The sequence below is a fragment of the Pristis pectinata genome, chromosome 2 (genome assembly GCF_009764475.1).
Source record: "Pristis pectinata isolate sPriPec2 chromosome 2, sPriPec2.1.pri, whole genome shotgun sequence".
Taxonomy (NCBI): Eukaryota; Metazoa; Chordata; class Chondrichthyes; order Rhinopristiformes; family Pristidae; genus Pristis; species Pristis pectinata.
The window spans coordinates 69083083-69186522 of record NC_067406.1 but is presented as its reverse complement, the minus strand read 5'-3'; the positions used below and the strand labels follow the sequence as shown (position 1 = coordinate 69186522).

Below are 103440 nucleotides of genomic sequence, written 5' to 3'. Positions count from 1 at the left end.
GGTAAGAAAGCATTTTGTCTGTGACACTATAGTCACCATTAGATTATGTTCTAGACATTAATCTCTTAATGGTGACTTGTTTCTATTGTAAAGGAAGCATTCGTATTGTGGTGTCTGTGCATGTGGCTTGGCACTTAGCTATTTTTTAGAGTTACAATGTAGACAAAAATCTATACCCACCCTCAACAATCAAATGCACATGATGATCTTTTCTCTGCCATCAATATTTTGTGAAGGATTAGTCTAAATAAAAGACAGAGTAATCAGCAACTTAATGTGTTAATTGATGGTAAAGTGCTGGTAATTAGTTCTGTGATTGGTTACACTTAAAAAATTTATAATTCTTTTCCAAGCTAATTTTAGCAACATGATCATTATTAATATAAAACCCACTCATAAAACCTCACACCAGCTTTTTAAACAGATAAATGAATTTCAGATCAACTTCTGTTTAAACATCTTTATGCTTTAGAGGCTGGACAAACAAGAAAGCCCTTTGGAAATCTACTTATGAGGTGGTGACTCTGCAGCAGACATCCTGCGGGTGGGGCGCACAGTTGAAACTACTTTTAGGTGTTGACATCAATGTTTGAGAGAAGCCACACCCTACAGGCTGTATCAAAACAACAGGAAATACTTAATAGCACATCGAAGGAGTGGCTCCAACAGTAAAAATCCAGAGTTCTGAACTTTTACAGACAGCAAAGGAAATGGAGGAGGATTTTATAGAATCGGAAAAAATACATTGCCCCACCAATATCCAAACATGATGGACACATGTTTGTGCTCAGCGAGGTCAGTTCTACAGAGTGGAATGCTTGAAAGGGGAATGTGCCAGAAATATTGTCAATCAATACTAAAATTGATGCCTGGAAGTTGTTGTTAGTAAAATACTGCTGAAAATAAATTTAACATGGAACTGCTATATTTATTTCATTTAAAAAGAACAATCATTTAGAATGGTTTATGTTGGCTTTTTCTGCAGTAGTGTTAAACAATAAAAATCTCTTTGGATTCATGGTGATCTTTAATCTTGCTATAACCATTAAGGAAAGGCATTGAGCATAGTTCCAGCACCCATTTATTTGTTAATAGTTGTGAAAATAGGTTTTGGGGATGAGGGACTTCTGATGCCACTGGTATGAACTTTTCACTTTTCTTCACAGTTAACAGGGTGCAAGTACATTCCTGGTGATAACTATAAGGCATCTTTGATGAAAGTTTCTGAAAAAATGTCAACTCAAAACCAGATGCAAAACCGCAGATGCAATAAGTCTGAAATAAAAACCAGAAATGTTGGAAGTACTCAACAGACAAGGTAGCTTCTGTGGAAAGAGAAAACACAGTTAACCTTTCAGTTCAATGACCTTTCATCAGAACCATCATCTGTTATTATCTCCACAAATTTTTCCTAGCCCACTGAGTACTTCCAGCATTTTCGGTTTTTATTTGTGAAATTGTCAGTGTTCAATGTACATAAATTCTAACACAGAACCATATATCTGTTCATTGAACAGATTCTAAGTGGCTTATTAATCTTAGGAAATGAACTATTCATTGTGATGTGGAAGGAGCAGATCTTTTCCATTTAAGCAAGACCAACTAAATTGGTAAATTGGTTTATTATTGTCACATGTACCTCAATGCTTTGTTTTGCATGTTATCCCTACAGATCATTTCATTACAATAGTGCATTGAGGTAGTACATGGGAAAACAATAATGGAATGCAGAATAAAGTGTTACAGTTACAGAAAAACTACATTTTTGCAACACTGTAATAAGCATTCTACAATTAAAATTTCAACATTTGAAGCAGTAAGTTTGTAGTCCTGTGATGCTGTTGGATATTATCAAATTCATCACATCCTTGACAAACTTGTGTGGAAACAAAGAAAAAATATTTTCATCAGGGTGATTTCTTGTCTTTTCAGACATAATGGGTATATTTGGAGAATAAAAGTGCTGGAAATACATTACTCAAAATGTTTAGAAATACTATCAGATAATCTAAGAAACCTTAAAATTTGTCAGCAAATGTTATGATTTATATAATGTTATTTTCAATGCCATATTGTGGCTTCTCTAACTCTTCAATCATTCTTCAGAAAGTGAATGTTGAGGTAGCTCATCATGCTATTGCTCTCACTTAGAAAACAGATTTTCTGCTCATTTTTCTCATTGCATTTTGTGGGATACCTCTGAGAGCCATTTGATACAATGTTTTCCTACATTACAGCATTAACCAGATTCTTCATTTACTATGAAGTACTTTAGAAAATGTGTGCCCTTTCCTTCCATATTTATGATAATAGGACAAGTTTCAAGGTCCCTCATGATGAATTACAATGACATTAAAGTGAATTTGCTTAAATGTGCTTCTAAACCACTAGATAGTGGCAGCTGAGTGAAAGAGGCTTAGAATTAGAACTGAATTACTTAAATAATGGAGATACATGACATTAGATTTTCTCAGTTTAAGACCACTGGATTGGAAGATCTCTGATCTATTAATTCCAAGTCACATTTCCAATGCTCAAACTTTGCCCATAAAACATTATAACCATATATACTAATGTGATTGAAAGTCTGCTGTTGGTAACAATTTCTTGAAATCCTATCTCGTTATGCCACATAATATGAATTAATCGGAAAACTGATCAGTAAAAAACTGTTCTGGGACTGATTGTGTTCATTGCAAAATTTGTGGTTTCACTTGCATGATAGTCAATAGTGTACATCTCAAATCAGGACACCACTGGTGTGAAACTCACTACAGCCCATTCACAGACCACTCTTTGCAATGAGTGTGAAGGCCTGCTTCAGTAAATGTAAGGGGGGGGGGGGGGGGGGGGGGAGTTCCTGAACAGCTACCAGCCCATGGAGTCCAGTGCTGTTTGAGTTGAAAATGTATCCCATGTTGCCTCTCCCTTCTCCCGCAGGCAGAAGATACAAAAACTTAAAAACACATCCCACCAAACTCAAGGGCAGCTTCTGTCCCACTGCTATCAGACCCTTGAATGGACCTCTGATATGCTGAAGAAGAATTCTTGATCTCCCATTCTACCTCATCATTGCCCTTGCACTTTATTTGTTTACCTACACTGCACTTTCTCTATAGTTCCTACATTATATTCCACATTCTGTTTTCTTTTAACTACCTCGATGTACGTATGTATGGCATGATCTGTCTGGATGGAAAGCAGAACAAAAGTTTTTCACTGTCTCTTAGTATACACGACAATAATAAACCAATACTCATTATAACTTCATCAAATGGAGCACATAACCACGCCATGCCCCCAATAGCTACCCATCCCCTCTGATGCCTTGTAGTAATTCTCAAGGTCTAGGTTTTCACCCCTACTCCAGCACTGATGTCCCAACCTTGCTCATCACCCTAGGCTCCCTTGTCCCAAACCCCCTTGATCTGTGACCCAGACCTACAACTTGCATGTTTCTTCCACTTGGTTTGTCTTTGTGGAAAAAGCAGAAGAAAGACACTTGCAGCTTCATGGTGTAAGGCTCACTCTATTGCATGTGGTGCCTTGACTAATAGGAATTGACAGCAGACTCCTCATGTCTATCTCACCTGGCTTTACATACATACTCCCTTTGAGGAAGAGAGTTCCAAAGACTCATGACCTTTGAGAAAAAAAATCCACTTCATCCCTGTATTATATACCCAACCTCTTAGTTTAAAACCCTGACCCCTATTTCTGAATTCCTCCCACAAGATGAAACATCCTCTTCACATCTATTCTGTCAGGACCCCTTAGGATCTTTAAGGGAATAAACAATGCGAATGGTTTTCTTCTTCAAAGCTATGTTCAAAATACCCCATCTTGTTTAAAGTTGCTTGCCTTCAAAATTTCAGTATAATAGCGAAATATTTTGAACATATGTGGTAGAGGTTTGATTAGCCCAGTTATCCAAGCCACAATGTATTAAAAGGAAATTGCAATCATTTCAATCTTCAGGAAACACTTCAGGACATGTACAAGACTCAAAGGTAATAAACAAAAGAGTCCAAGACAAAGTGCTTGTTTGCTGAATGCATTCTTATAACTTTATTCAAAAATCCTTGTGGTCGTGATATTGTGTAATTCAATATAGTAAGAAAAATAACTTGGCAATAAATTACTGAAACCTGTAGAAGAATGTCTTAGACAGGAACAGAAATGCGCTATGTTTATAATTTTAGCTTTCTTGACGTCACACATACAAAAAATTATAAACGAAAATGTAATTCTACACAGCAATTTACATTTAGCAATCTGATATGAAATGTACAATTTCTGAGAAATTGTGCTTGTTTATCTTCAGTGCTGTGCAATTCAAAATTGATTAAAGAATGAATTGCTTTAGCACTTATTTCCAGGTGAAAATTGTGACCATTATTAAATTGGAGTGGACATTTCCAGCCAGAACCTGTGCAAATGTGTCTGACCTCTTCCAGCTTTGGGCACACATGCACTGCACCTCTGACTCCCTTCTGACCAAAAATGAGCCTCTCGTTCAGGGAGAACAGAATGCATCAATCAGTAAAAAAGAGCACAAGTCACTGAAATCCTCCAGTAGACACAAGTTAAAGGATCTCCATTCTGACTTTGAAGTTTTGACCACAACAACTGATGGATTCATTTTCAAATGGCCATCATTGTTCACACCCTTTTAGTCACATGCGCCTCAGTGCAAAAGTGTTACCAGAGCTGCCTGACTGATCATCCCTTATCTTTCATTGGCATAGTGCCTCTCCTGGCTCAGAACACCATCAGAGCAGTGGATTGCTTGATGGGTGTGGTTGCACGTACTGAACATCACATTGCCTTCCGTCCCCCATGCTTTCCCTCAACTCTATGGCAGCCTTTTATACAGCTGGTTATGTGGCTGACGTCGGGAGAGGTCCTTTAAGGCATTCCCTGTACACAAAATAAGTTATGGGGCTGCAGGGAAGTAGGAGGTAGTAGTCCGGGAGGCAAGGGGAAATGGGACTGATGGGATTGCTCTGTGGTGAATGCATGTAATGGGCCAAATGGCCTCCTTCTGCTTTGCAGCAGCAGTAGCAATTTTCTTCTGAAGCTCCTGTGAGGAAATATACTTCTCAGGGCTTCCCGTACTTTTGCAATAAATCTGGATATCAATCTGGATGCTCCAACTAATCTGGATGACCAGTTCACTCCAACCAATATTACTTTTTATAGGTGCACACTGCTCTAAATGAACAAGCTTTTGCTCATATCCTTCCTGGGAACAGATTAACCAAAAGTCTTTGGTCCCAGGAGATCTCATAAAAAAAGGTATCTTAATATTATAGTTCTTCATGCATTTCAAAAATAGATACAAACAAACTGTATGTGCCTTGCAAAATTATTATTTTTCTGTATTTTGGTATCAGAAGCATCTTATAGGTCTATTCTTCATTACTTATGATCCCCTCACCAGTGGAGACACCTAAATCTTTTGCATGTATAAACTAATTTATAAGCTATAACAAGAGAGAAATGTGCCTTGTATTGTGAAAGATAAGGTGACTAATACATGCTAAAACATAGTGTGGTTGGTAACAACTATGAAACTATGTCTGAAGTTGACCACCAAAATAAAGTTAAGATAGGGTGAAATACAAAGGAAAGAGCTTTTACAGAAGGCATACCTACCCATGACGTGTATTGAGGAAAAGTGCAGATCAATGATGTTTATTCTAGATTTTTCATGTTATGAGCTACTAAAAATGCAGGAAAAAAAAGTGGATTATTGGTGTTGCCATTGTATGTGTAATCTACTGTTGGTTGATTAGTTAAAATGTGATGTATTATATCTCTTTTTTCAGGAGTCATACTCCTTCAGTTATCGTACATACTGCTGGAAGACCACATCCCATTGAATCACCAGATACTCAAAGGAAACGTCGCATACACAGATGTGACTTTGAGGGATGTAACAAAGTGTATACAAAGAGTTCACACCTCAAGGCACATCGGCGGACACACACAGGTAAGAAGAATTATAATTAAGACATTGTTGTGCTTTGTGTCAGGATATTTCAAAATAGACCCATATTTTGAATATGAAAAACTTCCTGTGACTTGCTTCATGTCCTGATCATCTTAAGCAAGTTGTACAAGCTAGTTACTTCCTTGATAGATTCATATAAACATTTAAAGAATGCAACCTTGAATCTCTGGCAAGATTTTTCTGATCTCTGCCCTGGCTTCTGCAGAACGTCAACTAAAACCATGAAGAAGCAAAACTAAAATTGTTTAAAGTTGATTTAGTTGTATCTCCATTGGAAATTTTCTGCATTACAAAATCTCTGGGAAAATTCCAAGCAGGTTATGATTCTTTATTTCAGCAACTTTGCCTGCTGGTTCTATCAGTCGGGTTGTTCAGACCATCTGCAATCAGCTTTCTATTTTGTTGCACTTCCCATATTGTTTGAATTTAAAATAATGTTTATTCTGTTTTCATGCAGCACGGTCTTAATGATCAGCAGTGGATTATTGATGCCATTTTCTTCAAGCCTTTGTTTAATACTAAAATGGTATCATATCTGTATTTAATAGGAACTAGTTGCTTGGTTTGCCTGGAATATACTAACACTAGTGGAGAACAAATTTCATTTTAATGAACAGTAAATCAAGCCACACATTCATAGATCTGCGTGAAAGAATAAATTCTAACAGATTGACGGTAACACCAGTTAACTCAGTCAGCTATAAGTAGGTCCCATTTATTCTTGTGCAAATATACCAGTGTCTCAAGAGATATTTTCAATGGTTTAAAATGTTACTGCCTTCACAGGGCTTACTTTAATGAATCAACAGTTGAAATACTGAATAATCCTTAAACCAAATTAATGCATGGTCAAAGTTCATTATGATTCACACTTTGTTTTTTGATCTGGGTCTTCCTCCATTATGTGCACAGTTTAAACACAACAATGACTTCAAATTCTGTATTATGAGAACTTACATTTTTCCTTGTTCCTGCAGGTGAGAAACCCTACAAGTGTACTTGGGAAGGTTGCACGTGGAAGTTTGCCCGTTCGGATGAGTTGACCAGGCATTACCGGAAGCACACCGGCATCAAACCCTTCCAGTGCCCTGACTGCGACCGCAGCTTCTCTCGTTCAGACCACCTTGCCCTGCACAGAAAGCGTCATATGCTGGTCTGAGTCTGTCACTGTTCGCAATGTCGTCCAGACCAGATACAAACTATTCTCATAGTTTTTCTTAACCAAGATTCAGCTGGGCCGAATCCTTCAACAGATGAACACTTCCATGTTTTCAGCACTTCAAACACAAACAAAACTCATTTGTTATGTGCAGGGGTCATGGTTAACAATAAGGGTGCCCTTACATTAATGCATAGCATTCCCCACTTTGTAGTCTCATTTGTTCACTGAAATTGTCAGAATTTCTTTTGATTAATAAGCCTTAATGTTCTTGCCAGAGAGATTCCCTCTTCACAGTAGAATGCTGCTCTTTGCCACTTCCTTCACCAAGACCACACCTCGTCTAAAATGGATTTTTTTTGTCAAAAACATTGTCAATGCTGTCTCTTTATTGTGCAGAGATTGGTTTGTACTTTGAATTGTAATATTTTAGTTGTGAGGGTGGAGGACTTCAGGAAATTCAATCCCTAACAACTGTGAAAGAAGGAAAAGCCTCAAGATATGATTGGAGGAAACATGCCCACTATGACCCTCATCACCATATAGTGACAGTTCTTCAGTATTTTTGTTGAAGATGAACTCCCTACAGCTAGCTTCAGTGGTTAAATTTGTATTTCAATATCAACTCAAGCAAGTTAATGAAGTTAAGCACCAAAGATTCACCAACAATGACTTTTCTTCATATTGTTCCACATTGGAAGCCTCCAGGACTTGCCAATTCCATTATCAGAAATTTCAACCATCAAGAGACAAAATTACCATTTTCGCAAGTGGAAGTTCCATACTTTCAATCGTGATGCTCAAATTTGATAAAGGAGGAAGAAGAAAAGAAAATCTTTTACCCCTGAGGTTATAAGCATGTGGTTCTGCAACATAGTCATTGTCCTTCACTATATTGCCCATCCTTTCATTGTTGATCGGTTTACATAATTTTACTTGTAGATCATGTTCACCCACTTAAGAAACTGGGCAAGCACAAGTGAAAAAAGCAGTTCACAGAACAAATGGTTTTAATAACAAAGAAAAATTGAAATGTTCAATAATTACTAACAACATGCAAAATTGTCCATATATCAAGAATAGTAAATTATACACTAATTTGACAAATTTTTCTTCCTTATAACCATAGATAGTTAAAAAAGATGTGCTGTGAAATAAGTGTACATCATTTAAAAGTCATGCGATCACTTATTAAACTTAACAGTATTGGCTTAGTTGTGGGCAATAGAAAACAATAGTTCTATTTACATTAGAAAACACAAATACTGTTTAATCATCTGAGTGAGTAAGGAGGTTGTTTCAATTTCAGTTTCAAAGATTTCAGTTCCTATCATAAGTTATTCAAACAGCATAACACATCTGTAATTGTACAGATATTCTTGACATATTCCTTTGACCAGTAGAATGCAATGTTGGTTTGATGACGCATTAATCAAATGCAGCAGTTGTTGTGTTCCAGTAAAGTCAATCCCAGAACACCCTAAAGGAACCAGGTGTAATTGGTGGAAAGAAAAATTGAGGAAATTAGTGTAAGAAAGTATAATCTGCTAATAAGACATTTACTGCAACATCTGTAATATCTTACTTTAATTATTCTAAGGTATTGGGGTAATAATATTAAGCTGCTCAAAGAACATCAATCATGTTAACTCTTTCTTAAATACTTTTACTATTGGTTCATTGCTTGCAGTTGTTAAGATTTTATAAGCTCTCATTGTAGCCAGTCAACAAATTGAATGATCTGAGTATAAATAGCAGAACTAATTTTTCTATATACCACTGGGACAAGTGTCAACCCTGGTTTGTGTAACATTACTGTTACAATCACCAAATACATTTGAAAATGCAGTTTATTGAAATCCAATTTTTTCTTGTTACTTCCATATTTTGAAAAGTAAACTTTCACTGAATTGGAATGGCTTTTCAAATTTATTCACTACAAACTTTTCCAATAAGTTTATTGTAATATTTTTCATTCAAGATTTTAAATGAACAGAAAAACCCAATGATGGACCAACATGACTTATATTAATATAAATTTCAATTACCTGTGAAAATATGTTTATAAGCCACACACTGCTAACACATTCAGCCATAAATCACAGCTTTTAAAATACACATCTTGAATTATTTCCCTATATTTAGAGACTGAATGTAAGTAATCATCATCACATTTGTTTTCAATCTACTTTCATGTTTTGAGAAAACATTTGCTGTAAGGTGTGCATTGTGACCACTGCAGCTGATTTGAATATGAATTTAAATCAATAATCACTTCAATGCAAACCAATCTATCATATTGCATAAATTATATTCTTGCAATGTGAAATACATTTATTTTTACAGACCACCAATGTTGTTAAAAGCACTGACCAGTTTGAGACTCAGCCCAGAAAAGAAGTTAATAAAGTCAGTCCCCAATTTGTACAGAGTTAGTTAATCCCAACCCAGACCCTCCTGATTAACACTGGAGATTCTACAATCAGTGCCTAGAAAAAAATGAAAGCAGCAGGACTTTCCATTTACAATCAAAATCAATAACTTGCTGCAATAAAGCAGATGTATGTGTGGCTGTCAGGGAGGGATGTGGCTGTGAAGTCATTAATGGTTAAATGGGCCACCACTACCCAGTGGCTGCAAATGAAGATTAACTAATTATTAAGTAACTCAGGGACATTGGGGATAGAGGTATCTAGATCTATAGACTGCAGCCCAACAGTACACCAATCAGTTCAGGGACAAAATTGGAGGTAGATTAGTTTTCTTTTTCAGTTCATTTTGGTTGAAAATTTGGGGGTTTTATTTATCATCTTGGTAAGGTTTCACTTAAGGTGAGCTTTCTACAGTGAATATAAGAAATTCACCACATGGAAAGTTAGATCCAAGAGGATCAAAACTCATCTTTAGTTGTTTTCACTAACTATGTGATATAATAATGCCTTCGGATTAAAATCCGTATCAGTGCAAGTGACCAAAGGTGAATTTTTAACCTCTCTGAAGTTTATAATTTCAACCAACATGTGAATGCTAAGAAGAAGAAGTAAACATTCTAGGTGTAATGCTTCAAAGCAGAAGTTTGAGTGTAGGTCATTGCTGATAGGAATGCCTGTCTGAATTTGAATTACAAGTGATGCTCTGCTTCGGGGGCACAACATGTTACATTCTGTGCAATAGGACAAGAATAGTAGAAACCAGAAGATTCACAACCAACTTGGTAAAATGTTGCTAAACATTGAAATATGTGAACGTAGCGTCTTGTGGCAGCTGGCCTGCCTTGTGGACAGTAGTCATTCATATTTTGTGGTTCATATCAAAGAGTGACTTATTTCCTGTAAGGAAGTGGAGAGGGTGACCTGTTGAAGAATTTAAAATAAAATGCACTTGAAAATGGGTGCAATCAGATAATGTTCACAACATGAATAATAGATGTGGGGATAATTTTTTTGGAGGGAGCTGTAAGAGTAAGTAACCTCCCTCCTTCAAAAGAAAACAATAAATAATAAAGCAGTGAGAGTTTTAAAAGACTATGAAACACCCCATTATGTGCTGTGTCATATACTGAGATGGGAAGGGGGATTTTGATGCATACACAGTTTAAATCTATTCTTCTCAGCTTAGATACCTAAAATGTGAATTTTTATTTTTTTTGAGGGGAACGTACACTTTGGTTTAGAATTTGGTTTCGGGATAATAGCTAGAGAAGCTTATTGTGACACTTAATAAAATAAAAGTGATGCTGAACAGATGAAATAAAAGGTTATGATTTTAACAAATATGGGTTTCTTTATATTTTCATTATCACATACAGGAGCAATTATAGAAAGAGTTCTGAACCAACCCTGACAAGAGCACATGAGGTGAATGGCTAATCAGATTCCTACAGTGCACAAGGACGATACTTATTAGGCAGTGTATGTAGCTGTCAACCCTACACTTTTTAAAAATTATTCTTTAAAAGTTTAGTTTTAATATGCAGAGCTTTTAACAGTTGCACTCAAGCATTGTTTCTGTTGTACAGCAGTATTTTGTTTGGTTAACTAGAAATTAAACCCTCAATAATGGCCCCACTGACTGATCCATGAATTTGATATCCATGAATGCTGAGGTGAAAAATTCGTTTTCATGCTGAGATGAGAGCAGTGTAACAGTGATTTTTAAAAAATTTTGCTACATTATGTTCAAAAGGGTTCAAGAAAAAATGAATAATTTGCAAAGTAATTCACAAGGTTGAGTGATTAATTCAAACCAGAAGGTGGCTAAGTTATATGACCCTCACCAATCTAATTTGACTTCATTGGATGGATTTCATCAGCATCAAACGGGGCACTAGACTGGTAGGAAAAGAGAATCAGTGTCATTGCAGCAGTGATACAATCCTGTTCAGACTGCCCTCTTCCCCACATATCCCCAAACTCTCCACCTTCTCCAGATTTTCCGACTGGTGCCTGATGTGTTCTGATGAGACTGCTGCAACAGAGAGGAAAGCTGGAGGAAAAAAAAGCTAATTCTGTCAGAAAAAAACATCTGATTTTCAAAAGTGTGTTATAAATTCTTACTGAAAATACTAGAAACACTCAGCAGGCCAAGCAGCATCTGGCAAAGGGTGTTCGACTCTGTTTCTCTTTCCACAGCTGCCACCTGACCTATTGAGTGTTTCTAGTATTTTCTGTTATATAAAAAGCATCTGCTGTTTACTGTTGTTTTTATTTCAAATTCTCGTAAAGATCATAGAAATTTCACTGGAAGTCATTATGTTATTACTCCCGTTTGTGAAAATACTTCTCCCTTTCACCATTATGTGTTTTCACTTGTAGGTTTATAGCATTCCACTGTTACATGGTTAAGATTATTTCATCTGGTCAGCATTTCTGCAAGCCTGCTTTTGAATACTCCAGCAGATTATTGCTATTAGCTTAAGCAGTAAATTGTGCTGGAAAATATAGAACAACATAGGTTTATATTTCAAGAGTTAAGACTAAATGAGTAATTTTGGGTTTATATTAAGTCATGTTAACTTTATTTAAATCATTTAATAGTGTCTGCAGTCAATATAATTAAAGATGTGAAAATTTTAAGATATTTTTACTATTTCTTCAACATTTCTGATTGTCCCATGGGAGTTTAGTAATGACGTTTTGTCATATCAAACTGTGAACACAAATTTGTACTGTACAGTCTTCTTATTCTGTATTCAATATATATATGTATTGTATATCTGTCAATAAAACTCGATATACACAAAGAAACCTAAACTTTTTTTTAAATCTATCTACATGTTTTGTAATGTTATGCCTAATCAGTCAGCAAATCCTGTACTCTCATCACACAAATGTATGTAAGTACAAATAAGAGCAAAGTTAAGATAAAGTAAGCATGGTTCTCAGCAAGGAGAAAATAGATATTCCATATCAATCAATACACACAACACCATTGTGAGCTGATTCCACTATCAGCCACTCCAGGATACGCTGAGAAATGGGGGAGATTTACTGCCACTGGAAGTTTACCAGTTTGCATCCCAGACAACACTTCCTTCCGGTATGGTCCAGGGTGCGGCCTTCCGTTGGTGGGAGGCAGTGCCTCTTGTGACACAAGCTGCGGACCGCGGAGACAAGAATGACATCACCAGTGGTGAAGCTCTGGCCTCCAGCTCACCGGCATCAAACTTACTCATTAAGTAGAATGTTTGTGTCTCAATCAATCAGAACCTGGCACAAGTTAAAAAAATGTTAAACTTTATTTTAAAAATTAGATTTGGGTGAGTATTAAAACACAAAGTACTTAAAACAATTAAAGCATTTTAACCAAAGTAATAAAATCAAATAAAAACCTTTACTTACTTTTCTCTTGGCGGCTGATTCTTCCATTGATTTCAATGGGCTCACTGTACTTATGCCAAATTAACCTGGCTCACATTCAGCAGGCAGATTTCCAAGTCTGAGAGCTGGGAAGTCTACGGAAGTTCACACTGCCCTGTTGGAGTCCATGAGGAGTCCAATCAGGCACCACAGAAGCCCCACATGTGGTGCCCTGTTACCCTACGGCATCCGTTCTGAAAGTGCCCCGTTATGGACACATCTGCCGGCAGATTCATTCAGGACTCCAGCAGAAAATTTGTGTGCACGCTGGGATAGAATATCCTGTGAAATTGTGAATAAGGGAACATCAAGCAAATACTTGGCATAAAACGTTTGAGCAAAGCTGACTGTAATTGTGCTACTCCTGTGCTTAGACCACGTCCAAACATATGTCTTATTTATTGAGCCAGACGCATTGTGACTCACTAAAATGGCTCTGTCCATTTGCTGCCACACAACAGACATCAAGTTACACAGAACTTCAAGTGCAGAGGCAACTGTAGTCACCTTGACTTGAGTGTAAGATTACAAATAAGAAATTAAAGAGTCAGGATAATTAAACTAGAGACTCACAAAGGAAGGTTTTTTATAAAACCTTTGGAAAAGTACAAATAACTATCAATCATTGGCAGGGAGCAAGTGAGGAGAAAGGTCCAAGGCTGCACCTCAGTAGTTCTATAATGAACTGAGCTGAATATAACAACATCCAATCTGGGTGAGCCCTGTAATTTGGATCTCTGACACAGATCCTGTGAAGATATTCTCTAACAGTTAAAATGAACATGTGGGGTCCAGGCAAAGCATTGTGCAACTCTGTTCCTAATGTCTTCGAAACTGCTCCAAATGGATCTTTCAGCAAAAAAAAATTTGCCAGACACATCACAAGTGGAAAAAAGTATGTGAGAAAAATACATGTGTGTTCCCATTACCAGATGGTTCCAGGACCGGATGACACGGGTTCAAAGTGATGGGCAAAAGGATACATTTTAATGCAGTGAACAGTTACTATCTGGAATATGCTGACTGCAAGGAGATGAAAAGAGAGTCAATCATTGCTTTCAAAAGTGAATTGGATAGGTATTTAACGGACATTAATTCAAAGGCTAGAAGAATAGAGTGAGGGAATGAAACTGAATAGATTATTCTACAAGAAGCTGGCATGGACTTAATATTAAAAACAAAAGAAATAGAAACAAACCCCTTGAACCTGCTCTACCATTCAATAAGATCTTCATTGACTATTTACTTGAGAGAGTGACCCCTGGTTGTAGATCCTCCAATCAGAGGAAATATTATCCCTGTATCTACTATGTCAAGTCAATATTAACTTTGTACTTTGAATGAGATTACCTTTCATTCTTCTAAACTCTAGTCCTAGTTAATTGCTCCTCAAAGGATAATCACCCCACCCCAGGAATTAATTTGTGGAACCTTCACTCACTCTCTCAATAGCAAGTATATCCTTCCTTTGGTAGGATATACACAGTATTGTAACTACACGTTCACCAGGGTGCTATATAATTGCAGTAAGGTGTTTTTACTCTTGTACTCAAATCTTTATGCAATGAAGGCCAATCATTTACCTTCCTAATTGCATGTTGTACCTACACATTAACTCTTAGTAATTCAAGGTTTCTCTGAACATTTATCAATCTATCATCATTTTTAAAAAACACTCTCATCCTCCCCACAACTCATAGTGGATGTAAATTTGTATCATCAGCCAAATTAAATATATTACACTTGGTCCATACAAATCATTGTTATAGATTGTAAATAGGAATGATCCAAGCACAGATCTCTGTGCCCTTCCTCACTCCACCACTAGTTACATCCTCCTAGCCACAAACATGTCCCATTTATTTCTACTCTTTGTTTACTGTCCACTAAGCAATCTTCACTTCAAGCCAGCGTACTATACCTGATCCTACCTGCTCTGATTGTGTTTAATGAGCTCTTGTGTGAGCTCCTTACCACAGACCTCCTGAAAGTTCAAATACAATACATCGACAGGTTTACCCTTTTCTATTCTGATTGTTACAAATTCAAACTTCTAACATATTTGTCAAACACGATTTGCCTTTCATACACCAACATTGACACAGCCCAGTCCTATTATTATTTCCAATTGTCCTGTTACCATTTCCTTAATAATAGAAATTCCAGAATTTCCTTCCTACTGATGTCAGCCAGTTGGTCAGTAATCAACTGATCTCTCTGTCCCTCCTTTTTAAAATAGTGGCATTACATTTGCTACTTTGAATCTGTGAGAACCATTCTAGAATATATGTAATTTTGAAAGAATAACTAGTGCATCAACCATCTTCATTACCACCTCTTTCAAAACCTTGGGATGCACATCAGCATGTTTATTACCTTTCAATCCCATTAACTGCTCTAGTACTATTACTTCTGCAAATGCTCATTTCCTTCTCTGCCTCATCCTCTCTTGACTTGTTGCTCTTCAATCTCACATCGAGTTCTTTTATCTTCTTTTGTGAAGACAAACACAAAATAATTGTTAAACTTTTTTTGCCATTTCCTTATTCACTAATATAATTTCTCCTGTCAAAATGCATAAGGTACACACAATAACTTTTGATAGCCCCTTTCTTTTTCATAAATCCATACGTTTTTATAGTTTTTATTTGTTTCTTACGAGATTATGCTTACATACTATTTTCCCTTTCCTTATTACAGTAAAACTCCAATAATCCACTATCTGACTACTTAGAAATAAATCCCAGTGGGTCTACACCTAGTTCACCTGGTGTTAATTCCTTGGTTTCCTTTAACATACTAAGACCCTGATTCCTGTGCTCCCTATAACACACTGGGATCCCAGTTCCCATGTTCCCTGTTCCCTTGAAACTCACCTGGTTTTGTTTCCCACCCTTCTTTGATACTTTCCAGGCCCTTGTTTCCTGTGCTCTCTTTAAATTGGAAGATATATTATTCTACTGCATAACATCTAAAAAATGTAAATTAAAGAAAAGTCTGCTAATCCAGCAACACCAGGTGTGCCAAATTAATCGAGTTTTATTGTGGTGTCTTGAACATCCTTTGCTGACTTCTGAAATTTTCCCAATCCTCTGGCTTACTGCCAGAGAAATAGCTTACAAAAATAGAGAACAACGTAATCCAATGAAAAAGACAGATTAAAAAAACTGAGTGTTAATTTTATCTTGACATACTTGCCAGGAGAGGATATACTGAATTTGGTTGCATAGGAAACCAGTACTTAGAATAATCAAACACAGGCTGCCTCTATGTCCAATATACAGTCTTGGTGGCTAGAATTCCTATTGGGCACTTAAAATATACATCCATATACCCCTCGATTGACATTGATATTGAGTCATACAAAGCAAATTCAAACATTGTTTAGTGACAAATATTGGTATGGTTGAAAGCGATTAAGGTTGTTAAAACTGGCCTTAGTAAAATTGATGTATTAATGCTTGCCGGTTAAGTACATATCATAACTTTAAGAGTGGCCATCAGTCCTTTGTCTTTGACACATATAATGAGGAGGAAAAAATGGAAACATAGCCTGGAGATAGAACCTGAAATTAGACATTTGGGTGAACCAACAATAAGAGGCAGCATATACAGTATGCGAAGTCAATTTCTGGAGAGCTTCTGTTTGAAAATCAGTAAATCGTAAGCAACATAATCTAATACAGAACCTTGACTGTGATTCATAGACCCAACCATGAACAAGATATAAATCAAGCAATATCTGCACATTCAGTATTGTGAGGCAATTTCTTCTGTACAGAAAACAAGGTGTACTATTGATGCTGTATTTGATCATTTCTCTATGCAGTCTGTAAAGTGAGGAAATTACCCTTTAAAGACTGGGAAAGAGATAGATTGCATGAACGTTGATAAAAGGCATTTTATCCTAAGTAATATTCAACAAAGTTAACTATTACAGAACGCCCTATCCCCCAAGGTGCTATGAGCAAAGCCTCAGGAGATCTGTCACGTGCCATTAAGTACATTGTGATTCATGCCTTGTATAAATCAAGAACAAAAAAACATAGATACTTCCTCCTACACTGAAGCCACGTTATGATAGTACGTTATTCTAATGTCATAACCTCAGTCAAGTCTTTCAGCAGAGCAATGGATCAGTAGATAAATTACCAATCTTGTGCAATATCCAGGTATAAATTATTCCAAGTCACCTCCCTGTCCTTTTACTGGAGAAGACTCTGTGCCAGGGCTGTAAGGAAACAATACAATGGGAGAAATATAACTAAAATATTTTTCTAAGAAGAATGCTAAGCAAAAGTAAACAATATAAATATTTCACATATGATTAATGTCCCAAGTAACAACTTCCCAAACCGGGATGCTTTACCAACTGGTAGGAGAAGGGCAGCAGTTGTTTGGAAACACCATCACCTCCACAGAGAGTCATAGAATCATACAGCACATAATCTTTTTCTTTCATTTCTTTTACATTATATTCATTTACTAAGAGATTGTTGGATCTACAGATTTTTTTTATATTTTATTATTCTTTATGATTATCTATGCTATGATTGTTATCCTGATCTCTCTGTATTACATGTATAAATATTGATGCTATATATCAATCTGTATTAATTTGAAAACTATTAAAAAGATTGAAAAAGAAAGAATCATACAGCACAAAAACAGGTCCTTCGGCCCACCATGTCCATGCTGCCTGTGGTACCCAGTCCATAGTCTTCTATGCTTTTGCGATTCAAGTATTTATCTACATGCTTCACAAATGTCATGAAAGTATCTGGCTCCGTCACCTTTTCAGGCAGTTCCAGACTTCCAGGAAATAAACATTCCTGTCAGATCCGCTCTAAACCTCCAATCTCTCACCTTAAACCAATGCCCTCTTTCCTTAGTCATCTTCACCATGGGAAAAAGATAAATAGTGGGATACCCTATCTATTCCCCTCTGTCAGGTTATCCCCTAGTCTCTTCTGTCCCAGCGAAAACAAATCCAGTCACTCCTTATAACTGAAATATTCCAGTTCTGGCAACAATCTGGTCAATTTCTTCAGTATCCTCTCCAGGGCAATCACATCCTTCCTGCCCTGTTCACACTACATTCTGATTTGCAGATATATTGTTGCTCCTTCATCATCTCTGAGTCAAAATCTTGGAATTTGCTCCTTAACCACAATATGGGAGGACCCTTTACCATGGAGTCTGCAGTGAAGACAGTCCATCACCATCTTTTCAAGAACAACTAGAACTGGTCAATAAATGATGCCTTTGCCAGCATCACCCACATCCTATGAAGGAGTAGAGTCTTCAAAAAATAACTTGCAGTGGTATTGCAAAAACAGAAATTCAATGAACAACACAGTCTTTCTTCACTATCCAAATGAAAAATCATTTTTTCTCCCATTGTGAAATACAATAATGACCATTTCCAGATAAGTTCACCCCAGTCTGGAAATGTGATGAAGCATCTCCAGCCTCGACATCCCGTTGTGCCTTGATGCATTTCCCATGGCGGGGGCATACAGGATGATGGCATTATCCATGTGGTGGTCCTTTTGGATATTGTCCCAAGAACACAGCCGTTGGACATTCCCAGGACAACATGCTCTTCCCAAGACCGTGCTGGACGAGGAAACCAACCAGGTAGTGAATTGCTTATTTCCATCCTTCAGGCCTCACCCAAGCCCTACACTACACCCACTACCCCCAATTGCACCCCTTACACCTCTAACCCACCCCCTTCCCCCAGCAACTGAGTCCCATGCCCTGGTTTGCCACATGCCTCTGACACATCAATCTTGACCAATAATTCTTCCAGTCCTGATTCCCTACCCACCCACCCCTACTATCGTTGGCCATACTCCCCCACACCCCAACATCACAAGCACCAGTCCCAGTCCTTCCCCCTTTGTTCCACATAGCCAGCTTCGAATGTGCTCTTCCTCCTGCCACACAAGCCCAGTTGATTGTGTAGCTACTGGATCCCCTGAACCCTGATCAGTTGTGCCTAAGATGCTCTGCTGTGTGCCAATACACTTAGCCTGTTTGGATGCACCTAAAATCCTTGGCATGGCTGCTTTTTTTCTTTGAGCATTTGCTTCCATTTGTGGAGGAGAGCAAAGGTTAGAGGATATCACAAGAAATCAAATAAGAAATGCAGAAGACATGGTGAGAATATGAAACTCACAAACTCAATGGTTGAGGGAAATAAGATAGATGTCTGAAAGTTGGATAAACATCTGAGGGAAAAAGTTGCACAGATAGAGTCAGGTAAGGAACTATAACAGGAGGCTGGAATGGACCTTGAATGCCAGCCTGAGCTATTACTGTGATAGTGTAGTGGTTAAGTTACTGGACTAGTAAGCTTGGATGAACAATTAGAAACATGAGTTCAAATCCCACCATGGCGTGTAGGAAATTTCTGGATGGCACAGTTGTGGAGCTAGTACAGCTGCTGCTTCATGGCTCCTGTGATCTGTGTTCAATCCTGATCCCCAGGCGCTGTCTGCATGGAGTTTACACGCTCTCCCTGTGACTGTGTGCGTTTCCTCTGGGTGCTCCAGTTTCCTCCCATATCCTAAAGATATCCAGGTTGGTAAGATAATTGGCCACTGTACATTGTCCCTCGTGTGTAGGAGACCAGTGGGAACTGCAGGGAGTGTGATAGGGAATGTGGGGAGAATAGCTAACAAGGAAAATTAGCGAGGATGGGATTGTTCTGTGAGCTGGTAGTGATTTGATGGTATGAATGAATGGGGGAAACTTACTTTTGTGCTGTATTTTCTACAAGTTGCAAGGAACAATTTTGCCTGTTGTAACAACATTACAGATGGGGAGTAGGCTGGTCAAAAGGGTGGGACAGCAGGAAGGAAGTCATGAGATTAAAGCTCTGGGAATACTTCAAACGCGAATTGGCAACACAGAATACAGTTGGAAATATCGAGACCAGCACAAGTAGAGTGTAAACACACTGTATCTGTCCAGCAATAAAACAGGTTACAATCAATCCAAAAATTTATTTGAACTATATAAAAGACAGCTCTTCCTAATATATAAGAAATAAAACAGTAAAAGAAAATTTATTAACTGGCTTAAGTTTTCCTCCTTTTTCATAAGCCAAATTTTAATAACCTACATTCCAGTAATAAATAAAAATCACCACACCCAAATACACCCAACATAATGGAGCAAATCCTCTTGATTGTGGCTAGTGGTTCCAAAAATGAGCCCCAGACTAACACCGATCTGATATACCTCCAAGACTTACTGAATAACAGATGGTCCCACATCTGTCTCAATGCTCTGTTGCTGGACTCTGCATGGACCTCAGCTGCAAAGCCCAGCCTGGAAAATCACATCTCTGATCCCACAACATGGTCTGTAGGTTTGGAGATCCATTTATCTCAAAAGTTATTCTCAGTTTACAGATTAGGTGCAAAGGGTAAGGTAAGTATTTTTTAAAAATTATTTTAATGTTTTTACTTATTTTAAGTGTTTTAATGGGTCTTGAATTATCTATACATTAAATTTTATAGCAGTTTTTAAAAAATTATCAGTATCAATTTTACTAGTTGTTCCAGGTCTCTCAATGTCTTTGATAAAGAAATACCAATAAACAGGTATGGTTCTTGTCTGCTAACATCCATGACAGCAGTTCCTTGCCTGAATGTTCTTTCTCACTCTATCACTTCTTTATTTACATTTTATCAACAGAAGGTCCCTAGCCTTTCCCTTGTAGTTTCACATTTCTGACCTGTTGATATCGATAACTTTTAATGTACAACTGGTCTAAATGTCACCCAAACAAAGTGAACAAAAACGGTGAGGCTCTTTTCTCTGAACTTTTTTTATTCCAGGTCCACGCCTGCATATGCCTTCTTTCATGTAAAGATGTCTTATGCAAGATCACCTATTTATTTACAAAGTATTTCATTATAGTGAAGTGAAGATACAACTGACAGGAAAGTAATCTGCTGGGATCTGACATTGTTCTGATGTAGTTAGATTGCCCTCTACTGGCTACTGATGCCAACATGGCCCCACTGCACCAGATTGGCCTCCAATGATAAAAGATCATGGTGAGACTCTGGAAAATGTGAACCACTTCCCATATGTCAGGCCCCCACCCCCATCTCAGTGATGATGAAATTCACCTCAGCCTTCAAATCCACCAGCACATCCTTTGGTCAATTGAGGTCCTGATACAAACCTCATGGTCCACTGGGTGTCAGTGATCATGCCATTCTATATGCTTCTCCAACCTGGACTACGTCCAACAGGTGTCACAAGGCACAGGAAAAATACCACCAACACTATGTCTGCAAAATCCTCCAAATTCACTGGAAGGATAAGTGAACCAATGTTAGCATCCTCTCCCTGACCAACATTCCTAGTATTGAGGCCCTAGTTGCCCCCAGTCAGTTACATTGAGCAGGCCACATCATGCACATGCCCATCACCAGATCCCAAAATAGGCATTCTATTTCCAATCTTTGTCACAGCAAGAAATTGCTGGGAAGCAGAGGAAAAGTGAGTGAGATAATCATAGAATCACACAGCACAGAAACAGGATCTTTGGCCCACCATGTCCATGCCAACCATCAAGCACCCAGCTATACCAATCCCATTTACCAGCACTTGGTCCACTGCTTTCTATGCAGTGGCGATTCAAGTACTCGTCTAGATACTTGTTAAATTTTGAAAGAGCACTTGCCTCCACTACTCACTCAGGCAGTGTGTTCTAGATTCCAACCACCCTCTGGGTGAAAAGAGCTTTTGTCACATCCCCTTTAAACCTACTACCCCATACACTAAACCTATGCCCTCCAGTTCTACATACCTTTGTTATGAGGAAAAGTTTCCTACTGTCTATCCTATCAATGCTCCTCATACTTTTGTATACCCTCAGCCTCCTCCACTCAAAGGAAAACAAATCCAGCCTCTCCTTGTAACTGAAACACTTCATCCCAGGCAACATCCTGGTGAACCTCCTCTGCACCCTCTCCAGTGCAATCACATTCATTCTAATAGTGTGGCAATCAGAACTGTACACAGTAGTCCAGCTGTGGACTAACCGATGTTTTGGAAAGTTGTCCCATAACCTCCCTGTTCTTATATTCCATACCCTGGCTAATGAAGGTAAATATTCCGCTTGCTTTCTTCAGCATCTTATCCACTTGTGCTGCCAACTTCAGGGAATCTTAGACATTTAATGTAAGATTCTTCTTTTCCTCAATATTCCCTAAGCCTCTACCATTCATTGTGTATGCCCTGCCCCTAGTAGTCAACAGCTTTGAAACAGGATACCCTGAAGCCCTCCTCATTATTGCCGGTGACTTCAACCAGGTCAACTCAAGAGTGTGCTACAAAAATACTACCAGCACATCTTCTGTTCCAGCAGGAGCCCAACACCCTTGACCATTGCTATACAACCATCAAAGATGCCTACCAAACCACCCTTCGCCCTCACTTTGTTAAGTCAGACCACCAGGCTGTGATCCTTCTCCCTGCATACAAACAGAAACTGAAACAGGAGGATCCAGTACAGAAAGTTGAGCAGTGCTGGTCTGAGAAAATAGATGAGCTTCTGTGTGACTGCTTTGAGTCAGTGGACTGGTCCATTTTTAGAGACTCAGCTGCCAGCCTAGATGAGTACGTCACCACCGTCACGGACTTTATCAGCAAGTATGCTGAGGACTGTGTACCAAAGAGGACAATCAGGCTGTCCCCAAACTGGAAACCATAGATAAACTGGGAGATCCACTTCCTACTGAAGTCCAGGACTGCAGCATTCAAATCAGGTGACCCAGACCTATACAAGAAATCGAAATACAATCTCCATTTTGCTATCAGAGATGCCAAGAGACAATATCAGTCCAAAATCGAGTCCCAGACCAGCCGTCAGTTGTGGCAGGGCTTACATGCTATTACGGGCTACAAAACAAAGTCGGGCAGCATCGCCTACAACAGCGCAGCCCTTCCCCATGAATTTAGCACATTCTATGCACGTTTTGAACAGAAGGGGATCGGTATGTCACCACTCATCCCAACAGCCTCCAATGAACCTGAACCCATGGTCACCATTGAGGACATAAGATCAGTCTTCCAGAGAGTGGACCCGCAGAAAGCATCTGGCCTGGATGGTGTCCCTGGCCATGTCCTCAGATCCTGTGCTGATCAGCTGGCAAGGGTATTTGCAGACATTTTTAACCTCTCCCTGCTCCAATCTGAGGTTCCCACATGCTCTAAGAAGACTACTATCACTCTGATACCTGAAAAAAACAAGGTAACATGCCTAAATAACTACAGCCCAGTCACTCTGACATCCACCATCATGAAGTACTTTGAGAGGCTGGTCATGGCACACAATAATTCCAGCCTCCCAGACAACCTCAACCCACTGCAACTTGCCTACCACCAAAACAGGTCTATGGTAGACACTATATCCCTGGCCCTACACTCATCTCTGAAGCATCTGGACAGTAAAGGCACCTCCTTTAGACTATTGTTCATTGACTACAGCTCCACCTTCAATACTATAATTCCAAGCAAACTCATCACCAAACTCCAAGGCCTGGAACTTAATACCTCCCTCTGCAACTGGATTCTTCACTTCCTGACTAACAGTCCACAATCAGTAAGGAAAGGCAGCAGCGCCTCTGGCACAAATATTCTCAATAATGGTGCCCCACAAGGTTGTGTCCTCAGCCCCCTATTCTACTCCCTATACACTCATGAATGCATGGCCAGATTCTGCTCTAACTCCATCTACAAGTTTGCAGATGATACCACTATAGTGGGCCATATCTCAAATAACAATGAGTCAGAGCACAGGAAGGAGATAGAGAGCTTAGTGACATGGTGTCACGACAATAACCTTTCCCTCAATGTCAGCAAAACAAAAAAGCTGGTCATTGACTTCAGGAAGGGGGGCAGTGCAAGGAACTGCAAAGAGCTGTGGACACAGTTCAGCACATCACAGAAACCAGCCTCCCCTCCATGGACTCTGTCTATACTTCTCACTGCCTCGGTAAAGCAGCCAGCATAATCAGAGACCCCACCCACCCAGGACATTCTCTCTTCTCCCTTCTCCCATCAGGCAGAAGATACAAAAGCCCGAAAGCACATACCACCAGGCTCAAGGGCAGTTTCTATCCCACTGTTATAAGACCATTGATCAGTTCCCTTGTACAGTAAGATGGACTCTTGACCTCACAATCTACCTTGTTTTGACCTTGCACTTTATTGTCTACTTGCACTGCACTTTCTCTGTAGCTGTGACACTTTCCTCTGCATTCTGTATTGTTTTACCTTGTACTACCTCAATGCACTGTGTAATGAATTGATCTGTACGAACGGTATGCAAGACATGTTTTTCACTGTACCTTGGTACAAGTGACAATTATAAACTAATTCCAATTCCAATAAACTAATTCCTCTGAAAGTACATCACCTCACATTTAGCATGATTACATTCCATCTGTCATTGCTCTTCCCTCTTACCAACTGATCAATATTGTCACGTAGCCGAAGACAATCTTCCTCACTATCAGCAGTAGTACAAATTTTCATGTCATCTACATTCTTACTAATCATACCTCCTGCATTCTATCCGTCATTAAAGTATACAACAAGAAGTCAGTACACCACACTCTTCCAATCACGTAAACAACCCCTCACCATCATACTCTGCCTCCTATTACCAAGCCACCAGTTTTTCACATCAGACCTTGTCGAAAGCCTTAGTGAAATCCATGTAGACTACAAGATTCAGGGATGTGCTTAAAGCTCCCTTGAAGAAGTGCATCATCCCCACTGATTCCTGGGAACCTCTTGGTCTCTGATTGCTCAAAGTATAAAAGTAACATTCAGGATGATATTGAGAAGCCCAAATCCATACATTGGGAGCAGATAGAAGTCCTGACATGCGGCAGAAGGAGAGGAGCATCTCATGAACAATGCACTTGCCTGCTTTGGAAGGATTTGCAGTTCCCACATTGGATTCAAAACCCATCTCAAAACCCACAAATCTGGAGTGGAAGCAAGTCATCCAAGGAAGTGGAAGCAAATCTCAAGGGAATGCTTAAGAAGAAGAAAAAGATGAAAGGCTGGTGGGCTTTATGGTAACAGAAAATTGTTGGTCAGTGACTTACTTTGTGGGATGGAAATGTGCAATAATGGACTCAGGTCCTCTGATATGTGGTCAATCTGGTAAAGTCAGTTCAATATTTTTATCCTTGCCTTTCCTTTGAAAGAGCTGGTTTATGTCTTCAAGTGGCTGGTGGTCTTCCGAAAGCTGTTCAATGTGGCAGTTCTTTAGAGCATCTATTGTTAATTATCCAAATGTGGGAAAATCTCAACTAAAACCTATTCTCAATCAAACACACACACACACACACACACACACGCATGCAAGTATGTAGATGTGCGCTCATATAGATGTGCACACAAACACACAAACATGCATGCACACATACATACATACATATATATATATATATATATATATATATATATATATATATACACACACACACACAGTGTACATATGCATGTGTGCACTGTGCACACACAAATGGTTCTCATCAGCAACATTACAAGTTGATCAACTGTGGGACAATTTTCAGAGATATCTTTTCTGGTATAGACTTATTTTCTATGTTTATGGATGTTGATGATGGGAGTAACTAGATACCAACATAGACTTTGCAAGGTATGGGATCATGATGGAGCCAGTGAGGTGCATTATGCATTGCAGCTGTGACCTTAGTCACTGCTTCTGTAAGGAGAAAGCACCTCTTGGAAGTGACTATGGGAGACTCTGTGGCCAAAATATCAATATACCATTTAAACTAGCAAATGGAAAGTACTTGGGCAGTAAGTTAAAAACAAAGGTTATGGGTTGAGACTTCCAGATCCAATTTTCATCAGAACAGCATAAATGAGCACTGCACATGTTGATGCCATCATCACTTGCATCAATGAGGCCTGAACCTTGACAGCTATGCTAAAGTGAATCACACCAGAACTGCCCAGCTCACTTTCCCAAATGGCAGGACTTCAACCAGGAATGGGCACAAATGCTAAAATATTCTAAGTGTGATTGATGCATTTAAAAAATTAACTCTAATTTCCAGGTATTTATGTCCTCCTCACAAAGTGTCTTTTCCCGTCTGTATTTGTATCATCAGCAAGTGTGGTTCCAATACACTTAGTGGCTTCATCTAAGTCATTAACGTAGAATATGAATAGTCAATAGACTTTGCAATTCTTCTTGACAGCCCAGTGGGTTAAATTTTCATACCATCATTTCATTCTTACACTTGGGAAAATATCCACTCATTTTCAGAATTTCATTGTGTAATAGTGCCTTATACAATATATGTGTAAATCTAAACACGTTTACATTCAGCAATACAAAATTTGTGGCTTGGTGAATTAAAAAGGCCTTCAGCGAAAAGAGCTGATACTTTTGTTAATTTGTCGCCAGAAATAGTTCTGTCACTACACTTAAACTTTAAATAATAGCTTTGCTGAAAGAAATAAACAAAATTTCCTTTTACTTTTTCCCCCAAAGTTTTGTATCTTTAAAACTTGTAAGAAATCCTTCTGAACCTTTCTTTTATCTTTAGGAATTGAAATCCATCGAAACAGCAGAAATATTAGGCCAGCGGGTATAATCTTCAGCCAGTGGTTCAGTAATGAATGGCTAGCTGACCGTTATGCATGGGACAGTTTATTCCTGACCCCAGTGCATTGCAAGACAGACATCAGATGAAAGCTGGGGGGGGGGGTCAGATCTCAGTGAATGTGACCTTCAGCTCCACTGCTGGATTCTGTATTGAGTCCATGGATGTAGCACAAATATCCTGAGCAAATGACTTTATGCCAGTGATATCTGGCATAAGTCTCATTCATCTGAATGAGGCAGCCAACTTCGATTTAAAAGATAAGTACAGGTTTTTTTTTTCTTGATTTTACTTACGCTTCAATTTTTTAAACTTATTTGAAGCAATTAAAATGCTTTGAAGTATACTTTTGTAACTTTTATATGTTTTCAAATTGTTGAACTATTTTTAAATTTCTCCGATCATCAGAGACATTTAATAACTTTTCAGAGATAATTGACAGTTCCTGCAGAAGGTCTGGAGAGGCCTCACATGATGATCTGGCCTGATAGGTCCCAAACCACAAGCAGCCCAAAAGCCTTACATATATGGGATCATGAGATGGGATCAAGCTGCTGTGTGGGGCAGAGTCTCAGGATTTATCACCTGAGATCAAGTTGTCACTTGTGGTCTGCTTCACCTTGCCATGGTAGCCTGACTTCCAAGACATCTGGATTCACGGAGTTGCAGAGAACCCGCAGTGGTGGGAGAGGAATGGGGGCATGGTGGCAAATGTAGATGGGTAAGCATGGGGGACAAGCATGGCCAGCGTGCAAGAATCAAGCACAATTCCTCCATTAGTAAATATACTATTAACCTCTAACATTCCTATTAAGAGAGAACATCTTTTTTCTATATTAAAGTTCGATTGGTTTTTAAAGCATGTAACATTTTTGAGAGGAATCAGTCTTTATTCAATCACATTTTATCTGAACACAGTCAATGACTCTGGGCTGGTAGCTTCAAAAAGTCTCAGTAGCAGGTCTCAATCATCAAATTAAAAGAACAATCATAAAGCTGTAGAATCATACAATACAGAGACAGGTCCTTCAGCCCACCATATCTATGGTGACCATCATGGACATGAACACCAACAGGGTTTGGTAAATGGAGACACATAAATGACTGAATTGGTTTAAAGCAAGGGCGTGTGTTATTTTATTTAACCTGTTTAAATTACTTTTTAGCTGTAAACCCATGAAACAAGTTGCTTTATATCTGTTCAGAGTGATTCCCACCATAAAATGTAACTTGCAGTTCTTCAAGAACAAATCAGCTCTTTTATTTTTGAATGAGCACTCTTTCTTTTCACAGTTGTTTCAGTAAACTTTATTCAAAATAAATCCACAACAAAGGCCCTAATTAAAATGCAAATCGTACAGTTTTTTTTCCAAAGTTAGGCACACAATCATAAATTTAAATGAACACCCTCAACAGTCACACACAAAATGCTGTAGGAGCTCAGCGGGTCAGGCAGCATCTATGGAGGGAAATGAACAGTCGATGTTTTGGGTCGAGACCCTTCATCAGGACTGGAAAGAAAGACAGTCAATCTCACACTCTAATAGGTTATGAACTCACATTGCCAAATTTAAATTGGTAATCTTGGATCATCAGCCAAGAAATAGTTGAACAGATTAAATGAATCTAATACCAAAATCATAACTCAAAGTATCTGAAAAATACTACATCCATGACCATATATGGGAAAACAACCAGCAAATGTAAAGTAGCACTTCTTATAAAAAGGACATTGACTACAGTAGTTCCAAAACCAAAAATATGGAACAACCAAATGTAAAATCAGCTGTAACTATGGAAGAATGTGTAGATCATCAAACTACATTCACATCTAGGTGCACAGAAGATGTTCATGAAATGCTGCAGAACCTCAGATGAGTCTCTATCATTTCCCTGTAGTTACTCTTTAGGGTCTTGCCACTGCTTGAGGGTTCATATATGCCAGGATGTCCTGGTTCTGGACACTAGTCCTCCCACTCCAAGTCTCAGATATATCAATATTGGCTAACAGCCTCTACAAGTTTTCTGGAGCTTATCTCCTGCCCTGAATACTTACAACTTTTGTTATCTCATGGGTGAACGTAAATGGCTTAGCCAGCATGCTTCATGTCTTTCCTTTCCTTAAAATGTTTTTCCAGCTCCTTTGTTTGGCTGATGGTGGATGGAGTCTATGTTGCCTTGTGCACTATACCCATTTCCAGCTGTTGTTTAAGAACATCAGTTTGCCTACTGAGTAACTCTACCTTCACCACCCACAACCCTGCCCATCCTTTCCCACTTACCCCCTCCCCTCATTTTATCCAACATTCCTGCTGTTCTTGCTTGATTTGCATGTTACTAATTTCCTTTAATTTGATCTTTCAGTCTGAAGACAACTTTCATCAAAATAATTCTATCAGTATAGTTCTACAAAACATTATTATTGAATGAAGTGAGCTAAAAAAGCGTACAATGAAAATTAGTAAGATGCAACTCAGAATTCAATTGATCAACATTTACACCAATGTTTTCTCTGTTGAAGCAGTTAGTTTTATTCCTATTGCTGCTTGCAAATTGGCCCAGAATAGTCTCTGTTTGCTCTTGTCTTTAGGCCATTCTAAGTAAGTCTTCTTTGCCATAAGTGATTTTAGTTTATAATATTTAGATGGGATCATGTATTGAGGGATTGGCTCCAAAACAATCAGTATCAAGTTATCAGACTGTTCACTTAATACCTGGTGCTGCGCAAAATAAAGTTCATAATGACACCACTCACTCTGAACAAAGTTGGGTGATAAAACAAATATTGATTTGTAACTCTTCTCTATACAATTGATTATGTTTTCAATAATACCTTTGCCAGGAATAAAATGTCTTTCATGAAGACAGATCCTGAATGGGTTTTCTCTCTTTTCCAAGTATGGCAACATTTGTTCCTTCACCCACCCAGAATCATGCTGACTATAGGACACAAAAGCATGATAGACCAAATTTTCACTTAATTGGTGGCTGTCAGTCTTCATCGTTCTTCGTTTCATCTGGGTCCATTGACAAATCATCCTCAAATACCAAGGCAAGTCCAAAAAATGACATGTCAATGCCATTACAACTGCTAAAACAATCATACTACCCAGTATAATCACCAGTAAGACAGCTGTGTTGCACATCACTTCTGATACATGGAAATCCTTCAATAGAGTTCCTCTAAGATTCTCTGGGTAAGTACACTGATATGACTCTGGCCATCCCACCAGTTCTATTTGGGTATTTTCCTTCATCCTGCTGAAGTCTCTCAGATGACAGGTGCATGTGTATGGATTAGAGGCAGCATTCAGTCTGGTCAGCCTTTGACAAGTTTGAAGGAAATTAGTAGAAGGTTCTTGATACAAGTTTTCCTCAACAAACAATATCTCAAGATTTCTAAAGTTGCTGCATTCAGGCAGTCTAATCAATTTATTAGAGCCAAGGTATAATTCTTTCATCATCTCCAGGTTGTTTATCCCTTTGGGCACAATAGAAATATCATTTTTCTCCATGTCAAGGACTTCTAGGTTACTGGGTAAACATGTAAAAACCAAATCTGTCAGTCTGTTTGAGGACAGGTTCAGTTTTTTCAAACTATTGGTCCAAAGACAATTTGCTTTCTCATCAAGAGTAAGTTGGTTTTGACTCACATCCAAATTTTTAAGGGATTTCATATATCTGGTCATGGTAGTCACTTTGTAAAATTCAAGCAACTTGTTCTGCTGCAAAATAAAAGTCTCCAACAAATTCAGGGAAGTGCAATCTTGAAAAAAAAAGTCACTGGTAATTGAATTATCTGTAAAGTCTATGAACTTATAATGGTTTCCTTGCTCTGGACAAGTCATGAAGATCAAGTCTGAATCAGAAATGGTTAGATTTTCAACTTTTAATTTAGCAAAGAAATCATAAATAACTGGTTGACTGAAGTAGAATGTAGTGACTCTTAATCCTCTGAAAATCAACGTTTCCAATACTATGTCTGAATACTGAACCACAGAAGATTTAATTTCATATAATTCTGTATTAAAAATATTTATATGTTTAATCGTCATCTCCCAGATAGACCTTGTTATGCTCATGAGATCTTGCCAAGAGAGTGTTAAATTTTCTAACAACAAATTACTAATCCTTGAGAATTTTTCTAGTGCTTTAAAGCCATTAACATAATCGTTGCATGTTTGGGAGCAATTAATGTTTGATAATTTCAAAGTATCAGAAGAGATGAAGGCATCATGCAATACCTTTCTAAGTAAATCTGATGTGCCAGCAGATGGCAAAACAATGTGGAGTTTTGTAGTTCTCAAAACCAGCAAAGTACCTGGATCATATTCTGACAAATGTTTTAATCCAATTGAAACTTCTTGAAACTGTTTCCTTGATATTTCTTTCAGATCATTTTTCTGTAAGTTTATTGCTTCCCTACTGCCGAGTCCTAAATATTCCAGATTTTTCAAGAACCTAAATGCTTTCCCAAGTGTCAGGCTATGAAAACGATTATAAGAAATATCCAAGTATTTAAGAGATGTAACATTATATAAAAATTGACATTCAATACTTGAAAGTTCATTCTTGGAAAGATCTAAACACTCTAAATTTTGATTAGACCTGAAGGATGCATTTGCTACATTGTTGATCCTATTGATGGACAAGTTCAAACTTCTCAACCAGTGAAGAGAAGCAAAATCCTGGATATGAATCTCAGTGATGCTGTTTTGTGATAAATCCAGTATTTCTGTCTGGCTTGGTAAGTTGCTTGGCACAGCCGTCAGTGAGGAGGATGAATTGTTTATGACATTGTTGTTTTCTGCAGGAAAACACAAACTACATCCAGTTTTAAAAATAAAAATCCAGGCGACGAAGGAAGGAGAGTTGGCCATAATGGGTAACTTTCTTACATTTTCTTTCTTTCCCGCAACAAAACACTTACGTACTGTATCTCTTAAGTGAAATCCATTTAGAACAGCTGAAAGAAAAGAAAATATAAGCAATATTAATGGTATATATTCAGCAAAGCTGAGTAGAAAACAAAAGTTCCCATCAAGTGACACATTCTAAGCGACAATTCCAAGATATGTTAATTGAAATATACAGTCCACAAAGATTACACAGTAGCGAAACAAAACACATCTACAATATTAAGAGATTTGTATTTTTGAACTAACCACCCACACACTTCAAAAAGGTGAGAGAATTTAGTTGTAAAATAGCAGTGGAAAGTTGTGGTGGTAATAATAATAATGCAAAATTTGGTCTCAGTGAAAAAAATTCTGAAAGCTCTCATGAGCATGTTTACAACTCAGTTTTAAAAAGACACTGCATCTTTTCTTTCTTGGGTAGTGACAAACATGTGCATTCCCAGTATTACCTACTTAGAGTGAAACTCCATTAATCTGGCACGCTTGGAACTTTGGTGGTGCAGATTTTCCAGACTTTCATTTTAAGAGTATTCCTTTTAATACTCTAATGCAGTTTTAATTCACTTTTTTTTAGATGTCACACAGTAGAATAATACATTTTCCAGTTACCTCTGTAAATTTAAATAGAGCACAGGAAACAAGACCCCCATAAGTTTCTCCGAAGTGTAGTGAGTTTCAAGGGAGCACAGGAACAGGGGCCCCGGTGTGTGAAAGGGAGTGTAGAAATTAGCACCCAATGAGCTATTATTATCTTAAATGCTGAACCATTGTGATTTCTGGATGGTCGCACAGCAGATTATCAAAGTGTTACTGTATATTTGTTTTCCAGATTACTTTTAAGGGGATAAAAAGAGTCTAGAATGAAACAGCATTTGCAAGAAGCAACACACAAAATGCTGGAGGAATTGAATGAGTTAGGCAGCATCTATGAAAGGAAATGGAGTCAATGTTTCAGACTGAGATCCTTCATCTCGACCATGTCCATTTCCCTCCATAGGTGCTGCCTGTCCCACTTAGTTCCTCCAGCATTCTGTGTGTTGCTCCAAATTCCAATACCTGCAGTCTCCTGCGCCTAGCATTTGCAGGGAGCTCATTTCATTTACTGGACTTGCTTCAGGCTGCCATTTTTCAGGATGTGCAAACATTTCGGGGTTTTCTAGAGATGCAATTCCTGAAAGCACTGTTCAAGTTGGTAAGTTTAACATTAAGTGCAAAGTAACCTTCATGCTATGCAAGTTCCAGGCAATGGCCATCTCTAACCAGAAAATAATCTATCCATCTTCCCTTAGTATTCAATGGCATTACCATTGCTGAATCCCTTAGCACCAAGATCTCAGCGGGTCACCATTAAACAGAAATTCAGCTGGACCAGCTACAAAAATACTGTGGCTACAGGAGTAGGTGATGGCAGGGTAACCTGTGTGAGTGATTTACCTCCTAACACACCAAAGCCTTCCACCATCTACAAGGCACACATGAAAAATGGGATGGAATCCACCTGTGCCCGAATGAGTGCAGCTCCAGCAACATTCAGGATGCTAGAAACCATGCAGGAGAAAGTAACCCACTCGAATGGCATCTTGGGAGCTGAACTGGCTATATTTAAGAGGAGGAATTATTATGTGCAACTAATTAATCAAAGGCAATGGCTTTGGTCTTCCGAGTGTTTAATTTCTGCTCATCCAGTCAGGCAAACAGTCTGACAATTTAGAGAAACAACCATGAAGTGACAGTGGTCTATTTTTGAGAAGAGCATGAAAGGTGAGTGAACTGGAGCTGCATTTTCACAATTCTTTCAAAGGGACTAGTGAGTTAATAGGCAGATAAGGAAGAATATAGAATAATTATCTTTGAATATCAATGCAATGAACATAAGAACCAGAATGTCACTCTAAACCTTTACAAAATAAAACAATGGTTGGGTGTAGTTTGGAGCAATGTCTAATGCCAGGAAACAAACTTTAAAAAGAATGCCATGGGCTTGGAAAGGGAACAGAGGAGGTTAGCCAGGAATGAAGGACGATTTTGATACGAAAAGATTTCAGAAATTGTGATTGTTTTCATTAAACTAGAAAAGGTCAGAGAGATCCAGTAGTATTCAAAATTATGAAATGGTTTGATAAAGAAAGTGAAGAGGAACTCTTTCCTTCGCCAACTGGTTCAGTATTGTGAGTTGTAGATTTAAATTAATTTGAAAAAGGGAAATGAGGAGATTTTATTTTACATCGGATGCATCATGGCTTGGTATGGCAACTGCTCTGATCAGGACTGCAAGAAATTGCAGAAAGTTGTGGACACAGCTCAGTCCATCACAAAAACCAGCCTCCCCTTCATGAACTCTGTCTACACTTCTGGCTGCCCTGAGAAAGCAGCCAACATAATCAAAGACCCACCCCAGGCCATTTTCTCTTCTCCCCCCTTCCGTCGGGCAGAAGATACAAAAGCTTGAAAACACACACCACCAGGCTCAAGGACAGCTTCTATCCTGCTGTTAAGACTCTTGTACAATAAAGATGAATCTACTTCGTCATGACCCTTGCACCTTATTGTCTGCCTGCACTGCACTTTCTCTGTAACTGTAACACTATGTTTTGCATTCTGTTATTGCTTCTCCCTTTGTACTACCTTGATGTACTTATGTTTTGAAATGATCTGTATAGATGGCATGCAAAACAAAGTTTTTCACTGCATCTTGGTACATGTGACAATAAAAAAACAATTACATACTACATAAAGGTAGTGGAATCAAATTTCATAGCCACATTAAATGGAAACCAACAGATACATAAAGAGAGCTAATTTAGTTCTAACCCCAATTTGACCATAACCCTGCAATGTACACTCCCCCATGCTTGTGATTCTCTGTACCAATGTGGGACATCCTTGATATTCGATACAGTAAATCTACATGTACAAGTCATCAGACTTTAGAAAATGTCAGGTTCTATTAAAAATTTTGCTCCACACTGAAGCAATTCTATATTAATAAAGAATATTATGATAATATAGAAATAAAAAACAGGAAGTGCTCAGCAGGTCAGGCAGTGGAGAGAGAAGCAGATCTAACATTTCAGGTCAGTGACCCTTCATCAATTATGTTAATGCAGACTTGAACAATACAAGCATCACATGAAACAATATTTTCTATAGTCTTTCATGAAGAAGCACGTTTTTAGTATCTGAGACCTGAATATTCTATCATCTAGAAGTAATCATTCACCTCAATGGTTTGGAATTGGAATTGGTTTATTATTGTCACATGTACCGAGGTACAGTGAAAAACTTGTCATGCACACCGTTCATACAGATCAATTCATCACACAGTGCATTGAGGTAGTACAAGGTAAAACAATAACAGAATGCAGAATAAAGTGTAACAGCTACAGAGAAAGTGCAGTGCAGGTAGACAACAAGGTACAAGGTCATAACATGATAGATTGTGAGGTCAAGAGTCAATCTTATCGTACAAGGGAACCGTTCAATGGTCTTATAACAGCGGGCCAGATGCTGTCCTTGAGCCTGGTGGTACATGCTTTCAGACTTTTGTATATTCTGCCCAATGCGAGGGGAGAGAAAGGAGGATGTTTGGGGTGGATGGGGTCTTTAATTATGCTGGCTGCTTTACCGAGGCAGCGAGAAGTATAGACAGAGTCCATGGAGGGAGGCTGGTTTCTGTGATATGCTGAGCTGTGTCCACAACTCTCTGAAGTTTCTTGTGGTCAAGGCTGGAGCAGTTGCCATACCAAGCCATGATGCATCCAGATAAGATGCTTTCTATGGTGCATCGATAAAAACTAGTGAGGATCGATGGGGACATGCCAAATTTCTTTAGCCTCCTGAGGAAGTAGAGGTGCTGGTGAGCTTTCTTGGCCGTGGCATTTACATGGTTGGACCAGGACAGGCTATTGGTGATGTTCACTCCTTGGAACTTGAAACTCTCAACCCTCTCGACCTCAGCACCGTTGATGTAGACAGGTGCATGTACACCGCCCCCTTTCCTGAAGTCAATGACCAGCTCTTTTGTTTTGCTGACATTGAGGGAAAGGTTGTTGTCATGACACCATGTGACTAACCTCTCTATCTTCTTCCTGTACTCCGATTCATCGTTATTTGAGATACAGCCCACTACTGTGGTATCATCCGCAAACTTGTAGGTGGAGTTAGAGCAGAATCCGGCCATGCAGTCATGAGCGTATAGGGAGTAGAGTAGGGGACTGAGGCCGCAGCCTTGCTGGGCACCAGTGTTGAGAATAATCATGCTGGAGGCATTGCTGCCTATCCTTACTGATTGCGGTCTGTTGGTCTGGAAGTCAAGGATCCAGTTGCAAAGGGAGGCGTTGAGTCCCAGGTCTCAGAGTTTGGTGATGAGTTTGTTTGGAATTATAGTATTGAAGGCGGAGTTTAAGAATCAATTTGCCATTTTTTATATATCTTCATTTTTTTCATTTTCCTTGATTACCCTTGAGAAGGTGGAGGAGAATCGTCTCCTTGAATTGCCATGGTCCTTCTGGTGAAGGCATTCCTACAGTGTTGTATATTAAGGCATTCCACGATTTAGACATAGCAATAACGAAGGACCAGTGATATGTTACTGGTTACAAATCAGGATAGTGTGTGGCTTGGAGGAAATTGGTGGCAGTTTTCCCACGCACCTACTTCCCTTGTTTTTCTTGGTCATAAAGGTTCCAAATTTTGGAAATATTGTCAGAATAGCCTGGCCAAGTAACTGCAGTGCATTTTCTAGTTGGTACACACTGCAGCCACTGTTCACTGGTGATGAAGGAAAGAATGCTTATGATTGCTGATGGGCTGCCAATCAAGTGGTCTGCTTTAATCTGGATGGTTTCAAGCTTCTTAGGGGTTGTTGGAGCTGCATTCATCCAAACAAAAGGAAACTATTAAATCATGCTCCTGATTTGGTCTCTACACTGATGAAAATGATCTGGTGTGTCAAGGCGTGAATCACGTGCTGGAGTATATCAAGTCTCTGATCTGCTCTTGTAACCACAATATTTATGTGACTGTTTCTAGTCAATGGTGAGACCCAGGTAGTTGTGGGTGGGGGGACTCAGCAATGGTATTGCCATTGAATTTCCTTATTTCCTTATGACAAATGAAGCTATTTTGGCCTATCAAATCCATGCCAGCTTACAGAGCAACTCCATTCCCACTGATTTTTCCTTAATCTATTCTCCCTGCATTCCCATCAACTCCCCCCAGATTCTACCATTCACCTGCAGACCAAGGGCAATTTGCAATGGCCAGTTAATGTACCACCTACATGTCTTTGGGATGTGGGAGGAAAACAAAATCCCTGAAATGCATGTGGTCACAGGGAGAACATGCAAACTCCACATAAACATGCAGCACCAGAGGTCAGGATTCCTGACAGTTCCACAGGTGGGTGGCACCATCAGGCAGCAGCTTTATGCCTCCCATGTCACAACTGAGCAGTCAGACTCCCTTTTGTTGAAGACTGTCATTGCATGGAACTTTTTGGCACAAACTTACTTGTCATTTATCAGTCCATGTTTGAACATTGCATGAATCTTTCTGCTACAAACCACACAAATACATAAGACTCTAAATGCAGATAAATCCTTTTATAAAGGCTCTTTCTTCAATATATAAATAATTAAATAACTTTAGATAAAATGAGAAAACCTACTTTTCAAAAGGATCCTTTTATTTGAGTTCTTCCCTTTTTATTTTTACAACCTCACTACAGATGTTCAAAAAAGGAAGAACTCAAAATAAATGGCAACTGTCTGCAAAAAATATAAAATAACTTCCTCTTTCTCATAAGACTAATTTCACACAGCAATTGTATTTAAGTTCTCTAACGCTGGAAAGCTGACTCAAGGACAAGAAATAAAGAAAGACTGACTTACAGTCATGAAACAAGCAAAAGTTATTTAATCAATGAAAAAAATGTTGTAAATAATCCTTTAAAGGCATTTTGAAGTTACAGAAACATGTTAAAACAGTTTCATCTTAATAAAGATGCAAGAGATTGAAGATGCTTAAGTGTGGAGCAACAAACAATCTGCTGAGGAACTCAGTGGGTCGAGCAGCATTTTGGGGGAAAAGGATTTGCAGATGTTTTGGTCAAAACCCTGCATCAGGACTGAGAGTGGAGAGGGAAAATAGCTAGCATAAAGAGGAAAAGGGGAGTAGTGAGACAGGAGCCCAAGGTAATTGGTGGACTGAGGAGAAGTGAAGGATGACGGGCAGATCGAGCTAGGTAGGGAGGGGAGAGTTGGATTTGGGAGACAGATGCAGGTGGATGATGGATGGAGGCAGAGAGAACAAGGGGAAGGCAGATGGAGCAAGTTGAGGAGAGGGGAGGGTGAAGGTGGAGACAGCTGCTGGAGGGAGATAAGCAGGAACACGCAGATCATCAGTGCTGGGATCTGGTAAGTAAAGGAGATGATAATGGGGAATATTAGGAGAGAGGTGAATGGAAGTTGGAACCAGAAACAAATGGGGGAGAGGGGGAAGCCTGTGGGTGAACTGTGTATATAGGAGAGGGAGGGGATGAAGATGGGTGATGGGGGGCTCAGGGAAAGGGACAGAAATAGAAGGACTGGAAGATGATCGGAAAGAGTGGGGGGTGGGGGTGGAGGGAGAAAATACACCAGAGGAGAGGATAACCTAAAATTGGAAAACTCAATGTTCATGTCATTAGGTTGTAGACTAGACAGGCAGAATGTGAGGTGTTGTTCCTCTGGTTTGCGTTGGACCTCATCCTGGCAGTGGAGAAGGCCAAGGATGGACGGGTCGGTGTGGGAATGGGGAGGGGAATTGAAATTGTCTGCAACTGGGAGCTCGGGATGGCCATTGCAGACAGAGAATAGGTGCTCTGCAAAATGGTCACCTAATCTGCGCTTGGTCTCGCCGATGTAGAGGAGGCCACATTGGGAGCACCAAATACAGTAGGCAAGGTTGGAGGAGGTGCACGTGAATCTTTGCCTCACCTGGATGGGCTGTTTAGGTCCCTGGATGTTGGTAAGGGAGGAGGTGTAAGAACCAGTGTTGCACCTCCTGCAGTTGCAGAGGAAAGTGCCAGAGTGGGGAGGGATGAATGGATCAGGAAGTCACAGAGGGAGCGGCCTCTGCAGAAGGTGGAAAGGAGTGGGGAGGAGATGTGGCTGGTGGTGGGATCTGATTGCATCTGGCAGTGATGACGAAGGATGATTGTGCTGGATGCGAAGGCTAAGGTAGGACCAGGGGAACTATTTCTGTTCTGTCTGGAGGGAGGTGGGATGAGAACAGAGGTCCAAGAAACAGAGGAGATACAAGAGAGGGCTCCCTCAATGACAGTAGAAGGGAAGCCACACCTCTTGAGAAAGAAGAACATTTCTGAAATGTCTGCAATGGCCATCCCAAGCTCCCAGATGCAAGCCATTTCAACTCCCCTCCCCATTCCCACACCAACCTGTCCATCATTGGCCTTCTCCACTGCCAGGGCAAGACCCAACACAAACTAAAGGAATAACACCTCATATTCCGAGAACAGTCCTGGAATGGATGGCCTCATCTTGAGAGCAGATGCGATGGAGATGGAGAAACTGGGAGAAATGGATGACATCCTTACAAGAGACAGAGTGGAAAGGGGTGTAGAAATAGGTAGCTGTGGGAGTCAGTGGGCTTACAGTAAATGTTAGCGGATAGTTTTTCTCCTGAGATGGAGACAAAGATATCTAGAAAAGGGAAAGTATCAGAAATGGTCCACATGAATTTGACAGCAGGGTGGAAGTTAGTGGCAAAAGTGATAAAATTGATGAGTTCTGCATGGGTGCAGGAAGAAGCACCAATGCAGTTGCCAATGTAACGGAGAAAGAGTTGAGGAGTGGTACGGAGAATGTTTGTAACAGGAACAGTAGCCAACAAAAAGGCAGGCATAGTTATGGTCCATGTGGGTGCCCGTAACTGCACCTTTGATTTGTAGGAAGTGAGAGGAGTCAAAAGAGAAATTGTTCAAGGTAGAACAATTTCAGCCTGGCAGATGAGAATGTTGTTGGAAGGGAACTGGTTGGATCTTTGTTGTAGAAAGAAGCTGAGAGCTTTAAGACCTTCCTCATGGGGGATGGAGGTATATAAAGATTGTACATCCATAGTGATGATGAGGCAGTGGGGGCCGGGAAATCGGAAGTTGTCAAAATGGTGGATGGCATGCGAGGTGTCCTGGACCTCATAGGTGGGAAGGGACTGGACAAGGGGGGACAGGATAGAGTCAAGGTATGAGGAGATAAGTTCAGTGGGACAAAACCAGGCAGAATCAATGGGTCTACCAGGATAGTCCTGTTTGTTGATCTTGAGTAGAAGGTAGAAGCAGGGGTTGGGGCACTATCAGGTTGAATGCTGTGGAGGGGAGATCTCCTAATGTGATGAGATCTGTGACTGTGCAGGAGACAGTAGCCTGGTGTTCAGTGATGGTGCCTTAAAAAACACTTAGTATGGTAAATTGACAATTGTTTTTATTTTGAAGCCCATGGAGTAGTTACTCTTTAGATATAACTATCAGCTTATTAGGAAAATCTGCCCATAAAGTTATTCCTACCAAATCCTTGCCTGCGTCTGAAGTCCACTGAGTGTTCAGTTATGCAATATGTAAGCTCAAGACATATCACTTAAAGTAAATGGTAGCTCTTCCACAGAATGATGAAAGAGAGGTTACTATTTTGAATGTTAGCATCCTTCATCGGAAATTTAAATGTGAAGAGAATTTATGAGTAGAATGAAAAATAAAGAAGGTAACAAACAGGTTATTTAACGGAAGACTTATTGTAAATAATCTTTCAAAGGCATTTTGAAGTCAGAGAAACGTGTCACAACAGTTAATTTACACAGAGTTGCATACCACACAAGAGCAATGAAATAATTGACACTGATAAAGAGCTGCCGATGCTCCTCTTCAAATATTATAACAGGATCTTTGAATTTGCTTTTCATCAACGATCTTCCCTCCAACAAGGGATATCTGATGGGGGAAGATCATTGATGAAAAGCAACTTCAAAGATTGGTTTGATGGGGGATATTTGCTGAAGACTGCACAATGTTCAGTTCCAATTGCGACATCTCAGATATTGAAGCAGTGTCTGTCTTTACGAATCAAAATCGCACAATTTGTATCACACATGCCAGGCAATTACCATCTACAATGACAATAACCTTCTCTCTTTGATATTTAACTGGATTACTGTTATTAAATTCATTACCAGACAAGAGGAGGCTAGAGCTAGATATTGTGTGGTGTACAACTCACATTCATACCTTACCAAAGTCTTCCAACCATCTCCAGGAAGAAGTGTGATGAAACATTTTCCACTTGCATGGATGAATGCAGCAACAACATTGAAGAAGCTCAACACCATCCAGGACAAACCAATCCATTTGATTGTGTCCAATCTTCTAACTCAGAGATATAATTGTCACCACAGGACCAAGGAATGGAGCAGGATAGGGCAGCACTGATTATAATCTCAATGCTAATAAGCAGAATATTTCCTTTTGCACATATATTTGGAAAGACCAAGTGGTGAAATTTGCATCAATGATTTACAGTTGAAACGTTAGACCTTCCTTGCTTTTAGAGGATGAAGAGGAGTTCCTGCCACCATCTTACAAGGAAAAATGCTACTCCTAAACTAAAATTACACTCACACTGAAAAGCATCCCAGGGACTTTGATGCGAGAATTAGAGCTGAATAAAAAGATGGTTAAAAATGCAGGTTTCAGCAAGAAAGGAAGTATAAAATTTAGAGCAAGTTCCAATAACTGGGTATTAACAAAAGAACCAAACTCTAAATAATGTTTTCCCTTCCATTCCCCAGGTTATTTACTTTGTGCAGACATAGTGGAAGTCTAGAGATTGCTAACAAGGAATGTTCTAATTCTATTCTGAAATATCCTTTCAGTTCATGTGGAAGAGAGAGAGAGATGATCTTCTCACCTTTCCTTTGTCCCTGTGGAGAAATGTAAGAAATTTCTCACGTATTAAAAAGAGCTACTCACTAAAAGTACAGGAATCCTACCTCCCCATCTGTTTTGCTTCTGTTTTACACTTTCGAGGTGTGGATGTCACTCACAAGGCTGACTTTGAAACCCCTAAATGTTCTTGAGAATGCCTACAGTTGACCTGCAGTTCATGAAAACCTCTATACGTAATCAGACGATTTGTAAATGTGTTAATGGAAAGAAATTAGAATGCTCCAGGATTAGTATGAAAAAATTTACTGTAGATAAATTCTAAGCTTTCAGCACAGATTAAAATGCTTTTATTCTTAGCCACACAATGTTTGAATTATATATTTCTGTTCCATAACCTTTACTTTCCTCTACAACTAATTAAAAATTACTTTTGATTTCATGGCTTTAAGAAGAACCAACCAGCATAAACTCCAAATTCTTTTAAAGATATGGATTCTTACCCCAGTAGTAGACTTGAACTAATTCTCCATACCAACATCTCCAAAGTAGTGCAAAACAAGCCATCTGTTACACAGGAAATGACATAACATTTCCAGCACTGACTACAGCATAAAAAATATTCAGAAACTTCTGAGCTGAAACTAATGCTCACAAGACTTGAATCAGTTACTGCAATACACTTATCTCATTTTTGGTGGCTTATTATACGAAAATAAGAGGCACACTGCAAAAACTATAAACAACTGCCTTTGTAAGTTTCACTTTCTGACTGGCAAGTCATTTGCAGAATAAAAAGTATCAGAAAGGGAAAACCAGAAGGAAAATGGAACTGGCAATAAAAGCAGAATTCAGTTCAATCTAGCAATGCAAAATTCTTGAATTGTTGTGTGGTTAGAATAGCACATGGTAATATAAAATTAGCAGCGCCTTGAGTTTCAGGACTTACGTGTTAAAACTGCATTGAATGCAATATTTTTCAATTAAAGATTATGCTATAAGTAATTTTTAAAAGCAAGTGTCATAGAAAATGCAAACCAGTTCCCCTCAACCAACACACTCATTCACCTGGCTTAACTTGTTCTCACATTGAAAAACTTCAACTCCACTCACTTTCTCCAGATCATGGGTGTGGCCATGGGCACTCAGAAGGGCTCAAGCTATGCCTGGCTTTTTGTGGAATATGTGGAATGGTCCTTGCCTCAGTCCTACCCAGGCTCAGTCAGTCAACTCTTTTTCTGGTCCATTGATGACTACATTGGTGCTGCTTCCTATTCTCATGCAGAACTCAAAAATTTCATTACTTTTGCTGCCAAGTTCCACCTTGTCCTCACCTTCACATTGTCCATCTCTGACTCTTCCCTTCCTTTTCTGGAACTTTTTTTCTCCATCTCTGGAGACAGCTTAGCTACTAATATCCATTACAAGCCTACCAACTCCCACACCAATCTTGACTACTTTTTGTCCCACCCTGCCTCCTATAATGTCTCCGTCAAATTTGCTCTGATGATGAGGTAATTGTGGAATGGCACCAGTAGGAATTTGAAGGAGTTGAAGAAACACGTACTTGTATAGATAAGGACTGGAGATATAGCCATATAATTGACCATAATGAACTAAACAATGTCTGGAAAGTTGGACTGGACTTATAGTCATATAATTGGATATAACGAACTAAGCAATGTCTGGTAGGTATGCAAAGAATTGTATAAAAAAATGCCTTACGAGATGATCGACAGCAGTGACTCTGGAAACCAACCACTGAAGAAGACCCTGAATTAAAGACTAAGGGAAGAATTCATCGTCTAACCCCAAACCGGTTCATCTAGAGGACATAACTAAATACAAGGAGTGAGTTTTAGAAGTTGTGAAAGTAACTAATGAGTTGTGTAACTAGAGAAACAAAGGACTGCAGATGAGTACTAAAAGAGTTGTGAAACTTAAGAGTTGAGTAATTGAAGTATGATGTGAATCTTTGAATTGTTTGAACTAATCACAATAAAGAAGCACAGGCATGGCCCACATTACAGCCATTCGGGTTACAAAAGTTGACCCTTATGGAATTCACAAATCACGAACCTAAAATCACAGATATAGAATAAAATTCGCTCTACCAGAATTTAGGCGATGAAAAATTAAATAAATAAACACAAAAAGCAAAAGAAACAACAAATTTTGTCTATTTTTATTTTTTTCAACTCTCATTTCTTTATGCATGCGCAGATAATGTGGCAGTTATTTTCGTGCAGTGGGTTCATTTTGCCATCTGGCAGTTTTTTTTCCCCAAGAGTTGTCCATATTATTTACCTTCAAGATGTTTGAAACAGGGCCAAGTTTAAGTGCAAGTTGTAAGCCTAAACGATCACTGTTATTTGTTATGAGTTATCTCATTAAGCTCTCTGATTTTTCTTTGATATGCATTTAAAAGAGTATTTCTCCATTCAAACTGAAGGCTGGAAGGTGGTAAGTGGATACACAAGAGGCTGCCACTTACCTCCAACCCCATTTACCCCCACCTGACTCCACTGCCCTTTTTTTCATCTCTCCTTATCTGTCTCTACCTGTCACACTCCAGCCTTCAGTTTGTTTTTTTGCTCCAGATTACAGCATCTGCAGTCACTTAGAACCATAGAACCATAGAACAATACAGCACAATACAGGCCCTTTGGCCCACCACATTGTGCTGAACTTCAAACCACTCCTAAGACTACCTAACCCCTTCCTCCCACATATCCCTCTATTTTTAAATTCCTCCATATGCTTATCCAACAATCTCTTGAACTTGACCAACATACTGGCCTCCACCACCACCCCAGGCAGCGCATTCCATGCACCAACCACTCTCTGAGTGAAAACCCTCCCTCTGACGTCTCCCTTGAACTTCACCTCCCCATTACCTTAAAGCCATGCCCTCTTGTATTGAGCATTGGTGCCCTGGGAAAGAGGAGCTGGCTGTCCACTCTATCTATTCCTCTTAATATTTTGTATACCTCTATCATGTCTCGTCTCATCCTCATTCTCTCCAATGAGCAAAGCCCTAGCTCCTTTAGTCTCTCTTTATAATCCATACTCTCTAATCCAGGCAGCATCCTGGTAAATCTCCTCTGCACCCTTTCCAATGCCTCCACATCCTTCCTATAATGAGGCAACCAGAACTGGACACAAGTACTCTTAAGTGTGGTCTAACCAGAGTTTTGTAGAGCTGCATCATTACTTTGCGGCTCTTAAACTCCATCCCATGACTTATGAAAGCTAACACCCCATAAGCTTTCTTAACTACCCTATCCACCTGTGAGGTAACTTTCAGTGATCTGTGGATATTAACCCCCAGATCCCTCTGCTCCTCCACACTACCCAGAATCCTGCCATTAACCTTGTACTCCACCTTGAAGTTAGTCCTTCCAAAGTGTACCATCTCACACTTCTCCAGATTGAACTCCATCTGCCACTTCTCAGCCCAGCTCTGCATCCTATCAATATCCCTCTGTAAGCTTCGACAGCCCTCCACACTATCCACAACACCACCAACCTTTGTGTCGTCTGCAAACTTGCTAATCCACCCTTCCACACCCTCATCTAAGTCATTAATATTACGAAAAGTAGAGGTCCCAAAACCGATCCCTGTGGGACACCAGTAGTCACAGCCCTCCAATCCGAATGCACTCCCTCCACCACAACCCTCTGCTTTCTGCAGGCAAGCCAATTCTGTATCCACACAGCCAAGCCTCCCTGGATCCCTTGCCCTCTGACCTTCTGAAGAAGCCTACCATGTGGAACCTTGTCAAACGCCTTACTAAAATCCATATGGACCACATCTACTGCACTACCCTCATTAATCTTCCTGGTCACCTCCTCAAAGAACCCTATCAGGCTTGTGAGGCAAGATCTTCCCTTCACAGAGCCATGCTGGCTGTCCCTAATCAGCCCATGATTCTCTAAATGCTCACAGATCCTATCTCTTAGAATCCTTTCTAACAGCTTGCCCACCACAAACATAAGGCTCACTGGTCTGTAATTCCCTAGACTATCCCTACTTCCTTTTTTGAATAAGGGGACAACATTTGCCACCCTCCAGTCCTCCGGTACCATTTTCGTGGACAACGAGGACTCAAGGATCCTAGCCAACAGTTCAGCAATCTCCTCCCTCACCTCGCTAGGCAGCCTGGGGAATATTCCGTCAGGCCCCGGGACTTATCTGTCCTAATATTTTCTAACAGCTCCAACACATCCTCCCTCTTGATATCTACACGCTCCAGCACATTAACTTTACCAACACTGTCCTCAGCATCATCAAGACCCCTCTCCATGGCTCCCTCAAGAGTCAAGAAGTTATGTTGCAGCTTTATAAAAATGCATCTGGAGTATTGCATTCACTTCTGGTCAGCCCATTGTAGGAAGGATGTGGAGGCTATGGAGAGGGTGCAGTTTTTTTTCCTGGGGCTGGGGAATCAAGAATTGGAGGGCATAGGTTTAAGGTGAGAGGGAAAAGATTTAATGGGTACTTGAGGGGCAACTTTTTTTTTTAAAAAAGCACAAAGGGTGGCATTTGTGTGGAATGAGCTGCCAGAGGAAGTGTTTGAGGTAGGTACAATACCAACTTTTAAAAGACACTTGGACAAGTACATGGATTGGAAAAATTTAGGTTATCGGCCAAACGCAGGATATGGGACTAGCTTGGATGAGGCATCTTGGCAGACATGGACCACTTGTGTCTCCAAACACAGCTGTCTGCCACTTCAGAGATTTGCTTCAGAAACTGACAAGGCAATCACTTAAGTGGACCCCGCCATGAACCAGGTGCTGTGGTACTGTCATTAGCGCTAAGAAAAAAACAGCCGGTAGGAATGCATCTCCACTTATAACATGGAATTCAAAGAGAAATAGGGTTTTGTGTTATAGAAAATCACAATACAGACAGTTTTCTTGGAACCCAACACCTCTGTTACAAGGGGGTTGCCTGTATAGTTATTATACAAAGTCATTATCTGGCATGTTTTATCATGTTCTGCATTTAATTGGCAACAGAGATACATAAAATTCTGAGAAGCCTGATGGAATGAATAAGAGAGCCACAATTCCCTTGGCAGAGGGGTTAAATGACTTAATGGGTATAGATATAATGTGATTGATAAAAGAATTAGAGAATTAGAAGGCAGTTGAAGAACACTCTTTCACCCAGAGTAGTGGGACTCCGAAACTTACTGCCTGAAAGGGTAGTGGAGGCAGCAACCTTCAACACATTTAGTAAGCATATCTTGTCCATCCAGAATTATCTCCTGCTCTCACTGCCCCATATTATTTAAATGGCTATTTATCCAGCTTCCTTTCCTGATCCATCCTAGCTGACATTATAAGACTGTTCCCTATCCTTGGATACAGCCCTCCTTCCTCTCAAAGCTACTGATATGAAGCACCCAATCCCAACTATTCTCAGAGTAATCACACTTAAACTATCAGTTCTTGCAAGCAACTATCACTTCCGCAAGTTTTCTTTCTTCTCTAAAGTCAGATATGATCAGCCACAACTTCTTCCATTGCCTCTCCTTTATTTTAGTTGAGTGGGGCCACCCTCACTGGATTCTACTGTTTCTTCCACTAACTGTGGCCAGTCTATCTCCAGCAATGGCTTTTCTTCCCGCTCTGCACTCCCAGTGAAGTTCTTCATTGATCTATCCACGGCCCCCTCATATATATTTTACACCATCACCCATTTCCATGGCAACAAGCTGCACATGTACAGTATACAACCCAGTTTTCCCTTGTAACCATTTCACTACTGCCACCAAATTGTCAACCAATTTATCCAATCCTAGATAAGCTCCAGCTCCCTCCATTGGAAAGAATGAAGCCATTTTCTTACATTTAGCCTTAAAATCTCCTAAGTCATATTGATTCCTAGCAGCACAAAGGAGGCCATTTGGCCCACCATGACCATGACAGCTTTCTGTAGAGAATTCCAGTCAGTTTAATTCCCCTGCTCTATCCATGTAGCCCCATAAGTTTGTTTTAAGTGCCTATTCAATTTCCTTTTGAAATCAGTGGTTGTCTCCTTCATAGGCTTTGAGCTCCAGGACATTACTAGTCACTGCTTAAAAGAGATCTTCCTCACATTTCTACTATATGCTCATCACCAATACCATCCACCTCCCCATTAACTGTCACAGGCTGAAGCAGATTGTTCACTTCCTTCCACTCTCACTCAGTTCCATTCTTCTTTATCTCAAAGACCATCTGCTTTCACTTCTGTAACATCATTCATTCATTTTCCCCCATCTGCTGCCAAAGTAAGCATCAAACATAGGCCACATCCAGACTCAAACTATTCCTACATCTCACAGTGCCAGGGACCTGGATTCAATCCCAATTTTGGGTGCTATGTGTGTAGAGATTGCAGTTTACCCCCATGACCATGTGTCCCATATCTCCAAAGATATACTGGTAGCTTAATTGGTTAGTATAAATTACCCTTACTGTAGATAGATAGGAAAAAGAATTGAAGGAGAGTTTATGGGCATGAGTGAGAGAGGATGTTAAAATGGTACAGTGGAATAAGGAGAGTGGGAAGAGGACAAATGGGATTGCTCTCCAGAGAGCCAGCATGAATCTAAATGGGCTGAATGACTTCCTTCTGTGTTATTATAAGGATGAGACAGTGCTCTTCCATTTTTGTCCTCCTGACATTCTGATCTCCTTCATCATACCACTGTCAGCAATGTGTCCAGTGGCCTGGAACCTAATCTCAGAAATTCACTTCCCAAGTCTCCCATATTTCACTCTTCCTTTAGGAAGTTTCTTATAACTTACCTCCAGAACAATTCCAATTCCAATCCCTCCCATTTTCAGGATATTAATGGGAGGGATTGGAATTGACCAGGGATTTGATGCTTAGTTACACCGACACGGAAATGGGAGCAAATCTGCAACAGTAGGAGCCCACCGAACCAATTCCCCTCCCCCTCCTCCTCTCCCCCCCTCCCCCCTCCTCCACCTCTCCCCCCCTCCCCCCTCCTCCTCCTCTCCCCCCTCCCCCTCCTCCTCTCCCCCCCTCCCCCCTCCTCCTCCTCTCCCCCCTCCCGCTCCTCCTCCTCCTCTCCCCCCCTCCCCCCTCCTCCTCTCCCCCCTCCCCCTCTCCCCCCCTCCTCCTCCTCTCCCCCCCTCCCCCCTCCTCTCCCCCCCTCCTCCTCCTCTCCCCTCCTCCCCCCTCCTCCTCTCCCCCCCTCCCCCCTCCTCTCCCCCCCTCCCCCTCCTCTCCCCCCCTCCTCCTCCTCTCCCCCCTCCTCCCTCCTCCTCCTCTCCCCCCCTCCCCCCCTCCCCCCTCCTCCTCTCCCCCCTCCCCCTCCTCTCCCCCCCTCCCCCATCCTCCTCCTCTCCCCCCTCCTCCTCCTCTCCCCCCCTCCCCCATCCTCCTCTCCCCCTCCTCCTCCTCTCTCCCCCCTCCTCCTCTCCCCCTCCCCCTCTCCCCCCTCCTCCTCCTCTCCCCCCTCCCCCTCTCCCCCCCTCCCCCTCCTCCTCTCCCCCCCTCCCCCTCCTCCTCTCCCCCCCTCCCCCTCCTCCTCTCCCCCCTCCTCCTCCTCCTCTCCCCCCCTCCCCCACCTTCTCCTCTCTCCCCCTCCTCCTCCTCCTCTCCCCCCCTCCCCCTCCTCCTCTCCCCCCCTCCCCCCTCCTCCTCCTCTCCCCCCCTCCCCCTCTCCCCCCCTCCCCCTCCTCTCCCCCCCTCCCCCTCTCCCCCCCTCCCCCTCCTCCTCCTCTCCCCCCTCCCCCTCCTCCTCCCCCCCCTCCTCTCCCCCCCTTTCCCCTCCTCCTCCTCCTCTCCCCCCCTCCCTCCTCCCCCCCTCCCCCTCCTCCTCTCCCCCCCTCCCCCTCCTCCTCTCCCCCCCTTTCCCCTCCTCCTCCTCTCCCCCCCTCCCCCTCCTCCCTCCTCCTCCCCCCTCCTCCTCCCCTCCCCCTCCTCCTCCTCTCCCCCCTCCCCCCTCCTCCTCCTCCCCCCCTCCCCCCTCCTCCTCCCCCCCTCCCCCCTCCTCCTCCCCCTCCCCCCTCCTCCTCCCCCTCCCCCCTCCTCCTCCTCCCCCCCTCCTCCTCCCCCCCTCCTCCTCCTCCTCCCCCCCTCCTCCTCCTCCCCCCTCCCCCTCCCCCCCCCCTCCTCCTCCCCCTCTCCCCCCTCCCCCTCTCCCCCCTCCTCTCCCCCCCTCCCCCACTCCTCCCCTCCCCCTCCTCCTCCCCTCCTCCCCCTCCTCCTCCCCCCTCCTCCTCCTCCCCTCCCCCCTCCTCCTCCCCCCCTCCCCATTCTCCCCCCCTCCCCCCCTCCTCCTCCTCCCCCCCTCCTCCTCCCCCCCTCCCCCCTCCCCCCTCCTCCTCCCCCCCTCCCCCCCCCTCCCCCCTCCCCCTCCCCCCTCCCCCTCCCCCCTCCCCCTCCTCCTCCCCCCTCCCCCTCCCCCTCCTCCCCCCTCCTCCTCTCCCCCCCCTCCCCCTCCTCCTCCCCTCCCCCCTCCTCCTCCCCCCTCCCCCTCCTCCTCCCCCCTCCCCCTCCCCCTCCTCCCCCTCCCCCCTCCCCCTCCTCCCCCTCCTCCCCCCTCCCCCTCCTCCCCCCCTCCTCCTCCTCCTCCCCCCCTCCCCCCTCCTCCTCCTCCTCCCCCCCTCCCCCCTCCTCCTCCTCCTCCCCCCTCCTCCTCCTCCCCCCCTCCCCCCTCCTCCTCCTCCCCCCCTCCCCCTCCCCCCCTCCCCCCTCCTCCTCCTCCCCCCCTCCCCCCTCCTCCTCCTCCCCCCCTCCCCCCTCCTCCTCCTCCCCCCTCCTCCTCCCCCCCCTCCCCCTCCCCCCCCTCCCCCCTCCTCCTCCTCCCTCCCCCTCCCCCCTCCCCCCTCCCCCTCCTCCTCCCCTCCCCCTCCCCCCCCTCCTCCCCCCCTCCTCCTCCCCCCTCCTCCTCCTCCTCCCCCCCTCCTCCTCCTCCTCCTCCCCCCTCCCTCCTCCTCCCCCCCTCCTCCCCTCCTCCTCCCCCCCCTCCCCCCTCCTCCTCCCCCCCCTCCCCCCCTCCTCCTCCCCCCCTCCCCCCTCCTCCTCCTCCTCCTCCCCCCCTCCCCCCCTCCTCCTCCTCCTCCTCCCCCCCTCCCCCCCCCTCCTCCTCCTCCCCCCCCTCCCCCCCCCTCCCCCCCCCTCCTCCTCCTCCTCCTCCCCCCCCTCCCCCCCTCCTCCCCCCCTCCCCCCCTCCTCCTCCTCCTCCCCCCCCTCCCCCCCTCCCCCTCCTCCTCCCCCCCCTCCCCCCCTCCCCCCCTCCTCCTCCTCCTCCTCCTCCCCCCCTCCTCCTCCTCCTCCCCCCCTCCTCCTCCTCCCCTCCTCCTCCTCCTCCTCCTCCTCCCCCCCTCCTCCTCCTCCTCCTCCTCCCCCCCTCCTCCTCCTCCTCCTCCTCCCCCCCTCCTCCTCCTCCTCCTCCTCCTCCCCCCTCCTCCTCCTCCTCCTCCCCCCCTCCTCCTCCTCCTCCCCCCCTCCTCCTCCTCCTCCTCCCCCCCCTCCTCCTCCTCCTCCTCCCCCCCTCCTCCTCCTCCTCCTCCTCCTCCTCCTCCCCTCCTCCTCCTCCTCCTCCTCCTCCTCCCTCCCCTCCCCTCCCCTCCCCTCCCCTCCCCTCCCCTCCCTCCCGGGACCGATGCATGAACCGAGCTGCGCCTCCCAACACAACCCGCACAGGGCGCTCCGTTCGAAAGCCCGCGCTGCAACCTCGGGCGGGGGGCGGCCCGATCGCGCATTGGCTGCGACAGTTCTTTCCGGTGGGTTGCGCCGCGCTCTGTTCGAGGTTCCGGGTCCAGGATGGGTCCTGGCTGTCGACGTGGCGGCGGAGGGAGGGAGCGGCGCCGAGGAGGGAGCGACGGCGACGGCGGGAGCAGCGCGCGCGCCGACAGGTGAGTCTCGAGCCCGCCGCGGGCGGGAGGGTTTGAACATCTAACGGACGGCGGCGGGAGGCCAGGGTCACCCTCCCCCTCCCCACCCCCGGGCTCAGACCCTCGGCTCGGCGCGCTCCACCTCCGGGGCTTCGGAGTCCAAAGCGGAGGAGCTTCAAACGCCGAGCCGGCTTGCCGTCCGGCTGATCGACTCCCGAGCCAGAGAAAAGTTCTCACCCCGAGGGTGCTGGGTGTGTGCAAAACCCCTGAGAGCGGGGGCAGAAACCCTCGCCACACCTCATGAGTTTTGCAAACGTAGCTTCGAGGCAACGGACCAAGAGCAACGAGGCTGGATTCGTTTCAATAACTTTACGCTGGCATGGATCTGAGGGACCGAATGTCCTCGCTTATGTGAATTTTCCTCGAATTATAACAACTCGGGCTCAGGGTTGGACTGTTTGCAACCTGTAGCAAACTAGCGTTAAAAGTAAAGTGGTCCAGACAAGGTAAAGTAACGTTAAAGGGCGACTATCGTCAAATGCAAAGTGGTCCAGATAAGCCTTGTGCTGGATGCGGCTGGACTTCGAGGTGTTTTACTGCATTATAATAACGAAATGAGTGGAGGGATGATCACTCCATATTCTGAGTCTTGCCTCATTCCAGTGTTTAAAGTGTCACCAACTTGAATTTGTATGGTGCTTTAATGGCAGTGAAACGTCAGGAGGGTTGCCAAACAAAATTTGACATAAAGGCACATAATGATGGGACAGGATAGTGAAAGCTGATTTAAATGAGAATCTTAAAGATGGGAAGGTATGGAGAAGGACATGATAGAATGTAATTCATGCAGAGATTATGCTGTCCTCCATGGAGAATCAAGAGGACAGCATAATCTCTGCACAAGTTACCATTTAATATTAGCACAAGGAGTTTGTATGTTCTTCCTGTGTCTGCGTGGGTTTCCTCCGGGTGCTCTGGTTTCCTCCCACATTCCAAAGACGTACGGGTTAGGAAGTTGTGGGCATGCTACATTGGCGCTGGAAGCATGGCGACACTTGCAGGCTGCCCCCAGAACACTACACAAAAGATGCATTTCAGTGTGTTTCGATGTACGTGTGACTAATAAAGATATCTTAGATGTCCTGGTGGATAAATCCCCAGGGCCTGAAAAAGATGTATCCCAGTCTGCCATGATAGGCAAGAAAGGAGATTGTTGGAGTTCCTGCAGAAATTTTCAAATGTGGATACAGAAAAGGTGCCAAAAGACACCTTTTATTAAATGCAGAAATAAACACAGTTGTAGGGATAAGCCAGATAATTGCAAGTGGTTGCAAAATTATTGGAAAAAAAATTGAGGATCTGGATTAATCTGTACTTGGAGAAGCAAGAATTGACCAGGAATAATTAGCATGGCTTTGTTAAGGAAGGTCCTATCTAATTTGATTGAATTTTCAAGGAGATGACTGAGTGTGTTGAGAGTAATGCGGTTGATGTAGTCTACGTGAACTTCGGTAAGGCCTTTGACATGGTCGACGTGGGAAACTTGGTCCAAATGGTAAGATCCATGGCAATTTTGCAAATTGGATCTGAAATTGGCTCAGTAATAGGGATGGAGACTGATGAGGGAAGGTTGTTTTTGCAGTGAAAGCATATGCCCGGTTGTGTACCAAAGTCAGAATTGAGTTTATTGTCATGTACACAAGTTCGTGTATGCACAGGTGCAACGAAGAACTAAATGGTTGAAAGGACGTAGCTGTTCATGAACCTGGTGGCGTGGGACTGGCTTCTGTAGCTCCTGCCAGATGGCAGCTGCAAGAAGGTGGCATGGCCCGGATGGTAGGGATCTTTGATGATGGACATTGCTGCCTTAAGGTAGCGCCTCTTGTAGATACTAGCGGTGGTGGGGAGGGATGTGCCCGTGATATATTGGGCTAAGTCCACTACTCTCTGCAGCTTCTTGCATTCTTTCGCATTCGAATTTGCCGTACTAGACCATGATGCAATCAGTCAGGATACTTTCAACAGTACATCTATAGAAGTTTGTTAGTGTTTGGTGACAAACCAAACCTCCTAAGAAAATAAAGATGCTGGCACGCCTTTCTTGTGATTGCATCTATGTGCTGGGCCCAGGACAGGTCATCCAATATGTTAGCGCCCAGGAATTTAAAGCTGCTGGCTCTCTACACCACTGATCCACCAGTGTAGACTGGCACATATTCGCCCTCCTTCTCTTTCCTGAAGTCAACAATCAGTTCCTTGATTGCTGTTTTACTGACGTTGAGTGAGAGGCTGTTGTTGTGACACCACTCAACCAGGTGTCCTATCTCGTTCTTGTACCACAGGGATCGGTGTTGGGACCCTTGCTGTTTGTTATATAAATGAAAGAAAGTAGAAAGTTTGGTTAGTATATTTGCAAATGATATAAATATTGGTGCTGTTGTGGATAGTGAGCAGGATGGTCTTTGGCTACAGAATGGCATTGATAGGTAGAACAATGGCAGATGGAATTTAATCCTGAAAAATTTTGGGAGAACTAAGGCAAAGATACGTATAATAAATGGAAGGTCCCCGGGAAACGCTGAGGAACAGGGCAATCTTGTACAACATCCATCTTGAGGAATTTCTTTCACCCAGAGGATGACTTAAGCCTGGAACTCACTGCTTGAGGGAGTAGTGAAGGCAGATTTTTTTTTAGAAATAGTTGGATGATCACTCAAAGTGCCATGATATAGAAGGCTACAGGCCAAATGTTGGGAAATGAGATTTGCATCCTCACTATCCTCGTACCTCATCAATTCCCCTTCAAACATTTTTAAATTCTCACCTTTTATTTCTTATCGCCTCCAACCCTGAAACCCTCCAAGGTATGTGTTCCTCTGATCATAGCCTTGTGAGTATCACTAATATTAATACCATAACCATCAATAACACTACCTTTGGGTGCCAAAGCCCTGAACTCTAGAATATCCTCCCTAGACTTCTGGGCCTGCATTCTGCTTTTAACACATTCCTTAAAATCTACCATTTGAACGACTTCTAATCATCAGTCTTGCATTTTCTTTGCAATGAGCGACATTTTCAGCATCTTCCAAGTACATGTGGAATCTGACCTGTTTTCAGGTGACCATGTACCAATCCCAGGTGTTGCTCTGCTTTTGGGGCATTTCAGCTTCACATCCAATCAGGTGAAATGCAGTTCAGGAGCCTCAGTGTGAAGAAAGTTCCCCTGGTTACCTTTTACATATCTAAATGTTTTCAAGTAGTTTTTACACAGACCAAATGTTAAAGAAAACTTCATGACTTTAAAAAAAAGGAATGATTTTTTTAAAATAGAATGGCACCGTTTAGGGTAATATCCGATTAAAGAAATGTGTTACTTGGTCAGTTCTTCATCCTTCATTTGTCTGTAAATAATGTTCAGTTACAAAGGTACAGGGATTATGCTGATTATGATATCATCTTCAAGCTAGACAGCAGTGTGCAAACATTTGGACTTGAAGGATCTTTTTCCAAGTCGGAACAGATTACCATTAACCACACAGTTACTAGTACACTCGTACAAGTGAAATGTTAGTACTCAGATGCCATTGGATATGTGCAGTCAAATCAGACAATGTTCATTTGAGATCACCAACACAAAACATTACCACACATACAAGGCTTGCAAATGGTATGACTCTTGATTGCTGAAGTAAGTCTTAACTGCTGTGTTGAGGCCTGCCTCAGTGGTAAAGGAACCGACCCTGTATGTATTGTTGCCAGGAGCTCAAATTCATCCATCTTCATTCACAGCTATGGCCTTGTTAACTTCTGGACAGAATTTGATTCCCAAATGCACCTAGCTTTCCCTGCTGCCAATGTCTTTAGATCCCTCTCTTCAATGCCCACCTGCCCTCCAACTCCTCTTGAGTCTCAGTCCTGTCTCCAAAGGGCACCCACTTTTGAACACTTCCTAAGTAATCTGCCTTGAATGCAATGTGGTGGTAGTTTGTGGAGGAAATTTTTTCAAGCACTAGCTCAAAGGCCTAAGAATATCTGATCTTGTGAATTTTTGAGTGGGTCCAAGCAAATGTCAGCAGGTGCCAGATTTGGCTGATGACCCATTGAGAATTTCTGGGCTAGTCCAGCTAACTAAGGAATCCTGTGCCAACATACGTAGAAGTTCTGGTGCAGTTATTAGGGCTGTTTAAATGCTTGCTTTTAACATTTGTTTGAGAGTGAAATGATGAGAATAAATATGAGTCGCAATAATTAACATTTTATTTGATAGATATGATTGACGATGTCTGAAGCAGAAGATAACACCAAGGATGATATTTCAGCTGCAGTGGAAAATGTATCAATTGAAGATGGGTCCAATGCACCAAATGGAAGTAGCACAAGAATTTCAACTGATGTCACATCTTCTCAGTTGAGTGATTCCTTGGAGTATGACCCTAGTCATGTGCCAGTTGACGATAGGAGCTCAAACCATCAAGAAACTATACCCGAGGCTGGGGCTGTGGATGAACAAAAACAGAGTGGTCTAGAAGAAGCAACTATATCAAAAGATCCATTGTCCACTGAAGAAGCATTTAAGATCATATCCACTGAGAATAATGAGGTTATAAGTCTTGACCCAGAATCCAGCAGACATCAGATATTGGATACACATACATCAGCAGAGGAAAGTGTCACTGAGGTACGTGATGCATTCAAAAGGTAAATTTATACATGATTAGAATAGAATTAGTTATCCATACCACGTAGGTGGCTAAAGCCAAGTTCTGTTCAGGGCACATTTATGTTATGCTATCACTGAATCTTCTTGTGCCCATGTGGAGCAAATTTCATGATGGCTAAAAATGTATTTGCTGATGACTGAATATTATCAAAGTTATTTTATAGCTATTAAATTATCAAACAAGTATTTCAATAAATCGTTGGTGTAGTTAAATTTGCATTTAGTATGCAATACAATTAGTTGTTCTAAATAGCCAAAATATATTTCATGCAATGAAAAGAGGTTCCATCACATTTTTTCACAATTAAAGTTTGATTTGTATTATGGAAAATTAGTTGATCTAAAGGCTTGTTTGGCTTTTTCATTCGATCCAGAACATTGACATTTTTAAATAAAGCCCAAGCAGTTGCATGCAGTTTGGGAATTATTCTTTTATAATTGTAGCATACATTACTTTTATGGGGATGCATTCTATTAACTAAACAATACACTAGTAAGCAGGTAATTTGTTTACTTTTCTTTTCTGCCACCTATTCGATCCACCACTCAATGACAGAATGGGTTGCAGCCCTTGGGACTTAACTCAGAATTTAACAATTTCAGGTAATCCACCTTCTTTCTCTCCAGATTTGCTGTACCTTTTCGTTTCATTTTTTTCTCATCTTTCTCTAATTGCTTTTTTTTTAGTGTAAATATTATCTTGACAACTTTGATCTGTGCCACATTACAAACACTCCTTCCATTCTCTCTGTCCCTCCCCCTCTCCTCTGAACCTTAAAGCTCGGAGGTAGGCAGAAGTTTTCATGGAATGGAGGGGGTTAAGGGTGTATTTTGGGGAAAACGGTGACATCAGCAGATTTGAAGGGGAGAACTAATAACTATTATCTAATATGTAAGGGAAGTTGATGGTCAGAAATTTATTTGGGAATAGAGCTGAGGTGGCAGGAAGTGGATCTTGTAGATAAAATTAGTTGAAAGGACATGAGAGGAAATGATGAAACCAGTAAGATGCAAGTTTAGACCTAGGGCAGGGAGAATCTGAATAATGTTTGGTCTGATGGACTAGTCGAAGAAAGGGAGCGGTAGATGCAACTGATAGCTAATTAAAAAAAGTTCAAGCATTCTTTGCACATTTTATTTGGAATGTTGTTTGGAGAGGGGATTGGAGACGGCTATTAAAGAGGGGCTGAAAGAGAAAAGGGGTGGTTATCTTTCTTGGCCAGTATTCTTCCCAAAATGAATTTAAATGGTTATGAATCTTATTGTGAGTCTTTGTAATATACACTGTTGCTGTTGTGTGAGTCCATGTAGTTCAGTCAATGAACTTCAGAGAAGTTAATTTTATAAGAAACACTTTGGGATATCCTGGGACATTTGAGGTATGCAAGTACAAGTTCTTTTTACAATTGTGAATGCTAACAGATTATTTAAGCATGGGAAAAATTATAATCTAATCTAGTTGTGTCATAATTTGTTCAATGTTTATTTGTTCAATTTTCAGCACTATTACTGAGTAGTTGTCAGGATGGAAAACACATTTTTCTCCTTCTTCCCTTGTCAGATATGTTGTGAACACTTGTGTTCACTAATACCAAATGGTTGACTAGTATCTTCCCTGCCTACTTATGTTTACAGCAGTTATTGAATCACTGCTGGTGATGCAAAAGTCCTGACTAAGGATTTTAATAAATAAGAAATCCTTACACTGGCAAAATCCTCTTGAGTTTAAGAGATTACAATAACCTTAAAGTAATAGCTAATACCATGATACCCTTGACTTACTTTGTATCCCTCAATGCTTTGAGCTTAGCCCTGCAGTTACTCATGATAGCGGTAGGTGTCAATCTGCTAATGATCCAATGAGACAAATTTTGGTGACTGATCAGATCATTCTTCCCTGACTGTAGTACCCTTATGTCTGAGAGGCCTTCATTTTAAAATAAAAACCTCACTAACCATAAACAACTTTAATTTCAGCTTTCCCTTTGATCTAACACTGTTTTGTAGTCTTATATTTTTCCTCCCATCCCCTTCCCCACTTGCCCTGAGCAAATAGACTTCAGCAATTTCCTGTCTGGTATTTGTGTCAGTGGTTCAATACAATTTTCAGTATGTTAAAAGTCACAATCCTGAATTGGATCCCAGTTGGTCAAACACAATTTCCATAATTACACTGGTGTTATACTTGCAGTGGTGTTTCAGGAGGCCAGGCAATTCATTGGAGTTACTGATTCATAATGGGGTTGTAGTTCTGCAGAGAAAATATAAAAATATTTCCCTGCACCTACTGTTGAAACTACCTAACTGCATATTCATGTGGAATGCCATGTGTAAGAAAACAAGTCATTCAGACGTGTAGCTGCATTATTTTTCCAGTGCTTTGTAATAATAGTTTCTGACTACGTGGTGTATTTATTATATTGTGAATATTTATAGCCCTGTGGCAAGTCAAAAACCATAGGATTAGATACACATCTTCCAGAAACCTAGGTTTAATCCTGGTCTCTAGTTCTGTCAGTATGGAGCTTGCACGTTCTTGATTTGATTGCATGAGATCCTCCGGGTGCTCCGGTTTCCTTCTGCATCCCAAAGACGTGCAGATTGGTAAGTCAGTTGGCTGTTTTAAATTTCCCCAGGTGTGTAGGAGAGTGGTAGAATCTGAGAGGGGAGTTAATTGGAATGTGGAGAGAATAAAGTAGGATTTGTGCAGCATGAGTGTAAATGTGTGCTTGACAGTGGGCCAAAGGGACTATTTCCGCCAGAATCAGATTTATTATCATTGACATATGATGGGAAATTTGTTGTTTTGCAGCAGCAGTACAGTGCAAAGACGTAAAATTACTATAAATTACAAAAATAAATAGTGCAAAAAAAAAGGAATAACAAGGTAGTGTTCATGGACCGTTCAGAAATCTGATGGCAGAGGAGAAAGAAGCTGTTTCTGAATCATTGAATGTGGGTCTTCAGACTCCTGTACCACCTCCCTGATGGTAGTAACAAGAAGAGGGCATATCCTGGATGGTGAGGGTCCTTAGTGATGGATGCCAACTTGAGGCACCGCCTTTTGGAGATGTCCTCGATGGTGGGAAGGGTTGTGCCCGTGATGGAGCTGGCTGAGTCTACAACCCTGTGCAGCCTCTTGCGACCCTGTGCAGCCTCTTGCGATCCTGTGCATTCTGCCAGAAGCACACTTGAGTATAGAATTTTCCACTGATCTTACCATTTTATTAAGATGGGATTTCATTACATGTTGAACCATATCAAAGGATTTTTTTAAAAAAAATCTGATGCTGCATTGGATAACATTTTCTATCATGGATCTATTCTGCAGGTTTCACTTTCTAATAAAAGTACCTGGGGATCCTGGGGAGCTTGGGGAAAATCACTTATCTCCACAGCTACAGCAACTGTTGGTAAGTGTTATGATTGTTATTCATTGACTAGGGAAAATAAAAATTTGTTGATTTGTGGAAGTTTCCAGAGAAGAACAATAGCTTTACAAGTTAACACACTCATGCAATGTCTCAAAGTGATGAGAATTCAGATTGCACCCAGTGTTTCATACACAGTTAGCTTGAACGTAAAACATTAGGAGCTTGGAATTTGCATCACTAGGTAATCACAATAGATGACACAAGACAACTATATGGTTTGGTAAGTACACTTGTTGACAATATTATGGAGAAGAGGAATAAACAATAAACTTTTCCACTAAGAGTTAAAATTAATCAAGTATTGGTCCCTCAAACTTCATGACTTTAATTTCTATTTGGAAAAATCAAATGCTGGGTTTATATTTGATTGCCTAGTCTAGAATTGGGGGGGGGGCGGTGGGGGACAGGGGAGGAGGGATGTCATAGTCACTTGTCCATCTGGGAGTGCTGTGGTTGAGATTGATGGATTCAATCACAATGGGATTGAAGGAGTATGAAGATGGGACAGAAAATGGAGTTGATGTGGAAGTTCCACAATGATTCTAGTGAAGGCCAAACTAGAGAGATTTGTGGATTATGTTTGCATTTTTTAAACTTTATTCTGAAAAGTTTTCTTTTAATCTGTGCCTTGATTAAGTTAACACTTAATTGCAGGTCATGGACTGAACACTGTGAAGGAAAAGGCAGAAGCATCCCTCAAAATACATAGTGGTGCCCCAGCTTCTGAAGAGAGGAAACTAGCTGAGTCAGATGAAGTTGCCTTAGCATCAGGTAGCTGAAAAATAATCTATACTTTTTTTTTCTCTCTCCTGTTCTGTTCCTGATGGCACTCATTTCTTCTTAGTGAATGTTTCATATAACATTTAGTGCCTTTTTGACCCATCTTCTCTGTGTACTGTGTGAATGTCTTTATGCTGTTGGGTAGAACTCAAGCATGAAACTCTCTTGGTTAAATTATTCACTGGGAGATAAGGGGGAGTAAATTCATGGTGCTACCAGGAGGTTTCAGAATCAGGTTTATTATCACTGACATAGGTGGTGAAATCTGTTGTTTTGCGGCAGCAGTACAGTGCAAGACATAAATTGTTAAATTATTCACTGGGAGATAAGGGGGAGTAAATTCATGGTGCTACCAGGAGGTTTCAGAATCAGGTTTATTATCACTGACATAGGTGGTGAAATCTGTTGTTTTGCGGCAGCAGTACAGTGCAAGACATAAATTGCTATAAGCTACAGAAATAAATAAATAGTGCAAAAGAGGAATAATGAGGTAGTGTTCATGGACCATTCAGAAATCTGGCAGAGGGGAAGAAGCTGTTCCTGAAACGTTGAGTGTGGGTCTTCAGGCTCCTGTACCTCCTTCCCGATGATAGCAACGTGAAGAGGGCATGTCCTGGATGGCGAAGGTCCTTAATGATGGATGCTGCCTTCTTGAGGCACCACCTCTTGAAGATATCCTCAATAGCTGGGAGGGTTGTGCCCATGATGGAGCTGGCTGAGTCTACGATCCTCCGCAGCCTCTTTCGATCCTGCACATTGGAGCCTCCATACCAGGCAGTGATGCCACCAGTCAGAATGCTCTCCACCGTACATCTGTAGAAATTTGCTAAAATTATTCTTGTAAAATTTTACCCATTTTATTTCATCTGTAAAATGTATTTACCAAAGTACTTGAACTTGATGAAGTAGAAAATATAATGCTGTTACCTTTTGTGCAAAGAGACTAATTCAACAGTTTTTCCATTTATATTCAGTTTGTACTGATTGATGATTCTGGTATTTGTCAACAAAGAGTACAAAGAAGCACTGTATGAAATCTTGTAAAGTTTCAACAAGATTTTTGATCCTTTCTTTTTCCCTCTCCCACCAAAAAAAAAATAATTTCCTCAAAGCTTGCACTCCTCACTCAGCCCACTTTCTCCTCATTGGTACTGTAAACTGACACTACTTTCATATCTTTTCTAAAATAAATAAATACAATAATTTTTGCATAGCTCTAATTCCAACATGTATTAGACTTGTGATTTGAATACCAGTTAAACTGCACTCTTAAAACATAGGCTGTAGTTTAGAGACGGTTGATGTCTTCATTGCCAACACATCTCTTCCTTGTTTAAAACTAATCTAGTGTCTCCTCGTGCTACTGAATGGGGGAAATAGCTAGCAGAAACAAGTCCTAGATAATTTGATATTTTCTTTCTCTAGTCATCAATTCATCCACAACCTGTGCAGATTGACAAATCTCCAAAAAGTCAGCAATGTGTTTGTACTGGGGATAAAAAGTCTTTTCCTGTTGCATTAATAAGAACTGTACAGATCTTTGTCATATTTGTATAGTAGATTAACCTGGCAGAAGATAGGATTTTAGAGAGATGCTAGTTTCTTCAAGGTCATTATGATTGGCCTTGATTGTTTGGACATATTCAATACAGTTAGTATGACTTGTTATCAAAATATGTGTTAGATGCTTTCCCATATTGATCTGATCAGGAGGGCTGGAATTTGTATGAACTGCTGAACATTCTAATTTTGATTTCAACTTGGGATTCTGATAAATGGTAGTTGGGTGGAAGCTTGTATGGCCTCCTATTCTTGAGGTGAAGTTTATCCAAAGTTTAACCTCCCTTAGATCTATAATTTCTGAATAAAAGAAGATGAATAGTAGAACTAGTAGCTAAACATTTGTGATAACTGGTGGGGCAATGATAGGTGCTACAAGAGTTCATGGAGTATGATATCCTGGGTTTGGATGCGAGAGAAATTATAATTTTAAATGAGAGTATTAGGTGACTAATTCTAAAAGCAAGGTCTATCTAGTGTAAAATATATTGCTGAGCATTTGTGATATTTTTATGTCAGCGAATAAACCCGTGAGAATAAGGAACTTGTCAGATTGTAGAAGGGGAGCAAGTGAACTGTGGAACCTCTCAAAGCGCCGCAAGATATTTATTGGGTTTTTTTTGATAAAAGGAAATCCAGCTAATAATTGTTTTGGTAGCATCTTAGTGATGATGACTGATATTAATAAGAGCAGTTCTTTAATGAAGGGAAAATTTACTTGAAGAGTTTATTGAGGTAATCAGACTTCAGTTTTTAAAGATGTCCAGTTGAAGGTTTTTCCTTCCCCAATTATGTCCATCAAAGAAGAAAGCATTTTGAAAATAAAGTTGACCAATAAGGATTAAATGTTAAGCTATTTCTGGTGTCAAGCAGACAGAGTTGCAGAGAGAGAAATAGAGAGTGATTTCAATTTATTATGGGGAATAATTTAAGAAAATGGATATAATTGTGTGGCGCTTTGTTCTCAAATAACTGTTTCTAGTATGTTTTTAATTTCCTGGATAGATACACAAGAAGAAGCACATTCTGCAGATGTGACACACTCTTATCCCACAGCTGGATCTCGTGGCATGTTATCAACCATTTCTAATGTTGTTCACAGCACGGTAAGTCAGACACTTAACTAATATGGGCAGCCAGCATACTTGGCATTTCTTATTTCTAATTGTGCTCATAACCTTCATTTTGCTTAACCTATTAGAATGAGTTAAAATGCTTAACGTGAAAGAGAGAATGAAAATTACAGAAGGGGCAGAAAATATAAGTGGGTGTGTGGCCAGAAGTGAATCCAGATGGGGGAAAATGTATTTTATCTGAATATACATGACATTTGTGATAAGATAGAAGAGTTGATGCCAAAAATAGTAACAAATGCAGGGTAACTAGGAGTGGGAACTCAGTATTCCAGGTCATTCAAGGTTCCACAAGAATAGACATAAAGGGAAAGGAGGTGGGGTACTATTAATCAAGGAATGTTCAATGCAGGTGGTGAGCAGATGTGGTGGATCATCATGTGGTATTGGTTATGATGGAAATAAGGAATAGCCGGAGAAAGAATACTTGGATAGGAGTAGTCTATAGGCATCCAAAATGTTGCCTCTTGATAAGACACAGCATAAATGGACAAATATCAAAGATATGAGAAGCTAATTGCATTCATCTTGGGTGATTTTAAACTGGCAGGATTTGTGAAGTACATCAGGGATTATTTCTCATAGTGTTATGTTGTAGAACCTCCTCAAGAACAGGCTATTTTAGCTTTGGTCATGTGTAATGAGGTGGTGATAACAGATCTTGAAGTTAAGAATTTCTTATGGAGTAGTGATTACAACATGGTAGAATTCCAGATACAGTTTGAGGAAGAAGACCTCTGATCCAAAACTATATACCTGGATTTAAAAAAAGGGCAAACACAAAAGTACAAACATAGTTGTCTGGAATGGACTGGGAAAATAGACTAAAGCAAAGGTTAGAGGATGAGCAGTAGAAGATATTTAATCAGCTATTTCATAACGCTCAGTGAAAATGTTATCCCAATTTAGAGAGAAGAACTCGATGAAAGTCAAAAGTAGAGTTTATTGTCATGTGCACATGTGGGCAGTGTATGGAAAAACTTACTTGCAGCAGCATCACAGGCACATAGCATCATATAAGCAGTATTGACAAGAAAAAACATAAATTAAACACACTTTTTACAAGAAAACACAATTAGAACAAAAATAAAACAAAGTCCATTTTAGTGTAAGGTGGTCCATGGTGGTCATAGTGTTTCTAAAGTGTAGTGATTTAGGTGAAAAGAAGAGCCATCCGTGTTTAACAAAGAAGGTGAGAGGAAGTATTCAAACAACAACTGGAGCATACTTACAAAGTGACAAAAGCCAGTGGTACACCAGAAGGTTGGGAACCAGCATCAAGAGACCAGAAAGCTGGCAAGTAACATTGAAGCAAACAGCAAGAGCTTCTATGGATAATATAAAAGTAAAGAGGGTAGATAAGGTAAGTGTGGGAGCCCTAGATGAGAATGAGGAATTAATAAAGGGAAGCAAGGAATGGTAGGTAATTTAAATCAGTACTCTGCACCACTTTATGGTGAAAGGCACTGCAAATATCTCAGATATAACAGATGAACTAATCTTAAGTAGCATGGAAGAACTTACAGCAATCTCTATCACAACCTCTTGCAATCCCATGTAGTTTTGGTGTGTAATCACTATTTAGATATAAGAACTATGGCAACCAAATCATGCACAGCAAGCCCCCCCCACAAATATAATAATGACTGGTTAATGGATTTTTAGTGATTCAATGTTGGTCATAATGCCAAAGACGACTCCCCTTGCCGTTTTTTCAAAATGATGCTGAGAATGCAGATTGGGCTTCGGTTTAATCTCCTCAGAAAAACATGAGCTCTTGCAGTGCAGACTTCCTCAGTGTAGCACTGGAGTGTCAGTCTAAATTCAAATGCTTGAGATTCTGGAGTGGAACTTGGACTCCAACCTTCTGACTTGAGAGATGAGTGCTACCACCTTACCAACAGCTGATTCCCTGTGGTATTCAACAGTTTATGAATTGTAAAAATGGCAAGCAGCTACAAACACTGCATATCGTTTATGTTTTATTTAGGGTAAAACTGTAATCACGGGTGGCTTGGATGCATTAGAATTTATTGGCAAGAAAACCATGAATGTCCTTGCAGAAAGTGATCCTGGCTTCAAGAAAACAAAGATATTAATAAATCGAACTGCCACCTTGTCCCAGGTATTTAGAAATGCATTTCACATAATTGCCTTTTAAAGATGTACAGCAGAATTTTTAAACATGTTTCAAAAGTATGAACCATTTTTATTGCTTTCTTAAGAACACTAGCAGGGACTTCAGATGCACGTCATGTTGGAATAGTACTCATCTATGTTACTATAGTAAGTGATCATTTTACAATATAGGCGTACTGAATAGTATGTGGCATATTTCACAGGAGCACCATTCCCTTCTGCCACTGAATGCTAGAATCTTCTTTGCATCTTGCTAATGTCCATAATTTCTCAGAACTTTTTTTTTGGACCATTTTTTCACGTCCTTTTGGAGAATTTCAATGACTGACGAAAGTAACCCAGCAGTTATCTGAGATCTTGGTGTTACGTCGTCTAGAATCACCAGAAATAGTCATAGTGTTGTATTGCACAGATACAGGGCCCTTCAGCCCAGCACATCCACGCCGACCCTTTTACCCATCTACACTAAGCTCATTTGCCCACATTAGGTCCGTATCCTTTTATGCCTTGCCTATTTAAGTGCCTGTTTAAATGCCTCTTGAATGCATTGATTGTACCAGCCTCCGCCTTTGGCAGCAAGCTCCATCTATCAACCACTCTCTTTGTATAAAATATTAAAAGGCTTTTCCCTCAAATCCCCTTTAAAATTCTATCCTCTCACCTTAAGCCTATGCCCTCTTGTTTTTGATACCGCTACCATGAGAAAAAGATTCTGATTATCTACCCTATCTATACCTATTATGCTTTTACATACCTCAATCAATTCAGCCCTCGGCCTCTGCTCCAGGGAAAATAAACGCAGCCTATACATTCTCTCCCCGTAACTAAAGTCCTCCAATTCAGGCAACATCCTAGTGTATCTCCTCTGCACTCTCCACCTCCTTCCTATAATATGGCGACCAGCTTCGCACACAATACTCCAAGTGTGATCTAACCGGTGTTTTATAAAATTGCAACATAACGTTCCAACTTTTATATTCTATCCTCTGACCTATGAAGGCAAATATGCCTTTAATACTCTATCTACCTGTGTTCCCACTTTAAGGAAACTATGGACTTGAACCCCAAAGTGTCTCTATTCATCAGTATTCCTTAGCACCCTACCATCTATTGTATATGTGCTAACCCTACTTGACTTCCTGAAATACATCACCTCACACTTGTTGGGAGTAAGTTCTATCTTCCATTGCCTTGCCTAACTTTCCAGCTGATCTGTATCTTGCTGTAATCTTCCTCAACGTCCAAATCACTACCAGCTTTCCTGTCATCTCTAAGCTTATTAATCAAACCTCCTACATTCACATACATGATTATTATATATCATAAACAACAAGGGTCCCAGCACCGATCCCTGCAGTATGCCACTGGTCACACACTTCCACAGAGAATCATTCTTCCACCACAAGCCTCTGTCTCCTATCACCAAGCCAGTTTTGAATCCAATTAGCCAGCTTGTCTTGGATCCCATGTGCCTTAAACTTCTGGACCAGTTTATCTCATGGGACCTTGTCGAATGCCTTACTAAAGTCCATATGAGCAATGACTGCTGCCCTGCCTTCATCAGTCGTCTTGATTACTTCCTCAAGAAAGTTAAATCAAATTAGTGAGGCAGGATTTCCCCCAAATAAAGCCATGCTGACTATCCCTGATCAACTCCTGCCTTTCTAAAAGTACATAAATCCTATCTCTTATGATTTCCAGTATTTTCCCTACCACTGACATAAGGCTCATTGGCCTACAGTTACCTGGCTTATTCCTGCTGCCATTAAATAAAAGACCAACATTAGCGATCCTCCAGTCTTTTGGCACCTCACCTGTGACTAATGAAGTTGCAAAAATCTCTGTCAGGGCTTCAGCAATCTCCTTCCTTGCTTCCCATGCGAACCTGGAATAGATCTCATCCAGCCCAGGGGATTCATTAAGCTTATTGACATCTAACACCCTGCCTTCTTAATACTGACCTGCCCCAGATTATCCACATACCCCTCTCTGAACTCACTATCTTCCATGTCCTTCTTATAGACCAGAAGTATTCATTTAGGACCTTGTCCACACTACCTTGTTTCACATAGGCCTTTTGTCCCTAAGGGGACCCACTCTTTCCCTGGCCATTCTTGTTCCTGACATAGAATAGGGAGGAAAAAAATAATTGGAAAAGATGCATGCTGTCATATTGAAAAAGAGCCATATATTACCTCTGTTTACGTAATGCCTCTAATGCAGCTAGACATCTCATGGCACTTCATAGGAGCATTATAAACAAAACTTGACAGCAAACCATGTGTAAAGACGTGAGAAAAATTGAGAAAGCTTGGTCAAGGAAATTAAGGAATAGTATTTTCAGCGAGAAGTTTTAGAGAGTAGAGTGATAAAGACCAATCAAGAGAGTGAAATCTTGAGGTAACAAAAGCATGAAATAGAAGTTTTGGCACCAAATATTGCAGAGCAATGGAGAATTGAGTGATTTTTACAAAGATAGATGTAGGCAGTAAAGGTGGTGACACAAATACATGATCATAAACTTATCTCCTCTTCAAATTTAACACCAAGGTTGGCTTCATTTCAGATAGTTGCTTTAGAGAAGGATGGAGTTTGTAGCTAGGGATTGGAGTTCGGGTGAAATATTGTTATGGTGTATTCAAATGTGTACATCTATCAATCAAAGTAGTTGGCACCATTTTCTCCTCATTTCCCAATGTTCAATTTAATCAGGCTTTTAAAAATGACACACTGAAAGCTGTGTTATTGTTCACTCCCCTACGATTACAAATTCCAATGTTATTACATAACTAAAAAATTGTGTTAGAAGAACATCTTTTTTTGTTCATGATAGTTCATTGGAGAGAAACTAAGAAAGAAATCTCTGGTCATTTGCTAAATTGCATTCACGGTTGTAGTTTAGTGAAGTAACTGGATTTTTTTTCCTGCTCACTTCTGATATTAAAATTCATTAATTTCCACCTGAGGAATGCTGAGGGTTTCATTGTTGGGGAAGGCGATAACTGACAGTGCATTAGTTTCAAAATTATAAAATAGTTGAATATTTCTTAACAGAAAGATAGAAACTGGCTACTGCCTAACGATAATAAGGTTCATTCATTACATATTAAATAACTACTAAGAAACTACTGTATTAAGATTTTCATCTCCTGATGTAAGCAGCATGGCAGTGACAATTCAATCTTGCAATTTTCATAACTGAAAAAGATACTTTACCAAGGGTATTCTTGAATTTTGACCCACCACTGGATACTGAGGTGTAAGCTATTCACTGTGTACATCAAGGCAGACCATTAGTATTACGTCCATGAGCTAACATATACAATTTTATTGTTTAAATAGATGTTAAGGGAAGCAAAAGAAAAAGAAAAACAACGACTTTCTTGTCAAATTACTGTAGAGAAGACGGCTCACTTGGGATGTTGTTTGATGACTTCCAAGGTCTTTCTCATTTAGAAGCTTTGGAAATTCTATCTAATGAAAGTGAAATAAAAGTAAGTACTGAAAAGCTATCTCACCCTCTTACTATTTCATACTTCAACAAATTTAACTGACTTTCTTGTTCTACTTGTGTTTGAATGAATTAGGTTTCCATTGAAGTTCGAAATGGTGGTATTACTTTAATAAGTCAGTAATCTGATTATAATCAACACATACAACATGAACAGTGATCTTAAATAAGGTCACACACATTGTAAGGTTCAAATTGTTCCCTGACAGGAAATGGTTATTTCATGAATGTTGTTATTTTGGACTCCCAGGAGTTGGATCACAGGGAGATTACAGAAATCACAGAATATTGTGAGCATTCAAGAAGTTTAACAGCCCTTTGATTGGCACACCATGAGCTACTCCAAAAATTCATTCCTTCCAATCACTGCAGTCTGTACCAGCTACAAAATGCATTGTAATAACTTGTCTAGACTGCTCTAACAGAGCCTCCCAGACCTCTACCACCGAGAAAGGCGAAGGCAGCAAGCTCATGGGAACATCACCACCTGCGGGTTGCCTTCCAAGTCTTGCACAATCCTGATTTGGCAATATATTGTGGTTCGTTCACTGTTGCTGGATCTAAGTCCTGGAAATTCCTGCCTAACAGCACTGTGCTAGTATCTTCACCAGAAGGGTTGCAGCAGTTCAAATAAGGCGGCACACCACCACCTTCTCGAGCAATAAAGGACGAGCAATGAGTGCTGGCCTCACCAGCAATGTCCAGGTCCTGGGAAAAATGAATAGTTTAAAAAAAATTCAGTTCTGATAAATAACGTTTTAAAACTAGAATAAATTGTTTTATTCCCATGAACAATGTGATAGCCTTTTTAAGGCTCAGAAATAATTTTGAAATTTTCAGTCCTTTCAAAGGTTGTATAGGAGACTAAAAACTTAACTGCCAAGAAGGAAAACCCACTTTGGAGATGGTGTTGATAGGCAACTGGAGGGGCATCATTTTCCAGTTTGAAGTAGGCATGCTGCTGTGTGAGATGGTAATCTCTCAGCTGACTTGTATTAGCTGTGACCAGCAGTTTAAAGGAAACTGCTAGACACTCCTAGGTAAAGAAGTCATGGATTTCTGCAAACCTGTTGTAAGTTGAGGACATGTCCAGTTACCAGTGCACTTCTGGCTTCACTCTGCTGCTGAACTTCACGCTGGGGAATCCGCTTCAGGTATCCTGTGCCAGTCAGATCTATTGTGGGGTTAGTGGAGCCACAGGGATTCGGCAACAAGTCTCCAGTAGGAAGGCAAAGGTGAGAAGTACTCCAGAAGCCAGGCCCTGGGTTAATCGTCAGTGAGTCAAAAATACCCATCTTCCTCCACGCATAATGTCAAGTCAAGTTGAATTTATTGTCATATGCACAGGTGCCATGAAAAACTTACTTGCAGCAGCATCACAGCCACATAATATATAAGCAGCATTCACAAGAAAACATAAACAAATTGTACACTAATTTTACTAAAAAGAACACAATTAAAACAAAAAATAACAAAGTCCATTTTAGTTATTAATGGCAGAAAAAATGTGATAGTCTTGTATTAATACTAATTGAGTATAAGTTGAAGTACAAGATCATTCCTTTTGATGCCTGGTTTCCCAATCAAAACCAAACTAAGAACTGCTCACAAAATCAAATGGGTATCCATTATTGTACTTAAGCAGTGACGGCAAAAGATGGTGAAACTGCTCTGTATGAATTCAAGTCAATCTGCCCATTTTCATGGATAAAGAAATGGAATTATCAATTGGAACAAAGCATGTTCCCTGGAAAGATCTAGCAAATTATTGCAGCTCGATTAAAACCTTACGATGTTTGCAAAATCTGCATTTTTCACCAAAATTCTAGAAAATGTGTGTTTGGGGGAGGGGGGGTGGGAAGGTGGGAAAAGATAAATTAAATTTACTTCCTACTTGTTATTATTTCATTTTACTCTAATACTTTAATTATTTCCTGGGGCTGTGTTGTGTTTTTTGCCTTTTTAAAACCATTTTAAAGTTTTTAAATTATTTACAGCAATTGTAACAATTTTTAGATGTCTCTTAATATCAGAGATATTTAAAAATTGTTAGAAATGTTTCCTAGCGTCAACAAACCAAACTTTGCCTCCAGCCTTGCTTTCTAGTGGTAGAGATTGCAGGGGTAGGTCATCCATCCCAATAAAGTATGTTTAGGGTGCAGAGGCTGTGGGCACAAGTTGAATCCAATTTGATTGAGCCTAGTGTGTTATCCTCTCAGAGAATAACTGTACCTGGCAGGATCATCTGACTTTTCAGAATTGTGCAGAGTATAAAAGAACAAATTTAGGAGAAAACTGTATACTTGAACAAATTTAGAAAAGTAACATTTTCTAAGAGTAACTGGTAGAACATTTCAAACTTTCTGTGAACTTGTTCCATATTTATCTCTTGTGAGTGGGAAGCATTCATATCTTAAGATTTAACATTATATCTCAAAATTACTTAAACACCAATGTATTTAGCAATATATAAGTAACAATTTAAACTGAAATATAATGAAAAGCAGTTATCAGCAGACTGCTTTAAGTCACAGATAATAAGCCAGTGGAAGACTCCAAGTGTGATGTCCTTGGAAGTTATTTTAATATGACTTGTGGGTACATTTATAATAACCAAGGTAACAAGGAATGAAATTTATTTGATTTTTTTACTTCCTATTTTTCTTCAAAACAAAAATCTTGAGAAATTGAGTTTCTTCTTTCACTTTAATCTTTTATCACCCTTTTTTCAGCATTTTTTTTTGCTATTTTATTAATCACATTCAGATATTTAAATCAGGAGTAGGCCATTCAGCCCCTTGTGTGTACTCCATCATTCAATAAGATGATGGGTGACTGTCTATCTCAACACTTTTCTTCCATCATCAGGTCAGAAGTTAAAATGTTGCTGATTGCACTGTATTCAGTTCCATTCTTAGATAATCATGCTGTCATTTACAACGTGACATGAGAAAAAGTTAAGTAAGAGAGTGTAACCACCTTTATTGGCATTTAGATCTGTGACGTTCAGTATCTTGGAGTTGGCATTGGATCAGCCATTGCAGAGGTTGGGTATCCTTGATTTCCTGAAAGTCTTTTCACCGTCCACAAAGCGTGATGGAGTACTCTTGAATGAGTCCAGCCAAAGTGCTCAAGCTCAACATAATCCAGGAAAATTCAACCCATTTAATTGGCTCTTCCTTCCCCCTTTACCCCTTAAACATCTCTCTCTTTGCCATCAGTAAAGTGTGTACCTAAGATGAACTGCAGTGTTTCAAGAAGGCAAGGATTGTTAGGGATATACGGAGAATGTTGGCTTTACCAGCAATGCCCACAACATGAATTATTTCTATTTTTATATACTATCATTTGTCTACACCAGTTCCACCCATCCCTTTTTATTTATCATCATTTGCAGCCATGTTTTGTGTCTTGTGTTTTAATCCTATGCTTTTTTGCTCTCATTCCTTTGAACCTCTGAACTAGTCCAATAGAACTTGTTCATTTTTCTTATCAAAAGAAATTGAGGTGAATGCAGGTCGTAAGTACCAGAAAATAAGACAACTGCAATCTATGTTTGTTGCTTCAAAACTTCCTACGCTATTTGAACCCATGATCTGGTGATTTGAAAAGTTGCACCATGGAAGACAGAGTTGAGCAGCATTCAGATCTTGTCTTCGCATATGGAAAAGATTAAACGATAACCTCATTAAACTGAAAATGTGATCTTATGTGGTAGAACATCGTTAGATTAAAATTCCATTCTCTCCATCTTCCACCCCACCCCCCCCCACCTCCCCAGCAACCCTGTATAGTTTTCGGTATTATAATCAGTATTATAATTACTACCTGAGGTGCTTTTTGCCAGTCCTCTATATTTGGAGCAGTCCTGTTATTGGTAAATCTGTTGACATTAACATTATCCTTAAAGACACAGTGGTGCACTATTACCGTGCACTATGCTTCCATAGTTTTGATTTCTTTCTTGCTAGTATTACACACAAAAAGTACTCTAAAATCAATGCCATAATCAGAACTATTTATAATCAATTACAAATGATAGAATTTGTTTTTTCCTGCCAGGTTCAATCAACCTTGATGTCCCTCACAGGAGAAGAATTGGAGACCATGAAAACAGATCTTATAAGTATTAAAGAGGTCTTCTTATTGAAAGAATTAAATACAGAAGAAAAAGAACAGAAGGGTATGCTAATATTGTACTCGTGTTTTTGTTTTTCAAATTATAACAAAAAGAATCAGCTTGAGAAAACTAATCAACAATTTGACATGACAACTAAAGGATTCTAAGTTTCACCTTTATAGGGAAACAACGATCAAACACGTTGTTCTGGAAATTCTGGAATATTGGACTGTTTCTAGGCTGTCTCTGCCTATAAAATAGTTTCATGTCTGCCATATCAGTTGAGCATTAACATTTATTTGTGACAGATTTGAATCAACAAACTTCTGTCTCCACAGAAAATTGCCATAGCTGAGATTTTCCGTAATATTTCCATAGTAGTTCAGGTCCTAGATCTAGTTATTTTATTGCCTTTTGACGATGTGAAGCTCATACCAGTTGTTTTCCCCGGACTTCATGGTCTAATAATTATCTGAGCAGAAACTGCTCTTTTCCTATCAATTATTTTTTACAAACCCCTTAACATTTATTACCATCTTAAATAATTTGCCATTATTTCAATGTGGAGACTGTAAGTATGATGCAAATGCTTAAACATCTTGCATTTGATACATGCATACTTTAGGAGGCAATCCTTATCACTTTAATTCTGTAATACTGAATGCAGTGTGAAGTAGTATAGCTTTTTTTTTGTTTTGAGCAGATGATGAAGAGTTTGTGAACGTGCTAACTGAGCTACTATTTGAGTTGCATGTGGCTGCTACTCCGGACAAGCTCAACAAGGTAAATAGATTTGTATATTATGAAATTTGGAGACGCACAATATTTTGCTTAGCTGCAAAGTTAGTGGATGAGCACTGGGTTTGTTCATGTCTATTAATGTGTATATATGCACTTGCTTTTGTGTTTGCTCTCTATTGCCTTTTTCTTTTAAGCCTTCAGTTTGTTGAAAGCTCAACCCCATTCATAAAGGGAAAGAATGTCTACATGTGGATATCAACAGACCATCAGTATGAGTGTGATCCTATACTTTCTGCAGATATCAAGAGCAACTGTTCTCAAACCCAATCATTTTAGCAGCAGTTATAGTGGTCCTACCTTAACCCTGTTCATGAATGGCAATGTTATATATTCTGAAGAACAATTCTGAGATCTTGCCTATGAGAGCTCAATTTTTATTCGTTTTTTGGGATGAAACATTGCTGACAAGGCCAATGTTTATTCTCCTTGAGGACGTAATGAGCCACTGCCTTAAACTGCTGCCGCTTTTTTACTAAAGGTGCTCCCACATTTGTATTGGGTAGGGATTTTCAAGTTTTAGGACCCTAGCAATAAGGAAGAAATGCTGTGTGACTTGGAGTGGTAGTGTGAAAGTGATGCTGTTCCTTTGCTGCTGCTGCTTTGTCCATCCTTCTGTTAAAGGGCAAGGGTTTGGAAGATGCTGTAGGAATAGGCTGGATGTATAACTGCATCACATTTTGTAGTTGATGCACACTCTCACTATGGTGTGCCAGTGGTGGAGATAAGATGATGGATGGGATACCGATAAAGGAGCCTGTTTTCCCTGGGATGATGTTGAGCTTCTCAAGTGTTGTTAGAGCTGCATTCATCCATTCCTTCTGACTTGTGCCTTGTAAATTGTGTAAAGGCTTTGGGGTGTCAGAAAGCGAGTCACTTTTCTCAGGATACCTAGCCTCTGACTTGCTCATCTGGCTGATCCCATTCAGTTTCTGATGAAAAGGACCCCCAAATGTTGCTAGTGGAGGACCTGGTAATGGTAATGCCATTGAGTATGTAGGGTAGGTGGTTGGACATCAAGGTGGTCAATGTATGTCACTTCTGTGGCACAAATGTTACTTGCTACTTGAAAGCCTATGCGTGAATGTTGTCTAGGTCTTTCTGCGAGCAGCTTGTACAGCTTCACTTGCTGTGTAGTTTTAAATGGAATTGAACCATGTGCAATCGTCAGCAAAAATCCCCACTTCTGTTTTTATGATGGAAGGAAGGTCATTAATGAAGTAGAAGATGGTAGGGCTAGATCAGTACACTGAGGAAATCCTACAGTGATATCCTGGGGCTGGCATGATTGACCTCCAACAACCATAATGCTTTTATGCAAGGAATGAAACCTGCTGTTGCGTTTTTTGTTTCTTGATGCCATTAACTTCAGTTTTACCAGATGTCAACTGCTGCCTGGATGTCAAGTGCAGTTACTCTCACCCTGCTTGTGGAATTCAACTCTTTGGTTGGCAATGTTTGGCTTTGTAAGTCTTTGAGGCTTAGTAAGTGCTGCTTGATGGTACTCCTGACAACATCTCTCAATCACCAAAGAGATGGAAGTAGACTGGGTGGTAATTAGCCAGATTGGATTTGTCCTACTTCTTGTAAACAGGATGTAACAGGCCAGTTTTCCACATTGTTAGGCAGAAATGTTGTAGAATCATTGAGTAATACAGCATAGAAACAGGCCCTTTGGCCCAGTTCATCCATACTGACCAATATGCCCATCCAAGCTAATTCTATTTGGCCCATGTCCCTCTAAGCCTTTCCTATTCATGTACCTGTTCAAATGTCTTTTAAAAGTTGTTGTTATGCATGCCTTAAACACTTTCTCTGGCTCCTCTTTCCATATATGCACCACCCTGTATGTGAAGAAGTTGCCCCTCGGGTTCCTTTAAACTCTTTTCCCTCTCACCTATAAGATCATTCTCAGTCTCCTACGCTTTAAGGAACAAAGTTCTAGACTGCCCAACCTCTCCCTATAGCTCAGGCCCTCGAGTCCTGGCAACATTCTCATAAATCCTCTTTGCACTCTTTCTAGCTTAATGATGGCTTTTCTATAACAGGGTAACCAAAACTGTACACAATACTCTAGATGTGGCCTCACCAATGTCTTGTACAACTGCAACATAACATCCCAACTCCTGTGCTCAGTGCATTCTCCTTCAGGATTTCACCAACTCAGATAGTTTGGTGTCACGAAGCCACTCTTGGTGATGGACATTAAAGTCCCTCACCCAGAGTAAATTCTGTGCCCTTGCTATGTTTTTAGTGCTTCCAAGTATTGCTCATCATAAGAGACTGCAGGTAGTGAGGGAAACTGGTGATAGCCAAACTGGAAAAAAGAACAGGCAGGTTTTTCAGGAGAATCCTGAGGACATCTTGCTCTCTAAAAAGTATCCAGTTCTGAACATTGATGGGAGAACAGTTTTGCCCAGGAGCTCCAAAACCCAGAGTTGTAGCTTGTCCAGCTAGTTGAGATTCTGGATGGGTTTAAAAGTGATAAAGACAGGTACTAGAATGGTCAGCTGCCCTTAAAGTGGATAAATCACCTGATCTGGGTGGGGATACATTGTAGGTTGGTGAGGGAAGTAAGACAAGGAATTGCAGAAGCCTTGGCCCTAATCTTCCAAATATCTCTTGATTTTGGACCAATGCCCAGGGACTGGAAAATTGGAAGTGTTACATCATTGTTCAATAAAAGGTGTTTGGATAAACTCAGTAACTGTGGACTTTAACCTTGATGGTGAAAGAAGTTCTAGAAACAATAATCAACCACAGAATTAGCAGTCACTTGGACAAATGTTGATTGATTTGTTGAAGACAATGTCTAACTTTGTTTCTGACAAAGTAGTGAAGGCTTGATGAGGGAATTATGGTTGATGTGTATATTTAGACCTCCCAAAGGCATTTGACAACGTTTTACATAATTGACTTGTGTTCAAGATCGAAGGACTTGATATAAAAGGGTCTGTAACAAAGAGTGGATAGAAATTGTCTAAGGGAACTATAATAGTGAAAGATTATTTCTTGAACTTGAGGAAAGTGTACAGTAGAGTTTCCCAAAGGTCAGTAGTATGAGCACTTATTAATATTTATTAATGAAGCCCAGGTCCTGAATTGCCAAAGGTGGAAACACATTCGTGAACTCCAAAGTGTACAGTCGGTACCACATAGACTGCACCTTGAAGAGCATTTATTATTGATTTGGACATAATTTGCAAATATGCAGATGATGCATGACTTGGAGGCATAGGGAACTTTGAGGAGGATAGTAATAGACTTCAAGGAGATGTTGATAAACTGGGCAAATAGATAACATGAAAATGGAAAATGCGAAGTGTTAAAATTTTAGTAGGAAGAATGAGAATTCTGAATGAGAATAGAGAAGACCATTCTGAAAGGAGTACTGTAACAGATCTGGGGTATTTAGGAATACTTTAAGTGTCAGGACAGGTCGAGACAGTGGTTAATACTGGATCCTGGACTTTATAAATAGGGCCATAGGTGCAAAGGTTTATACTGAACCTTTATAAAACACTGTCCACAACTAGAGTATTGTGTCTGCTGAGCACAACATAAAATAAAATATGTAAAGGCCTTAGGACATAATAAGAACATTAGAAATAGAAGCAGAAGCACACTATTTAACCCTTCATGCCTGCTTTATTGTTCAATAAAATCACAGCTCATCTTTTACCTCATTGCCATTTTCCTGCATTAACCTCATATCCCTTGATTCTATCTATCTGTGTTCGTCTCAAATGCTCAGCACAGGAAGGATGCAGAGAGATTTACTAGAGTTATTTCAGGAATTATGCACCTTAGTTACATATGTGAACTGAAGATGTCGAAAAAGAGGAAATTGCATGAGCATCCAATTGAATTACATTGGTACCTCGCTTAAGACGCAGAATGCATTCTCAGGAATGACAGCACTAATATAATTGGCCCTAAAAGTTTTCATTATAGCATTATATATAGGGAGATGAGTTGCAACCATGGTGTTACGAGAATCTGGCACAAATCCCTGCCCTCCGCATGACTACACTGAAAGCCTGGCATGAATCTGGCAATGAATTGGCTCATAAGTCACAGTGGAGAGACTGCTTTTAAGCTTGTTACATTGAGAAATCAATGGCCTGGGGATAGCTGTGCATCCAAACAAGGAGAGGAGTAGACCGCAGCTTCCATTGCATCAGTAGGATCCCAGCAGTCTGTAAATGCAGCGCAGACACTGCCGGTACCAACAATGGCCTTCACTCACTGTGCCAATAGGCCTGCAATACTGAACCCCATATCTCAGCAGTGGGCAGCTGTGCCATTTGCCCCACTCTGCATAACACCAGCCTTCACAACCACCTCTCCACACTGAGCCATGGGCTGATTCATTGTTGGGGGAGTGCCAGTGGAATGCAAGGGTTTGCCCAAGAGTCCTGGCACAGCATTGGGAGGGTGGATGTTCATGTCAAGCTCTAGGCAGAGCAGCACATGGCTTTCAGCCTGAACGGATGTCTTTTTTTATAGTACAGGTGGGTACATATCTCTGTTCAATTGGAGGACCAAGAGCACTATAACGAATCAGTGTACCAGTGTATTTGACATGATGAAGAGTGTGGACGGGATAGATGAGAGCAGCTGTTGGCAGAGGGATCAAGGATGAGAGGATATAGAATGAAGGTGATTGGCAAAGGAATAAATAGCAATGAAGCAATGTGAGGGGACACGAGGCTGCAGATGCTGGAATCTAGAGCAAAAAATGAGCTGCTGCAGGAATTCAGTGGGAGCGACAGCACCCAAGGAGGGAACTGGGCAGTCGGTGTTTTGGGTCAAGACTCTTCATCTAGTCTAGAAGTCATGTGAGGATTTTGTTTTACACAGCATGTATTATGTGGCTGGTCCATTTGAGCTTCTGATCAATGTTCGCCTCCAGGTATGCCATTTGTTGCCATGGATAAGTAGTTAGACTCTTGTTGGAAATGGCCATTTTGGGCATTTTTATGGCATGAACATTACTTGATGCTTCTCAATTCATACCTGACTGTTGTTTCGGCCCTGCTGAATGTAAGTATGGACTGCTTCTTTTGCTGAGCTGTTGTGAATAGAATTGAACATTGTTCAATCACTAGCAAGTGTATCCAATTCTGACATAATGGATGCAAGATCATTGATGAAGCTATTGAAAATAGTTGGGCCAAGGGCACTGCCCTGAAGAAGTCTTGCTGTGATGTCCTTGTGTTTGCTGTGAAGCTTGATTGGCCTCCAATAACCTCAGCCAATCATCCATTAGAATGTTTTCACCTTGATGTCCATTGACTTCAGTTTTACAAGGGCCCCCAATCCTAAACTCAGTTAAGTGATACTTTGATGTCAACATAAGGCATTGTACAAAAATGTCCATTATAATTATACCTTATGAAATATTTAGTTCACTACTGTTTGGAGAACCTTGCTGTGCATAATTTGGCTGCCGATTTTCATTGTCAAAGCATTGATAGATCAGAACTATGTCTTTGTCACTATTGTTGTTTGAGACTGTTTCTTTAACTCAATCTATACATGGTATGTCAAGTTCTTAATATTTTTGTCAAAGTGGAGTTGTTACAATTAGAATAGTTTCATTTAGACAAAACAAGATCATTTTAAGTTCAGGTATCGACTAGTTTGTATTGCTGTTAATAGTCATAGAGTAGTAGATTAATCTTTTAATCTTTTGTGATTATAGCATTATATGATCAAATACTTAAAATAAGATTTCAAAAAGAGATTTACACAATGCAGTGGTCCTAATTGGCAGACAATCATTTTTCCAGGCAAGAAGAAAAGCTTATGATTGGGTGGAAGAGACCAATTCTACTCTTGCAGCAGAAGCTGAAAAAAAGTGTACAGAAGCAAATGATGAAGAAGAGAATAAACAGGATGAAAAACAAAAACATGGGGAAATTCAAAAAGGCAAAATACAAACAGAGGTGAGATTTTTTCCAAGGATATCAAGTGCATGCAACTACTTACATTGAAAGCTAAATTGAAGTAAGTTTTTTTTTCCCCATCAAGAATAAAACCTTATTTTACAAATAATTTCCAGTGGCTAATAAATTATGTAAATTGTGCTTTCTAGTTTCAATAAACTGGTAAGTTGCTATTTTTAATTAAGTATTAATGTGGATTGTTTGGGATAAATAAGCTTTATGTGGAATTTATAACTGTTGATTCTATTACTTACATAATTATATAAAGAAATAGATTTTGTCAATCATTTCATTGTTCTTTGTGAAATTTCAGTGTGTGCAAAATGTCTGCTATTTCAGTCTACATAAGCATCATTACACTTCAGAGTAATTAATTCAAATGATAGGGCTGCTATAATAATATCTCAATTTTTCTGTGCATGGTAGAGGAATGAATTTTGTTATTCACTTCTTGTTTGAGTGCTCACTGAGTTTAGCAAGCTTGTCTGTAGAAACTTCCTATCCTCTGGCCTCGGACACTCTTTACAGAGGATTTGTGGCACATCTGAGAAGTGAAATTGAAGATTCTCACAAACACCAATTGGGAAGGGGAAATAATGCAATAGGACACTTGAAACTTAGATATACTTTGCGGGATGCAAAATATGGATCAGGGTTTAGCATGTGCAATTAAGGAAAAGATAGAAAGCTGACAATCTATGTAAAAAGTACACTTTAAATGTACATTATTGATTTTCTTGAGTGAATGAGACTCCACAAATGTAAAATTAATTTTACAGGGCCAGTGAGTTCATTCAGCAATAATTATTATTTGCTCTGCCCCTGAAAATTAGTTACAGTTGATTGTACAAAGTTCTAACAAGAATGCAGGATATTTTTATTCACTTTTTGTGATGTTGACATCACTGCCAGGGCCAGCATTTATTGCCTATCTTCATTTGCTCATAGATGGTGGAGAACCGCTTGAACTGCTGTCGTCCTTCTAGTGTAGCTGCTCCCAGAATGCTGTTGGATAGGGATATAATATTTAGACTTAATCATATTGAAGGAACAACAATATATTTCCAAGTGTGGGTGCTCTGAAACTTGAAGTGGAGCAGGCAGATGTGGGGCTGATCTTGGGCTACCCCTGTCCTTGGTCGTAGAAATCAAAAGTTTGGGAGGCACTGACAGAGTAGCCTAAGCACATAAACCCCAAAGCATTTTGTACATATTATAATGGTGGTGCACTGGTTGTCTGGAGTGTTCAGGATGGTAATTAGAATGTCAATCAATTGGACTTTGTTGTTCCGGATGGTATTGAGCCTCTTGATTGCCTTTGGAGCTGCACTCATCACACTCCTTATTTGTGCTGTAGAAAGGTTTTGGGGTTTCAGAAGCTGAGTCACTGGCTGCAGAATACTTGATTTGTGGCGTGCTCTTGTAGCCACATTACTTATGTGCCTGGTCCTTTTCAGTTTCTGATCAATGATGATGCCTGGGGTATTGATAGTGGAAGACTCAGCAATGGTAATTCCATTGAATTTCAAAGGTAGATGGTTAGTGTCACTAGTTCCAGGTGGTAATTTTCTGGCACCTTTAGGGGCACGAATGTTACTTGCCACTTACCAGTTCATGCCTGAATGTTTTCTAGGTCTTGCTGCATGTAGGCACCAACTATTTATTTTGCTGAGTACAGTAAAATTCCTTTAATCCAATATGCTCAGGACTTTGGTGCTGGACTAGCAGATTTTCCAAACTATCGGATGTTATTATATTAATGCACCATCATATATTTAATTCACTACTTTTTTCTAAATGTTACACAACAGAGTAATGAATTTTACAATGAACCCCAAGGTTAAAGGGAACATGGGAATTATGGCCCCAGTAAGTTTAAAGGGAGCATGGGAAACAGACCCAGGTAAGTTTCAAGAGATCGCAGCCAACAGAAGGAGTTGAATTTAAAGAAAAGGCATGCACCTGCATGCTGACGAGTAGACAAGGAGCATGGGAACCAGTATATTGATGGGTAGAAAAGGACCGTGGAAACCAGGACCCCTGTAAGTAGAAAGGGATCACAGGGATCAGTGGTCCCAAACATTACCTGGTTATGGTGATCAGTGGTGCCTCTTAATTTGGGAAGCTCCACCAATGCATTGTCTCTTTCCTTTCTTTCACCAGAACCAGATGGTGAACCACTGGGATTTCAGATGGTGAACTAGATTTTGAACCATCATGATTTCCCAATAGTCGGATAGTGAATTTACTATTAGTCATAAATGTAATTGAATATTCTGCAGACATCCTTGCTTCTGATTTGATAATAGAGGAACAATATTGATGAAGCAACACACATGATGCTTCATCAGGACTGATGAAGGGGCTCAACCCGAAACCAACTGTCTATTTCCCTCCATAGATGCTGCCTGACCCACTGAGTTTCTCCAGCATCTTCGTGTTGCTACAGATTCCAGCATCTGCAATCTCTTGTGTTTCCAGGTTATTGATGAAGACACCTGGATCTGGCACTGCCTTGAGGAATTCCTGCAGTGATGTCCTGGGCTGGGATGATTGATGTCCAGCAGGCACAATCATCTTCCTTTGACTCCAACTGTTTGAATGCTTTTCCCTTGTCACCCATGGACTTCAGTTTTGCCAGACCTCAGGTGCCATGCTCAGATGATTGTGGTCTTGATGTTGAGGGCAATTGCTCCTACCTCACCTCTGATTTGACCATGTTTGAACCAAGGCTGCGATGAGTTGAGGAGATGAGTGAACCTGGCAAAATCCCCTTAATTGCACTATCAACAACACCTTCCATCATTTTCCTGATATAGCCCAAATCATACTATAACAGTGACCTGAGTGTAGATTCCATCAGTGAAGATTACAAACCAACTGCAACTTCTGTGTTCAGCATGCAAATGTGGCTCTCTTTCCTGGTGATGCTGGCAAACACAGACAGTCTTGCCATTATTTGTAGTGGAAAATTCTGGCCAATAGATTGTTTTATGCCCTTAAATTGGTTCTTTTTAGGCTTTGTGCAGTCTGTATTAATAACCCAAGAATTCCTTGATTCTCAACCATGCAAATTGCTTTTTTTTTCGATTTCTGCTCAGCTTGCCAATATCAGAGGTGACAGCAGTAGGAGAATTATCCAATACACTTAAGGAGAGCAACAACCCAGGCTCTTAATTCAACAGCTTTGAGTGGAAGTGCCTGAATGAACATTGATAAAAGGATATGACTGGGTTTGACAATGAAACCTTAGCAGACACATTGCATGTCAGCTCTCATTGGCAAAATAATGTAAGGTGGCTGGTGCTTTTGGAAAGCAATCCCAGAAAGATGGAGGTGGGCAAAAATTGTAGAGAATTTTTATTTTTAAAAGCAACTTTTTGGACACAGGACGTCTTGATGTTATCCATTGAGAGTCTGGCCGAAGTAACAGCACGCTGCATTGAACAACTCCATAAGGTGGCTGAATTAATCCTCCATGGACAGGATATCGAGAAATCAGCATTGGATCAGGCTAAAGTCCTCACTGCGTAAGACCAAAACACTAATAATTGTCTTGAATAATTTTAGAATGTTTTTATTTGTTAAAATTAATAAACATAGAAAATCATCTTTCCAAATGTTGAAATACTATTCCTGAGCAAAGAGTTCGGCACAGTTTTGTAAGAGATGGGACTTCCTCCAATAATAGTTTTTAAAATGTTTTCCTTCAGAATACTACTTTCATTCCCCTCTCCAACCAGTGGCCCCATACTACCACTCCATTATCACCACCCCACACCTCCTCAATCTCATTTAACCTAAAAAAAAAATGTATGTGTGACTTATTTTTAGGTCTCTGCTTCTCGTTGGACAAGTCCCATAATTCAGTTACCACTGAATGAGGGTTGTGGATCTGTCCCCTCCAAAAATATGGGCACAAAAATGTAGGCTGATTCTGCAGTGCAGTACTGAGGGAGTTCTATCAATGGTGCTGTTGTTTCAGATGAAATATTATACTGGGGCTCTGTGTGCTCTGTCAGATGGACATGTATATCAAAAAAGGAAAGGCACTGTTTCAAAGAGCAGACGAGTTCTCTCTGGTATTCTGGCCAATATTTTGTCATTATTACAGTGTTGTGGGAGCTTGATGCATTATTTTCTTTGCAGCAGGGATTGAATTTCATCAGTAATTCTTTGAAACGTTATGGTATTGTGGTAGGCATAACATACATGCCAGATTTTATTTTTTAAAAATTCACATGATCTTCATTTTTTACAACCATTTTAAAGCCAAATGTTTAAAAATAAAATCACTTGTATATGTTATGGGGCCTGTAATGAGATCTTTTGCTTCTCTTTAAGAGTTTTAGTCATTTTGATTAGTTGCACTAGTTTAAATCTGCATTAGATAATCAGCAGCATGAAAAGTCTAATTCTTATCACAAGATTCCACAAAGTAACCTCTGTGTAATCTGTTAGTTATTACCTACAACTAGATGAAAAAAAAGTTGCTGTTTAAACTTTCGTAATGTTTTAATATAGCTTCCTTTCACTGCTACTGATTGAGGAAATATTTGAACATTTAGTAAAGTCTAGCATAGCTTTTCTAAGATTGCATGTTATAGGTTTTAATACAAGACTTTCACAGGCAAATATGATCATTTCTGGTTTGCTTTGTAAGTCACATTTTATGATATTTTCTTTCTTTTATTAATTCAGATTAACGTTTGCTATGTGTAAGGAAGTGTCTTCTCTTTCTCAGAAATTTGTTTCCTGTTTAACTCAAGCAGGGGTAAGTTGTTATTTTCACATAATTATAAATTTCTTGTAAATTTGAGGAAAGTGCCTGTTTGGACTTCAAAATGACCAGTGGGCTTTAGTAGTGATCTCTCAGTCCACAAGAACTGAAGTATAGTCATGGTTGGATCTTTAGTTGGAGCATCAAAATTTAAAAGTTCTAAAGAGTAAGAAAAGTTGCATTCATTAGAAAATCTAAGGCAGATAATATTCTACTGACCAATTCTGAAAATTTGTTTCATGTATATTTAAACTTGATTATTTTACAAATGCAGACATTGATGTGCAGGTATGTGCTTTTCATTGTAATTAAACCAAGAGGTTTCTTCTTTGAAATTCAAAATGAAACATTTCATCATACTGATTTTAAAATTATAATGGAATATATGCATGAATTTTTGTGCCATTCCTCCTGAATTTGAAGAGTTATGTAATTTAAAACAAGGCAGATTTGTTTTCATTGTTTTTGTTTGCTTTTATACAGGCTAAAATGAAAGCAGAGGTTCTAAATCCACAGATAAACACTATTTTGCTGGAGGTAAGTTTTATTTTTTTTTAAAAAACACCCCCTCGATGCTCTTGAATATAATTTTTTGTTTTATGTTGCATAATCAGAATTTATCTTGCACTCCATTGACAAAATTTAAGTACTAAATTGCCTGGTTTAACTTTAAGAAAATGGGAAACATTTTAAAAAAAAATCAAAATTGGCCAACACATTATTGCAGGACAGTTATTTAAAGTCTGCCTGATCTTCCATCGTAGACTTTATATGGCTATGGGTAAAGTGAAAGAGATTAATGCTAATAATGTAGCTTTTCCAAGCTGCCAAACTTGGCATGATGAACTGAATGGCATCCTGTGCTACATTCTTCTCATTCTGTTCCAAAACTAGTGATCCTGTGCTTTAAGATGATTTCAAAAGGGACAGCTGTAGTTTTAGTGAAATGCAGAGATGAGATTGGTCTTTGTATCAAAGGTGATAATGAGTCAAATATGATATACAAGTTGAAAACAATACAATTCAACCCTAGTTTGACATTGGGAAGGGATGAGTAAGACACTATGAAAGGTGCATGGACTGTGACAGAGAAAGATGGTGATCGCTTCAGTCTTCCTAGTATTTAACTGAAGCAGATTATGACTCATCCAAGCTCGAGAGGTGATAGAGCTGGGTAGCAGCAGTCATTATGTGGAAGATAGCCCTGCATCCACATTTCCCTTTCTCAGGTACCACAGAAGCTTTTCAACTTCAACTTATCGTAGTCTTAATTCTTTTTCTCTCATGATGCATGTCCCTCGTAATTATTACACCTAATGACTGTTTCCACTGTTATTTTTCTTTTTCTCCTCCTTAGTAATATGCTTGTTCATCTTCCAGTCATCAGTTCTGAAGGATGTGGGACTGAAATATCAAAACTTTTCTTCCTTTTACAGATACTGTACAAGATTTTTATCTCTCTGTTTCAGATTTCTATCCTCTGCAGTGTTCCACTTTAATTTCTATATTTGGTTTATTTTACTCATGGCATGATTCCTTTTCTTATGACCTAGGACTGTTATCAATAAAGCTTCTGATCTTTAGTTAGAAATAAATTGATTTATTATTTAGCTAGAAATAAATTGATGTTCTTTCAAAAAAATTACCATCTAAATATTTTGACCTCATGATATACCCAGAGTTTGCTGTTCACTAAGCCAGTTGTCTCAGGCTTTGACTATAAGCTATATGACCCACTGTATGCCAGGCCAATATTGAAATGAAACCAATACATTTAAAAGTATTAAATGTTTGTATTTATTTCCATGTAAAGTTAAGATACAAGGAGTTGATGTTTTGGGTTTATCTTTTCAGGGCTCCAACAGTGCCACCTACATCCGAAGTGCATTTCAGTTACTGCTTCCAATTCTTCAGATTTGCCACATACAGTCCAGTATCACCAAAGCAGCCAAATAAGATGGGAAATTGTGGAATCACCTTTCCATTCCATGATATGAGATTAAGTTTTAAATGTTCAAACAGCCTATAGCAAAGTTGACAGAAAACTAATTCTATTCTAAGGGGAAATTACACTAAGACTGTACAAAATAAAACACTAATTTTTGAAGACCAACTGAAACACTAATTGCTTTAATTGTTGAAAAAGCTGAGGTAACAGTAAAATAGTGCTTTGTGTTGTACCTTTTTTTTTTAAAAGCAATGATCATTGCGATGCATGAATCGGATTTCCCAACTTGTGTTTTATACCTCCATGTGGTGCAACTTCTGCATTACTTTTAGTGTTTGAAATTTTTTTTAATTTCAAATTGTATTTTTTCCAAATTTAGCAAACTACAAATTGTAACATTTAAATCACACAAATGATACAGAAATATAGGCTTACACTCACAGCACCAACTGCACTTTTCTCAAGTCAGAAGTACAAGACACTAGCATATTTTATTAATACTATGTTTACTTCAACACACAGGTTTAATCTTTAATATTATTGAGTAATGTTTTGACCAGAACAAGAATACAACAATGTCATTTATAACATTTCAAGAAATTCACTGCAATACTTCAGAAGCTTGTATGAATAATATAGGAAAGTTTTTTTATTGCAGTACATTTTGTAATTAAAATATTTTATTACTAGTTTCTGCAAAATAGGAATTAAAACACTTTCTTTTGATACCTTTTTAAGCACAGAATTTCTGTAGGGTTTGTCCCAATCTCTCACTAATTTCAATGGGAGAGTGGCATCATTTGATGTAAAAGCAGCAGTTTCTCCAGGGTCTCTGCCAATCTTGCAAAGAAATTATGAAAAGAGATTGCTCCAGTTCTTGTAATTTTTGTTTTAATTTTTGTACTTAAACGAGGCATTCTGATCTTGTCCTATCCTGAGGATCAAATTACTATCTTATCAAAGTTCTGGTATTTGTGATTGGAATTTATCTAGATTAAGTTGAGAAGTCAACAGGAGAGAAATGGTTGAAGAGCTGGTGTTTTTCATGATCTTACTTTTTAATTTAACAATAATAAAACAAAATGTGTAGTTCATTAGGCCTTTATTTTCTTAATAGGTAAATAAACTTTCATCTAATTCTTTTTACCTTGTCATATTAAGTGTGTGAAATATCTAGCCCTTTTTTCTAACTTCATGGGTATTAATCTGAGCTTGGTTGGTGCTTGATGATACCAGCAGTAGAAGTATCCATAAAGAAAGTTCAGGAACCTCTTGTTCTAATCTGTTTTGTCCAAAGGTTTTAATGCAAGCCTGAACTCCATCATGGGCTCAAATATTAAGGTGGTGTAATAGAATCAGTCAAAAAGGTCCCAACTTCGCTTGTCAGCTCTTGAGCAGAAAGGGTGCTACCATTGTCTTCGTCTTGGAGCACTGAAGGCAGAATCTCCCTGGGCTTATACATGCAATCACTATTCAGTAAATCCTGCCAAAGATTCCATTCAGGATGTGATCAGCTTTGGTAGTAATGTTGCATATTAATAAATAGCCAGCCATCATTGCTATCAAGGTGTTAGAAATTACTGTTATGGCAAGGTAATAAAGATTAACCAGTATGCAGGAAACCATATCCCAGCAGCCTAAATTCCATCAGAATTAATGAAGGAGCAGTATTTTATATTATAATGTCCTTGATCAAGTCTTGTCAATTGATGTGCAATTAGTAATGAATTTGTTAATGGCATAGATTGCTTTCAAAATACAAAATATTTAATTAATGACAAAACAATTCAAATGTTACGATTTGTAAATGATATCATATTCCAGTAAAACACGTCTGGCTCTAAAGCAGCAGTAGATAATTAGACCTGCTGATTTTGAAGTTTTACTTTCTCTTGAGTAGAATAAAAACAAATCAAATAACAGTATCAGAGCTTGATCTGTACTTTTTTTTAAGATTAAAGTAGTTTTCTAATTGCAAACATTGTTCTGAGTTTGAACTGCATAAAATGAAAATGTAATATGTTTGTAAATAAGGAACACATTACTGGGAAAATGTTACCATCTATTGCCAGTTACTTGTCACCATAGAGTAGTGCTTGGTGATGATGCAAACGGTGGCCACTGATTTTATGTGCAATGAAACTGGTTGGGAAAGGGAATCTAAAGATCAACGTTTTTGATGATAGTTGTCAGACATTGGATGCTATAGGTCAAGCCAGCAGAAAATTTCTGCACAGACTGGTTAATCCATGTGGTAGACCTGCCAGTGCAACACTTAATTAAAAGAATGCCAGACACCCTCTCCAAGAGAGGTGAGCCCAGGCTGAGATGGAGTGGATATTGAATCCTGTGGTCTCCAACACTGCTGCTGCTACTAAAGCCATTTCTCCTCTACTACCCTATCCAGCACTCCACCCACTTCCCAAAATCCCTCACTGCAACTCCCTGTCCACTGCTGCCTCCGCTGTCCAAGCCAATAGAATTGGGACTGGATCATTGTAGGTCTGGATTGTCCTGATCAAATAGTGACAGATGATCACATTGGGGAAGTAGCACCTTGTGTAGCAGGAATGACATTTCTCGAGCTGGACAAAGCAAAGCACTCATCCAAAGCCTAGCCTGTTGGACTTGTTAACCTGAAAGATGCAATGGATTTTTCCAATCATTGGAATGAACGTAGACACATAATCATTGGTTTCACAGCACAAAGTTAGGAATAAAAAAAGTTACCCTTTAAACCATCTGTAATTGTTGCAAGACCAGCAGTGAAAAACATGCATCAGCATTATACCCAGCACATAGACAACTTTCAAAGAACAAGTATGTTTATTGCTTTATACATGGTGACAAGGTACACACTTCTGAGATGTTTTGTGTTTTGCAAGAAATTTTTTTTCAGTCACAATTTGAGATAAAATGCATGCTTTATTGTCTATTTATTCAGTGTTCCTCTTCTCCAGTGTCACTACCTATGCCATCCTACAGAGGGCAGTCAAATTCAACATTGTAACCAGCTCTTTGCAAAATGGAAAATTTAACCACATGAATGGCCTTTTTCACTTTAATAAATATTTTCTTCTGTAATTATTTAACTCTATTTCCATTTTTTCCTCAGTTTGTTTATTATTTGCCACTGCCATGTGGTAATGCAATAAGCATGATAGTGACTAGGGGCATGACAATCTGTCTCCGCTGGGTTAAGAAAGGAAAAAAAAAAGCAGTCAAGGTTAAGTTTCTAATCGCAGCTTTATCTTTCGAAACTGAGTTCCAAGATGCAGTGCTAGAGATAACAAAGTTTGATTAAGGTTTGGCAGGGAAGATAGAGCCTTCTTTGTCTAGTTGTGTCTCCTTTAGTGGTGGTTATACAGTCACCTCATCTCCCCCTCACACCGTGTGAAATCCTCTTTTACAAATCTCTCCACAGTCTTGCCCCAGCTATTTCTGCAGTTACCACCCCCCCCCCCCAATCTTATATCACCAGGTCTGTTCTTCAGTCCTTAAACTGCCATGCTAGAACTTTCAGCATCTCAATTCTGTTCTCAAAATTTCCCCCTTCAATCAATCTTCTCTGACCTTAAAGTGGCCTCTCAAGCCTAATTCTATGAGTGCTGCAGGGCCTCTCCACTGAGGTCTACCACACCATAATGCTGTATGAAGGCATCTGCTGGTCTGGTGGTCCTGTAGGGAGGGTACAATCAATCCCTGATCAACGATTACAATTCCCTCTTTCCTCCTTTGAAGACACAATTTATTACTGTTAAGTACAACAATTCATGTAGGTTCCTAAGTATTTTTTGTTAACTGACAGCTTTAAACTAATCCAACCATCGACAAAAACTGACTTGACTGCTTCCCCAGTTAACTGGAACTGCAGCACTGAATAATTCAAAATCCTGCCAGTTCTTAAAAAGACAATTTATAACAGCTACAATATTGATGATAGTTCAAATTACTGACAGGAAGTGACCCAGACAGCAGCCGCAAGGCATAAATCACCTTCTAAAACCATAAAGGTAGGATGGAGTATTCTAAACCTTTTCCTAACACCAAGCAAAGAATGAATATATTTAAGAGAGTAGTATTAAAATCAGACTGGGGGAGGAGGCTGCCTTGTAGTTCAAGAGGAGGGAGTGCAACAGACCCACTCTGGCAGCTGAGTTCTTTGGGATTCAGCCAACCTAATCACTGATGATTGTACCAGCAAGCTACTCTAGGTGATGGACATTGAAGATGCCCACCCGGAGAATGTTTTGTACTGTTGCTTCTTTCAGTGGTTCTTTTAAATGATGAAAATGGAGGGGCTCTGATTGATCAGCTGAATGAGGATAGTAGATGGTAATTAGGAGGAAGTTTTCTTGCCCATGCCCTAAAGTCGTGAGATTTCATGGGATATAAAGTTAATGTTGAGGATTCCAAGGACCGCTACTGCTCCCTCTCACCAATGCCACCCTTTCTGGTGGGTCCATCCTGCCAGTAGAACTTGACGCACCCTGGAATTGTGATGGAGAAATCTGGTGTGTGCCTGAATACACCATGATTTTGCTTGACCAGTCTGTGGGATAGTTGTCCCAGTTTAGCCCAGTACTCTAGCTATTTGTGCAGTGGACTTTGCAAGGTGAAATGGGCTTGAGAGCACCTTCACTGGATCCAAATTCAGCACCTAAGTTGATGTTTGAGTGTCTAGCTGGCTTTATTCTCTTTCAGTTTCACCAACTAGTAACAGTACAACTGAGTGGCTGTCTAGCCCTTTTAGAAAAGGTGAGTCTGGTGTTCATATAAAGGCTATATCTAGTAAGGATGGCAGACTTTCTCCCTGAAGAGCATTAGTGAGCTAGATGGTACAACAGTCTGGTTACGTTGTGTTCATCACTACTAATGACCAGTTACTTTTTGAAAAGGAGCAAAAGCACCAGCTTATTACCTGAATTTAATTCCATAGTTGCCATGATGAGATTTGAACTCAAGCCTCAGGAGTATCAGTCCTGGCCTCTGTACATTCATCATTGCACCCACAAGCATTCATGAGTAGACTGATATGTCTATTCTTGTTTTTATTTTACTGTTAGTTCTGAAGGGTTCTTGAACATCGAGAATTGGAAAGGCACTAAATAAATGCACATAACATTTATAATTCATAATTCATTATCACTTATAAATGAAGGTACAATATAAAAGAGGATACCAGAATAAGTTAATGATCTGGATGATGGAATTGAGGACTTTGTGGCCAAGTTTATGGATGATACAAAGATAGATGGAGGGGCAGGTAGTGTTGAGGAAGCAGGGAGTCTGCAGAGGACTTGGACAGGTTGGGAGATTGAGCAAAGAAGTGGGAGATGGAATACAGTGTAGGGAAGTGTACGGTCATGCACTTTGGTAGAAGGAATAAAGGCATAGACTATTTTCTAAACAGGGAGTGAATTCAGAAATTGGAGGTGCAAAGGGACTTGAGTCCTAGTGCAGGATTCCCTAAAGGTGGTAAGGAAGACAAATGCAATGTTAGCATTCATTTCGAGAGGACTAGAATATAAAAGCAAGGATGTAATGCTGAGGCTTTAGAAGGTGTTGGTCAGACCACATTTGGAGTATTGTGTTCAATTTTGGGCCCCATATCTAAGGAAGGATGTGCTGGCATTGGAGAGGGTCCAGAGGAGGTTTACAAGAATGATCCCGGGAATGAAAGGGTTAACATACGAGGAGCGTTTGATGGTTCTGGGCCTGTACTCGCTGGAATTTAGAAGGATGAGGGGTGATCTCATTGAAACCTACCAAATATTGAAAGGCCTGGATAGACTGGACGTGGAGAGGATGTTTCCAGTAGTGGGAGAGTCTAGGACCAGAGGGCACAGCCTCAGAATAGAAGGACATCCCCTTAGAACAGATGAGGAGGAATTTCTTTATTGGTATTGGTTTATTATTGTCACTTGTACCAGGTACAGTGAAAAGCTTGTCTTACAAACCGACCATACAGGTCAATTCATTACACAGTGCAGTTACATTGAGTCAGTACAGAGAGCATTGATGTAGTACAGGTAAAAACAATAACAGTACAGAGTAAAGTGTCACAGCTACAGAGAAAATGCAGTGCAATATGGTGCAAGGTCACAACAAGGTAGATTGTGAGGTCCTAGTCCATCTCATTGTATAAGGGAACTGTTCAATAGTCTTATCACGGTGGGGTAGAAGCTGTCCTTAAATCTGGTGGTACATGCCCTCAGGCTCCTGTATCCTTCTACCCGATGAAAGAGGTGGCGAATCTGTGAAATTAATTGCCACAGACAGCTGTGGAGGCCAAGTCATTGGGTATATTTAAAGCAGAGGTTGATCGGTTCTTGATGACAGGGAGAAAGCAGGAGAATGGGGTTGAGAGGGAAATGTAAATCAGCCATGATCGAATGGTGGAGCAGACTCAAAGGGCCAAATGGCCTAATTCTGCTCCTCTGTCTTATGGTTTTAAAATTCGCTTTTATTGAAAAACAATGATGAGGACCAAAATCAAACCTTCCTTTCTTCAAACTATTTTGATTAAACTTAATGCATATTTAAGTTAAACCACATTGAATTCTTTTAGAGTATTTTTGTCATGACAATGCAGCACATTTACATTGCTGGATATCTTAGAAATGTTTTGCATATCTAGGGACTATGGTCTTGGCAGAGCAGTTGTTATAATAGAACAAATTATTTTCACCTTGATAAAGAAAATAACATTGTGTAGCGAATCACTTGGTTTTATTATGGTGTCGACTTGAGCAGATTTGCAGCCAGTGGCTTAGGTGGGTAGAGCAAACTTTAGCTGAAAGCTCACATACATGAGAATAAAGAACAAAATGAAGCTCTGGAAACAGCCAACAAAGGCCAGCAGCCCTTCAGCTCTCAAGTAACTGCTGTCAGGAAGGGATGACCTCACCAGTCAGCAGATTGACCAGTCACATAACCTCCCCTTCATATTGATGGTGTGTCAGTGGTGGAGAGTCCACTGCAGCTCACCCTCTGAACTTATTTTGGAATCTGGCTGGTTAGGTAAGTGTCTTATTTACATTCCCTTTTGCCTTGTGCTGTCATCCTTCTTGTCATTTAGTCTTCCCTTTTGTTCATTCCTCCCACAATGGTACTAATCGTGTAAACTGGATGTTTAAATCAGATTATGCACAAAGAAAAATTAAAAGGGAAAATAGCAAAATGCAAAATTGTATTTTCCCGGGTGATACAGCTCCCCAATGGAAGTCTGAGGTACTGAAATCTCACCAAATATTGAAAGCTGCATAATTATTTTGTTGTGACAATCGTACAGTTAGACCATATCTAGTTCAATACTCATGCCTCGAAACACTGTAAATTAGCGGTAGTCTTGAACTTTCTCCAGTTATACATAATTTTATTGTAAGCATATTACTGATAGACAAGTCTCATCTCAGACTGAAAAATAGATACTAAAGGATCATTAACCATTAACAAATCTGCTCAAAATTTGCAATTGATTTGTGTTCAGACCCAGACTCAGTTTAGGCTGTAAGATGACACTGTGAGCCTGTGTATAATAGCAGTCATGAGCATGGAGAATCCATTTTAGAAATGTTTTCGCAAAGAGCAGACTTTTCTCTGTGTGTACATAGTGCTGTGGCTGTGATCGTTTGGAGAATGGGAAGGTCTGCAGAAGGGAGAAAACCGTACAAGTTCAAGAAATCAGCTGATTATGGAAGGGTGCAACCCTAAGTGACTGGGAGGTTGTTTTCATTTCCAGCTTCTGCAACAATATCCTTGATCTGCCTTTGCAAAGACCCAGGTGATGGTACTGCCAGATAATCAAAAGCAAAAAGGGGACATCACACTTGCGGACAGCTACTATTTGCAATTTTCAATACATAAGAATGTCCTTGGCCACTGAAACCACTAAGATTTATGAACACGTGAGAACAAGAAGGCAAATTCCTAGAAGCCCACACAGAGGTGTGCACACCAAGTTGTGCAAATTTGTAAATATCTGCCTTGTGCCCTTATCCTGGATTCCTCTTTTAGAGGGAAGAGTTATTCACTTCCTGCTCTACCAACTCTTTTGATTATTTAAAGGAGAAATCTCAATCTGATCACTTGTAACCTCTAGTTTTATCAGGAAATCGCAGAGTTCATGCAGAAGCAACTCAAAAAAGAATGGACTGAGCTGAAATGTAAAGTTATATATAACTGTATTAGTGAGCTACTGAAAATGGCTATTTCTTCATTTCTCATATGGGAGCCCACTAAAACCACAGTAAGAGATTGTGGGGATCCTTGCAGAACATCCACATCAATGTTCTGATCAGTGTACTGTACAACTTTAGCACTACTTCCTTAAATCCTAAACCCTAAATGATGAAGGATGTCATTTAATTGGCCTTTTTGACCTTGAAGCCAATATTAATTACTTTTGTGAATTGACATTTAAGTTCTTTTGTTATTTAAACAATAGAACTTAGACTCACAGAAGTTACTAATTTTGGTTATTGCCCCAGGGGGTTCTGCGTCCAAATAATTATTTGATCCGTCATTTGTGTGCATATAGCAGTTCCTGCTACATGAAGCCACATTTGCTGTACATTTATTTAAATCTCTTACTCTTGAAAATCATTTTATATCCCTCTCCTTATTCCTGTGTGACAACTGAGGAAAGTCTACTTTATCCCCATCTCGGCAGTTTTCTAATCACAGGGCTACCTTCAATACCCAGTGCCATAATATTAACTATATGGACCGACAAGGAAAATTAATTAATGCCTTCTCCCAATTCATTGATCATTGATTGATCCTTACTATTCCTTTACCACAAAGAGTGTCAAAGAACATTATTAAGTAAACTAGACATTACTCATCTTTCAGAAAACCATACTAATTCTTTATCAGCTTAAACATTCACTTGCTCTCTATTGTTTCTAATATTTTTTCACCTTTGAAGTTAAATTATTTATATATCTGAATCAAAACCGATTCTGCTCTTTATGATTCAGCAAAGGAAAAAAAGCAGCATATTTCGTCAGTATCTACAGGATATGTGCTTTGCACTGATAATATCAGCCGGATGCTAGTGCATAAAACATAGCTGTTGTCAGGAATGCACATTACTTCACGTCAATGCCAGCACTAAAGAAATTTAGTTAAGGTGATTTATTTCTTGGTGTAGCAGAACAGAAGCAGAGCTCCATCTGATACACGGGCATGCAAACTTTCAGAAGTGGTCCGGCTGAAAACACACTGACCAAGATGTAGCATGCACAGTATTGTTCCAATGATGCTTCTGTCCTCCAGAGTGAACCATTAAGTAGGAAGTGAGAATGATGAAAATAAACACAAAAGGGATAAAGAGGAGAAAGCAGTTTATGGTATTGCTGTTTTTCCAATCATTGCACATTTTGGTGCTTCACAGTTCAGTGAAGAAGGATAGTCATATTATTCTCATTCACACAACAAGCTCTAAACATTAGGGGAAAATAAAAGTGTATGTTAATGTTGCACTGTTATATTGCCTCAGAATCTTCACGTTGGGTGGACGTTCTTACATTCTTGTTGGGCGTCATCTGAGGATAATAGGACATAATCATCAGATTAGCATCCTGCTACTTTTACATAATTCCTTCCTATCTGAAAAAAGGCAGCTGAATAAACAAGGTTCCTGCAGTTTTCACCCTTACTCCCGTTCAATGTGCTCTACCTTTACTACATGTTCATTTGAATTGGAACTATAATATTTTGCATAAACAATACGAGTTTGTTAATTCCAAAAGTTAATTGAAAATAACTTCCTAAGTGTAAAGTACCTGAAAGGTGGTGATGTATCAGCAGCACCTCATATACAGTAAGCTCCAGAAAGCTTGCATGTTCTGCTGACACAACTCCCACTGTTTAGTTAAAGTGTATTACCACATGTCATATGGAATTAAGCACTCCGTACTTGTTAAAGAAGTTGCAGTACAAACTGCATTGGGTTGATATTCAGGAAAACTCTGATAATTCTACAACTCAAGAATTTTGTGGCACCAGTTTGGCAAATCTTCCAGACTATTGAATATTATTTTCATTAATAGCCCAAAACGCTTTAAATTCACTACTACTTAGATGATTTTAATAAACTTTCCAGTGAACCTGAGAAGTTGAAAGTGAGCACAAGAACTGGAGCCCTAATGAGTTTCAGGAGAGCGTGAGAATTGGGGCCCTGGTGAGTTTCGGGGCAGTGGGAACTAGGGTCTTGATGAATTTTAGGGAAGTGTGGGGAAACATCACCTGTAAGCCAGATGCCAAACCATTGGGATGTAAGAACAGCTGGATAGTGGATTATTGGAGATTTTCTATTATGGTTTGCCGACCAACATATTTAAAACTCACTAAAAGGGACAAAAAATTCAAAACATAGAGAGCTCAATCAGCAGTTTAGAGAATCTTTAAACATAAGAAACAAGCAAGACGAGAGAATAGCTCGGGATAATCCAATAATTTCAAATTTCAGGGACCCAGGCTGAAAATGATCGCAGCCACCTCCAGGTGTGATCTGGATGCAAGAGTCCTATGCATATATCTGAAGAGGTCAATGACAGGACCACAGGGGATCAGTCCACCAGTCTCATAGGAGCTCTACCAGCAGGCTGCATGTATTGGCCACAATCTCAGGGGCCACTCAGTTGTTTTGGGGGGAATGAGCAAGCTGGGCAGCAGTTGAGGCTAAGGTTGACAATCAGCTGAAGGAGACGGGGTAGTAGCAGGCAATGACCCGTGGTGTTCACTTTGATCCAAGAGGAACATGCAGGCTCTTCCTACCTCTACATTAAGTGAAGCACTTATCATTCACCATTTTGTTGGCAACCTCCAGTCATCACTTTAAATATACTTGACCTAGCCCATGTGTAGCTGAGAAATCTCTCACTCGCAGACCAACTTCAGTAAAGAATATTAAAAAGGCAGCAAGCCACTAATTTGTAAAGGTAATGATCTTTACAAAAAATTCAAAGAGTGTTATAGATAATTAAAAGACACCCTACAGTTTTACATTCTTGGACATGTCCCTTAGGTACGTAATTTGCACTTGGAAAAGTGGGATCCATGAAAATAAATTCCAACTTCTAACTGAGGTATAACACAGACGAGATGTTGAAATAAGTTTCCTTTACTCTGCCCCTAGACTCCAAAGGAAATTAGGATTAGAATTTAGGAGAAAGCCTGGGAGATTACCTAAATATCAGGATAAATTATAGATCCATGTAGATTGATAAGTTACTCGAGGTAACTCATAATAACGTTGGTAAAATCACCACAGAAGTGATGGCCTTACTGACAATGAACATTGGTGCTACAAAGAATAATTATTGGAGTCAATTGATTTGATTCTGCTTGATGAAGTTTTAAAATTTTGACATTCTTAAATTGCCATTTTTGGAAAGGTGCAAATCAGAACATGAAGTTGAAAATCTATGTTTTATTTCAAAAGATAGAGATTAGAAAGTCTAGCAATTGGAATAAACTTCCTACTCCACCTTCACAGGAGGATTAACATGGAATAGAAACAAAGTGAAGGTAATTCATTCAAGACAGATAGCATGTCTGGGCAGCTACAGATAGCACATTTAGGAAGCTTAAGTACAAGCAGGTAGAGAGGGCATAGGAAGCCACCAGATAGACCAGGAGCAGCAGGTAGGTAGTGCAGGAGTCCTCTAAGTAAATCTCACTCTCTTTTGGATACTATTGGGAATAATGGTCCCTTGGTGGAGTGCAGACGGAGCCAGGAGTGTGGCATGGCAAGCAACTCATCCACACAGGAGGGGCAAAAGAACAGGAAGGGCAAAAGTGACAGGGGATTCAATAGATAATGGGACAGATCGCTGTCTTTGTGGCTTCAGATATGACTCCAGAATGGTATGTTGCCTCCTGGTGTCAGGGTCAAGGATGTTGCTGAACGGCTACAGAGCATCTGAAAGGGGAGGATGAACAGGCAAAATTTATGCTCCATATTGTACCAACATCATAGGCAGAGGAAGGGATGAGGTCCTGCAGGCAGATTAGAGAGGTATGAAAAAAATTAAAAGGCAGGATCTCAAAGGAAATCATTACAAATTTACTCCCAATGTGAAGTACAGAACTAGGAGGATAGAGTAGATGAAAGCACGGCTGGAAGATGGCGCAGGAGGGAGATATTGAAACTATCTCTGTATGTATAACGGGACAGGTTGCCCCTCAGTAGAGCCAGGACTGATATCCATGCAGGGAGGTTTGCTAGTGCTATAGAGGTGGGGGTGGGGTAGGGTGGAGTTTACAGAGTATTTACAGGGAAATTGAAGACACAAAGCAGGAAGGACAAGTTAGTAAAATAGCAAGAGAAATAAAGAAAGAGTGAAGACAAAGTCAAGCAGCAAAGGGGGTCAGGATATAGGAAAATCTTGAAGTTACAAAATTAAAGGCACTGTATCTGAATGTACACTGCAAGGTAGAGCACACACAAGACCTGCCAGATACACTACAAAAACAAGGGCCTTGCAAGAATGAGGAACTGAAGGAAATATATATTGATCAAAAAATATACCAGTGAAGTTGAAAAGCTTGAACGCTGATAAATTCCAAGGACCTACAGCTTTACATGCCAGAGTTTTGAAAGAGCCCTGGCCATAAAGACAGAGCATGCTTTGATTATCTTCCAGAGTTGTATAGATTCTGGAATTGTTCCTGAGGATTGCAGGATAGGAAATGTGACCCCACTGTTGAAGAAAGGAGCAAGAGAGAAGATAGGACTCTACTCACCTGTTGGCCTCACATCAGAGGCAGAGAGCAATGCTGGAAGCTATAAAGAAGGATATAATAAAAGAAATTCTTGAAAAGAGTAACAGGATTGAGCAGAATCAACACTGATTTATGAAAGGAAAATCATGCTTGACTAATTTGCTGGAGTTCATTGAGGATGTGACTGGAAGAATAGATAATGGAGAATCAGCGAATCTGAATATTTAGATTTGCGGAAGGCTTTGGCTAAGGACTCACATAGGAGGTTACTCAGCAAGATTGGAGCACCTGGAATTGGGAGTTCCTTATGGGACAGAAAGTAATGAGTAGGAATAAATGGATCGTTCTATGTTGGTGGGCTGTGACTAGGGTGGTACTTGGGTCTCAGCTATTTACTATCCAATTCAATAATTTGACTGTGGAGACCAAATTCATATGTTCAACTTTACCAACAAATTTGCCAACAACTGGGTAAGATTGCATATGCAGAGGAGGATGTAAAGAGGCTTCAATGGATTATGGACAAGCTGAGCGAAAGGTCGAGAACACAGCAGATGGAATATAATATGGAAAAGTGTGAGGTCATCCAGTTTGGCACACATAACAGAAAAGCAGAGTATCTTTTAAATGATGAGAGATTGCGTAGTGTTGGTGTTCAAAGTTATATTGGTGTGCTTGATGGAAGACCAACATGTGGGTGCAGCAAGCAATTTAGAGCAAGCAAGCAATTAGGAGTTAGCCTTTATAATCAAAAAAAAGCAAGGAAATCTTATTGCAATTGTATGGGGCCTTGGTGAGACCATACTTGGAGTACCGGGTACTATTTTGGACTCCAGACCTAAGATAGGATGGTCTTGCCATAGAGTGTAGAGAAGATGCACTACTCTGGTTGCAGTGTTGGTGGGTTTGCGGAATGAGGAGGGATTGTGTAGACAGGGATGGTATAGTCTGGAGTTTAGCAAAATGAGAGGAGATCTCATCAACATATGCAGAACTCTGAAAGGTTTAACGCAGGAAGGATGCTTTCCCCAGCTGAGGATTCTAGAACCAAAAGGCACAGTTTCACAGTAAGAGGTAGCCATTTAGGACTGATTGAAGTGAAATTTCTTCATTCAGAAGGTAGTAGACATTTGGAATTTTCTACCCTGGAGGCTCAGTTCTTGTGTTCATTCAAAACAGAGATGGATAGATTTCTGGACATTATGGGAACTAAAGGGTATGGGATATTGCTGGAAAATGGTACTGGGGTAGATCATCCATGATGTTGATGAATGGCGGAGCAGGCTGGGAGGGCCAAATGGACCACTCCTGCTCCTATTAATGTCAGCTGCCATCTGCAAAAGGGAAAGAGACAACACTCATTCAGAGGTGAAGTAATGCTGTTATTTTATATTCATTCAAGGGATGTGGGCTTCTTAGGCTGAGCCAGCACTAAAATGCCCACTTCTTGTTACCCTTGAGAAGGTGGTCATGAGCTGCCTTCTTGAACTGCTGCAGGGATATTAACCTGGGATATTAACCTCACTACTTGTTTTCTTTTATCCTGGAGAGTAAAGATATGATAAGTGCTTCTTTAAAATGGTGATCGGAGTGAGGCATGATCGAATAATCCTGCCAGGACTTTAGATAGAGCAGATTCATTGGATAATGAGCCACTTTTTTTCAGGAATATATTTATGTTTTATACATGGCGGTGGTAAGGCTGGTGCAAGAATAAAGTTTTCTTGTACAGATTTAGTTTGATGGCCTCTGCTTTAATGTAGATCTGTGAGCTAAAGATACTTCAGGATTAAGAGGCTTTTTATTTCAGTGTGAATCCATCCAAGTAAAATTTAAACAAATAATAAAGTGCATGTAAAATTCTGGAGTCCCATCACTACTTGTGAGCATAATCAGGCAAAAACTGATATAAAGCCAAAGAATGAAAATTTTGAATAGACTATATGAATATCTTATTAGAGGAAGAGAAGGCGTACATTAGTTCAGCTTTACACATCCTGATCAAAGAACTATAATCATGGAACACCTCCAAATTAATATGACTTGCAACTGACATCTAAGTATGTGGTTTTATGTCTGTTAACGTATGAAATAAAGTTACATTTATGATGTTTCCAGTACACATTTTAGAATCAATTTGAGAAATGATCCAAACAAAATCTTTATATAACACATAAAAATAAGTAAGCAATATAGGACAAACATGCATTTAAAAATATGTCTTGTGTTTGTCAATAAAGTAATCTGTAAGCTTTATCATAATAACCCCCAAGACCAAGGCACTATTCATTGGAAGGCAAGAGAGGTCTCAGTAATTATAGAATGGGCCATGTCTTTCCACAATAAAATCAATAACTGAGCTCAGTGCCTAAAATGAAAACATACCATGAACCATATGACATTAAGAGAGAATTAATATCATTCAACTGTTGCTTGTGTTACTTTTTAAGAAAAAAATTATATAACTATAAAATACTTATTTTATTTGTAGATATTTCCCAGTCATATTGCGTTAGTAGCAACTTACCCTGAATATGGGCAGGTTCTACATGCTGAGTTTCTCTGGAACAGGCCCAATGATCTGGCAGCAGCATTCTGTCTCCATTCTGCTGAATTTCACTGAGGTACTTAAGAACTTCTTGCTGCCTTGAGTTTTCATCTACCAAAGAAACACTGGGTGAATTTGATGATTGTGATTTAATGCCTGCTCAGTACATCTAAGATAACATTCATGCATGCACAAAAATTGTCAAGCCATATGTTAAATAGTGTGTGGTTTTGAGAAGATTGTCTCCAGGAATACAAGCAAGAACATATATAAAATTACAGACACCTCAGTAAGGTACAAATCCAAAACACTACCTAAGTAAGATCCATCTGTGGTAGGTCAGTAAAAGTTCCCAAGTTTCACAGAGATGGGATTATGTATACAATGTAAACTGAATACAGACATCTAAGTATAAAACTATAAATATGACTTCATTTACTTAATTCTTTAAGATCTCTTTTTAATGGACAGAACATTCTTAAAAGTGAGTTATTATAAAAGTTACGATAATGATTTACAAATAATGCTATTAAACTTCCAAAGCTTCTTTAGCCCTTCATTTATGTTAGATACTGGAATACATTGCAATTTTTGCAGTTATGTTGTGACACATACAAAAGAATTCAGTTTCTTTATTGATTTAAAGGATCAATATTAGGTTACTAAATGTGCTTTCTTTCCATTGGGTTGGACTCCATCTGCTTTTATGCAGATTTCAATGCATTGGACATTGCTTTGGGTGGAGCTATTAGACTGACATCATTGACTCTCCATGGGATTTGTATGGCAAGTTACCGTAAGCCAAACCTTTAAACAGATCTGGGACCCATGTGAAAAGAGTCAGCAATTTTGTGTTTCCTTAACATATCAGACTGGGGAATCATTAATCAAAATCTGCATGTCTCTTTATAATATTGAAATCAGTGCCATGTCAGTTTCAGTAAAATAAAAGTGATTCCGATCCTGATTCTGAATCTGGAAATAAAGCTTGTACCATAAGAGAGGGATAAAAGAAATAGAATAAAAATGAAAAATAAGCACATTTTAAAATATCTTGAATAATAACTCAAAGCCGATTTAACAAAACTCCATACTCACAGAAGTCTATTTTCAATTCTTGGTAGTAATTAAGACAAACTATGCTATTAATAAGGTACTTATTAGATTGTACAATTTTTTGATATATAGTTCATATCCATGATCTGAGTTCATTTTCTTCATACCAGTCAATGTATTTGAATGGTTAAATATATAGTGAGATCATGTTAGCTGTTAGCTTTCTGAGGAATGGCAAATATCCAACAATAACTTCCTGATCCCCTGTTTTTGCGCACAGGTGCAGTCATTGAAAAATGGCCTCGTTAGTTCCAGTTAATATGACAAAAGGGTCCCATCTCCACTGGTAGGATTTCCATAACCTGTTATAAAAGGGCCCAGACACCCATTTCACACCCACATATTGATAAATATCTTAATCAGACAACGCCACTCCATCCCTGAGGAGAGGTGGTTGCAGCTTTGTTAAGTGGGGTTTCAGGTGGTTGGTTTTGGGCTGACCTGATCCACAGATTCCTTTTGGCCTTCACTCATCCTAAAAGCCGCTAACTGTAGCCATCTTTCCAACCATTTTCGCAAACAACTGTTTGCAGGTAAATAGATAGCAATTGAAAAAAACATTTTTAATTCAGAAAATTGTGCTAGTCATCACCTTTAACAGATATTTAATTCATGCTACTGGCTTTACGTGTCAGTTTCTCCAGCAATGATGTATAAGTTGTAGAACTAGATTTTACCTGACAGAGATGCACCTTAAATGCTTTCAATATAGACCATGAATGAAGGTCA

At 40.1% G+C, this 103440-nt stretch overlaps 3 protein-coding genes and 1 pseudogene across 9 annotated transcripts in view; 3 read left to right on the top strand and 1 right to left on the bottom strand.

Moving 5' to 3' along the window:
* The window catches only part of LOC127585664 (Krueppel-like factor 3), a 65663-nt gene extending 53277 nt beyond the window's left edge, over nucleotides 1–12386 (top strand). For 3 of the 5 annotated variants that reach the window (XM_052043337.1, XM_052043309.1, XM_052043319.1), the window contains 2 exons: nucleotides 5832–5995; nucleotides 6994–12385. In XM_052043337.1, the coding sequence (XP_051899297.1) occupies nucleotides 5832–5995; nucleotides 6994–7175 (346 nt within the window). In that variant the 3' untranslated portion in view covers nucleotides 7176–12385. Of the gene's footprint in view, nucleotides 1–5831; nucleotides 5996–6993 lie in introns of all 5 variants that reach the window. The other 2 variants (XM_052043327.1, XM_052043347.1) reach the window with 2 other exon arrangements.
* Nucleotides 12387–28011: 15625 nt separating this feature from the next.
* LOC127586075 (toll-like receptor 6) lies at nucleotides 28012–43428 on the bottom strand. 3 transcript variants are annotated; one of them, XM_052043891.1, is made up of 3 exons: nucleotides 42072–42207; nucleotides 31649–31684; nucleotides 28012–31525 (listed from the first exon to the last, which is right to left on the bottom strand). In XM_052043891.1, exons 1-3 carry the CDS (start codon nucleotides 42133–42135, stop codon nucleotides 29214–29216), a joined length of 2412 nt encoding a protein of 803 aa, XP_051899851.1. In that variant the 5' UTR covers nucleotides 42136–42207; the 3' UTR covers nucleotides 28012–29213. The 3 variants fall into 3 exon arrangements, with proteins under 3 accessions (XP_051899851.1, XP_051899858.1, XP_051899844.1); XM_052043898.1 differs by lacking the exon at nucleotides 42072–42207 and adding an exon at nucleotides 43294–43428 and having other exon boundaries at nucleotides 28012–31684; XM_052043884.1 differs by having other exon boundaries at nucleotides 28012–31684.
* Nucleotides 43429–49198: 5770 nt separating this feature from the next.
* LOC127583926 (basic proline-rich protein-like) lies at nucleotides 49199–51824 on the top strand (annotated as a pseudogene).
* On the top strand, nucleotides 51294–89396 carry LOC127567385 (protein NOXP20-like). The gene is given in 15 exon segments (XM_052010234.1): nucleotides 51294–51456; nucleotides 55706–56116; nucleotides 59490–59571; nucleotides 60247–60363; nucleotides 62938–63038; nucleotides 65056–65190; nucleotides 68547–68616; nucleotides 68619–68698; nucleotides 72778–72898; nucleotides 73539–73618; nucleotides 79429–79584; nucleotides 82975–83114; nucleotides 84286–84358; nucleotides 84848–84901; nucleotides 86219–89396. Coding segments are annotated over 14 exon segments (1710 nt in total). The 5' UTR covers nucleotides 51294–51456; nucleotides 55706–55717; the 3' UTR covers nucleotides 86321–89396.
* The last annotated feature ends 14044 nt before the right edge of the window (nucleotides 89397–103440 follow it).

What these genes read in the sequence shown, in the direction of transcription:
- LOC127586075 (XM_052043884.1), bottom strand. Translation starts at nt 42,135, where the DNA reads ATGGCTTGTTTTGCACTACTTTGGAGATGTTGGTATGGAGAATTAGTT. An exon ending in AGTTCAAGTCTACTACTGGG is followed by an intron (nt 31,685 to 42,071) that starts GTAAGAATCCAT and finishes CTTTTCTTTCAG; the next exon opens with CTGTTCTAAATGGATTTCAC.